The sequence below is a fragment of the Lethenteron reissneri genome, chromosome 41, assembly GCF_015708825.2.
Source record: "Lethenteron reissneri isolate LAM-NWPU_2019-01 chromosome 41, ASM1570882v1, whole genome shotgun sequence".
Lineage (NCBI taxonomy): Eukaryota > Metazoa > Chordata > Hyperoartia > Petromyzontiformes > Petromyzontidae > Lethenteron > Lethenteron reissneri.
The window spans coordinates 3219774-3363952 of NC_083819.1; the positions used below are offsets into that span (position 1 = coordinate 3219774).

Sequence of the window (144179 nt, forward strand, 5' to 3'; positions counted from 1 at the left end):
CTACTGATGTTATTTGTGGCCAGCTTTCAAACTCATAGTTGCAGTGCATTAACCGTGTATCAACATTGCGTTTTCCCTTCCTTCAACGGACACGTCTACACGAGCCATTATAATATTTAGCACACTTTAATTAGTAATTCACACTATTAGTAATTGAAGCGTTATGAATAATATAGGGCCTTGTGTAGACATGTTGACAAAAAGAAAAACGACCAATTTTAATCTGGACATAGATGAAGGCGTTTGACATCCGTAATTATAAATCTCACGCAGAAAATCAGCTGTGGATATAGCGAGTATGTACAAGTCAGATTAATAATGCAAACACCAAAAATATTCAAGTGCACGTCAAACCTATGGCAGCTTAATTTAATGGTGAAAACGACAAAAAATGTAACCTGAAAGTTGCGAAGACGTGCACTCATTTCGTTATCCAAATGAAAAAAAAAATCTTTCAACGTGACAAGTTGAGACATCACCAAATTTTTTTAAACGTATTACCGTGTACGCGATAATATTGTTCCTTTTAAATCGAAACACACAAGCCCAACGGCCTCTCTCGGTGATCCGCAACCATTTACATAACGCACAATCGATGGATCAACTTCTCTGGCTGAAGCCGTAACTTCTCCCGGACGTTTGAAATCTGTCACTCGACTGGATAACAAAGATGTTAATCCGTGAGCTATTTTTATCACCTTGTTTGCTAAGCCAACTTGTTGTTGTTGTTGCCCCAAGTTGTTCAACTAGCCTCATCCCATTCCCTCTTAACCTGTTACACACGCACGTCCTCCGAGCAGCGATGGCTGCTGACGAGCTCTCGCTTTGTATGCGAATGCCTTCCGTGTCTTGCTGCCTTATCCTCGCCCCCCCCCCACCCCCTTTGATCTCCGCGTTGCTCAATCTTCGTTTACGAGCGGGCAACACACGTGCTTCACGTGATCGAGCGCGCACATTTTACTTTCCGTCATCCCCCCCCTCCGTTCTTGTTGTCTCATTCATAATTAAGAGCAGTTAATCGTAAAGCAGAGCAAAGGCAAATAACATTGCGGAGCAATCTCAGGTGGCCGCAAAGCCAATCTTGCGAGCGCGGAGAAAGACGCCGTTTGGAGAGGCAACGAACGCAGACGGCAGAGGACGCGGCTCACGACTCCAGGTGACTCTTCGCAACGCCGAGTTATATCTTCCTAATTATCGCTAATCAAGAGCAAATACTGCCCCCTTCGACATAACTCACGAACACGCGTCTTGTCGTCGTTATTGGATGTCATTTTCAAATGCTAAAGTCTCAATGAAGTGGCAGTGTGGTGTGTTTAAATGTGTACGTGTGGCACTGTGTTGGGATGGGAGCAGTGGTTAGAGGGCGGCATCATGTGCATTCTGAATGATTTTGTCATTGGCATTCCTACCGGGCTGTGACACTTTTAATCAGACCTTTCTTTAGTGATGGCATCCATCCTTCGAGGAATGAAACCGTCCAAACGAAAAACTATTGCGCAACTTAGAGCAAAGAGAGTTATATAAAACAACAATTTATCACGACGTTTCGATCGCCACACAAGCAACCGTCACCAGGTGACTTTACCGAAAGAACCAAAGAGTATAGATTCCTGCAGTCACGAAAGCTTCAAATCGATATTCTATAAAAACACTTTAGGAGGGTCCTACATTAAACTTGTTATTCTTCTTCGAGCGATGTTTTCGCTCAGTCGGCCTTACCGGCTGAAATAAAGGTCCGAGTCTGAAATGTGCTTCCAATTAGATTTTAACGAGTGCCTGGCAAGTGCGAGGAAACTTTGAGTATCTCGAGAAAACCCCATGCATAATTTGTGCACGTTTGGTATTTTTCACCCTTCCTTATTATCCAAGGCTATCACATAGGCACAATGTTTCAAAGGGATTATAGAAACGGGTGGACTTCTCCACAAATCTGTCTGTCGTCTCATAAAGCTAGTTGTAATTACTGGCGAAACATTGCACGTCAGATTGTTAATGGTATGGCTTGGCTCTCCAACACACCGATGTGCTGTACTAGTGACGAATTGGCACGTTCTGTTTACGTTTTACTAGTTGGCTGTGTCGGGTGGTGGCGGGTTTAACGACACGTTTATATATTTACGCGATCTAACCTAAAAACTCCATTATGGATGATATTGGTAGCGAAAGCCTACGTGTCAAACAAATTATAGTCTGCCAGTAGGGTGTGATTGTAATTCGCGGTAATATCCAATTGAGACATTTTGCAAAGTTATGCTTCAAATATGGTCAAATTGGACTGTAATACCGCTCACGCGGACTGCTCTTCTCCTCGTTAACATCCACGCTGAAGCAAGCGGCGCGTTGTATCTGCGGTGAGAACACCCGCAGAAATTCATTAAGGAGGCCGCCAGCCTCGAGCCTCTGCAACGAGCGGCGAGCGCGCAACCGCTCAGCCTCCAAGGTCGACGCAGACGAACTCGCGAACCCACTTTCTGTACGGCCACCACCACCACCCCCCCCCCAGGCCACCCTCACAGCAGCCCATCGGGAGATATTTGTGAGGTTCACACGTCCACGCTATCCACCCCACCCTTGCCTCCGAAGTTCTGGATCATCGGCGTGAAGAGCGTAGGGGGCAGAGTGGAGAACGACGTGGCATGTCCATCTCGCCCGGGGCCGATATGTGAACAGGAGTGAACATGGGAACGTGTCGAGACACGGACAGTCACACCACCGTGCACAGTTACTGCGCTGGGTCTGGGCGGTTAAATGGTCGGGGTGGATATGCGACGTTTGACTGTGCGCCAAACGTCATTCACTTCGCGGTCGCAATCGCAGCATCCTGAACGGGTAAACTTCACCAACAAAGGGAAACATTCACCCCCCCCGTCAAGCCGAAGTCAACATGGATTACAAATAATATCCGCGTGGCTCAAAGCACTTTCACTGGCACAGCACTCAACAGGAATTAACATCTAAATAGGCTGCACACCAATTAACCGTAAATTACATTTACTCTGCTGATCCTCATCTAAATGCGTCTTGAGTGGGATTTGTCTTCTCTCTTCGTGCCCCACTTTGGCCCCAACGGAAACTTTCGCTGCGTGCACACAGCTCCGGTTAGAATGAATACGAGACATCGACTTCACATCTCGCCTCCAGTAGCTAACACCTCTTTCAATCTTCTCGGTTCTTTCGGTAAAGTCGTGTAGAAGGGAAATAATAAAATAATAACATAAAACATAATAAAATAAAATTCTCACGACGTTTCGGCCACAACACAAGCAGCCGTCCTCAGGTGAAGAAACAGAGCTGTCGGCAAAGACATCGCTCCAATGAACACTGCTAACCTGTCTTTCCGACAGACCTGTTCTTCACCTGAGGACGGCTGCTTGCGTTTTGGCCGAAACGTCGTGAGAATTGTATATTATTATGTTTTATTTTTATTATTTTATTATTTCCCTTCTACGTGACTTTACCGAAGGAACCAAGAAGACTGCTAAGCTTGGCAGCGTATTTAAGCTGGGTGGGAGGCGCAGAGCGCCTTGACAAATGAGTTTACATATCAACCTCTTTCAATGTCCACGCTTCCATATCCGTGATTTATGGCAGGCTATGTACGAAGGCGCAGCCCTGCAATTGCTTGCTCAAGCCACTGCTGGCGGATGGCCCTCTCCACTTGAGGGCGCTATAGAGGCCCACCTCTAAAGTGGTATTTTGGGCGAGACTTCCATGCCGGTCAGATGTCTTTAAAGAGGTTCAAATGCCCACACTTTACCCCACCACACACAATCTACCTGTGTTTAACACGTAGGCTTTCGTGACCAATATCCATAAATGTGAATTTTGTGGGTTTACTCTCCGACACACCGGTGTGCTGAAGAAGTAACGAATTGGCACGTTTTGTTAAGGTGATATAAAACCTTATAATCACGAATCTACCTCTGGTTTACCTGTTTATACTGCTGGGTGCACAGAGACGGGGGAGAGTTTAAGCAATCTGTAGCTGGTAAAATACGCTGGTCAAAGAGTTATTATACAGATAGGAACAACAGGTTCCACACTGCCCACCAGGGATTATTTGTCTGTCTGTCGTGCATATGAGGAGGGGAGGGTGGGGGTGGGGCTGGATGGAGAGGGGAGGGTGGGGATGGACTGGGTGGGGAGGGAGGGGCTGGGTGGGGAGGGGAGGGTGGGGAGGGGCTGGGTGGGGAGGGTGGGGCTGGGTGGAGAGGGGAGGGTGGGGAGGGGCTGGGTGGGGAGGGGCTGGTCACCCCGTGGTGCCCTTATAAAACTCAATGTTTAACCTACACACTACACTATACACGACACGATACACTACACTTATACAGGTAGGAACAACAGGTTCCACACTGTCCACCAGGGGTTATTTGTCTGGCTGTCGTGCACGAATGCGCTGCCCAACCAAGTTCCTACCAGCCCACTCCGAAGGAACGTGTTTTTGACACATTGGTATGCTGCTATTTGTTTTCATGTTTGGTATTCCAGAAGCACTCCAACCGGCTTTCGTCCACCTCTTTGTTTCATAATTTTCGTCCCGGTCCACGTTCGAAAATTGTCTTACTCTGATACTTAAACAGCTGTGAGATATGGCATGGGATTGGCAATGCCTTAATCCAGCAGTGGAGAGAGAGATCGTGTCAAATAATGACTTGTGCGCATATCGGACCGTTGTCATCATACGGCGTATCTGAAATGGCAGTGATGTACTCTACCTGAACCATAAGGTTGTCAAGTCAAAGTCAAGGTGACCTCAGAGAGACTTTGCCCAGCCCAAGATTTGTTCACTCGACCCTGGGGGAGGGGGGGGACGAAGACTTCTCGAGCACAGCCCCCAAACATCTGGAACTCAAATTTCGATTTAAAGCTTTCGTGACTGCAGGGATTCATCTTCTTGGTTCTTTGGGTAAAGTCACGTAGAAGGGAAATAATAAAATAATAAAATAATAAAACATAATAGGACGGCTGCTTGCGTTGTGGCCGAAACGTCGTGAGAATTATTTTATTATGTTTATTTTTTATTATTTTATTATTTCCCTTCTACGTGACTTTACCGAAAGAACCAAGAAGATCTGGAACTCACTCACACCGCCCGCCTGCCTGCCACCGGACGTCCGAAACTCGCCGAATGTCTCTCAACTCCGTGGTCTGTGCGAGCACACGCCTGTTCACGATAAAGGTGTTTGGGTTTGATCGTGTAGATATAAATGTGTCGTAACCCTCCACCACCCGACACAGCCAATTAGTAATGGATTTGCCACGTAAACAACGCGCCAATTAGTTACTGCTACAGCCCACCGGTGTGTTGGAGAGTAAATCCACAATATTTATAATTTGAAAACGACGTTTCGCTGGTAATTACGTTCAGCATCATCGGGCGATTTGGCAAATCGCCCAAAAAACTTTATCGTGAATAATATTGGTCGGGAAAGCCTTCGTGTTAGACACCTGTTCACACTCGCCTTCCCCTAACATCTAAAATTTAAGAAGTGGGGGGCGGGCACTAAAAAACTGTTTCTTTACTTTTATTAATTGTATTTAGTTCTTATTTTTCTCATGCTACTAGGTACCGATGCCGTTCCGTTGTACTGTGCACTGACGCCTACTGCATTGAGGGCGATATTGGCAGGCAAAATAAAGATGCATTGCTCATCATCATCACCATCAGCATATTCATCATAAACCTTCCAGGATCAGAAAATCAGCATTACGTGGTGAGGCTGCACAGCTTCCCGATAAGTCTACGGTTGGTTATTCAACAGCAAAAAGCAATCCTTTCCAATGGAAAAGTGGACATTTATGAACACAGCTATCACAACGATTTCCTCATTTGTATGTCGCCATAGCTTCTTCGAGTTTCACTGTGGATGCTGTCTGCATCTACAAGCCCAAACTGCAAAGTGGCATAATCACTTTCTTGGATTTACATTTGCTATACACAGAGGCACGTCCAAGTAATGCATTAGGAGCCATCATCTAAAGTGGTGGAGGGATGATAATTTGTGCATGATACAAAAGCCAAGTAAGACCATAACCTTGGGAAGTCATTGAATAGGTCTAACCTGCTATAGACATATCGTGTGTGCGTTATGTGTGTGTGCACGTGTACACGTGGGGAGCGGTAGCGCACTGCACTACGGACCTCGAAACCCGGGTTCAATTACTTATCACAGCCGCCAACAGTGACGATTATCTGAACCGGTCCTGGGCCTCCCCTAGGTCGACTCAGCCTCAAATGAGTACCTGGTGCAGTGTGTTAACATCGCCACTGGGGAGACAGAGGCGGCCGGGAGTTTTGCTGGCCACCCACGCTCTCGTGTGCAATGCCGGCCTTCATAGGTGCTCGCTAATAGCACTTGCCCCAACAGTCTGCCAAGGCTATTCGGGGAACTTTGTGTGCACGTGATATCTGAACAAGTGCTGGGCCTCAAATCGGTTGACTCAGCCGTAAAACAATAACTACCTCGTGCCGTGTGTGAACATCCGCAAAGGGGAGAAAAAAGGTATCCGTTTGTGGTGTTGGCCACGCCAACCCCACTATACACCATGCAACCTTAGAAGGTGCTCGCTAACAGCACTTGCTCCAACAGGGTATAAGGAAAATATTTGTCTTAGTCATGTTGTGGGTGTCTTCCAAGCTCTCTCAAAGCAAGGCCTAAATAAATAGTAGAAATATATGTAGAAATTATCAAATATTTTTTTTTATGGATAGATATGTCCCACTGAAACTGCATGTAGAAAGTAACCACTTAAAAATCAGAAGAGCAGGAGACATGCTCTCACCTAGGTTATTTACAGCGACATTATATATGTACACTAGCTTTACTACCCGGCTTCGCCCGGGACTAGGATTCACCACGCCCGGCCGCCTTTGTCTCCCCAGTGGCGATGTTCACACACCACACCGATTACTCGTTTGAGGCTGAGTCGACCTAGGGGAGGCCCAGGACCGGTTCAAACAATCGTCACACACACAACTTTCAGGGTGCCTACGGCAGTAAACGACCCACATAATAAACCAATGCTGCGCGAAGAACGCCTTAGACCTGTGAAGTACCGTTGAGGACGCTTGGACACCGTTGTAAGGCACACGTATTTATTTGTACAAGTAGTCACACTGCGGACGTACAATACTAGAGGGGTGTATCGGCCCCCTCACCCGGATAGCTGGGAATACTCTATTAGCTACCCCTGACCTATCCCTAGTCCTCCACTAACGGGGAGGCTATCTGGCCCGACACTGGTCAGTCGGGCTACGGTACCCGGAGTCCCAGAGTACTAACTCTGGTTCACGGGACCACGCCACTGGCTCGGTCCTGCGCGGCCCTGACAAGGGCGGCATCCCAGGGGAGTCCAGGGCCTAGCTAGTCGATCTTCCGTCTTCCCCCTTTAACTCTAAGACTCAACCCCGAGCTCTCTGGCTCATCCCCTTTTATACCCCCCCAGAGGATCACAACCCCCCCACGGGCAGCCCCCCCAAGCCGCCCGGTGCAGACGTCGTTGCGGGCACCTCCCCGTGTACTGACGGAGCCCCGCCCACTGTGTTTGTTACCCGTTTGATCCTATGCATACAGCCCTACACAAACAGCCCCTCTGTAACAGCCCTACACCTGCAACACATTTGTAATTCAGCAGAGAGTTGGGGGGAGATGCGTGACGTCAGCAGGCACACTGCGTTACGCTTCCACATACGGGTCAAATGACAGATGTGACGTCACAGCTCACTTGACATGCAAAATATATGCATTATTGCGCGCCCCCCCCCCCCACCAAAAAAAATACAAGTCAATTTTTATAATGTTTGCATGGTGTACAGTCTGGAAAGTACCCACATGGCAAATTTCAAGTTTGTTGCATGTCGGGAAGTACGCTAAACATTTTGAACAGACGGACATTCGCAAATTTCCCTTTCATATATATAGATATGTTGAAATTCTTTCCCACCATAATTAATCAATTTTTCGATTGTCATAATAGAAATTGAAATTGATGAAGAATATAAGAGGCTTGATAAAAAATAAAATATACGAGCGAGATAAAAGTTGTCCAACAATTTTGCTGAACAAAATATAGACATTGTTGATGGGATAGAACTGTGAGATGCAAGAGAGCATTTGTATCTATGGTAATTACTGAAGACTGACTGGTATAAAAATTATGACATACAAAGGTGAGTCAGTGCAAGTTGTAATTTATTTGAAAATGTTTATTTTATAAATAATACTAACATACCAATGAGCCTTCGGTCAAAAGCTCAGTTGCATATTACTGCCGTGACACATGAATCAGAAACAAGGACCCTGACAATGAAGGTAAAATAAAAACCAATCTGAAAAGTGCACAGAGCAGCATGGCGAGATGGAACCTACAGCGAGAGAGAGAGAGCAACACGTGAATCAAAGGAAGAAAAGTACAATTTAGAGACATCATATGCACTGCTCGTGAAAGTAAGCGCACTTGAGCAGCCTATGCCTACTGGAAGAGCGAGCAGGCCGATGGATGATTAAAGATGAGCAAAAGGAGGTAACACGTCAGAGCGGGCGACCAGTTCATAGTGGCGATCATCCAGCAGTGGATACATCATTTCTGTTGATGATGCCGATGATGATCAATGACAGTTATGGCTAATTGAGGCAACTGCAGACTCACCACTCTCTTCACCTGCACTCAATCAACGACAGTGTGCAGAAGCCTGTCAATGTGGTTCCAGACAATTGACTTCAAATCGTACATTGGACTCCATTCAACCTCCCTTTCCACATCAATCCTACGTGGATGGGGTTTCTGAAATCTATACTATGACCAGAAATGTGTGGTCCACAGTAACAGAGAGCCACACTGAAAGAGCCTCAACAACAACAACAGCTTTAATGGTGAGATGTCATCTTCTTCGCCTGATATGCAGGAGGTCGGTGGTTCGATCCTAACCCTGACGCCTGCTCTATATAGGGAGTTTGCATGTCTCTCTCTCTCTCTCCGTGGTTGCGTGGATTTTTTTTTCTCCGGTCCTCCGGTATTTCCCTCCACATTTAGAAACATGCGTTTAGACGATTTAAATTATTTTGCTACTATAAATGTCCAAATGATAAGACACTTTGTTGAGCTATCATTTGTGGCCAGGTCGCTTTTGAAATATGATTGAATACCTCATCGGGCTTTGCCTGATAGGATAGTTCAGTTTTATTTGTATGTGTTTTGGCCATTTATTTACCTTCCTCGTACTTTGCACTCCTATGTTTGTGTACTGTTTGTTGCTGTCACTTTCTTACCCGCTCCAACTGGACATCTGTGAAAAAAGAGCTTTAGAACTAATTGGATTCCTCCAGTATACTTACATATTTTGATTCTGATATAACTGAAGAGAGACACCGCAATGAAAGATTTTTGTTTAAATAACTCTTACTTTGTACAATTCTAAGCAGTTTTTTTACGTGATTAAATTTCGTCTCAAAATTAGGCAAAGAGCGATTGCAGATTAAATTGGACAATGCTAGGAAAATTAACAGCACATTTTTTGATTATTGTCATTAAAATGCGAAAAAAAAATCCTGATTCATGCAGCTGATTAATCAGAATACCTTAATTAAATGCATTCTAAATCAATAATGAAATGCATTGCCATCGCAGTCCAGATAACAAATATTATACCACTAAAGCCAGCTCTGCATGAAGCGCTCTGACTTTAATAAAGTCTCATTTGCAGGGGATCTTATACATTAATTGATTTCGATTTAAAGCTTTCGTGACTGCAGGGATTCATCTTCTTGGTTCTTTCGGTAAAGTCACGTAGAAGAGAAGTAATAAAATAATACAAATAAAACATAAAAAATAAAACGTAATAATTCTCACGACGTTTCGGCCACAACGCAAGCAGCCGTCCTCAGGTGGGAGACAGCGTCTCCCCGACAGACGGCTGCTTGCGTTGTGGCCGAAACGTCGTGAGAATTATTTTATTATGTTTTATTTTTATTATTATATTACTTCCCTTCTACGTGACTTTACCGAAAGAACCAAGAAGATATTAATTGATATATATTTTTTGGACCTTCATAAAAAGTGAGGTAATGTCGTCCTTTTTTCGTGTCACTTCTCACATCTGACTGAATGCGTTCTGAACGGTGCAACACATTTCATGGACTTTCTGGGACATTTTCTAATCATCGGATTCAAGTGACCCATTTGCCTCATTGCCATTAACACACCGCGAGCAGCAACAACAAAAACAACAACAACAACAAAAACAACAACAACACAATACAAAGAGGACCTTGTGTTATGTTTAAAAAAGGATTGTTTTTCTCATTAACGCCAAGCAAGCTTGCCAATGGCCCGACCACATCGTTATGAGTACCTAGGACAGATTGCATCCCATACAACTTTGCCGAGGCAGGTGGAGGTGGGTAGCAACCGTGCCAAATTCATCCATCAGCAGCCACAGCTGTGTAATGCTGAAACGCGTTTGGACTGAACAAGCGTTGACCCTCATCGTAAGGGATCGAATGGAGAGTCTGTGTGATAAGTATTGTGCGTACTCGCATGTTCGCTGTCGATTGGAGAAAATGTTCGCGTTTTACATAGACTCGTGCCCCTGTTGGTGTGCAAAATAGGAACGTAACAGACAGCCAACACTGCGTAAATGTCTATGAACATCTTCTTGGTTCTTTCAGGTAAAGTCACGTAGAAGGGAAGACGGCTGCTTGCGTTGTAGCCGAAACGTCGTGAGAATTATTTTATTATGTTTTATTTTTATTATTTTATTACTTCCCTTCTACGTGACTTTACCGAAAGAACCAAGAAGATGAATCCCTGCAGTCACGAAAGCATGGCACAAAGTGCCAAAGGCTGCACAGTACGAGACAAATGAAGAATATCCCACCAGGGCGACAGCCGTACGGTAGGAAGTTGAAGGCGTCTTATTAGAAATATGTTGCGCGTTGTTCTCAGATAGATTGCAGATACACAACAGTTAATTGCTAATGCTATCGTTAGTCACCGTTGTTGACATGTTTCGCGTCGTATTTAGTCAAAGTGATTTCTGGCTGAAATTTAAACATGAGCGGTGCTCATCTTCTGTTTACCGCCCTGAACCAGTGGTGGAGATTCCACATTCATATGCCGGGACGGGGGAGGGGGAGTGTGTCTATAAGACAACCACTGTTGACGTCTCCTCAAAGTGGTTCCCTATTTTAGCAACCCGGGTGGATTGATGGATTTGAGTCAACTCTCGACCAGAATGTTCGCGTGCAAACTTCCAAATTGCGAGCCGCTCGCTCTACCGCTGAGCCAGTGGGCGGGTTATGCGATATGTAGTACTGACAGCCCCTACTCGACGGCTCTTCCTCAACAACCCCACCGTGCCCTAATTATATTGAACGAACGCCACTACGGGTTACCAACTCAGCACCGAAGCCGACTGCGCTGGCACGGCTGCGTAAGTGGACATCGCTCTGTTCAACGGATGAAAGACGACACGTGCTCAAACGCGCCCCGTGATTTTTTTTGGGTCCAACTTTATCTAGTTTTTTTCACCGTCTCTTTCAGTCGTACCCCAAACAAGATCGGTGGTTGTCTGGCCAACCGACGACACGCACAGTGACGGCAAATCCCTTCGTCCGACCGCCGCAAAGTGCATTTCACGTGCAACAAGCAACACGTGAACTCCACTGTGTGCATAGGTGATTTTTTATTTTTATAAACCCAAGACTTTTCCCTGGGTTTTCTTTGTTTGGGTTGGAGGGAGGGGAGGGGAGGAAGGGGAGGGGAGGGAGGTAGGGGAGGGAGGGAGGGAGGAAGAGAGGGATTTTTTTTATATTTTTGTTTCTGCCCTTTTCGAACACTCTGGCAACATGTCATCGACGGCGAGACGATGAATTGTGACTGCCTGGATACAACCACCGGAGGAGCGTGGTAAGCTAAGGTCCGAACCCCTTTTCACTTCACTCGATGGATACATCTCTCAGGGCAACCACCTTATTCCCCAGACACTCCACAATTCCCGAGATCGATATTGCTTTTAAGACAGAGAGAGAGAGCGAAAAAGTATTTACGAGAAAAAAAATAAACGAAATAATTTAAACTCGGGCAACCCCCCCCCCCACGCCCCCCCCACGCCCCCCCCCCCACGCGCCCCCCTAAATATCCGCCTTCTCAGTGTACGCTCAAAGTCCAGTGACCCAAAACGGGTGACATTCTTTCCTCCGTGCACACGGATAGAAGGCTTGAGCGATGGTTTGGACGTGAAAACTCTCGTTTTGACCTTCAAAGGCACCACCGTTCGCCTTGGAATACAAATCCGGTGACCTTTTTAGTAGATCAGCCGCCACGTGGCATTCTCTGCATGCGGTTTATTTATGCGTCGGCTCGTTTTTGTACGTGGATTTAGAATTTGTTTTGTTTATATATATGTTGTTGTTGTTGTTGTTGTCACTTGTTATTATCTCACATTGCTGCGTGCACGCGTTCGCCGTTTGGTTTTGGCGTTCATTTTAAGTGAATTAATGTACTGTGTACATTTAATCTCGAGACGTGAGACGCAACGAGCATTGATTGACGCGGCGATTAATAACCAGCAGGAACGGTGGTGCAGCGTTTTGAATATTTACGCATATGCTAGGCGTGTAACGATGCTTCAATTCATTGTTTACAATCTATTTTTGCACTCATTCCACAAAGCATCCGCATCCTTTCCAGAACTTTCTATGACTCTGAACCAAATCCCATTTTCATTTCTCCTCACGGTTACCCAATAGATCCCCCCCCTCCCTCCATTTTCCATTCAGGATTCCCTGACGACCAATTGCCGTGAATGCATATCTGTCAATCCCTTATCAGTGCCCTACCTTATTACAGACAAATCCAGACCTTATTGGTCATCCCGTGCCCCTTATACATCTCAACGTTCATCCTACAAAGACCCATCACAAAGGGAGACACACAAACAAATAGACAAAAACATTATTTGTGCCCGTATTGAAACGGCTGTAAGCCGCATGGACCTGAAAACTCAATTTTTCCCTGTACAAGAATACGGGGTAAACCGTACGGATTGACAGCTCTGAGAAAGTTCTCCACCTTCAAATCTGATTGTCGTTACCCTCCGTCGGCTGCCCCCGTGAAAGCTCCTCGCGAGCCCTTCGAACTCGCGACCCGGTGAGTGGGTATCTAGTTATTTACGTATTCCATGATGGGATTTGCCTCTCGCCATTCCCTGAACCACGTGCATCGTGCCATTACGATGAGAATCGATTTTAGTCATGGTTGATTCAAATGAAATGAGAATTTTATGTCGATGTTAGATTTAAACTAATGAGCGAACAAAACCCTTCAAAGAAGACAGAATTGTATAATTAGACATTATGATGAATCAAACTCTAAAAAATAAAAGTTTAAGGCAAATCATCGCATGCCCGGTGAGGCACCATCACATTACGTTGCAAACAGACACGACCACCACATCGCAGGGAACGCGCCCGATCTAATCAGATATCGCATGGCAAGCAAGGGTTGAGCCTGGATGGGTGACCACCATGCATTGAGTACAGGTGGAGATATGTGCTGGGCAGCAGAGGGCAAAGCAGCAAAAGGACATTGTTGTACTCCGCTTCTACGCGCCCACGTCAATGCTCCCACACCTTCACCAACCCGTGGCGGAGTACGGCCCAAAGTTGCCCATAACCCACGTTCTTGCGTGGGGGCCCTCACACAGCGGTGTATTGACAGAGGGAAATGCATGCACGCCATTTGGGTGGTACCGCACAATGTAATAGACACACGCTGTACAAGCACTCGCGCTTAAATGCCTCGATACTTCTCTTAAAATATCCGCAGCCGTCAGGGCGGTTGCTGCCCCATGCATCTTCTTCTCCTCCTTCTTGGAGTTTCTCGCCAATGACAACCTCATTTAATTTACCGCCGATTTATCTAATTTTTCAAGGTTACAGTTCGTCACTGATGTCCCCCCCCCCAGTCTGATAGGCACCCGCGAGCCTCCAATCTCGCACTGCCGCGGGGCCGTTTTCCGATTCGTTCCCTGCCAATGCACTCATGCACTCACCTCGTCCGCACGGTCGCCCCCATCCCAGGCCTCACCACTCTCCCACGGAATTACAACCCTCCGCTCCTCCACCCATCATCGCCTGATCCCTCCTCATCCCCCTCTCTCTCTCTACAGTGTCCCTTCTCTCTCTCTCTCCACCGTTTTCCTCCTTGAGCTGATATTGGTCTCGGGGCTTTAAAAACAAAGGTAGTTGAATCGGATTTTTTTTAATGACATTCAATTAGCTGCCAGGGACACTCAAATTGATATGCGTGATTTCATTTTTTTGTGGTCGTGTGTACAGGATTAACTGCACGTGTGGTAAATGTTACGTTGGGCAAACAGGGCGGATGATCAGCACGAGACAAAAAAAACATCAGAGAAATATGAGATACTCCCAAATACAACTGTCAGCAGTAGCAGAACACGCGTGCCACAATTGATTTTGATCATGTTGAAGCTCTGTGCAAAACTAGCTACTACTGGCCAAGACTAATTAGAGAATCTATCGAAATTTAAAGAAGTAAAAAAAACGTTAACCATTCGGATAGCTACCGCCTGAGTGCTGCATGGAAGCGAATCATCAAATAATACATTACAATACATGTTGTAAATGCATGCCTACAAAGGGCAGCATACTTCAATAGGGATTACCGTTGATACGACTATTTTAATACACACGCATTTTTATTATTTCGTATGGCATTGTGAAAAGCAACAGTTTTAAATTTATCTTAATGATCGCCATAAATGAATGCAAAGGCTCATCGTCCTTATACCAATTATGTGGTTGACACACTGGATATCAGCGTTCCCGCCAGGATGTGCATGGATGGAGCATCCGTCGGTGATGTGCTTGATGGTTTGGACTTCTCCGCAGTCGCAGTCGGGCGATTCTTTGATCTTACATTGATGGAATGTGTACGGGCATCTGCCGTGTTGTGTTCGAGCGCGGTTCAGTGTGGTCCATACACAATAGACAGGAAGGATAAGTTCAAAGGGCTCGCTTAATGCACAATGTAAATTGCCTCGATATCCTGCCCTCCACCCACGTGGTGCAAGAGCGCAGAAGCGTGGTCAGCACATCTACGCCTTCTCCACAAATATGTCTGTCGCCTGATTAAGCTAGTTGTAATTACTGGCGAAACGTCGTACTCAGATTGTAAATGTTGTGGCTTGGCTCTCCAACACACCGGTGTTGCTGTACTCGTGACGAATTGGCCACGTTCTGTTTACGTGACAACCCTTACTAGTTGGCTGTGTCTACGCGATCTAACCCGAATACCTCGATTATGGAGTCTATTAAACTCTTGTGGGTTTAATTTTCGATTTAAAGCTTTCGTGACTGCAGGGATTCATCTTCTTGTTCTTTCGGTAAAGTCACTTAGAAGGGAAATAATAAAATAATAAAAATAAAACATATAAAAATAAAAATTCTCACGACGTTTCGGCCACAACACAAGCAGCCGTCCTCAGGTGAAGAAACAGAACTATCGGACGCTGTCTTTCCGACAGCTCTGTTTCTTCACCTGAGGACGGCTGCTTGTGTTGTGGCCGAAACGTCGTGAGAATTTTTATTTTAATGTTTTATTTTTATTATTTTATTATCTCCCTTCTACGTGACTTTACCGAAAGAACTAAGAAAATCTTGTGAGTTTGTATTATGTTTTTGCTGTTTTCGTGTAACTGAGCATTTCCTCACTAACAATGACCTACAGCACACAGTCGCCCAAAAAGCTAGTTAACGCAGCACATCCGTGGATAGGTGTGTATAAATAAATACAAAGGAAAGAAATAAATAAACTTCACAGATGCATCACAGCGACTGACAGTCATTTTGATCACAGCGAGAAACTTCCATGTCCCCTTACGAATGACAAAATAACAATGACTGTTTCCATTACAGACCAGCTGCACAATAATTGGGCGATAGCAATTTTAAACTTGTTCTTCAAAAGTGACATTATATAAGAAGAGTGCAAACACTTTTTTCATGTTTTCTCACGATCGACAACAACAATTCAAAGACATGTCTAAAGTATTTGGATTATTTTGTTTAATCTGATTGTACGGCAATTTTATTTTGAAAATACGACGTTGGGATGCTGCTGTGGTGTAATGATTAGAACACTGGCCTTGCAATCCAGGTGTGTCCAGTTCAGTTCTTTGCTCCTGGCGCGGCAGTTGAAGCAATGGGGAAGGCTTTGCATTCCCCGTTCCCATATCCACTCAGCAGTATGATCGATCGGTACTTCGCGTGCGGTAGAAGAGTAGGCCAAAACACCCCCTAGAAGGACCCTCTAGAGATCCCTTGAGTAGAGGTCCTTCTGTCAGCAGTGGCGTGAGCAGGAACTTGCAGGGCTGCGCATTTACCTTTTAAAATGCAAACTCACTAAATATTGCACTAATGCCGTTTTGAAATGAAATCAATGCGAGCATGGAATGCGTGTATTTTTAAATCCTTTATATGAAGTTCACTTGCTTGCTTGCGCGCTTACGACCGTGCAAATCTTTCGGTCGTTTTTTAACCCACTTCCCGTGATCCAATCGAGCTGACATTTTGCACACAGACTCGTTGTGCGTGACAATTTATTTTCATGAAATTTTTTTTCCTAAATTTTACACTTTTTAGGAAAAAATAAATTGTATTTAATTACCAATTGCTTAATGGTGGCAGGCAATCATCTGACCCATAGGTGGCAGCCATCTCAAGCAAGAGGACGAGAGGACTCTAGCCGCCACGCATATAAAGGATTTATAGTGAAAAACTTTGTTTTTACGGGTTAATTTTTTACCAGGTTAATCTTGCACAAGCGGTCCTTAATTTGCAACAATAATTCCCATCTCTATCTCCCTGCCATTCTGTACACGTTCACTAAAGACTGTGTAACTGAATTCCACAGACACATGACGGCCCGGATTTATATCTAGGTTCAACATACTAAACTCAACGTTTTGCCAATTTGCCCCATTGTTAGTAAAGCAGATGACCGGAACATTTTCATGGAAAATGGGCATCGGATAGCATGCGACTTGCGGCACATTATGTACATACACATTACATTACATAATATGTAAACATACAATTGTCTGGTTTGCCAATTACAAAGCCACATATTGCTGCATTCGTGTTTGGAACTTTGAGACCAATGCGTTTACAGCAGCAATTTCGACGTTGGGCAACCTGTTTGGCTTCTCTGTATCTCATCAGAAGAATGTGACCGCTTAAACAGATGACACTGGGTAGCCAGTTGTTGTCGTAAAAAGCATTCGCAGGTGCTACGTGTGGCACATTAGGAATGGACCACTCGTTTAATTATTTCCTCGTGCAGCAAGGGAGTAAAGTGTGGTTTTGTGAAAGTCCTTATGTGCTGTGCAGTACATCAATGCACGTGCGTACACCAGCATGCGATAACTGAGCTGGGCCTGTGAGTGGCTGGCAGGGTTATTGATTAACCGGACTTGTACACCAGCCACGTGGTTAATGGCGACTCGGTTGAGGATTGCTGCGTGTGGCACACGTGCTGTTGCATTTTACAGATTCACCACAATAAATGTGTTTGCCCTCGATTTTGAGCACCTGCCCACGTCCTTCATTTCGAGTGTGCAACACGTGTCGCCTCTTTGTGGGTGACCTGGAGGCCCAAACATGAGAGTGCTGAACTGGCACTGCTGACTGTGATTATATCACCAAATAATGTAATAAGAACAGGTTCTCAAGTGTAACGGGTTGACAATGGTCTCAGCATGGCTGCAAATAAGCGCTAACTTTGGCACTGCTCTTAATTTTGGCTAAATTCCAGCTATTCGAATTGTATATGTCAGTTTGACTGTAATCTAACAAACATTACTCTCAGTGGTAGAGTTGATGAGAAAGTGCTGTCCCCTATTGTATGGGAAAGAGGTCATTTTAAGGAGTACTATCTGCTTTCATGGGCTGTTTTTTTTTAAATAAAGTACTGCACTGAAAGATAACTGAATGGATCCTTTGCCTCGTCAAGTCATGTCAACAGCATAATGAGGATAAAAAAAACTTGGGGAAAGATACGAAAAAATTCCATCAAAAAAATGCCATTCAGACCATTCTGTGCAGCACTGCGCATTTTATATTTGATTCCATAAAACAAACTGAATACTTTGTGCTTATTAAAACGGCGGAAATTTAACGTACCCGACCGTTGTTTTCAAAAATGTCAACATTTAAAACGACACTGATTACTTTGGAAATGAAATCAAGCACGAGGTGACGATGAACTCAACGCAATCACCTGCGGTGTGAACACATTTATCGCAGAGTCACGTGGGAGAATGCTTTACGATAATAAACAATCAATTATGTTATTATGGTGATGCGTTGGTCTCTCCCAATAACGATATAACTTTGCAATGTTTTACGGGAAATTCATCTCAACCGAGTGGCTTCTTTTGAGAAAACACGGTAAAACTATATTATGATTTTTAGACATGCAAATATTTTCCTGTTTCAATAAATGTATTCATTCACAGCTCAAATAACTCGGTTTTAACACAGAATGGCGTGGATGTGTCGGGCCAGATTAAGTTTGACGAGGCCTCAGGGGCTGTTGTAGTTTTTAGGGTATCTACAATATTATATTTTAAAAGTGTACATATATTGAAGGCCGTCTTGGCATGAGGGCGCCTTGGGCCGCGTGTGAATCTGACCCTGTGTATGCATCATCAAACTCATGGCACATTTACCATGGTAAGTATTTTCTCATTAACAACATTCAAAATGACAATCTACAGCTGTATAAAGGTCAGTTTAACACGTAGGCTTCTGGCGAATTGCCCGATGATGCTGGATGCAATTACCAGCGAAACGTCGTACTCAAATTGTAAATGTTGTGGTTTCACGCTTCAACACACCGGTGGGCTAAAGCAGTGAACTATTTGTCTTTTGTCAACGTGACACTTTTTTACTGATTGGCCGTGTCGGGTGGTGGAGGGTTACGACACATTTATAAATAACGCGATCTAAACCATGCCGTCGCAGTCAAAGGAATTGCTTGGCCATACTTCACCACGCTGGTCAATGCATGTTGGTGAAGTGGGCACAGGGTTCTGGCACGCATTCGGACATCACTCGTCAGTGACGTCACCTGTAGCCGGGAATCAAACTTAGGTCACAGGGTACAGAGCAGAGGTCGCAACCGGGTACCCGATACCCGTACCCTACCTGATACCCGGCTACCCGTACCCGGCCGGGTACGGGTACCCGTTTGCGACCCTGGTGTGGCCGGGTACGGGTACGAGTAGGCCGTGAGTCACTGGTGAGTCACCGTTTGTCACTCATTTCCCAACGTCTTGTCTCTTCTCACAATTCAAGTTCCTAGAATCAACTCACCCGCGCCTGCAACATGGCTTCATCCCAGAGGTCGCAATCAGGTACCCGGATACCCGTACCCTACCCGTACCCGGCCGGGTACGGGTAGGGTACGGGTACGGCCCGTTTGCGACCCTGGTGCGGCCGGGTACGGGTACGGTTAAGGAATCAAAACCCGTTGCGACCTCTGGTACAGAGTGTAGTAGGCTACCCTCTGTACCCCCCCCCCTCTCCTACCATATAATATGTTTACATAATGCAAACTTTAAAACTGTAAATCACTCATTTTAAGCCTGCATGGTGCCTGGATGTACAAGCCCAATGCAAAATACAGATGTGATATAGGCTGCTGTGGGCCTATACAGATAGTCCCCGAGTTACGATGGTCCGACTTACGATATTTCAATCTTACGATGGCGATAGCGATACGACAAAATTGTAAAGTATGAAAAATTTCGCGTGGCAGTCAAACGCAGCAGCGTACGAGGTACGATACTGTACGTTGGGACGCTGCCTTGTGTGATGCAGATAGGATTGCTTCCAGAAAAAAATTCCTATGAAATTGCAGTTCATAGAGGTTGGCTAAGAATTTACCTTTTTTTTACTTTACATTTTACTGTGCAATACAGTATTGTAATTAATTAATACGTACAGTATATAGTTTATACAGTACGGTGCTGATAATTGATCTGTTTTGCTAAACTATCACAATTCTTTAAGACTCCTGGGTAGACTGGGCCATCTTCGACTTACGATATTTTTGACTTACGATGGGGTCGTCGTAACGCATCTCCGTCGTAAATAGAGGACTACCTGTATTGTGGACAGCAGAACAAAATCCATTTCTGTACTGTACTCTGCTCCCACATCAATGCTTCCTTTCTTCACGAACCGGCACTGACCATCGTGATAAAATAAAATGTGACCACACAATCCCCCCACGACCCACGCAACGGTGGAACATCCGCACATTCACGTGCACATTAACAAGTCGTCGTCTCTATCAGCTTTAGGTACGGGCAAATTGAGTGCAAATGGCAACTGGAAGACGGCAAGATGGAATCGATTATTCAAGTATCTTTCGTTTTGTTGTTGTTGCAAAACCATCTGAGGCCATCAAAACACTCCGTGACACATGACGACCGTTTCACCCTGAGGACAAGGCCACCAGAAGGATGGCTTCAATGATGACAGTCGTCCTGGAGTTCATCTCCCTTCGGGGCACGCGGTAGGTTTGAAATGAATGGACTGAGTTTACACGGAGGTCATGCGGCGATGAGGGGCATGCGGAGGGGCCAACCGCCGCTGCAATATATCCCTGGCCCATATAAAATCCCTGAAGGGTCGTGGCCATGTATGTATGTCCCAACCTAGACTTGATCCCAGAACTCCTAAACTATCACAAAAAGATAACAGCAACGACGATGTTTGTCAATGAGGTGATTTCTCTCCCGGCATCGCTCTTCCCAAGCTCCGATAATATGACAACCGTGCCCCATTCAGGAGACGTATAGAACTATTAAACTCTTAAGATATTTTGGTTATTTTACCAGGTAAGGCCCACTGAGCTATATAGTTTTTTTTCAGACGCAAATTGGCCACAAATGTAGCTCAACAATGTGGCTTATCGTGTGGAAATTTACAGCAGCCAAGTATTCGAAACGAATTTTGTTTATAAATGTGGAGGGAAAAACCGGAGGACCCAGAGAAAAATCCACGCGACCACGGGGAGAACAAGCAAACTCCAAATATACAGGTGTCAGGGTCGGGATTGAACCCACGACCTCCTGTATACCAGGCGAGGTGGTTAACATCTTTCGACCGCAGCGAGATGCCGCAGTAGCTTGGTAAAGGTGAAGATGTAATTCTGAATTTACTTTTTCAAGCCACTGCTTGGCAAAAGTACCTCCACCAGACAGATCTCTAGAGACAACCTTCTAGAGGAAATTTTGGCCTATTCTTCCATGCCCCACACATGTTTTGGAAGTGGTAACCCATAACTTACCCCACGACAAGTGGCCTGCCAACTGACTAAAGGTGGGAGACCTGTCGATGCTGATGAGTGGATAGAGGCGAAGGGTTTCTAGAAAATTGCCTTTTGTTTCAACTACTGCACCAAGTTACTGAATCGAACTGGAGAGCTCTGGATTGCAATGTCCAGTGTGCTAATCATTAAATAACGGCAGCGTGCATCGGTACTTTGACTTGGGCATTAGCAGGGAGAGCTAAACGAGGCTGGACCACGACTTTCTTACACACCGTAGCTCTACAAGCTAAGCCACCGCTGCCAAGGTTGCACCATCGACGGTTTTGATCTCCGAGCGAACGGCAAGTCGAGGTCGTGGAGAAGCTCTCAGGACACGGAGCGAAACGTTGGCCATCATGCCAAAAAACACTCGGCACAACCCGCTGACGCAACGGAGAGCTACTGCACCTGCATGCAGTGCAACGGTAATTTTGTCAAACATTCCATTTGCACAAAACATAGTATATCCACTGCTGCCGGTAACATTCTTTGTTTCAAAAAAAGTAATTTTAAAAAGTGCGAATAAATTCAATGTTTAGAACTCTAAACTAAAAAAAATGTGCATAAAGCAAACGTACAAAGAATTGGTGACAAAGGCAAGAACAAAATGATAAAATATTGCGTGGGCGAAACGGATTTCTGTGTGGGTAATAAGGTGGCGGTGCCAACGCATACGTTATTTAACGTGTTATGACGCTTTTTTTACGTAACAAATGAAACTCATATCTGTAATGGCACTGCATCATATTCCATCAGCGGGGACACGCGGCAAACGAGATGCTGTGAATTCTGGAAGAAATATTTAAATAAAGGGAAAACGCCGCCTTAGAGTGCATTTCCGTTGTTGGGAAAAGGTGATGCATTGCACGCAGGACACGGAACGACAGTGTCCAATATAAACTGCCTCGACTCGGAGGTGTGTTTTGTCTCCTTGGTTAATGGGTGGTCCTTATGCCTTAAGGGGCCCATTGCACTGAGGTTTTGCCTCCTGATAGGAAATGTCGACACACCGCGGATAACGGAAGCGCGCACACACACACACACACCCCTTTATGTGGATAAATAGGCTCTCCTCCCAAGCGACAATTCTTTTATAATGGTTTCTGCTTTTCTGCTGTAAATTATGACGAACTGCAGGCGCACGATATATTAGCACCCGTAAGCATACTTTGTACGACCTCCAGCAGCGATTTTGAAAAAAATAAAAAGAGTCATATATATTCATAACAAAAATTCAACACGTTCATTAGTAACACTGCCCCCTAAGAGGAAATAAAGTATAACAGGACGCGTTTCTGGCAATAGCCCTTCTTCACAGCACAGAGGTAGAGAGGCTGGAGAGATCAAGTGATTAATAGTTGTAGAATGCACTATACAAGCACGAGGTCCTGATAGAAACGTATTCTAAAATAATGTTTCCATATGAACGGTCTTAAATTGGCCTACGAAGAGTTACCCACGAGTCGATGCGCACTGAAAGACATACAACCCCATTGCTCAATGCAGCATTACGAAACATTTGGTAGAATAAATAACGGAGGATTAAAGCGGTTCACATCCCCGCCCACCCCCGCTAGATTCCTTTTGCTCAAGATTCCACGAAGTTAGAAAATTCAGGGTCGCGATTCAATTTGAGAATTATATTAATTACAAAACGGCACACGAACGAAGCAGCTAATGGCGGCTACCTAAGGCGATGCGGGAAACCCGTGAAATAGAAAATTTGAAAACCGATTTTTTTTTGACATATATTAATCCAATGGTGCAACCCCGCAGTGTCACCTTGTTTAAGAGGGCGGTGAGGGGGGGGGGCATACAAAGATTCATGACACAGAGCCCCCTAAAAAATGTGATTCGCCTAACACAATGAGTGATGATGTAAACTGCTCTTATTCTTAGGTTTTTTCGGTAAAGTCACGTAGGTAAAAATTTAAAATTAATAAAAGTAAAAGAAAAAAATTTAAAAAATAACGACGTTTCGATTGCAACACAAGCAATCAGCATCAGGTATAAATGCAATAGCAACAGAGACGATCTCCCTCTCTGTACCTGTGTTACTCTCTATGTATATTGGTGATATCTGTCTGCTTATATGTATGTCTATAGTTTTTCTGGTTAGAATTTCTTGTTGCTATTGCATTTATACCTGATGATGATTGCTTGTGTTGCAATCGAAACGTCGTGATTTTTATTTTTATTTTATTTTACTTTTATTAATTAAAATGTTTTACCTACGTGACTTTACCGAAAAAAACCTAACAATATGAATCCTTGCAGTCACGAAAGCTTCAAATCTAAAATTAAACTGCTCTTGTCTGTGATGCACTCTGTTCTAGCTCGCGCCCCTTGTGTACACGAGGGAAGGATGATAAACTCAATCGCTCCATTGTACTAATTTGTGCGATTTTGTCCAAAACCCTTACAACTCTTCACGAATACTAAATAGGTTCAGAGCGCAAAGTATAATTATATAACCGACAGAGTGAGTGAAGCATCGTTGAATGCACCCTTGTCTTTGGTACATCAGTCGCAACCAATTCCATGAACAAAACCGCTCCCGTCTTTTGTGTTTCCTCTGAACAAAAACAAATTAAGTGATGTCAAGCTGCCCCATTGCGGATGTTTGCACAACGAACGCCCACCGCAGTAAGGAGTGCACGCGTACCTCCTTACACGGCACATTTCACCACCAAGAGCACCCACCAACTTCTTGTTCATAGCCCTGAGCCGGTGGTGGAAATCCCTCATTCAAGGGGCAGACGAAAGTCTTTTAATTGTTGGACAAACACCGTTGACTTTCCCCCTTCACAAAGCGGCACGCAATGCATTCACCCAAAAGGGAGGGTGGGTGGTGTTATTATGAATTCACAACCTTCCGATTGCAAGGCGCTAGGTAGGTAGCCACCCTGTGTTGGGGCGCCACGGTGGCGAGATGTTAACTACCTCGCCTGGTATACAGGAGGTCGTGGGTTCGATCCCGACCCTGACGCCTGCTGCTGCTATATATTTGGAGTTTGCAGTGTCTCTCCCTCTCTCATCATAATCACGGTGGCTAGGAGATGTTAACTACCTCGCCTGGTATACAGGAGGTCGTGGGTTCGATCCCGACCCTGACGCCTGCTGCTGCTGTATATTTGGAGTTTGCGGTGTCTCTCTCTCTCTCTCTCATCATAATCACGGTGGTTAGGAGATGTTGACCACCTCGCCAGGTATACAGGAGATCGTGGGTTCGATCCCGACCCTGACGCCTGCTGTATATTTGGAGTTGATATTTATATTGCATCATCTTTACGATGGCGAGATGTTAACTACCTCGCCTGGTATACAGGAGATCGTGGGTTCCATCCCGACCCTGACGCCTGCTGTATATTTGGAGTTTGCGTGTTCTCCCCGTGGTCGTGTAGATTTTTCTCCAAGTCCTCCGGTTTTCCCCTCCACATTTAGAATGAACATGTGTTTAGAAGTGTGTGGCTGCTATACATATCCACGTGATAAGCCACTTCATTGAGCTATCATTTGTGATAGGTAGGTCGCTTCTGTAAACGAGTTATATTGCTCAGTGGGCCTTACATGGTCAAATAAAAACATTAAATAGTTAATAGTTAACGCCTAAGGGGAGAAAATCTCGCCTGGAAGGTCTGTGAGTCATCCGGGCACCTGACAATTCCTGATATTTGTCAGTTATGTAACGGCATCCCACTCAAGGCAATGCACTTCCACGCGGTTCTCTCCCACGCTGGTACTGTGATATATTCTTCGCACTATTTCTCCCAGATTACGTGTACGTTAGAGGTGGGCGACCCGGCAAGCCGCTCACTCCTCTGCTGTGCCGCTCAGCTGGATATAAAACCTCATCCAAACGATAATACAACAAAAAAGCGGACACCCGCTTTGGTTAAACAGTGAATAGAAATGTGAAGTTAACAACAGACAATTGAGGACACGTCCTGTTTTAGATGCAACAGGTGGCAAACACAGGTCTTTCACGTACACGTGAGTCAGCCTGGATGTGTGTGTGTCTCTTTGTGTTGCTGGAGTGGTCGCGCAGGAGTTCGCGCGCTGCCCTACGAATCCGGCGACCCGAGTTCGATTCCCGCTCATGGCCAACACCAGTGACGATTGTCTGAACCGGTCCTGGGCCACACCTAAGTCGAATCAGCCTCCAATGAGTGCCTGGTGTAGTGTGTTAACATCGCCACTGGAGAGACAAAGACGGTTGGGAGTGGTGCTGGCCACCCACCCCAACGCGTAACGTTCCGGCCTTCACAGGTACCACTCGCTCACAGCACTTGCCCCAACAGTCTGTTAAAGCTATACTGGGGATCTTTGTCTTTGTGCGCCCTTGTGGAGGGCGGGAGTGTAGTGGTTAGGACACTGCACTGGTTAGGGCACTGCACTGTGAAATCGGATATCCGACTGCACGTGGGAGTGTGTGCATACGTGTTAATACTGACAACTAACGGCATTGGTTCATATCTGAAATAGTCCTGGGCCTCCCCGAGGTCGACTCAGCCTGAACACCACCACTGGGAAAGAAAGGTGGCACCCACTGAATGCGCAGTGCCGGCCATCATTGGGTGGTCACCAGCCCACAGCTCTTGCCCCGGTAGTTTATGAAGGCCACCTGGGAGGATCCTTATCCCTGTTGGAGTGAACGTGTTGCCCCGTGCATATGCCCGGGTTCACGCTAAGTGACCCGGTCTCGTTTTTAAAGTGCGTCGTGAGAGAATGGCGCATTTACGGGAGACCGCCAGCCAGAGCCACACAAACTCTGGCACGCGTAATTTTGTTTGAGAATATATGCGATATTGCTTTTATACAGGGTGGCCCAAATGTCTGGAAACATGCGGTTATTTAATTTATTTTAACACTGGCATTAAAACGTCATCATTGTTTAAGTCAACATTTTATCTATTATCATTATTCTCATCAATTTTTTTCTGTTTTCCTATTGGGTGGGGGGTCACCTTAAATTCGTCTTTTACAAAACTCGACCGCACTGCGGCAAAACCATAATTGACGAATGTTCAAACATCACATCTGTAATCTTGAAAAAAAAATCTCCTAAATTAATTTTAATAGAGAATTTATGCATTCATTAATGTCAATGGAAGTCAGTTTAAACGTGTGTTAAAATAAATGTTAACTCTGTGTGTCCTGCATTTTTGGGCCACCGTGGTCATGTGACAATCCAGTGAGAAATTTTTTCACAAGCCTCACCAAGATGATGAGACCCAGACGGTCAAAAATCCAGTCCAGAGTTGTCCTGCTGACACGAATGGTGCTGGATTGTGCCGCGCATAGCCAACGCATTAAAACGTTATTCTATTAATATTTAGAGACAGAGATGCTCCACGACAAAGCATACGTGCATTTGTGTGCAATATTTAATGAATTAACATTTGTGTAAATTGTAAGATTTACTGTCTGATAAATAATGTATTGCTCATTGTTTTGTAACACACTATTAGATTATTATTATTATTCGTGCTGTATTATTAATTCACGTGATGCTTACACCGTTACATGAAAGGGGTTAAAGAAAAAAAACTAGGAAAAATTACATATGCGACAATTCGTTATTGACATTTTTTATTGCTATGATAATTTAAGAGGAGGTTATTTATCTCAATTCTGTGACCAACGGCAACACAAACCATTTAACCACTTGACCAATCGCGGGTCCCCAAGGTTGCCGTGCTGCTTATATATATTAGCTCCATTTATAGCATTCGAAGCCCTGCGGACTGCTCAGCATGCATTAAACACTGGAAGTGGTAAAATTCACCATTATCACCCCCCCCCACCCCCCCCAGCTGTCTGATTAATTGTATCTCTCCTGTGAGTTTTCCGGTTGTGCCACATGGTGTTCGACAACTTGTCTGACGTTCCGTGGCACGTACCGGCAGCTCCTTCATGGACGGTTGGGGCTCGCCTTCTCCACTCTCGATGCTTGCAGAGTTGCCCGGCTGATGCCGTTGGGATTTGACGTTAGGGCGGGGCCGATGTGATTTACTAACCCCGTCACTTGTGCATACAAAGATCATCACTCGATGCAAACTCCGGCCACATCACACAGCTATCCATCTATGCAGCACAGCCGCGGAAAACCCGCGTCGTTGTAGTATTCGATGAACGGCCGCGATTCGGTTCAATTATTGAGCCTGGTTGTTTTTTGTTGTTACATTGTTGTTAATGTAAGTGCATCCAGAGGATTGTTGTACAAACTCGTCAGATGCTACACGGTTAAAAACAAAGCATTTCATCTTACGCGTGAGATTGCACGCGATGTTACACTGGACCTAAGATTGGTTGTTATGATGAATGCGTCGCTTCCGAATCAGAGACGGTTCACACATTTTGCATTTACGTGAATGCATTTGTGTCTCCAATCGACATTTTGGGCCAATAAATTCCGAGCGTTGCCATGCATAGCTTTGAAGTTTGAAGATTGGACTGAAGACCTTGAGAAAACGCTGAAAAACGTGGGGCTAAGATAAGTGTGAGCAAATCCAAAAGTGGCGTATTAACGTAGGAGAACAAAAAGTACAGGCCTGTAACAGTTGCGGAAATGCAACTGGAAAAAAAACCCGATGCGGTATCTGCGTGTGGGTGTGTGTGGAGCAGCATGCATATACATGCAGAACATGCTCATGCCTGTGTACAAGCAGAGACATTTAAGAAAGGCTAGTTTACCTATCCACCACCCCCTCCCCACCTTTAAGAGTATTAAAGTATATTCCTTGCATTTGCGAGCTACTTTGTAATTCAAAGATGTGCAAATGCAATGCACAAGCTTGTTCGAGTGTACGCACATTTATTCGGCCATGTGAACTGCATAGCTATTCGTACACCTACACAAAGACCCCCCCCCCCCTCCCCCATAGCCTTAACAGACTGTAGGGGCAAGTGTTGTTAGCGATCACCTACGAAGGCCTACATGACACACGAGGGGGTGGGTGGCCGCCACCACGCCCAGCCGCATTTGTCTCCCTGGTGGCGATGTTTACACACCACACCAGGTACTCATTTGAGGCTGAGTCGACCTAAGGGGAGGACAAGGACCGGTTCAGATAATCGTCACTGGTGTTGGACACCCACACCGGCATGCATGCAGGAGCATCCCTCTCTGAAAGGCGCATCTGATACATGTTCCAGAATCAAGTCTACAAGCAACACAATCCTTTAGAAGATGTTATGCGATGCTCCCGTTAATGCAAGTTCGTTACGAATGCTGCACTCACACAAAAAAAAAACAAGAATCCTTACTTTTATTTATTTTAAAAAAAGATCGAAATGAACAGCTGCATTGGATTAATAACGAATATAGCAGAGCAGAGATGACGGGTCAAAGTAACCTCCTGCGTACAATGACAAAGAGCTGCATTGTGGGAACAAAATGTGCATGGATTCAAAATTATTGGTTCATTTTAATTAGCACAACATGAATATATTCGTACAAAATCTTCTGAAGAACATTTTTTTTAATGTCAGTGCGGTGAAAGAATGAATGACAAAAGGAAGGAACAAAACCATGGAAAAATAATGAGCATCGCATTTCTGTACTAAACTAGATATGCAAACGAGGACACCATCTTCCAGCGTGTCCCCTTTGCGTGTTGAACAAGTGGAACCTGTGCACTTGTTGGGATTCATCTTTTGAAATCGTGTTCTGTTACCGACCGCCCCATCAATTTATTTCACTCTGTAACAAAAACTAATTCTTCCTGGGTAGTAAGTGTTATTTTCTAATTGCTTATGCCTCGAAAGCACAGAAAATGGCTATTATTCCTCACAAACTTTGCTTTTGTGACCAGGACAGTGATATTTTAAAATGTACCTATTTTCAATGAGAAAACGTGTGCATTTGTGTCATTCCTTCACGCAAAGTCCTGGTCACAAAAGCAAAGTTTGTGGGGAATAATAGCCATTTTCTATACGTTTGAGGCATAAGCGAGTAAAAAAACCACTTACTACCCAGGGACAAAAATCGTGTTACATAGTCAATATTTGAGCAGACTGCCCTCGCGACAGCAGAAAAGTGCTGCACAATTTAAAAATCCCTTTTTTGCAAAATTATAATTTGTGCTCTTTTGAAATATTAATGATTAAACGAAACGTGATCCAAACTTAAGGCCCACATGCACCGGTGTGGATTATGGCCGTCTCGCTACTTACTCCGCGTCCCGATCACGTGTGCCTGTTTGACCACAAGGCTCCACGCTGCTCTGTGTGGGTAAGATCAGCGGTGGGTATGGCCACGGAGCGGTGGCGCAGCGGTTTGCGCTACGCTGCGCTACGAACCCGCCTATGCCCCGAGACCGATTCCCGCTCACGGCCAACACCAGTGACGAATTTCCGAGCCGGTCCTGGGCCTCACCCAGGTCGAGTCAGCCTCAAATTAGCGCCCGCAGCTGTGTGTAAACATCGCCACTGGGAACACAAAGGCGGCCGGGCGTGGTGCTGGCCACCCACCCCTCGTGATCTGTGCCGGCCTTCATAGGTGCTACTCGCTAACCGCACTTGCCCCAGCAGTCTTAAAAGCTACACAGTGGATCTTTGTCCTTTGGGGATTGTTTGCGGAACGCATCACCGATTCAGATACCACTGGACACCGATATTAGCCGAGGCCTTGAATCCAACCCAAGTCACCAGAATCATAGTGCAGAGTGAAAATGATTATGCCACCACTCCACTTAAAGACTAGCTTTTAGGCAATTTAATTTATAATTTTAACTAACCTGCAAACATATATATATATTTCGATGCAGAAGAGAGAGAATAAACACAAGAAAATGATAAAACTATTAATACCACTGATCAATTAAGAAGGAAACACAAATCAAAATCTAATTACAAATTGGCAGCTCATGCTTGTGTTGCTTTAAAACAACAAAACCGGTGTCATTGTGATGTATCTATTTGGTGTTTGTCTATTTTAATGTTTATAATGAAGTCATTTTGCAATAAAAAAACATTAACCTAATTCACGTGCACACATGTAGAAACATTCGTACAATATTGCAGAGTATAATATATATTTTTTAAAGCTGTATTCGTCAACGTCCGAGCGCTTTCAAACACGTATTCTCATCTCAGAAATCTTGGACGTAAATTCGAAAGTTTGTCCCCGTTACCAGTGGCGGCTGGTGATATTTATTTTTGGGGGGGCGCATTTTTAAATTTTATTGAGGGGGGCAAATAAATATAAAGCAGTACCAAAAGCCATTTTGACTACTTGAATATAAATTTTGATGATCTTTATTTACATTTCAGACCAAAAGAAGTACCAAAAAGCATGTTTCCTACTTGAACATAAATGTTTCTCTTTTATATACATTTCAGACCAAAGTACCAAAAAGCATGTTTCCTACTTGAACATAAATGTTTCTCTTTTATATACATTTCAGACCAAAGTACCAAAAAGCATGTTTCCTACTTGAACATAAAAACGTTAGTTTCATGCTATTATCAATATGGCTGCGGCTACTTTCATGACGTTTGCATTTGTCAGAGAGATGTTTGAGGTCTCTTACCCCCGTCGTTGTCCACAAAACTTCAGTGCCGACACTTTGAAATAAAAGACAGGGAAAACAAAAAAGAGAATTGCTAACATCACATCCAGCCAGCCACCTCCGTTTCTCATAACAAGCGCGGGTGAAGCTTCGTGTGTAGCTTCGTCCTCTGTCACTGGCCTGCTGCTGGATTTGTAAATCGGGTTGGTCCGGTCCGAGATCCTTTATCTTTTTTATTTCTTCCAGCGAAAGCCTTGTGAAAGGGTTTTTTTGTAAATAAATTACAGAATTTGGATGAACTGCTGCCATTGTTTACACAAAAAATTTGATCAGCCTAGCAAGTGTCAAAGTGGTGTCGCCTTCGCACTCGCAGTAGTGGCCTACAGCGTAAATTTGAATGACAGGTGACGAGAACCAATCAGATTGGATAAAATAACATGTATCCAATTCTGATTGGCCAGGGACGCAACGACTTGCGCCCCGAGGAGAATCTTTAAGAAACCAATTAGAGACCAGCTTCAGGTCACATGCTGTCCGAAAATGTAAAGTCTCACATAGACATCCATTTGTCCGGCGCCCCGCATGAAACACATTGAAAAACATAGAAAATAGTTGACCGATTAAAGCCAGTTTTTATTAAATGCTGATGCTTTTCTTACTACCAGCCGGCACATCGTATGAAAAAAATATTTTATTTATGTATTTTTATATAAATTTTGTATATGTATATTTCTGGAATATTGATGGGGGCGGCGCCCCTGCGCCCTCTATTGACGAGCCGCCACTGCCCGTTACTAAGACAGCCATAAACTCCCGTCACATTCACTTGACATTCCACGATATGTTTAATGCGCTTCCAAGAAGCAGTCACGCTTTAGTCTCTCGTGCATGGAAACAAGAACACGTTTTAAAAATAACACATTTCCCCTGCTCGACTTGCTTTTCTTGTGTCTGTTCATCAACCGTCGTATATCAACTGCTTGATGAAGATCTTCCCAAACATCGTTGCCATCTTCTTGGTTCTTTCGGTAAAGTCACGTAGAATGGAAATAATGAAATAATAATGATAAAACATAATAAAATAATTCTCACGACGTTTCGGCCACAACGCAAGCAGCCGTCCTCAGGTGAAGAACAGATCTGTTGAGAAGACAGAGTCTGAATGAAACACCCCAGGCTTGGAGCGTCTATCCTTCAGAGTCTTGCCACGAACCATCTCACCCTTGATGGATCGCGTAAATATGAAAGCGTCGTTAAACCCGCCACCACCCGACAGCAGCCAATAAGTAAAGTTTGTCAAGTAAACAAAGCATGCCAATTCGTTACTAGTTCAGCACACCACTGCGTGCTGAACAGCCTGATGAGGCTGGTTGTTAGTACCGCCCAAACGTCGTACTCGAATTGAAAAATGTCGTAGGTTTACTCTCCAAACACACCGGTTTGCTGAACTAGGAATGAATTGCTATGTTTTGTTGACGTGGCAAACCTTACTAATTGGCTGTGTCGGGTGGTGGCGAATTTAACGACTAATTTATCTAACCCAAAATACCTCCATTATGGGTAAATATTGGTCGCGAATGCCTACTTCGTGTTAAACATTTCACCCTTGCACATGAACTGATCCCATCACGTCATCGCATCGGTCGTCTTCCCCTTGGGCACATTCTCTCCTTTGGCTGGCATGCCGTCACTAGTCTCGGCCATCACTCTCCCTTCTCACAGCGCGTCTTGCCCAAGGCAATGTGATTTTGTAGTAAGGACCTCCACTAGAGGGAACCTCAGAGAGCCCTTCTGCAAGGCGCTTGACCTCACTCTCATACTGACCTGGCATCTTGGAAGGGGTGAAAGTGGCCACATTTTACCCCAGCGCACGCGACCTGCTCATAGACCAACTTTGGTTGCACCCATTTCCACTGCTGGCTGCGCGGACAGAGGAATGGGAATTTAAGAAACAACCACCGTTCCAACTGTAGAAAAATATTACAATTAAAATAAAACAGGCCGTAATTCTACAATGAAAGTAAATCGGAATTTAGCTGCAGGCTCCCTTTTGACACTGTGTTTTATATTCCACTATGTATTTGCGATAGCATTGTAACTGCCACCCCATCCAAAATGTGTGCAAGATTGTGCCCACCCCATCACAGCCGACATTTCCTATCGTTTCTTCGCACAATACATCCTCCCAAATAACGGCCATTATTTTTCCCCATTCTCGACTGGAGGTTTTCTATATTAAAAAGAATTCCTCATCCTCTGATAGACATCCAAGGAAATGTCGCATTTAAGCAGCCTTCTGTCTGAGCTACGGAGGCAATTTGCCATTTAAAAATGTGCAATTCAGGGTCGTGACCGGAGAAGGGTTTCAGTGACAAGCACCCATGACGTAGTTAACCCTTTCCCGTTCCGATGACGTACATGTACTGAAATGAAATAACTGTATTGGTACCGAGGCTCCCGTAAGGACATGCGGGAGGGCGCTGTCATAGAGTATGGTCGTGTCGCTACAGTTCTCTGCGTTGAGTACAACGTATTTTAAAACAGCGCTGCTACACCTCTCTATGTCAAATGAACGCTGGACCACTTGCGCGTTCGGAGATTCAGCGGTGAACGAGACACCGACCCAGCACCTTGCAGACGTATTGGAACAGGAAAAGGGTTAACAAGTCTTTCTCTGTCACCAGGAGACGAGCTGTCTTCCGTTTGTTTGCAGCACGGCAGCTTTAATTTAGGTGGCAGGACAGCGCAGTGGTGACACTCGTGCCTCGCAGCAAGAAGGCCCTGGATTCGATTTCCGACTCGGGCGCTTTCTCGTGTGCAGTTTGTATTGGCGAATCGGAAATCGGCGGGGTTGGCTACGTATGGTGTGAAAGAAGTTCAGCATCCATACAAACATACTATGTACTCACTTTTTTCTGCGTGGGCTTCCTCCAGTTTTCCCGGTCTCCTCCCGGAGCTAAAAATCTAAAACCCCACAATATTACTGGTATCGGCCAAACTTTCCGAATGCTGCAAATATAACCTGGACATGATTCAATTGGGATTACACACGGCCACGTCGCCCCCTGCGGTGAAAATATGACAGGACCCTTCTGTAAAATTATCTTGAGACTCAGCGAGGCTTTCCTGGGTGGATATGAGTACTAATAACAACAATATACCTCAGTACAGGTTGGGTTCTACGATGTATTTTCAGTGTGTGCCGCGTGATGTCTGACGTCTCGCTCCAATTCAATTCCTGAATAATTAAATTTCGTTTCCCCACACCCTGAAGAATCTCTCAGCACGTGGAGCGAAGCGTTGGACACAATGTCAAACAACGCCGGACAAAGCGTTGGACACAATTCCGAACAAAGCATTGGACACAATGCCGAACAAAGCGTTGGACACAACGCCGGACAAAGCGTTGGACACAATGCCGAACAAAGCGTTGGACACAATGTCAAACAACGCCGGACAAAGCGTTGGACACAACGCCGGACAAAGCGTTGGACACAATGCCGAACAAAGCGTTGGACACAATGTCAAATAACGCCGGACAAAGCGTTGGACACAACGCCGGACAAAGCGTTGGACACAACGCCGGACAAAGCGTTGGACACAATGTCAAACAACGCCGAACAAAGCATTGGACACAATTCCGAACAAAGCGTTGGACACAATGCCGAACAAAGCGTTGGACACAATGCCGAACAAAGCGTTGGACACAATTCCGAACAAAGCATTGGACACAATTCCGAACAAAGCGTTGGACACAACGCCGGACAAATCGTTGGACACAATGCCGAACAAAGCCGCGGCACGAGCTGAAAAAAAACGCACCAGAAAGCGACGCAGCGCAGCCGCGAAAAACCCCCACGTAGGTGCAGGTGTCAGTAATTGGCTGCAGAGAACCGCACGTTATGGGGCTGAGTGTCCAGAGGGCTTCACGTTAGGACACAGCTGCCTTGTTCGATTAAGGTCTCTCCAGTGAAATGAAAGAAATGGGGAGAACTAAACCGAACGGGAGCGCTGACCTCTTTCTAAAAATGTTGCGTCTGTGGAACACACACACACAGGGAGTCCCTCCCTGTCTTCATGGGCTCATCTGTGGTACAGCAGAGGGGTGGGACAGAATGTCGGCGCACGAGTGACCAGAGGCGGCTGGGCGACTGACTCATGTTCCAACTCGCACACACGCACACGTGAGCTCGGCATTATTGTTGGACTCCATCATTCTGTTTGAGATGTTGCTCTTGCTGCCCCCTCCACCCAACGCCCCTGCCCTACCCGCCCCCCCCTACCTCTCCACTGCCCTTCTAGCCATAGGCAAACCGCTCAAGTGTCCCGCCTCGATCAATTCGGTGCTAACACGAGCACACAACGGGCTGCGAGAAAGAAAAAAGGGGAGCAGGAACTCCGCAGGATAGCAGTCGCGCACCGCGGCGCAGAGGTTACCACGGGGGTGGGTGGGAGAGAGAAAAGCGCGGCTCACACCGCGCCCTTTCCAAACGCGACAAAGACCCCCACGCTAATCCTGAACCGCGAGCGGCCGTCGCGACTGAACGACCGATCGAGCGGCGTCGTCGACGCGAAACTCGCAGGCGACGGCAGCTTTTACGCACGCGGGCGCCGCCGTTAGCAGCGCTCGCTGATTTGATTGGAAAGAGGCTAAAGACATCGTCGGCGGTGCAGGCGAGAGAGCGGCGGCTGCTGCTGTTGCTTCAGGTAATGGATCGCGGTGGTCTGCAGTGGCGCTTTTGCGAGATGAGGTCAGTAATGGATGCGACAGCGCCCGTATGCAGCCACTCACGGGTGGGAAATATACGACCGCCATCCTCCCCATCCTCCCCCCCTCCTCCAGCTCACGCTCGCTCGCTCGCTCGGACCTCCATCGCTGAGCGCTCGCTCCCGCAGCACAAGTTGTCACCAGTGTTGGCCACGCGCAGCCCCCCCCCCCCCCCAACTTGAGATTAGGTCAGAAGCCACGAAGATCCGAGGTCAAAAAAATGCAATTGTCCACCGTGGTCACTGTGTCGTTGTTGTTGTTGCTGCTGCCCAACGGGGCGACGCGAGTGATGGTTCGCAGGAGGTGAGTTATCGTGCGAGGTGACGGCGGCGGCGCTTGTCAATTTCGTTAGGCAGATAGCGTCGCACGCATCGGCTCTGTCATCATCAGGGTCAGAGCCAAGGTGCTGGCCCTCCCACATGCATCAGTCACAGACGCACAGCCACTAAATAATCTTACAGCTACACGAGACGAATAAAAAAACGCAAAGACAAATATACCCCGTGTAGCCTTAACAGACTGTCGGGGCAAGTGCTGTTAGCGAGCACCTATGAAGGCCGCAACGGTACACGAGGGTTTGGGTGGCCAGCACCACGCCCGACCGCCTTTGTCTCCCCAGTGGCGATGTTTACACACCACACCAGGTACTCATTTCAGGCTGAGTCGACCTAGGGGAGGCCCAGGACCGATTCAGATAATCGTCACTGGTGTTGGCCGTGAGCGGGAATCGAACCCGGGTCCTAGGTTCATAGCGCAGCGCGCTAACCGCTACACCACCGCTCCCCACACACACACGCACAGCCACACGTGCACGCGCACACGCACGCATACACACAAACACACACACACGCACACATACACACACACACGCACACATACACACAAGGACAGAAATATACCGACAGGCTGACCACTCCAGCAAATCCGTGTAAATCAAGCAATGTGCACCCAAGTTGTGTTAATGGAATGAAATGCCTCGGGTATTTTCTTCTTTGAGAAACACTGCCTCCTAAATGCTGCCACACCCCCCCCCCACTCATCCTTGATCCCACCTCATACCCTGATGCCCACCCCCAACCAAACACACCGGCTTTGAGTGTTATTGATCTGGGACTCTGGCCTCTCCCAATGAAATTACGACTCTTTCAAACTCGCTGTTTAAAATAATTGTCTCAACCTTTGCAACGGGAACAAAAAAAAACACTCGGTGGCAAAAGCATATCCCAGCCAAACATGCACTGCCCCCCCTCCCCTCCATCCCTCCGATGGAGCAGGGATATTGTATGGTACATACAATAACGGGCAGGAAAAGAACACGAAATAAATTGCTTGGCTTTGCCGGAGATCGACCCACATTTGAAGGCGACCGTAATGGTGTTATGGATTAAGACTTTGAATAGTTCTCCATTTTAATATAATTAACTGAACGTGCTTTAAAAAAAATTAATTCGTGGAATGTATAACTAGCAGGCAGTAAGGTCACACATCCGTACAGTGAATTGGATACCATACCATTTCACAAGAAAATCTTAAATAGACTCAAACAATTTTAATGAATTTGCAATTTTGGCAGCCCGATGGCGTGGCGACATTTTTAGCGCTGCCGAATTTCAGCCGCCTTCTCTCGTAATGCCCTACGTTTGCGATGCTTTTATTTAATTACCTTCCCCTTTCTTTACACTGCACAATGCTGACACGGTCCGCTGAAAATTTGCGCATTGCTGCGACGAAGTGAACTGCACACTGCCCAGCACATGAACACAAACACACACACACAGCTCCAAATCACGAGCCATGAATAAGTGATGGCCAAAAGTGGCTGCGTTTGCATAACGCGCAAAAATATGAATCGTTACACGTACCAACCACCACGACATGAAACAACAATCCAGTAAAAAAATATCACGTGCAGCGCTGAGCGACAAGAGTGCGAGCTTCCAATAAAAGAAGCTCCACTCGGCGTTTTTTTGTCGCCTTCGACCAGACAGCGGCCCAAGCGTTCCGTGTGCGTAAATTTGCATGTTGAAAATTCTCCTTACGCGCGGCATTTTTTTGTTATTTTATCCGCGCAAAGCGGATTATGCCTCGCCGTGCATGATACACTATTCAAGACTGGATTAAGATGATCCTTGCACTAAGCCAGGACAATATTTTGGGTTTCCCTTGACCCCTCTGAACCTTTCGAAATTGCATGCAGAGCCCATGGGCAGGCGGCTTATTCTCGGGCTGTCGCGCAACCAGATGCTGAAGAACGGGACAACATTCCACCAAAAGTTGGAATCATGAATGGGCTCACATGGAGAGTCCCAGAGGTACCGCGTTGGTTTGAGCAGTTGTTGCCTGTGCGGCTCTCCGCTTTGCGTGTGTGCCACGTGTTGTTCCGCGTGATGCCCAACGTTTCACTCCACGTGCTGGTAGCTGCTGGGAATGTATTACTGTATATTACAGAAGGGTGCCACGGTAGCGAAATGTTAACTCCCTCGCCTGGTATGCAGGAGGTTCGATCCCAATCCTGACGCCTGTATATTTGGAGTTTGCATGCTCTCCCCGTGAACACGTGGATTTTTCTCCGGGTCCTCTAGGTTTTTCCCTCCACATGCGTCTAGAGTATTTGGCAGATATAGATTTCCACGTGATGAGCCACTTCGTTGAGCTATCATTTGTGGGCAGGTCGCTTCTGAAATAATAGCTATCTATCTCAGTGGGCCTTATCCCGGTAAAATAAATTAAATAAAAATGATTGTGCATTTAATACTGATTCATCTTCGCGCAATTCTTTCAATTTCTCACGTCACACAGTTGTTTGCTCACCCTATCTCCACTTGCTTTATTGCAGTTTTTATGTTATTCGTTGTGTTTTTGACATATTGGTGACCAAGGCCACTCCTGCAAACGAGATTTAACCCTGGTCTCTAATGTCCTCGCCAACTGGTTTCGCAAAAAATCAACTTGAACATTCGTCAGCAACTGAGTTGAACAACTCGCGTTCAGAAAGCGGGCTTGCTCATTTCAAGACTGCGAGAGACAGCAACAGTTTGTGGCGGCCTTCATCCAGCAGCGGATGAATCATGCCGATGATGTACTTTGTTAGGGTGAGTAATACAATTCCCACCTGATTGATGGCGGTGCACTGTAATGATTGTCTGGAAAGTTTACTCTGAGCAGCTACTGGCCGTGTCATATTTACAATCTCCGTGGCTTTAATTCACGTGTTGTGCTTGGCACAATCACGTTCAGTGTCAAGCATGTGTGCTACAGTGGGCCGGGAAATATCGCATCAGTGCAAGCGCGTTACAGCTGCACACTGCAGGAAGGTGTATTTTGCATCCAAGACCATCCGTCCATGAAGTTATCAGCATGACTCCTTTTCACGAGGGAAGCTCTCCAGTTGACATTTAACAGCCACCCCGAAAGTTGCTGCTGAATTCTATGCGACACGCCGATCATCTCTGCTATAAATCTCCAAACAATTGGGGAGCTTTCTCCGAGTGCTTTCTCCGGGTTTCCACGCGAGACAAAGCGAAACAACACTGGCCCACCGAAGCCAGAGAGCTGAGCCAAGAACTAGAAACACGAACAGCAGCTGACAATGTTCTATATCTGAGGGGAAAAGTTCATATCAGTTCCTGAAGAAGCTCCCAATGCATGGAGCGAAACGTTTATGCAACGCTGAACAACGCGTGGTCCAGCCCGAAAACAAGTCAGACGGCAAAATTTTACTCTCTGCTTTGCTTTGTGAATCGCAGTGACTGCACTGATAATGAGGCCAATGATTACGATGTATGTGTGTTGTTCAACTTCTTTCGCACCTGACGTAGCCAACCGTGTTAAATGGAGGTGCGGGGGAAGGACAATAAATTAAACACACACACACACATTTTTCTTCTTAATATTATTACAATACTATAATAATGTACAGCTCTCTGTCAATCCACTGCTGGATGAAGGTCTCTCTCATGTCGCGTGAGTCATGGGAGTTGTTTGAACTTACTTCACCATGCTGGTAACACTCAGCACTTCTGATAACCTCAAGCCTCATGTCCACAACATATGACAAGTCCTACACAGATGGTCACCCACATATTTGCATATCAACATCATCATCATCCACTATTCTGGCAAAACGTCCGATGATGCTGGATGTAATTACCAGCGAAACGTCAAATTCTAATTGTAAATGTTGTGGATTTACTCTCCAACACACCGGTGGGCTGAAGTAGTAACTGATTGGCGCTTTGTTTACGTGGCAAATCCCTTACTAATTGGCTGTGTCGGGTGGTGGAGGGTTACGACACATTTATATTTCGATATAAAGCTTTCGTGACTGCAGGGATTCATCTTCTTGGTTCTTTCGGTAAAGTCACGTAGAAGGGAAGTAATAAAAGAATAAAAATAAAACATAATAAAATAATTCTCACGACGTTTCGGCCACAACGCAAGTAGCCGTCTTCAGGTGAAGACCAGGTCTGTCGGGGAGACAGCGTCTGATTCATTCAGACGCTGTCTCCCCGACAGACCTGACACATTTATACTTACGCGATCTAACCCAAAATCCTTTATTATTAATAATATTGGTCGCGAAAGCCTGCTACTACGTGTTAAACTCATCATCATCATCGTCATTGGCCATGACCAATCCACTGATGGATGAACAGCTCACCCAGCAGCCAACAAACCATCTCGCACCTGCACGTGAGTCAATTGCATCACTTCATATACACAGTGGATGTATCCTCCCTGGTGTGGTCCCCCACCCCTCCCCTTTGGCTGCCACTCCATTGTCAGTCTCGACCCTACAAACGGCCATCATTCCTTCCAGCAACACATCCTACCCAAAGCCTTATGAAGACTAACCAGAATTAACCTCGGTTAGTATTCCAATATTCTCACCAGGGTGAGGATTGTAAAAGATACACGGATGCTGGCTTCAGCTGTAATGAACTTTGGACGATGTAAAAAAAAATAAAGGTAAAAGCGCAGCCCTGCAATTGCTTGCTCATGCCACTGATGGAAAAAGTCCCTCCAATGGACAGCCACCCCCCCGACAGAGGTGGGAGTATCACGCTGTTTATCGAACCAGACCCGACCTGGCGATCAACTTAACTTGTGGGGTAAATTTCTTATTTATGTATAGCACTTTACTTCCGTAGCATTCATAGAACCCATCAATTTCTATGCACCCATCACGCCGTGTGAGCTATAAGAACCAATATTAATTGATGAGTTAATACAGAGTGACACGTGTACGCGACATCGTATCGCAGACTCCTCCTGAGACCGAGTGGAGCAATGCGGTGAAGCTTCCCTCAATAAATAAATCACATTTGCGAATACAAAAAAATCGGATTACGGGGAAGCGAGCACTGAATTCTTGGCTGCGACACGCGTGGCCAGAAACCGTCTCTTCGGTTTCTCCGATTGCAGCAGAGGGGAGAATGCCTTGAGAGACAACGGTTTTAGCGTTCAAAGCTTCCGTGTTCCGCACATGCCATTGTTTCCCGAGTTGCAATTTAATATTGCCAAACACGCTTTTCCCATTTTCAATAATAATCCCAAGGACAGCCTGAGATTAACGGGGGGGGGGCGGGGGGAGGGGGGAATGATGCTCTGCGGAATCAGGTGTGAGAGATTTTCATTGGGATTATCAGCGATGATGGCCATGGGTTATTCAGCATTGTCAAGTATTTCACGATGCTGCATAATGTGCACATTAATGGTCTCAACAATTTTAAGCCTTGCTAACTCCCACAATTGGTTTTCACAATTTCACAATGCCCACTGATTTTAATAACGTATTAATGGTGGCAGCTTAACCTTTGGCATGTCAATATTAAAATCGTATAATTCCCTCTATTTTATGAATCTGTTTGCTTTGTGTGTGTGTAGCTTTTGTATTATTCTTCCCGTCGTGCTGTGGTGGAAGTGCCCGTTCGGAACTTGAGCAGAGTGGTACATCGCACCGTGTTAGACAATGGCCTGTGGAACGAGATGTTACAGAACTTCATCCGAGTTAGCTCCTTTTGCTGTACCCACCCACAAACGGGCCCTGCGTGTTACCACGTGCCCCGCTATGGAGAAATGTTTGTCGTACGGAATAATCAGATGTTTTTGTGTCACTCAGAAATGGAACTTAGTGAAAACAAGTGAGCAACCAAATTTTACGTGATTGATATTTGTGCAATTAACATTTATGTTTGCAAAGTCTAGAATTATTCATGTAATGGGTGTGTTTTGTACATATATATGCGTTCTTATTCTGATTGCAGTTCACTTATTTTGCTGTACTTTTGTTTTGTTTGATTTTGCTCGTTGTCATCGTTGTGACCCATGTGACTGTTGCAATTTGAGACCTCCTATCCTCGGGTCTCCCGATTTGCTCACCTGGTTACACAAAATCAACCTGCAAATCTGGTGACCAAGCAAAAAAACTATCAAATCACAGCATGGCTCGGTGCACGGAATGGAACCCCGTATTTCGGTGCTGGAAGCTCAAGTGATATATGACCTCTAAGCTACCGAGGCCACCACGGAGGTCTTATCGCTCTAAACAAAAAGAACCTCGCACAATACTTTGTGGTTCTGAGTCATTTCTATATTTACAATATATTTATTTCACGATATGTGAGCAGCAATACTTTAAACTACACGTACGTATCATGGGACCGTTTTTGGCAATATTAAAGTATGAAAGTATGAAAAATAAGAATAGGTTTTACCCTTTTCACCATTTACTTATTCTTATTTTTCATACACGACCGTAGAACCCTTTTCATTATCGGTGCTGAAGACTCCTCGAGGCCCTTGTGTGCAAAGCCTGAAACTAAATGTTCAGTGTAGCATCAATACAAAATCACATTAGCGCACCTCATAACGCCACTCGTTCTTAACAGCCGTGTCTTCATTGCTGTATGAGCAGGTCACCGTCATTGTGGTGCAATTGTCGATACGACTGTGTATGATCCTTAACACGCGCGCGTGCATGTCGAACGCAGCGTCCACTTCCACTCGTGAAACTCTGTATACAACCGACAGATGGTTGCAAAATATACTGACATGGATTCCTCATCGATGTGTTCGTGCACAGCGCCCCTTTGTCAATGCACTGCCAGTTAAGGGCCTTCTTACCACGTGTGCGGTCATGGGGGCTATTTGACGATACTTCACCGCGATGGCCATCGAAGGGAATATTGATGGATGGATGGTGAACCTCTTTTGCACCGTACGTAGCCAACCGTGCTAATGAAAGGAATGGATTTTGCTGCACTGCCCGCTGCTGACCACAACATAGCCCCTACAGCCTATAACACCTGCTACGCATGGTGGTCGGCCATTTAAAGCGATATCCACGCTTCTCAACCCTGCCCAGATGCTGAGATCGGGTGCCACTCCAGAGGTGATTTGAGCAAACGCCGTTGATGTGTGTGATGATGTACAACACGACGATTGGTTAAATGTTCATTGTTTTCTCTTCTAACTAATCATCGTCTCCGTTTACAGCTCCAGTACTATGCGTGTCACCGTTGCTTGCGTTTGAGAACTGGATATCAAGAGGCCACATTGGAGATGTACCGTCGGTTGAGGTTAAAAATTGGATGGATCGGATTTATGCTGCAACATTTTGGAATTTTATCGGCTCTTCGGGTCGACCGAGCACAGTATTGGGCTATGAGCTGACTAATGTTAGTTTACATTTCTATAAAAAAAAATCGGATATTTTTTTAAAGTTAGAATTCGATCGTGTAGAATATAAAATAGCTGCAGATGGATGCTTACATGAAAGGATCGACAAAGATGGTGATGGTTTTGGGAAACCTTCATCCAGGAGTGGAGCGACCAAGGCTACATATGATGATGATGAATGTAAATAACTTGTTGACTCATTATTTGTATTGTTGAATGGAAAGCGATCGCATTTTTGAGAAGGTGTATAATGTTTCCCACGCAGGCGAGCACGAGGTCCTGATCCCCCACGATGTAAATTCCACACTTATATGGCAGAGCACAATTCTATCAATAGAACGACCACTACTGCGGTTCCAACCCCATTGTGTTGCAGCGCACCGCACACTACGTGACGGCATTTGCTATTTTTTTTTCTCCCAATCCGGTGGCAATCACAATGTGGCAGGTTAATATCGAGGCCTCCTTCTCCCTTATGCGTCACATGGCTCATTTTTTGACACAGCAGTAAACTAGATGTAGTGCCAATCCACCGCAGTGCAGGACATTTTTCCCCCCCTTCCCTCTTGCTCTCGTCCCAGTCTATGCAATTCCAACGACGCAAACCAAAAAAAGCGCACCATAACAGATAGACTGTGTTTCAGTGCGGCAATGAAACACTCAATATTCCGGCTGTCCCCAAAGTCCCAATGGCAGGTGTGATTGATAGAGTTAAGTGAAAGAGTGACGAGCTACCAATGCGTTTCACATTAATTCCATTAGCGGCACCCGACTTTTGGGGCCAGGCAAAAGCTCGTGGTGAATTGTGCTCCTGCGCCGTAAGCGACCGCCCCCCCCCCCCCCGTCCAAAGACAAATTGTGGATAAAGGCGCCAGCCCACGAAACAATAGCACGAGCCACAGTGTGCGGTCGTGACAAAATATTGCATATACACACACGTGCGAAGATGAAGACTCACCACGTGAACTGTTGCGACAATTTCTATTAGCAAGCACCTTATAAGGGACCGTGGCACATTCGGGGTTGGGGCGGCCAGCACCTCGCCCGACTCCTCTTTGTGACCTCACAGTGCAGATGTGTACACATCGCACCAGGTAATCACGTTAGGCTGAGTCGACCTAGGGGATGCCCACGACCGGTTCAGAAAATCGTGAACCGACGTTGGCCGGATTCGTAGTGCGGTGCGCTGACCACTGCACCGCCGCTCCACCCACGTCACGCATCTCACGCACAATCCCGCACGCACACAGAGACACGGGCAGTAGGGCAAGCCAGGGATCAGGACAACTGATGGATATTGAGTTTAATCTTGATTAATTGGACATTTATCATCACGCACGAACCCCTCCGGCAACCCCACACGGTGCACTCCTGCTCTGCTGATGAGCACACAGCCATGCCAATATGCCACCTTGATGCTAATCCGGGTATTATTAGGTTACTGCTAAGAGGCCACGCAGTGTATCACTTCGCTCGAGCAGCTGCCAACAACTATCCCCCAGCTCCCGACACCGCTGTGGTGCTTCCACGCTCTCGCACACCACGCTTGTCATTCATTTAACTTCGATTTAAATGCTTGATTCTGAATTTCCTCTTCGAGTCTACTTATTAAATTGCCCTAACGTGCGTCGAGATGAGTGATTGATGGCCGACGCCCGGCGCTGTGCGGCTTAGCAGCGTCCCACACCGCGAGGCAGACTACTACAGCCGGTGTCTGCGTGGATGAGCGGTGGGTGTAATTTTGGCCGACGGGGAAAAAAAATCACCGTGAGATTGCCGTCACTTTTATCCTTCATGGGATCTGCGCTCTATATTGCTTGTTAACAACGAAGGCTGCATTTTGCCCATGTAATGTTCTGCCGAAAATAATGTGGGTTTGTGTTTTGCTGTTTGAAAGCATCTAAGTGCTTGCTTTTAAAAGCCAAGAATGCGTGCTCTATTCTAATGTCATTAAAAAGCCAACCCTTTCACAACCAAGAAAGCCATCCGTAAAAGCGATGCTGAATGTTTTTGTTGATGTTATTATTATAATCATTATTTTACAAGGGTTTTGCTAATATTGTTGTCATGTGTACTCATTACGGAGCCACAAGCAGGAGAGGTGAGATACTCCCCTTTGTCGACACTAATGCAACTGCAGTCAGCGCTAATTAAAATGAAAAGGACTCTGTTTGGTATGTATCTATGATTAGTATTGCGCTCGTACTGCTGCAAAAAAGGTGTCAAATTAAATGAGCGTGGATCTTCACAAAAATACATAAACAAAACCACGAATGCGAATGATGAAGTCGTGATAATTACATCAAAACAACAACAAAGTGCAAGTTGAAAATGACTTTGCAAACGGGAGGAAGAAATATCCGCCCGCCTACTTGACAACTCACGTAGGAAAACATGGGACGGTGGTGACAGAGAGGACATGAGGAACAACGATGACTGACGAACCCCAACACTGACATTCAACATCGTAACGCGCTCATATTTCCTCCCTGCCCAATTAGCCAAGGACTGTCGTGAAAGCATCATAACTCAACGGCTCACGACTCAGACAACGATTCAATGGAAGATCCTTTTTTTGTACTTCACGCCGTTCTTTGATCCTGTATTATTAACGTGTTTTTCCTCCACGTTTTTCATAATTTGCAAGATACTTGACAGCTCCGGCGGGGGAATGGGAGCGGTAGCGTAGTGATTAACGCACTATTCTTAGGTTTTTTTCGGTAAAGTCACGTAGGTAAAACATTAAAATTAATAAAAGTAAAATAAAATAAAAATCACGACGTTTCGGAGGCAACACAAGCTTCCGTCTTCAGGTGGAACCGTCACAGCCACGACAGCTGTATCAAGTAAATGAGAGATTGCAGGAGCTACCACTCCGTATATATAATGGCTGTGACGGTTCCACCTGAAGACAGAAGCTTGTGTTGCCTCCGAAACGTCGTGATTTTTATTTTATTTTACTTTTATTCATTGTAATGTTTTACCTACGTGACTTTACCGAAAAAATATAAATCATTGCAGTCACGAAAGCTTCAAATCTAGAATTAACGCACTACATTGAGTGATATCCTACCAGGCCGCACCGACCGGCATCACGAGGTCTAACCAAACTTTCCCCCATAACCGACACGGTGTCCAGAGGCCTTCGCTAAGCAACTTCTTGAGAAAGAGCTGTACATTGTTATTTGAAAAAACAAAATTAAACATTATTTATTGAATTGATTGCTGTCCATGCAACGCGTGTGCCCATCCATATGTAATATTAACACAACATCACCATCATCACGCACTAACCAGCGTGGTCAAGTATGGTCATTACAATTCCATGACGTAGCTTTTGGACACCTCGGCGGGCAATGGGATTATGAAGTTCAACACGGAGGCGATCGCGACCAATTTCATCCATAACATGCTTCTTGGGGTTAGATCGCGTAAATATTCATCAACTCCCCCCCCCCCCCTTCGCACGTGACGTCATCACATCTACGCCTCTATCTAAGGAACGATACAGGAGGATTCCTCCACAAATCTGGCTGTCGCCTGATGAAGCTGGTTGTAATTACTGGCGAAACATCGTACCCAGATTGTAAATGTTGTGGATTTGCTCTCCAACACACCGGTGTGCTGTACTAGTAACGAATTGGCCACGTTCTGCTTACGTGACAACCCTTACGAATTGGCTGTGTTGGGTGGTGGCAGTTTTAACATTTATATTCATGCGATTTACCCCAAAAAACCAGTTATGGATGAAATTATAAAACCTATGCTAGCAATCGAACATTTCTACTCAAGGCAAATCTACTGCAGAGCTTAAACTCAAGATCTCCCTTTGAATAATATAACTACATATTCTTGTTCTCTCGGTGCTCGCATAGAGTCATAAACGTCCACTGCTGCTTATTTCATAATGCAAAATGTGCAAAAATATCTACAAAACGGTATAAAATGAAAACATCAAAGCACCACGTAATCACCAGACTTGTCATGAGCGCAAATTTCACGTTGGCTATTGGCGAGGAACAACCCAGGTGACAGCCACATTGGGAAGTTTCATTTTTCCCAAGTACACTTCAGTGCAGTGTAACAGCAGCCGCCGCGTCGTGTTTTACGCGTGCACGTCTCTCTCGCTCTCTCGTTCTCTCTCAGCGCCTCGGGAAAGCCAATCTCGCAAACAAAGCGGGCCGTCGCAGGCAGCCGGACGGGCGACCCTGCGCCAAGAAAACGTCGCGAGTCACGGCACGCTTAGCGAGGAGAGGTTGTGAGCACGTGCTTACGGCGTCACAGTGGCTAGGAGATATAGCCGTAGTCTCAAGCCGCACCTCACCATAATGAAGGCTCAGTCATTTGTTATGTAGTCTAGCCGTAGTCTCAAGCCGCACCTTACCATAATAATAAAAAGTGGGCCGTTCCTGGCAATTCCCCGCTCCCCCCTCAAACATTATATATACGGAGTGGTATCTCTTGTAATCTCTCATTTATTTGATACAGCTGTCGTGCTGTGACGGTTCCACCTGAAGACGGAAGCTTGTGTTGCCTCCGAAACGTCGTGATTTTTATTTTATTTTTATTTTACTTTTATACATTTTTATTTTTATTTTTTTACCTACGTGACTTTACCGAAAAAACATAAGAATATGGCTAGGAGATGTTAACTACCTCGTCCTGGTATGTAGGAGGTCGAGGGTTCGATCCCGACCCCTAACGCCTGCTGCATAATTTTTTTTAGTTTGCGGTGTCTCTCTCTCCCCGTGGTCACGTGGATTTTTCTCCGGATCCTCCGGGTTTTCCCTCCACGTTTAGAAACATGCGTTGAAGAGTGTTTGGCTGCTATACATTTCCACATTCATAAGCCGCTTGGTTTAGTTATCATTTGAGGCCAGGTCGCTTTCGAAATATATATATATATAGCTCAGTGGGCCTTACTTGGTAACACAAAAAATTGTTGAATTTGGCTGGGGCGGATGCCAAGCACTCTTGATGTCGCGATCTAAATAAACACTCTCCCAATGTTGTCCGTATGCGTACGAAATCGGAAGAAAACCTAAAAGAAAACTAAAATAAAATTATATTATCGGTATCGTCTTCAGGTCGGAAGACGTAGCGAAGCTCCACAAGGCGTTTGGCATAGTTTGGCTAGCCAGCTATTATAGAGTGTGGTCGTGTCGCTACAGTTTTCTGTGGCGAGTACAATACCTTTAAAAGCAACGGCGCTACTACGCCTCTCTCTAAATACATTTGAGGTTGAACCGCTTGTGCGTTCTGAGATTCAGCAGTAAACGGGACAGACCCTGCAACTTGCAGACGCCTCGGAAAGGGTTAAGTGACGAGCAACGAAGTAATTTCCCTCCCGTCATAGCTCTTCCTAAGCTCTGATAACAACCGTGCCCCATTCAGGAAACGTATTAAACATGATTTTTTACTCCTAAACTATTTTTTTTATTTTACCGGGTAAGGCCCACTGAGCAATATAGCTCTTTTTTCAGATGCGACTTGGCTATCACAAATGATAGTGCGACGAAGTGGCTTATCGTTGGGAAATTTAAGCAGCCAAACACTCTTAAACGTATGTTGATTCTAATGTGGATGGAAAAACTGGAGGACCCGGAAAAAATCCACGCGACCACGGGGAGAGAGAACGTGCAAACTTCAAATATACAGCAGGCATCAGGGTCGGATCGAACTCACGGCCTCCTGTATACCAGGCGAGGTAGTGAACATCTCGCCACCGTGGCGCCCTATCCATTGCACCTTCAATGGTGCTGTTTTTTGCTGACCATTTGACGTTTTGGGCGTGTGCTGGGCGACTGCGTTAAAAAAGAGAAACGACTGTGACAGGATGAATGTTTGGGAGGGGGCAGGGGAATTGCACACCCTTCACGGCAACATGCAATAGCTCAGAGTGGGTTACACGTGTGACAGCTTTAGTTGGCTGGAGCAAGAACAACTCAATAGTAATCCGCGCAGCGAGACGTGATGAATATTCCACAGGTTGTCATCGTCTAGACTATGACTGAAATAAACAAAAATTCTGATCAACCTAACACTGGACACTGTCAGACAGCAGCCGCCACTGCTTCAAACTTGCCGGGACAAAATTTCGTCAGCTCAGTTTGACGCTTAACAGCGTTGGAATCGTGAGCTTTTCGGAACGACCCAATTTCACCCACATTCCTTGCAGAGAGCACTTTGTGCAGTCGCCGATGTGTTGGCACAGGTGCCGTACATCTCCCCGATGTGTTTTCCAGTTGTTTCTGACGTGTTGTTGGATGCAACACACACAACACCATGAAGAGCGGACAGGGCACAACGCCACCAAATATCTCAATTTGGCTCGAGGGCCAAGCAGGGCCAGGGGTGGGGTTCATCATTTTCGTCACGCGAGTCATCCGAGTGTGACTCGACCCGACGTGTCCACCGCGTGCGATGTCGGCAGCGCGGCTCAGGTCCTGGAGCAGAGAAACAAAGCCGGTGCCTTCTGATCGACGCCGAGGCTGGCTCCGCACAGCGCGAACGCGGCACGGCTGAAACAGCGGCAATGAAAAAATGTGGAGCCGGCTCGGCTTGACACTCGGTGTGCGACGAAGCGAGTTGAACTGGAGGCCTCCTTATTCATCCAGGTACGCGCTGAAAAAAAGGTCATCACTTTTTGGACCCATTTGGACCGATTGATGTAAATGAGTTGGAACTTTTTGGCACTCCACCCCCCTCCTCCTGTGATGGTTTCCTAGCTTGGTTGGGAAGCTGGTATCGTGGTCTGGGATGTGTAGTAGACCTAATGCACTCTCATTTATTGGTTGTGATCACTTTTTGTTGTTGTTTGTGTATTTTGCTTTGGTGCCATTTCTTAATTTGCTGGTAAATGTGTAAGGTTTCGCTTGGTAGTATGTGTTTGCATTTTCTTGGTAGTGGCTGTTAGATGGGATGTACAGAACTGTGCGATGCTATTAGCATGAATGACGCTCTATATAAAATGAACAATGAAGTGAAGTCGCTTCGGGATGATGCCGACCTCTTAGGCGGCCGATGTGCGAACACAACGGACGGGCGACGCGACGGCTCTCCCCACTGCACCGCGTCGGCTTGGAGCGAAAACGCATCGGAGAGCCGCAAGCACGACCCACGAAAAGCCGCACACGCGAGCGTGGGGGGGCGATGCAATGGAGGTGCCAGTGTCTGAATGTCAAGCAGAGATCACCGGCCCAATGCCTGACTAATGAGCAAAATATCTGTTTCCAATGATGAATAGCGATGGAGAAAAACAGGGACGTCGTTAATTTTTGATAACTATAATTAATAGGTCTGTGATAAATCCTGAATATGGGGTTAACATTATCTTTTTTTTTACCTCCCGCACAAGAATAACAAACTTCATTATCTCTTCCGTAAAAAAAAATACCGTTCGCTCATCACAAGCAAAGTGTAAATGTTAACTTTCGCAACTTCAAGTGTATGGGCTATGTGACATTACAAACAAACCGCGAGGCACAGTGCATCTGATTACACTGGTCAACAAAAAAAAAACATTTTTTCTGGCCTGGACTTTTGCAGCTGTCTTAGACTAATTTCAGGGTGCTGATTCCAAATCTGATCTCAGATTTACTATCTCATATCTCATTTTTATGCTATCGGCATACCCCATTTTCATTGATTTTACCCGAAATTAACTCTGTCACTTATGATTGCAAGTTGTTGCGAGTCAGTGACTGCTTTAGTGTTAAAATATGGTGCTGTATTTTTAGGATAGTGTTTTTATAATATAATTTTATGTAGATATTTAGATTTATTTAATATTTTTTTTCTGCAGTTTTGATTGAAAATGCTATTTTTGATATCTCAAAAACCTGAAGTGATAGACAAAAACTGATGCCAAATTTGCAATCAGCACCCCAAAATTACCTTAAAACCGTTGGAATACCTTATGCCAGAAAAGGTGTGTTGACCAGTGGTATCCACAATGTATCAGTGCTCAGTCCTGCGAGCCAAAAGGACATTTCTACTTTTTTTGGCGAAAAAAATGTATCCACAAAATCAGCCCCACCATCCCCCTCTCCCCATCGCCCCCATTCCCCCCACGTCCCCAGACAAGAGAAAAATAACCAGTGCATGCATGTTTCTGCGAAGATGTATTGCATTAAAGAAGCCACACAGAGCACAATTGATTATTGGTGTTTTCCTTCGTTTCATTAATTGCTTGATTGATTATTTAGCAACTAAATCAACCGTGTCCTTGGACAGACATTTAGAAGTGCATCACTAGGCAGTGGAGTGACTTAAGTTCGGGAAAGGTGTTGGGACTACGAAGAGAACCCCCATTAATATCACACAAAAGAAGACATCCATGCCGTGTTTCCGTATGAATTAAATCTATTTTCGCCCACACATTGTATTCACAAGCAGAGACAGAGTGGAGTTCTGCTGACATTAGCTTCTACCCGTAATACGCCAGAACAACACAATGGGTTTGTATAAAATGTGAAACTTGAATCCTTAATCTATGCAGGAAATAAAAAAAATGGCAAGACAAAATAACACTCAAACTCTGCTTAGGATTTTGTGTGCAATTACCTCCACTGCTAAACCCATTTCATCCTTCATACTCATCACACTGGAATTGGCCAAACATCCCAATGCGGGACCCTGCTCAGCAAAGGCTTTCTTAGGCAAATGGAATTTGCGATTGATGATTTCCAGTACGGAGACCCACTCGCTGTAGGATTTCACGCGGGTACCTCTTTTGTCCTACGTGCGACTGGCCGTTTGACGGATTCATACTCTTTGGTTCTTTCGGTAAAGTCACGTAGGTAAAAAATGAAATTTAAATTAATACAAATTAAAACAATAAAATCACGACGTTTCGGAGGCAACACAAGCTTCCGTCTTCAGGTGAAACTGTCACAGCAAAAAATCTGTATCAAGTGGATGTTGAGGAACCCCGTGAACGACCTCTGGTCCCGCTGATCGGGAGGCAGCACTTACCCAGCCACTCCGCCACGGAGAGCAATGTCCATTGCGTGACAGTCAATGCAATATTTTTAATTGCTGGAGCTGGAATTCGGGCAAAAAATTTAGTGAAGAACCAACTCTACATGTAATAGTTTTGTTTTTGTCCACTAGAGAAACCCGTTTTCTTGGTTCTTTCGGTAAAGTCACGTAAAAGGGAAATAATAAAATAATAAAAAATAAAACATAATAAAATAATTCTCACGACGTTTCGGCCACAACGCGAGAATTATTGTATTGTTTTATTTTTATTATTTTATTACTTCCCTTCTACGTTACTTTACCGAAAGAACCAAGAAGATGAATCCCTGCAGTCACGAAAGCTTTAAATCGAAATTTAGAGAAACCCGTTCACTCTCAGGCGGCTGCTGCCTGGTTTCAAACCCGGTACCTCAGCAGTGTCAACTCAGTGTTCTGACCAATACAAAAACTAGACACCAAACTATTTTTTTTATTTCACCAGCTAAGGCCCACTGAGCTATTTCAGAAGTGACTTGGCTGTCACAAATGATAGCCCAACGAAGTGGCTTATCGCTTGGAAATGTATAGCAGCCAAATACTCTTAAACGTATGTTGATTCTAAATGCGGAGGGGAAACTCAAAGGGCCCGGAGAAAAATCCACGCGACCACGAGAAGAGGACAACACACAAACTCCAAATATACAGGCATCAGGGTCAGGATCGAACCCATACGTTCCTGCATACCAGGCGAGGAAGTTAAAATATCGCTATCACGACCTGTGAGCCATTGGTCACCTCCTACAAGTGGGTATTAAATGCATTTGAATGCCATCATTGTGAGACCCACCACCCCTGTTGCTCTATTCAATGCCGTATTTTCATGGTATTCCTTTTTATCAGCAAACATATAACTCATACTTTACCTTCGCACACAACCATTGACAAAAAATTCGCCAATTAACTAACTTTGAAGGCAACGTAAAATAAAATAAAAATCTTTAGGCTATCTCAGCAGTCACTCAGTTCGTAAATTAACCGCGGCTCATGGACCCCTCTCTCATGAGAGAGATATTTATTACATTTATCTTTGCAGCGTTAGTATTGTCATCATTAGCATTCACTATACTACTGCGCTGGTCTTTGAGATTGTGCTGTCGATATCTCCGATGTTGTTGTTGTTGTTGGGTTGCACCGCGCGTTGTTGCGCACAATGTCCGACGTTCCTGCTGGCAACCAAATTCGGCACGATGGAAAGTAGCTCCCAGCACCGTGGGCGCGAAACGTCGGACATTGCTCCAAACCACACACGGCACAACCCAATATCACACGACCGTAATAGAGAGAGAGATAGCTAAACGGCACATCTGCGAAAACCTACCCAGCAGTCAACATTTATTCTTGCAGTGTTGTTATCGCTGCTATTACCATTCACAATGTTCGTGACGAGCTCCGCCCCCTTGACTTCACCGGCTGAATGTGCCGACTGAATCCTAAAGACTCCAAAAATCCATAGGCTACTATTAGCGGCCCAGACAGACGAATACGGAACGAGCAGGCTGCCGGATCATGTCACGTAGCTGTCTGCTTAATCCCACCGTCACTTCCAGTGATATTGCAGTCGATATGAGATGGTCTTCGCTAATTGAATTCAGTGCATTATAACAATGACAGCTACTGTTATTGTGATATTCAAACCTTCCTGCGGTTTTGACACTACCACGTGTTATTATGAAGCGTTGATCTTTTCTTCACATTCCGCTCTCGTTTCATAATGGAAGGTAATTAAGCCAATTGTCACCGCATACATTAATTATTTCGACTCGACTGGAGTTCATGGTGTATCGCAAAGTTCCGCACTATGTTGTGAATGTTGTTTTATCCAGATGAAGATACACTTTTCCCACCCCCCTGTATTTTAAAACAAAGTTGGGGATCCATCTCCTGATCCTGTCGGTGTGCGTGACCAGATGTGTCGTGTGCAGTTCCGGCCTTCATAGGTGCTCGCTAACACCACTTGCCCCAAAAGTATGTTGAAGGCTACATGGGGATCGGTGTCTTCGTACAACTTTATTGGCATGAGGCAGAGTCAACAACTTCATATCCACCACACAGCCACTTCCCATCATATGGCCATATTTCTTCGGATTATGAGATGCACTTTTTTCCCCTAGGGTCCACTCTATATCTGGCAACTTTATATTTTTCACCCCTGTTTGCGATTGCCCTGGAACAACATGAAAACATTTTCTCAAAGTGACCCGAAATATTGAACTGCATCTTACTTCTTCTTGTTTCTTTCGGTAAAGTCACGTAGAAGGGAAGTAATAAAATAATAAAAATAAAACATAATAAAACAATTCTCACGACGTTTCGGCTACAACGCAAGCAGCCGTCTTCAGGTGAAGAATGAGACACTACCAAACTAGGAGCTTATATATAAGCTGCATTGGGGGTTGAAGAGCGCCTTAACAAAAAGAATGTGCATGTGAAGAGGAATTTAGCATATTCATGGCAAATGCGTAGGCGTTGGGCGGGGGGGTGTCAAAGTCATATTATGCCCATGCATTATGCAGGATCAGCAGCAACCAAGGGGGGTGCAGGGATTAGCAGTAACAAAGGGAAGGAATGTTAATGATATGTAGCTGCAGTTACTCAACAACCACGTAGAAAACTAAAGTATAAACTACATAAAAAACTAAAGTATAAACTGCATCGCACCATCAGTATACTTACTATACTCTATAATAAGCTGAGTTACTAACAGCAAGTAATACATTACCATTCTACCTCGTAAAAATTCTATAATATGCTTCCATCTAGACCTTATTCTCTTACATCACACGAGCATATACCGTACTATATACTGCCATAGATAAACCCAACATTAAATTATATACTGTATTGCTGTAAACCAACCTATATCTTATACATTTAATATAACACTATGTATTATTCTACACACCCTAATGTGTGTCGAAATGGTTTATTACGTCCTTCCAATGATTGCTGAGCCAGAATCCATCTTCTCGGTTAAAATTGTCTCTGTGTTTGTATATGTGGATCGCCTCATGAACGAATCTCTCATGATAGCCAGATGGCTTGCAGAGAACCTCTGTCTTGGAGAAGTCAATATCATGTGAGCCCACTGAGTTGTAACAGTGATCTGCCACGGCTGAGGTGTTTGTCCTACCGTGTTTCAGGTCAGCTTTATGTTCACGGATGCGGTCCGAGACATGTCGTTTGGTTTCCCCAATGTAACTGCTACCACAGAGGCAACTTAGTTTGTAGACGCCAGGGTACTGTATGTCTGGAACCACATCTTTTACAGACGGTACCAGATCACGGATTTTATGTACTGTGTTGAATCGGACCTGGATCTTGTGTTTAATCAGGATTTTGGAGATCTTTTTTGTGACCCCAGCAATGTAGGGTAAGGTGATGGTCTTGAAAGGCTCCTCAACAGGATCTTTCTTGATGGTTGGAGTGATGGCTTTGCGGATTGTATAGTCGGAGTAACCATTTGCCTTAAGAGCTTGGCGTACGTGTTTGAGTTCACTGGAAATGTGTTCATGGTCGGAGATGCATTGGGCTCTATGATATAGAGTCTTGATGAGGGAATTCTTCTGGGATGGATGGTGGTGGGAATCCGGTTTTAGATAAGCATCCGTGTGGGTGGCTTTCCTATAGACAGAGTGGCTCATTGAACCATCAGGTCTCCTTTTGATTAGGACATCCAAAAAGGGTAGCTTGCCATCATTTTCGACTTCCATGGTGAATCTGATGGCTGGGTGTATGGAATTGATGTGGTCGAGAAATTGGTCTAGAGCAGGCCGGCCATGTGGCCAGATGACAAAAGTGTCGTCTACGTACCTCTTCCATAAGGTCGGGCGTAGAGTGGCAGTCTGGATAGCGTCCGTCTCAAATTTCTCCATGAAGATGTTGGCTACAACCGGAGATAGGGGGGAGCCCATTGGGGTGCCCTCAATTTGCTTGTAGAAGGTTCCATTCCAGGTGAAGTATGTATTGGTTAAGCAGTGTCTCACCAGGGGGGGTACCCCAGCATTCAGTCCTTGATGAACCAAGTCTTCAATGATTGCGATGGTGTCAGGCACAGGTACCTTGGTGAACAAGGAAACCACATCAAAACTGACAAGCAGGTCGTCTGGGGACAGGGCAATCCCCTTGATTGTCGATACCAGGTCAGTAGAGTTTAGTACTGCAGAGGTGGTTTTTCCAGTGAAAGGCCGTAGGATTTCGGACAAAAAACGAGCCAGTACAAACTGGCTCGTTTTTTTGTCCGAAATCCTACGGCCTTTCACTGGAAAAACCACCTCTGCAGTACTAAACTCTACTGACCTGGTATCGACAATCAAGGGGATTGCCCTGTCCCCAGACGACCTGCTTGTCAGTTTTGATGTGGTTTCCTTGTTCACCAAGGTACCTGTGCCTGACACCATCGCAATCATTGAAGACTTGGTTCATCAAGGACTGAATGCTGGGGTACCCCCCCTGGTGAGACACTGCTTAACCAATACATACTTCACCTGGAATGGAACCTTCTACAAGCAAATTGAGGGCACCCCAATGGGCTCCCCCCTATCTCCGGTTGTAGCCAACATCTTCATGGAGAAATTTGAGACGGACGCCATCCAGACTGCCACTCTACGCCCGACCTTATGGAAGAGGTACGTAGACGACACTTTTGTCATCTGGCCACATGGCCGGCCTGCTCTAGACCAATTTCTCGACCACATCAATTCCATACACCCAGCCATCAGATTCACCATGGAAGTCGAAAATGATGGCAAGCTACCCTTTTTGGATGTCCTAATCAAAAGGAGACCTGATGGTTCAATGAGCCACTCTGTCTACAGGAAAGCCACCCACACGGATGCTTATCTAAAACCGGATTCCCACCACCATCCATCTCAGAAGAATTCCCTCATCAAGACTCTATATCATAGAGCCCAATGCATCTCCGACCATGAACACATTTCCAGTGAACTCAAACACGTACGCCAAGCTCTTAAGGCAAATGGTTACTCCGACTATACAATCAGCAAAGCCATCACTCCAACCATCAAGAAGGATCCTGTTGAGGAGCCTTTCAAGACCATCACCTTACCCTACATTGCTGGGGTCACAAAAAAGATCTCCAAAATCCTGATTAAACACAAGATCCAGGTCCGATTCAACACAGTACATAAAATCCGTGATCTGGTACCGTCTGTAAAAGATGTGGTTCCAGACATACAGTACCCTGGCGTCTACAAACTAAGTTGCCTCTGTGGTAGCAGTTACATTGGGGAAACCAAACGACATGTCTCGGACCGCATCCGTGAACATAAAGCTGACCTGAAACACGGTAGGACAAACACCTCAGCCGTGGCAGATCACTGTTACAACTCAGTGGGCTCACATGATATTGACTTCTCCAAGACAGAGGTTCTCTGCAAGCCATCTGGCTATCATGAGAGATTCGTTCATGAGGCGATCCACATATACAAACACAGAGACAATTTTAACCGAGAAGATGGATTCTGGCTCAGCAATCATTGGAAGGACGTAATAAACCATTTCGACACACATTAGGGTGTGTAGAATAATACATAGTGTTATATTAAATGTATAAGATATAGGTTGGTTTACAGCAATACAGTATATAATTTAATGTTGGGTTTATCTATGGCAGTATATAGTACGGTATATGCTCGTGTGATGTAAGAGAATAAGGTCTAGATGGAAGCATATTATATAATTTTTACGAGGTAGAATGGTAATGTATTACTTGCTGTTAGTAACTCAGCTTATTATAGAGTATAGTAAGTATACTGATGGTGCGATGCAGTTTATACTTTAGTTTTTTATGTAGTTTATACTTTAGTTTTCTACGTGGTTGTTGAGTAACTGCAGCTACATATCATTAACATTCCTTCCCTTTGTTACTGCTAATCCCTGCACCCCCCTTGGTTGCTGCTGATCCTGCATAATGCATGGGCATAATATGACTTTGACACCCCCCCGCCCAACGCCTACGCATTTTCCATGAATATGCTAAATTCCTCTTCACATGCACATTCTTTTTGTTAAGGCGCTCTTCAACCCCCAATGCAGCTTATATATAAGCTCCTAGTTTGGTAGTGTCTCATTCTTCACCTGAAGACGGCTGCTTGCGTTGTAGCCGAAACGTCGTGAGAATTGTTTTATTATGTTTTATTTTTATTATTTTATTACTTCCCTTCTACGTGACTTTACCGAAAGAAACAAGAAGATGAATCCCTGCAGTCACGAAAGCTTTAAATCGAAATGCATCTTACTTTCCGCATCAACGTCCGCAATGTAATCTAGAAAATTCTGTACTTATTTGCTGCAGGGATCTCCATTGCTTCTGGAAGTTTAATCCATTTGCCAAAATGAAGATACTAAAGCTATAAGGGCACACATTTTTGAAGATGATCCCGCGGGTTACTTCATTTAGAGTACACATTTCTGTGCAGCCCAGATAAGAACAGTGCACGTTTGAGCTATGGGTTTATGGAAAGTAGCTGGCACCTTTGACTGAACTTTCGGTAAGACATCCGACCAGGCCAGCAAACAGTCAAAAAGTTTTGTAGCTTCATATCGTGTTATGAAGTAATTTGCCTTCAAACTTCCTTCCTCGACAAATACACACATACATATACACACATGCGCACACTGAAACAACCGCTATTCACCACAAAGTGGTGGTGACATCACCACGGCACCTGTGCCAGGCCAGGTGCACTTTGAGGCCAGGTGAAGTGTCGAAGGCTCATTGACAGGTCACAGGAAAGACCCAGGGGACATGTGTTGACTGAATGAGATGACTGCTAGATGCACCAGCTGTGTCCCCTATTGTGCCAAATTGCTGAATTTTATCCACCCGGCGTTTTGCTCATTGTTGTGAGCGTCGCTCCTCTGCCCTTCGTTGTTGTTGGATAGTGTATGCCTCCATACTGACAAGTAGCGTCTTTCACGAGCCTCCTCCACAGAGGCCGATCATGACACCGCTAGTACCAGCCATTGGCAAATCCACTCAGCTCCAGGAGCGAAAACTATTTCCTTCAGACTGTGTTCATCAGCAATTTTCCAACCAATTTGAGAATGTGTGTATGTGGGGAGCGAAGGCGCAGTGGTTAGTGCACTGCGTTTACAAAGCTCAGCAAACCGAATTCAATTCCCACTCATGGCCAATTTGAGGGGGTGAATATCTGAACAAAAAAGTACATTTGCCAATAACACTGTGGGCTTAAAAGGAAAATTTCATAGACAATGTTTTGGGCATTAGCCCTTCTTCACAGCACTTACGGATAACACCATGCGGCTTGTTAACATAAGAAAAATATTCCTGATGAACAGATTTGAAATTTTATTTTATTTTATACCTACGTGACTTTACCGAAAGAACAAAAGAGATGGATTCCTGCAGTCACGAAAGCTTCAAATCAAGAGGCATATGAATAGTTACATATTTTAAGAGATATTGAGCAACAGAAACCCCTTCACCAATCAAAACAAAAACAAAACGAATTTGTATGAAAAGTAATATTCTACAATGTTGCTGGCAAACTTGCAATATTGGTAGCCATCTTGCAGTGAGGTCAACGTTAGAACAATACCCGAGGTCAAGTCGGCCTTAAATTAGTACCTCGGGCGTGTTCAATGGGCAGAGCGCTCCAGAGTGCTTTTCATCGAACGACCTGCAAGTCCCAGAGTGCATTGTGACATGAGCCAACCACGTGCTCGAGCAGCTGCTTCGCCGAGCGTTAGGGGGGGCGTGTCAAAATCGGGCCAATCGGAGGCGCCGTACCCTCCTGTGCACTCTCACGTTCACGCGACGCTCGGCCGCTCATTGGCCGAGCCGGGCGCGTGCGTGCGTGACGTCATAAAGCATCGTTCAACGAGAGCGAAAACGGACCGCTAACGGTTCGCCTCCGTAACAGTGCCAGGGCAGAGCGCTCTGCCCATTGAATGCCACCCCCCCACCCCGTCAATGGTGTCGTGTGTAAACATTGCCACCGGGGAGACAAACGTTGCCCAGACGTTGTGTCAACAACCACGACACGTGTTGAGATTCACGATTCTGTAGACGTGCAACGTTCCTCCTGTTTGTGCACTGTCTTGAGAAATGCTCACATTCCGATGCAATAAAAAAGAAAATGCACGTAGTTTTGGAGGGAATAATGAACGTAAAAAAAACTCCAACCAATGTTATCCTGATTTTGCTGTTAGCATCATGTCATGATGCAAAGTACCCATTCAGCTATGGGTTTTGTGAAATTATTGATGTGACTGGACTGATACCGTCAAATCACGGTATTTGAAACCCCCAATTTAATAACAGAGAGCTTTTCGGAATTGAACCCAGGAAACCCAGCTGTACCTTGTGAGCCCTTTGACTTCTGAGTTGCCAAGCCACCTTGTTGTGCATTGTACAATTTACAATGTGAATAGCATTACAACTTTCCATTAAAAAAAACGTCAAACAAAATGTGCTGCCTTGTGCAGGCATTGGAGGTAACCTTCTGCAGACCTAAATGTATGAAAAATGTATGATCACCCTTAGACTCTTGCTCTATGAAAAGGATAAGCAACTATACGGAGCCAGAATGCATTCTTCCATGGGCTAAAACTGTTGCCAATCCCTACTGAGTTACACGAGACAAATACATTGATGAGCAGTCTTGCGCTGTAAAACTTTTTTTTCTGTTCAAGTAGTGCCCATAAATTCTATTCAGTGTTTGGGCCTCGTTTCAATTACCAATCTAAATTTTCCAATGCCTAACTCTGGCCTGACACTAATCTTTACAAAGTGAGTTAAAAGCACGAGTTTTTACTTGTCCTGACCATCAAATCTGATTTGACGCACCGCATTGGAAGCCACCGCCTTAAACCAGTCTGGAGTCAAGCGGTTTTTAAACCGATTTTGAGCGGCAGGTACATTTTTAAACATGCAAGTACGACACCGCTAAATACATTTAAATTCCACTTGAGATACTGCCACGAACAATATACCGCGTGCAACGATTTGTCTTTTCAGCCAATTAGAGAGAGCGCGTGCGAGCGGGCCGTGGTCGTAACAGCTACTGAACGCGGACGACGAGCGGGTTAGGCGACCTGTGCACGGTGGCGAATGCGAATGTAGTGAGTCACTTCTGAGACACTAATAGTAAGAGGCAACACACGTTTATTCTACACCTTTGTACACTGTTCACAAACGGGATAACTATAAACGGGTCAGAACAGTCGGCACGCTGTCTGACCCACGACGCCAGAGACGAAGACGTAGGACCTTGAGTTCCATTCCACCGACAGACAGCCCCAATCCAGGCTCGGGACTGCCCTTTAATGCCCCCGGCGTGGCCTGGCTCCGCCCTCGGCCACGCCCTCTTCTGGAACCTACCAGAAGGTTCTGGGCCACCTTCCACGTGTCCCCTGCCTGGCTCCGCCTTTGGTTACGCCCCTTTCTGGAACCCACCAGAAGGTTCTGGGCTATACCTCACGTGTCCACTCGGTCACCTTTGCCCCACATCCATTACCCCGGCCGATCACGTGCTCCACCAGCCGGCCGGGGTGCCACGTCATCATATGCCCCCTTCTGCCAACAGCCAGCGCCACGCACCTTGGTGACCCACTCCGTGGCATTGCTCTGCTGGCAGAACGGCTGCCACACCCTGCTCTGCCGGCAGGTCGGCCCTTACGCCCACAATCCCTCTCTCTGTCAGTAACCAGCGCTACGCGCCTTAGCGACCCATTCTGTGTCACTACACAAACACAAAATCTCAAAACGCACACGTTTAAAAAAAAACTATTTTCTTTAGAACTGCTTTTGCGTTTGGTTTCGCTGCCCTTCCCTCCCCCGCACCTTCGAGTAGCCGCGGTGGGCTGCGTATGGCGCGAAAGAAGTTCGGTGTACGTACGTACGTGCACGTACCTTCCCTGAGAGGCACGGTTTTGACGCGAGTCGCACTCGTGGACACGCGCACACATGCACAAAACCGAATACAATTTCGAGAAGAAATAAATAAATCGCTCGATTTAATGCGCTTCAACGGAAGCAACGTATTGCTCCAAGCGCACGTAAGAGTGACCTTATTATGGCAAATTAAATCGGGGGAATTTTAAGATGCCCATGAATATATTCCAACCACAGTGAAATTACATTTCGCCGTTATAGCTCCGGATTTTGTTAACCCGCTATATTTATCCGTACGCTTCCAAAAAAAATTATGACGCTTCGCATTTTGCTGTTTCGATGCAATAACGTGCTGTGCAATCAATTTCAAACACGCATTCAATTGCTTAAATAAAAAGCTTGCATGCTCTCAATAATAAATAAAAATGTAAAAACACCGAAAAATGAATTTATAGGTCCCATTTAATGCTATCCCTTATTGTTTTTCGTTCCATTTTTTTTTTACTCTGTCGGAAGCCAGCAGTTTTTTTTTTTTGCTTTGTTAGCAACAAATTAATGAGCTGCATTGGAAAGCTGTCCCAGTGTGGGCGATAATTGCATGTCAGTGGCAGTCAGATGCCATAGTTGGAGGTAAAGGAAGGGGCACTTTCAAGCGGACTTGCCTTCCCCACTCCTCCCCACCAATCTAAAGGTTATCTGGGCGTGTTTGCCGCAAACCACAATCATATCTGTCCCGACTCCAGCAAGGGATCGTAGCCCACGGCAAACGCGCGGCATCTTGGCTAATATTTTCGTGTTTTCCACCGATTGTTCCCTTTGTGTGTGTCTGTGTGCGCGGCAGGGTCAGTGACGAACATAATGGGCTCAATTAGGCCATTATTTTGTTTTTTTTATTATTATTTTAATAATTAACGAGTGCAGTAACGTTTGAGCCAACTAAACGTGAAAATGTAGACGTCCAAAAGCGTGCGAAAAAATACACAAAATCACTTCAACACGATTCATTTGGTGTTCGCTGTATTTATTTACGCGTCGTGAAATTCTCAGAAACGTCCCTTGATTAAACAACGTGTAAGGTCACGATTTGTAAACCGCACGAAAAAAATGCATGTTGATTAGCGACGCTTTAAAGCAACGGAAATAAAATTAAATACAATCCAAGAGTGCATGATGTGGTGGCTCTCACCTATATTTCGTAAACACATTCGACACTTTTCGATTTAAAGCTTTCGTGACTGCAGGGATTCATCTCACGACGTTTCGGCCACAACGCAAGCAGCCGTCCTCAGGGAGACAGCGTCTGACAGACCTGGTATTTACCTGAGGACGGCTGCTTGCGTTGTGGCCGAAACGTCGTGAGAATAATTTTTATTGTTTTATTTTTATTATTTTATTATTTCCCTTCTACGTGACTTTACCGAAAGAACCAAGAAGACATTCATCACTTTCTATATGAATACACCGTTTGAGGCATTAACTCGGATAATGCACTGCACTATGATCCCAGTGATCTGGATTCAATTAATGGCCATGGCTAACATCAGTGGTGAGCAGTATCAGAACTTGGTCATGCTCCTGTGAAAAAGAGCTTAATGGCTCATCGGATTCCTCCAGTCTACGTAGCGATTTTATTCTGAAGTCGCAGTGCAGTGACCAGCATGGTGAAGTATGGTTAAACAAAATAGTATGTAGCTGCAGCTACATACTATTAACACTCCCTCCCTTTATTAGTGCTACCCCTATCCCCTCCCTTTGATGCTGCTAGTCCTGCATAATGCACGGGCATAAGTAGTGCTAATCACATACCTGCATTTTCCAAAAATATGCCCATAAATATGCTAAATTCATCTTGATATGCAAATTCTTTTGTCAAGGCGCCGTTCCACCCCCCCCCCCTTCCAACCCAGCTTAAATATACGCTCCAAGCATGGTGCTGTTTCATTCAGACGCTGTCTCCCCGACAAACCTGGTCTTCACCTGATGACGGCTGCTTGCGTTGTGGCCGAAACGTCGTGAGAATTATTTTATTATGTTTTATTTGATCATTTTTATTGTTTCCATTCTACGTGACTTTACCGAAAGAACCAAGAAGATGAATCCCTGCAGTCACGAAAGCTTTAAATCGAAAAAAACCTCCACTACTGAAACAATGTGGTGGGGCTTTCACCCAGCAGTGGATTGACAGAGGGCTGTACATTATTGTGAAATAAATATTATAATACACTATTTATTACATTATACGATGTCTGTCGAGCCACATGCACATCCATATGTAATTTAAACACATAATCATTTATTATTTACACCGCACCTCCCACCGCATAGGGAGGGCTTTGTGAAATAATGAGTCGGTAAGAATGCGATTTCATATACAATATTCAATAATGCCACAGTATACATAATACAAACAACAAGGGATAAATAAAAAAAAACACTAAATGCAAAGGCTAAAGCAGTACTTGATTACGGCCACACGCAACTTACAGAGTGTAGCCGTGGAACATTCGCACCCTTCAGGGTAAAGAAAACCCATGATCCATAACACCTGTGTGTGTGTGTGTGCAAAATGTAAAGTTGGAGCCGTGAAATGTCTTCCTCATGCCACCATTGGCGAGAGGGCCTCCACGGGAGGCAGCTCTAGAGAAGGTCCTTTCGTCTACTCGTCCACGCTGGCAAGATGTATTGTACGAGGTAGGGTGCTACGGTGGCGAGATGTTACCTGCCTCGCCTGGCATACAGGAGGTAGTGGGTTCTATCCCGACCCTGACGCCTGTATTTTTCGAGTTGGCATATTCTCCCCGTGTTCGCATGGGTTTTTCTCCGGGTCCTCCACATTTAAAATCGACGTGTGCTTAGAGTATTTGGCTGCTATACATTTCCACGTGATAAGCCACTTCGTTGAGCTATCGTGTGTGATAGCCAATTCGCTTCTGCAAAAGAGCTCAGTGGGCATCCACCTGCTAAAATAACAAGAGTTTGGTTTTGTTCAATTCAATTGGCCATGGCTAACAATAGTGGTGAGTAATATTTGAAGCAGTCCTGATATCCCCCTGACGATGACTTCACCGAAAATGAGTTCCTCATGCAGTGTATCATCAGCACTGGGAAGATAAAGATGGCTGGGCCTGGTGCAAGCCAGGTTGCCTCCTTGTGCGTTGTGCTAACCTTAATAGGTGCCCGCTATCCACAGCACTTTGCCCAACAGGCTATGTAGGCATTGCCAAGCCAGCCTAGCGTTTTGCGCGAAAGTTTACGCAACGAGCGTTCACATGTTCCCGATGCACACAATTAATAGAAACGAAGACATTGCGGACAAAGTGGTTCATCTGAAAATATTTGAACGTTGTAAACACGAAGAGGACATTATGTGTGTGTGCATCAAGCATGACTGTGCAAAGCAGCGTAGAGTTACTTAAAATGTTCCAAGGAAAAAATGCCGAATCGCTGGACTGGGCCCAAATGCCATGAGGCAACACGTGACTTGCGCATGAATTATTCAGGACAAATTAAGTGTAAGCAGGGTATCTAATTTGTTATTTTGAGTATCTTGTTAAGTTTCACCTTCCTTTAACATTTTCTTTGCTTGGACGAAAGGCGTATTACGTTGCAGCCGCCTCATTAATATTCTGCTAGTCTCCAAAGATTTATGCTAATTACATGAAGATGTTAAAACGAAATATTATGCAGATAACCTTATCTCATCAGCGGAGCACTCTCTGTTCACTCTGCACGCCCTCACAATGAAAATATTACAAGCCACTGATCGTTACGTTTTCTGTGCGGATATTAACTGTGTATGTGGATGCCCCTGCCTCCCTTCGACCACCCACCACCACCACCATCATATTTATTGCTATAATAGTATGTGCATGTTTACGACCAACATTTGCATTTAATAAATAAAAAGGTTATAAAAAATATTTTGCCCATTTTTTTTATCATTTATGCTGTTTTAACCATAAGTGTCCAGCGGGCGCATTTATATATTTATATATATATATATTTCGTGTATGTAAATGCCAGCACGCGAATGCAGATTAATATGCCGGCATCCGTGCGATCTGTGCGCGCGTGATGAAGCCAATTACGTGACAGAAAATGAATCGCTGTTCCTCGCGTGTAAATTAAATATCATCACCGTTGTTCAACGGCCGAAAATCTAACCGCCGTCGTCGATTTTATTTGCATCCAGAAGAAGAAGAAACCATCCGGATGCGCGCGCATAGATACAGCGGCGTGGCGAAACCATTCCTTGACGAGAGCATTGGCAGGAGCACGCACGATGTCAACGATAATTGAGCTGCCTCACAAAGCACCCGCAGTTAAAGACGTTCCCGTTGAATGCAAGAACATATCTATTAAATCCTCGAATCGCGCCACCGGGCGAAGATTTGTCCCACGTTGCTTTGTGGAATGTAACGCGACGATTTATTTGTTGTACCCCGACAAAAAAATGCCGCCAACTCGGCACAAAGAGCACGATTTGAACCGACAATTTTTTTTTACTTTGCCCCAGCCCCCCTCCCCCCCCCTTCTATTTATTCCCTTGGTAAAACAAATATTGTGTTAATACTGTGCCCGCCGAGCCACAAAACAAGTAAAACATTGATTAAAATTGATTTCTGCGGTCCCCCAGGGGGACTGTTTAAAGCGCGATTTCGGCTGTAAGGAATCCGAAACGGCTCCACGAAATAAATGATCGGCGTGTTCAGCACGCGCGCCACCGGGGTAGCGTATGGGGGAGAGAAGGACACTGAAGTGGTTGTGGTGGTTGTGGTGGTGGTTGTGGTGGTGAGCAGGATGGGGCAGGCTGGCAGAGGAGAGGGGGGCAGCTGGACCGAGAAACCTTTGATCGTTCGGGGGCCGACGGCACTACTGACATTTGAAGATGCAGAGCTCTCTCTCTCTCTCTCTGCCTTAATTGCCTCGTGGATGGTGAAAGAACACGGACATCTTTTTATTTGTCACCCCAAATTAAAAAAATGCCCCGAAATATTTAAAAAAACGGCATTTCAAATATTATATGGCACGATACAACACGTGCCCACCGCGAGTTTTTGTTTGTTTTTTTATTATCGCTATGTTACCGAGCAGCTTTGTCGCATTTTCCCCATATACGGATGCACTAATGGAATCGTTTGAGACAATTTCTGACATTTGAAGTCAAGTTGAGGAAATACAACTTTGTTCTGTTTTTGTTTACGTGTTTGTCCGGGCTTGTTTTCCAGTAAAATTGAAATTTTACCTCTAAATGGAAATGTTGCCGAAATGTTTTTACACATTTCTCTAAATTGGAAAAACGCGATTTTCAGTTCACAAGTCGGACAGTCAAAAATTGCGATCTGTCGGTTTGTGTTAACCAGCCAACAAACGGGGAGCCGAGCATCCTGTATCTGACCACTCGGTAGGCAGGGACACCCTCAAGCGACAACGCCCTGGGATAACGGCAGCACTGTGAGCATCATAAAGCCTACCTTGAACAAAACACTAACGAAGTGAACATGTAATGTAGAGCCCTTTTGTATATCCACTGCTGGATTAGGGCCTCCTTGCAGGGGTCATTTAAGCATATTTTACTGCGCCTGACAGTCTAGGTTCATGAAGGCGAGGGAGCAATAGACACGGGAGCATAGTACAGTACAACGCTGGATTAAGGCGGCAGCCTGTAACAATGGGTTCATACCTTTCTAGGCCAAGCTCTGCTTAGCTTATCTGGTTCATTTAGTCAACGGCAAGATGCTACCATGCGTCCATAAAGAGTGTCTTTCTAGGGATGCCAATTCTGTGGTAAAAACAACACATCCGGGGTATATCGTGGGAAGATAATGACATACCCCACCCACAACGCTGTACATTAATTATATATGAGGATCAAATCCCATAAACAGCCACTAACAATCAAATGAAACCCCTACTCCTCCCGAGCAAGATAAAAAAAAATCAAGAAGTAAACTAATCAAGAAATGGCACCAAATCAAAAATCACAACAAATGAATCAGTCCATTAGCGTAGGGGGAGAACTATAGGCAACCGAAAAGGACTTCCAATCTTTAATATTTTCTGGAAGGCTTTGCGATTTCCCTGGACGGCTACCTCGATGATGCTGACGATCCTTGAAAAAGCAGAACAGGTGGGCAACATAACGCGTTGTGTCTTTGGAGGATCCAGGATATCTATGCACGTAGACGGAGGGGGGAAAAAAAGCATCTGCATCTGTAAGGAGACGCGGTCTGATGTATGTATGCATGTTGAAGTGATATCGCACTGCACGCAGCCAACCGTGCTACTCGGAGGTGCAGGGGAAGGACAACACAAAAGTAGCATTGGCAGATTCAAGGATGGGGGCGGGTGATCGCTCTCCACCCCTCCATGCCCTCTCTTGAAACCCCACAGATTTGGATAGCATTGATATTTGCCAGACAATGCGTCGATTGTCCGTATTATGAATGTAGGGCACTATTTAAAAAAAACAAAAATTTTGAAATTCCAACACCGCTTCCTCCTGCCCCCCTCCCCTCCGCCCCCGTTACCCCGCTTTCTCCTCGCATGCTCGGGAATTTTCTACAGATCGCGAGGGATGGGAGGGAGGGAGGGAGGAGGGGCTGAAGCCGAGCGACACTGCGGGGGGCGGGAGAGAGTTTGCGGCAGAATTTTGTGGAGGATGGATGGGCGGCGAATTCCCGAGGAAGCCGGGCAAAGGGACACCTCCAGGAAAAAGTGGCCACGTGGGAGACGCGGCCTGGAATGGAGTTGCGCCGTAATGACAATTGCAAATGAGAACAGGATTGAGAATAATCTGGAGGGAGAGGGCACGGGGAAAGGAAGCTGGCGGAGAAGGTCAAACTGAGATTCTGACATCGCTTTTAACCAACAGATGCATCTGGGACTCCCCGTGGATATACACTAATGTAGCGTAGTGTATTTATGTAGAGAGTGTGTGTGTGTGCGGGGAGTGGTGGTGCAAGTGGTTCAGGTTGCGTGCTACGTACGATCTCAGTGACCGATATCCTTTAAAAACGTAATCAGGAATTCGTCCCTCATGTGTACGTGCGTGTGTTAGCGCACTGCTCGACGAAGCTGGTGACCCGAGTTCGATTCCCGCTCACAGCCAACGCTATTGGCGATTATCTGAACCGGTCCTGGGCCTCCCCTCAGTCGACTGAAAGCAATACCTGGTGCAGTGAGTAAAAACATCGTCACTGGGGAGACAAAGGCGGCCGGGCGTGGTGCTGGCCACCCACCCCCCTCGTGTGCCGTGCCGGCCTTCATAGGTGCTCGCTAACAGCACTTGCTCCAACCGTCTGTTGAGGCTATACGGGGGACCTTTGTCTTTGCTTGTGTTTGCATGCTGGTAGTGCGAAGTGGTGGCACTGCGGTTGGCGCACACGAGCTATAAAACCTGGCGAATTGAGTTAATTTCCCAGTCACAGATAGCATCAGGGGCAAGGTGGTAGCCGAGCCTGTCCCGAGCGTCCCCTGGGTAGTCTTCGTCTGAAATGAGGACCTGGCTGCAGAATAGAAACAATGAGGAGACACAGAAGCAAGCGAAGGTGCTGGAGAAATGAAGGCAGCCAGCGAGTAGTGTTGACTACACCACCCCTGGCGCTTGCCATGCTGATCTTAATAGGTGCCTGCTAACAGTGTTCGTCTCAACCGGTGCTGGGCCTCCCCTAGGTCGGCTCAGCCTCAAATGAGTACCTGGTGCGGTGTGTAAACATCACCACCTGGGAGACAAAGGCGGTCGGTCGTGGTGCTGGCCACTCACCCCCTCGTGTGCCGTGTAGGCACTTGCCCCAACAGTCTGTTAAGGCTATACGGGGAGCTGTACCTTTGTTTCGTGTGCAACTGTTTGTCTGCATTTATGTGTTAAATTTAAATCATCTGAACACACAAACTGCTCTGACAGAAAAACCCTAGAATTCGTCTAATTGAACGTCATGGTCGTCAAATGATACGCTGTCAACATTTTTATCTTAATTCTTGACGGGCTAAAGCATAGCTAGCCCCTAAAGAGGTGTTAGCAAGAAGTTAAAGGTAAGTTATAGTCCAGCACAGAAGCCTATTTCACCAAACCGTAAAAGCAAACGTGCGGCGCATGAGAGCAAGCAGACAAAAGGGTTCTGGAGAGACATTGCTGTACCAGCTCGCCCATACTGTGCCCGATCTAGTCGGTTCTCGAAAGCGTGTATAGTGCTATGATAGGTTAAACAGCATGCAGCACATTAAACAGATGTTGGAGGCTGCCGCAGGGCTATGCTGTCAGCCGAGCACGGCACAGCAAAATCCGCTGTTGTACCCTACTATGCTTGAAACATCTATGCTCCATGCATTCACTGTCCCGCTGCAACTTACCGAGGAAGAAGTACTGACAGATAATCTCCGCGGCGTGGGAAGGGCCTGCGTTCGGCAGTGGATTGAAAAATAGGAGGTACGCGTGGCACGGCCCCGAGTATACAAACAAAACCACCCCCTCCTACCCCCCCTCCCCACTAAAAAACAAATTGCATTGGCTTATGCTTTTCTGTGTAAGTGTTATTTGTATATCATTTGTAAACTCCCTCCTCTCCTCCAAGCCTCCTTGTTGTGTATGTCCACCCGGTGTACACGGTGTTTTTATTTATTTTAGATGCAGTCACATTTAGACACTTTCTAAATTAAAATTGATCGCATTGTATTATTACTGCCGAGCTCCGCTCGCAACGTTTCAGCAGAAGGTAATTTTTAATTATTTATTTGACTCTGCTCGGCTCATTATTCCAAGGCTACATCGTAGTTCCCGGGAAGGAGCGGTGGTGCAGCGGTTAGCACGCCGCAGTGATCCCGGCAACTTACATTAGATTCCCGGCCACGGCTAACATCAGTGGCGAGGGATAACTCAACCGGGCCCGATTCACCTCCCACGACCCTTTTACAAAAGTTTATGGTCAAACATCCCCCTCGACTGGTCAGGCATGGGTGGGACTTCAACCAAAAATTGGTTGACAAAGAGATGTAAAATAGTATTATTATTTAAGTGGCTCTCTCTAAAAAAAACACACATTTTTCATCTCATTTATCTTAATCTCCACAATATTGACAGTATTTCAGCATGGCAGGCGACAGATGCTAACCAAATTCTCTACAACTAAAAAACATGTTTACTAGGTAAAGCCCCACTGAGCTATATGGTTCTTGTTCAAAAGCGACCTGGCCACAAATGATAGCTCAACGAAGTGGCCTATCACGTGGAAATTTAGAGCAGCCAAAGAACTCTAAACGCACCTTGATTCTAACTGTGGAGGGGAAAACCGGAGGACCTGGAGAAAAATCTACGTTAACCACGGTGACAACATGGAAACTCCAAATATACAGCAGGCGTTAGGGTCGGGCTCCAACCCACGACCTCCTGTATACCAGGCGAGGCAGTTAACATCTCGCCACCCGTAGAGGATGCATTGATGATAACGATGGCACACTTGTGTGGTGTGGCATGGGCTCTGCTGCAAGGAATAAGAAGGGGGTACTCAACCCACCTTGTCCTCTACCCCCCCTCCTCCTCCACCAACTCCTTCATCTTGAAGGGCCAGAATCTGGGCCTCTTCTGAAATGACAACACCAAAAGATCCGCTGTTGCTTCTCGTGGTGGTGATCATGATATTGGTGGTGATCGCGATGGTCTTCCGACATGATCCAGACGATAAACGAACACTGATCGCAATTTCCAGAATGCGGGCCCCGTCAAGTGAAACAATCCTCAAGAACACCTCGAGTCAAACTACCATCTCGAGCGAGAGATAAACGCTCCTCTTATGTCAAGCAGCCTGATGGAACGGCATTTTGCATCAAGAGATGCCTTTTGCAAAATGTTGTCTTTCCTCAATTACCGTTCACGTCACATTACTTCCGGCCCACGAACCCCCCGTACAGATGCACCACCTGCACACTCGAGTGCTACGCCGCTGGACGACGGTGATGATGATACATTGGTCATGGTGCATTCGATAGGGGGGGGGGAACTGTCGAATTATTTATCCCCCACTGCCCTCTACGGAGCTCAGCGCCCGAGTCCCTCCAGTCTGTGGGTCCCGGTGCAGTTGCACCGCCGACGCACTCGATAGCTCTTCCAAGCGAATGATGGCGATGCAGAATAAATGAATGGCATCCTTTTAAACCCCCTAAACGCAATGGTTTGCCGACATAAGCCATGGAATGCAGGCTCACTTCTGCCCTGCCTTTCATCTCCAGGATTTTAAATCAAAGCTCTTTCAGTGGCCCGGCGTCTGCGTGACCCACACGATGCCAGGGAGCGACGGGGCACGTACGCGCACGAAAGATTGTTTAATTGCAGACTGGGAAAAATGAAGCGCAGCTGTTTGGGAAGTATGACACCGAGACCTTAACATGCAATCAACTAATCAAGCAGGCAGTAATCAATGCACTGGCGGCGACGCTCGGGGTGAGTGCATATACTTTTGAAGACGACTCAGCGTTTAATGTTGTCCGGATCAATGGCACTCAGCTGAAGCGTCCAGGTGCCAGCACACACTGGCGTCCCCCTTTTAGTTCCGACGCGAACCGGGCACGCATTTACATGCTCAGCCGTTTTCTTCGTCGATAAAACTGCCGGAGCACGATCCATCGCAATCCACGGCAATATCACAATCCACAGCAGGGCAGTGGGGAGAAAAAAGGGGTTATCTGTTGGCGTGTGTGTTGTCAGCCAACATGAGGGCAGCGACGGATATTGGCATAAATTTCGATTTAAAGCTTTCGTGACTGCAGGGATTCACCTTCTTGGTTCTTTCGGTAAAGTCACGTAGAAGGGAAATAATAAAATAATAAAAATTAAACATAATAAAATAAAATTCACACGACGTTTCGGCCACAACACAAGCAGCCGTCCTCAGGTGAATACAGGTGAATACAGAGGACGGCTGCTTGTGTTGTGGCCGAAACGTCGTGAGAATTTTATTTCAATATGTTAAATTTTTTATTATTTTATTATTTCCCTTCTACGTGACTTTACCGAAAGAACCAAGAAGAATATTGCCATGTAAACGTGGTTCGCTGGGACACAGGGACAGCCTCGCGCGCTTTGTTCACAAGAGCACCCTGCAGAGCGGTAGCAATTGCGCATCAGAGAGCCAACCTTGAACTTGACACTAATTCGACGAACGTGCACAATAAATCTACGGCCCTCATTGTCAATCCACGTGGGCGCTCCCCCGCGGCATGCGGCTTTGCGGGCACAGTTTGAAGGCGGGGAGCAAGCGACGTTGGGAGGCGGAAGTACGGCGCAACAATGGATGTAGTGGCACCGCCCGCAGGACACTTTCGACGTAGCCACGTAGCAGCCCATAGCACCCGTGATATGCATGGCGGGATGCCCATCCAACCAAGCACTAACCAGAAGAAAAGTACAGGACGGTGCAGTCATCTGTGAGAGTAGGAGAAGCTCCTGTGCTATCTTGAAGAGGCAGCAGCGCAGATCTACCAAGGAATGACTTGTGGCTGCACCTCAGAGCTCTACATCCTCCCTGACCTGTCCAGTGTTGCCACAGAGAATCCCGGCCTCGGATTGGCCTGTTCAGCCATCTGCGCACTCGTCAAAACCCAACAAAATGACAAACGTGCCATGGTCATCATCAACTTTGATGGACGAACAAGAAGAAGAAGAAGCAGGCGCGTGCCTGCTCGCCGTGGCGGATACGACGAGGTGGGCCACGCTCCGGCCGAAGTTGGTCACAGGAGAATCGAGCTACATTTTACGTGTACATGACGGGGGGAAGGGGAGCACGTGACAGCACCTGGTCGTTTGGCGCATATTATGGAGGCAAGCTTGAACTGGGTCCAAAAGGCTTGCTTTTGGGACTGCCCTACTGACTTACGGCCAAGAAATAATGAATGTGGTTAATGCCAGAACGCTTGGATCTTTACACATCGACTCCCCGGTGGAAATTTGTCAAAGAGCAGGGTGGATTTCGGTGATTCTGTGGTGGAAGATTTGTAGCGGGGTTGGGTAATATTTGGGGGGGGAGACGGGAGGAGGGTGGGGGGGGCAAGGCCGATGTGCACACGCAATTGTTAAAGAGTGATGATAAATCATCCGTATTTAAGCTTAATTGAGGTACGATTGCATTGTCATACCCGGAAAAGTTTGAATTATTATTGCTTGCTAAATAATAATAATGTACAGCCTTATATCAATCCACTGCTGGATGAAAGCCTCTCCACGCTGTGTCGTTCATGGGGGAGGTTGTTGACTCTACTTCTGCACGCGTGTCATTTCAGGATGGTGAATGGGGAATCCAAGAACGGATTCAGATATCAACAGCCACTGGTGTTAGCCTTGGTCAGGAATCAAACTTAGAGCACGGTGCACGAAGCAACGCGCCACCGCAAAATGAATGTGTCTGTCGTGTGGGAGGCGCTGTACCTGAGGGTGAACAAGACAAGTGGCGCTTTGCGTGAGCTGGGGATGACGCGGGTTTGAATTCCCATCTCAGATCTTGAACTTTTTAATTTTTAAACCCCCCCCCCCACCCCCTCGGCTACGGTGTCTCTCCGCTGAGTGATGCCGTGCGCCGCGTTTAACTTCAGTAATCTATAGCGCATTACTATTTAATGAACTATAGACGTTATTTTAACAGTAACAAGTTTGTGTCAATAATAATTAAGTAAATTGGCTTCTACCTCCTTGTCCACGGGGAGTTTTCTTTTTTTGTGATCGCGGGGGAGCGGGGGAGGGGGGGGGAGAACTCCAGTCTATCGTTCGTCCACCTATCCGCGACGCCGCTGATGAGCTCCACGGCCAGCGTGGCGAACGTCGCCGCGCAGACGTGCCGGAGCCCCCGTTGGTCGCGGGCGATCTGAAAAGGGCGACGCGGAAGGGCTAGCCTCTCAATCGGCGCAAGGCCGAGAAGTCGTCGTGGCCAAAGACGTGCGGTGCCGCCGCACCTCACCAAATGCTTTCCTGCCCTCTGCCAGAGCGAGCAGCTGTTGCACAGCAGATGCGCGACCTCCGAGTTCTGCCCTAACAAGATCCCACCATCTGCTCTTTGGCCTTCCCCATAGTCGCCGAATGCATGGGGACCATTCCCAATGCTCATCTCACTCGATGCACGGCCCAGGTTCCACGCACTTCCGAGCGTCGCAGCAAATTTTTAATTATGTTTTTCTTTTATCCACAGTGGCCCAAGGATTGTGCGCGTGTGCGTGTGTGTGTGTGGCCCTGCCTCGTTTTAGCGACGGTCACAATCGCGTTGATGCCACCGTGGGGTCGCATCGGCGCTTGCCAGTAGGGGCGAGCTGAGACACATTTTGGGGGCTCTGGGAAAATGTGGCGTCACAATACGACGTCACACGTGATGTGCCACGATGTCATCGCTTGAGCCGACAAGGCTCGACTATTGAACCCTTTCCCGTTCCAACGCCATACGTGTACGTCATCCATTTTTCTTCCAATTCTGTTGCGATGACGCATGTGTACGTCAACGTAATAGAATCGGAAGTGAAAGGCCATGCAGGAGGGCGTGGGGCACAGTTTAGTGCCAGCTATCATAAAGTGCAGTCGTATCGTTACAGTTCTGCGCGGTGAGTACTACTTCTTTTAAAATAGCGGCGCTACGCCTCTCTAAATAAAATCAACTCTAACCGCTTGCGCATTCCGAAATTCAGCGGTGAATGGGACATCCACACCCTGCAAGTTGCAGACATCTCGGAATGGGAAAGGGGTTAAACACAGTGACGTCATTGTGAGGTACGGGCCGATTTCCCCTATCGTGACCTCCCGTTCTGTGCCCAGTGGCCCAATCGGTGAGTCCACCACTGCTCGAAAGCCTCGCCCGCACAGTTCGCAGGGGGCATCCAACCACCTAGTCCACGTTTGTGATGCGCGCGCCAGTTTCCCCCCCCGCTTCTTTAATCGAGTTCAATTCTATCTCATTATCACGCCAATCTTCCCGTCATTCAATTGAGTTTAATTCTGCCCCACTCTGCGCTGGGTTGCCTCCGGCTTTATCTGCTCACTTGTTTGGGCAGTGGTTGTCAAAGCAGCAGGGGGTATTTGTGTGGGTGGTAAATCCACGGGTATGAAATGTGCCAGTGATATGTAACGTACCAGCCAATGTTTGTTGTTCGGGTCAGGATTAGGTTAGGGCTGGCACGTAATGAAGATCAGCACGTTCAATAACGTGAGCGATATCCAATGCTTGCATAAACATGCAAATCTAATTTACATTTAGCAATGTGCACTTGTCCGCATCTTATTAAAAAAAGTCACGACCGTGATTATCAAATGACAATTTGCGTGATAAATTACCGCAGACACAACCTGCTAAAATAACAAATTAAAAAAATACAGAAATGACCTCTGCACCGGGTTGTGATGGGCGGAAAAAATGTGCGCGCAAAAGCATCTCCAAGGTCCTTGGTTTTCGGAATTGAGAAATAACGAGACATTGGGACGGGACCTCCTGAACACTGATGCCCGATCACTGCTGCATCGTCGAGAGAAGAGGCCTCTCCGGGTGAGAGCAACTGGCAGATGCTGATTGGAGCTTGGCACTGGCCTCGGGCAACCTAAAGGCTGCGTCGAGCCGATAATGATGGTGCCAGCTGGCTTCGGCTAGAAATGCCCAAGGCAGCTGGTCTTACTTTGGCATCCTGGCCACCAAGCCCCATTCGGCTGTCTCCAGCCACAGCCACAACCACAAAAAAGCGTCTGGTCCGCTACTGGTATGGGATGATTAGCGAGCCCGCTGGAGACACCGCTTCTCACTCGAGAATCATCCCAAGGAGTTGACTTATTTCACTGTTTACTTCGACCTCTTTGTGCCGCGCATGGGGATTTCAACGTTAGCTTGTGCGTAGCTATTTTGCAATCGGGTTCGGCTTGTTCCGCCGAATGTCTTCATATGCCGCCGCTCCATTAGGCTACACACACACACAGCTCGCTCACAAAGGGGGCTTTCTTAGGCCGAGCTGAATACATTAGCAAGGGGCAACTTCATTAGCCATTACGCCGGCCGCACACAGCCCATTTATTAGGTGGCCTGTTTGCTTGCGAGACCATTCCGCTTTATAACATTTGCTAAACGTTGGCATTGGCGCATTAAACAAAGGCCTAATCCCACCGAGGGTAACGTGATATCGTTAATGCAGTTAGGTGCTTAGGAACGCAATGTTTAGTATCAAATATCGCCCAGCCACCCCGTCAAGAACAAGGCACCTCCTAGGCGGGGATTGGAGAGGATTTAAAAAGGATGAGCTTCAGACTTGGTTTAAATTATTCTTAGGTTTTTTTCGGTAAAGTCACGTAGGTAAAAAATTTAAATTAATAAAAGTAAAATAAAAATAAAAATCACGACGTTTCGGAGGCAACACAAGCTTCCGTCTTCAGGTGGAACCGTCACATTAACTTGATACAGCTGTCGGGCTGTGACGGTTCCACCTGAAGACGGAAGCTTGTGTTGCCTCCGAAACGTCGTGATTTTCATTTTTATTTAACTTTTATTAATTGTAATTTTTTTACCTACGTGACTTTACCGAAAAAACCTAAGAATATGAATCCTTGCAGTCACGAAAGCTTCAAACCTAGAATTGATTTAAATTCAAAGGTCCTAGAGATATTGGAACGACCAAACCTTTGCAAACACCGGGTATAGCCGGGCTATCCAATTGTGTTTTCGCGTTGTACCGAGTGTTGTTGACGTGTCCGCGTGAAGCTCCCAACATCGGAAGCTTCTTCAGCTAAATTAAATGGGGAAGCCGGGGTGGTGAGGAGATCCCTCGCCTGGTGCCCAGGAGGTCCGTGGGTTCGATCTGGACCCTGACGATGGCTGGATATTTGTGTGTTCTCCATGTGGTCGCATTGCTTTTTGTCCATGTCCTCTGGTTTTTCACTCCACATTTAGAAATGTGGATTAAGGGTGTTTGGCTGCAACTATGAATGTATACGTGTGATGATTAGCCTCTGAAAAAGAGCGTATAGCTCAGTTGGCTTTACCCGGTAACTAAAATAGCTTAAGTAGTAAATCGGGACATGTATTCAGTATCTGAAAAGGCTTATGGCACGTGGAGCAAAACGTCGGACATCGTGCGGTACAGTGTCTGGTACAATCCGAAAGAGCCCATTTCCTGGAGGAATCCGATGAGCCACGTAGCTCTTTCTCACAGATGTCCAGGAGGACCACGTGGCACAACCACAACACTGTACGCAGCGCCGGGAAGCCCAATTCAAAAATGCAAATGCAATGTTTGCACGCGTCCTGCTATTGCAGCGTAACTTTTCCTAATGTGGGTTTTATCACTTAATGTTACAGCCCGAAACAAATCCCTTCATTAGCCACAAAACATCGCCCGAATTTTATTGCTTTCTCACCAACATCTGTCAGAGCTGCAGTAATAGTGTCGGATGCTTGCCGTCACGCGAGTCTGTTTAAGCCAAACGAAACATCTGTCTGTGGCTGAAGGAGACTTATTTTTTTCATATCACAGCAGCACCAAATCACGACAATGGTACCGTGCTTCACAATAATGCATATATCCGCGGTGTGCTCTGCAACTCGCTGCCTGCGCATGAACACATTAAGGTGAACACAAAGTGGACACGTTCAGGTTTAACCCTGCCGCCCTGAACGCTATTCCTCAAGCGGTGTCAAGAGACTCACCGCCCTAAGATCTGCACCGAGGCCAGGTTTGGCCCGTCAGTCGGGGACGGTTGCCGTTTTGTGGAGCCACTCGGACGAGGTGGATTACCCCTAAGGGTAACGGTCCAAGGGCCCAGCACGTTGCCATGATGGGACTGACGCAGAAGCCATTTCGACCCCCTGGGGAAACTCCCCGAGGCGACCCGAGTTCGAACCCGGTGGCCCGAATTAACTGACCGTTTCGCAGCCGCGGTTGACATCACCACGCCGCTCAGTGCGGCGTGGTGAAGTTACCGTGCGCTCCATTATCCCGGCGTGAAGCATTGAGCACGGGATATGCAATTGGGGTCTCGCGCACGCAATTCGATGCACGTTTCGCGGGCCGTATGAGTCGATTTCATTCGACGAATCGATGCAATGATTCACGCTGAGCTCGGGGCGATGTAGCAGGGCATGGAGTCGACCCTACGTTCATTGGATTGGGGAACCGATTTTATTTTTATTTTTTATTAACAAAATGCTATGTTCACAGGCAAAGCAACTGGCAGGATATTTCTACGCCTTGCAAAGGTAAACAAAAAATTATTGTCAACCTAAGCATGTGAATTGGACCGCCGAAAATAACGCTCAGGCAAATTTCACTCGTAGAGCCCTCGTTTCCAAACCGGGACAGTTGGTACCCAAATGTGTTTCAAGCAGCGTTGCATTCGTTATTTACTTATCATCGTGATCACACGCAAGCCGCAGTCTGCCAGCAACAAAGCAATCTGCTACCTCAAAAGCCATCTTTAACGGGAACATCAAAAGCTAGTGTAAGCATTAACCAGAAGCATTTTCACGGCCGTGTTATGACAGGTACAGATGCAATGTAATTAGTGTTTATGTTGTATGTAATGATATGCTGCATACATATGTGTGTGTGTTTTTTTTACCACCACTACCTACTTGCGCGATAGTGCATGAAATAGCTTTTTTAAAGGAAAGCACGCATATAAATTAAGTTTTAAATCCTTTTTAAGCAAGTCGGCAAAAAATTGTAACGATGCTCGCATATTTGTTGTGCTGGCCCGCCTTCCTTGCGCGTAACACCACGAATGCACGAAGAGCTGGAGAAACACACACTAAAGAGACTACCCATTAAAAACGACGCTTTAAACTGCGTGAAATTCGACAGCTGCAAAGCGTTCAAAGCGTTCGGATGTTCTGACCGTGATGAAAGTTGTTTTGTATCCAAAGTTTCGGGTTGGGCCGAGTGAAATTACAATCCCCACAAAACTTTGCTGCGGGTTGCACCGAATCAATCAGTCTCATCCATCCATCCGGCCAGCCACCCATCGCCCCATCAGGGAGCCACATGGCCCCAAAAACAAATGGGGGTAATTACTCTACATTGATTTTTTTTTCCCACCCTGGGACTGGAAAATTCCGTCGATTAATCAGCGGGCAAGGCACACGGTGGGGGGTTGCGTTCGCACGGAGCACGCACGAGCCACCACGCGCACGCGCACAGAGCACGCACGGAGCACGCACGATCCACCACGATCATGCACGAGCATGCACGGAGCACGCACGAGCCACCACGCGCACGGAGCACGCACGGAGCACGCACGAGCCACCACGTGCACGAGCACGCGCACGCACGGATCATGCACGGAGCACGCACGGAGCACGCGCACGCACGGAGCACGCACGGAGCACGTGGGTGCAAACTAATGCGGGAGGGTAAGTGCAGCCCGACGACAGAACACGCGCAGATAAACGCGCGCTCTGGGCAGCCCTACGTTTTGTACAGAGACAAGGATCAACCCCCACAGCCTGAAACACACTCTTGGAGCAAGTGCTGTTCGCGAGCACCTATGAAGGCCGGCATGGCACACGTACCACCACCAGGCCCCGGCCACCTTTGTCTCCCTAGCGGAGATGTTTGCGCATTGCACAAGGTACTCACGTGAGCCTGAGTCGACCTAGAGGAGGCCCAAGACCGGTTCAGATAAACGCCACGGTTATTGGTCGCGAGTGGGGATCGAACTCGGCTCACGGGGTTCGTAGCGCAGCGCGCCAACTACTACGCCACTGCCCCCAACAGTGTACACCTACACACACGTACATACACATACACAACACGTACACACACGTACACACACGTACGCGCGCAAGGACAAGTCGACATTTCATCTGCGTGCGACGCTCTGCATGGCAGAAGCGGCGATGCGCCCGTGCTTACGTATCATGTCCACGCACGCCATCGCAGGCAAACGCATGCGTGTGCGCAATAGATAGATGCGTGTGTGTGTGCATACGCGCGACGTACTTACATGCATTTTTTTTCAAAGGCCACGGATGTTCTGCACGTGGTAAATAAGGGATTTGGGGCCATGCACAGTACGGGTAAGTCAGCGATTAGCGGCTCTGCTGGTTCAATCTACTCACGCCCCGGATCGATCGTAACCTTAACAGAGCTGCCAGGTAATATTTTTGACAGCTGTGCCCTCCGTTTCGTAATATTTCCTGTAAATGAATATCGTACATCCATTTTGGACTTTGTGTAACATTTTCACTTCCTTTTTTTTAATATTTGTAAGGTTTTTTTCCCAGTCGAGTAAATTACGTGAGTTTTTTTTCTCTTCACTTTTTTTAATTATAAAATAAACGCAGCCTATTTCACCCTTCCCTACAGTCCCAATCAAGCGTGGAGTTTTCAGGGTTAGCGAGTTTGCAAAGTGAGGTTCATTAAACCGCTATTAAGCGATGTGTCCACCGCTTTATTGTGGAGGAGCAAGGCACTGGTGGCTGCCAACATGAATTAAAAGGTCACAGGGCATTAACGCTCATTTTCTGACCAATTAAATTATATTTAAATTCCATTTCATCGCCACTCTTCAATTTCGCTGCCTCTATTTGAACAATCTGCACCCTTGTTATATCTCCCACATAAGGCAGTATGAATATCTAGTTTTGGGAAAGAAAAAAATTAAGGCCGCTTTTATTACTTCAGAGTTATTTCTATCCCCCTCCTTCCCCCCACCCCACCTCGGCCCCCCCCCCTCTCCGCCCCATTGGAAAAGGTCAGCTGGTCAAACTAAATAATGATGTGTGTTTTTTAACGTTTGCCTATCATTTAAAATTTAACCATCCAGCTATAGATTGACAGAGGGTGGACATTTATAATTATTAGTACACCAGAAAAAACAACCACTGGTCGTTCACCACTCAGTGGCGGTGACGTCACCACGACGCATGTGCCAGGCTAGGTGCACTTTAAGGCCACGCGAAGGTTTCGAAGGCCCGCTGGCAGGAGGTCACGGAACAGACGCAGGTGCCATGGGTTGCCTCACTGAGATTACTGACAGATGCAACAACTGGGCTCCCTACTGTGCCAACTCTTCATTTTAGGCAACCGGCGCCCTGCCGATTGTTGTGAGCGTCGCTCCTCTACCCTCCGTTGATGCTGGACGGAGACTGACTCCGACTGCCTAATGGAAGCGTCCTTCACGAGCCTCCTCCATATAGGCCGACTCTTGACACCGCTGGTACCGGTCGTAGGCAAGTCCACTCAACTCAAGTTCCTTCTTTACCACATTGATATTTCTCTATCTGGAAATAGTATGCTTACTATGTTTCCGGCTAAGGTAGTAATTAACCATTTCACGGAGATATCGAAGTAAAAACACGTGAACCATTGGACATACGCACAATATTGACCTTAAATAAAAGCATTCCGTGGGCTTGGGCAGGATAAATCACGAATTGGCTGATGGACAAGGGTGGTTACGAAATAGCGGCCAAATGAGAGAATTACTCACGAGGGGACGATCACGACGAAGATGGAGCAATGAGGTCAGTTCCTACGAAGAAGTGAGATGGATTGTGGCATCGCAGGGCCATAATGAATTGGTGAAAGTGCGTCTAAGTCCTCATCCAGCAGTGGATATTCAATGGCTGATGGTGGTGATCATGACATGGGTGCTCAGTGACATCACAGAACCAAGTGGTTGTGATGACATATAAGCTGCTTGTTTACAAAATGCATGTACAGTATTCCCAAAGTACCCATATATATAAGGTGTTGATACCAATAACGGTAATTTAATTCTAAAGTAATATCATGAGAGCCTCCCACTACATTAACTGCCATGAAATCTCATTGCAGTGATTGTATTTCTTCAGAGGATACTTTCTTTCCACACCTTTGTAATAGCAGTCTCAATATTACTAATCAGTGAACAATGCATCGATTCATCAATATGAATCTATTATTACGCTTATGATAAACGCATTGAATAATGCGTGCGAGAATCTATTACACAAATTACACGGATACGTTCACACGTCGGTGCGTGGAGAATTAACTTTATTTTGTTTAACCAGGTGGAAAATTAAATAGACCGTGATATCCTCATTTGCAAGTCACCTGGGGGAATAGTCAACCAGTAGGGGGAGCTGATTACCGCTCTGAATAATCCCAATGGGGATATTTACAGTTCTAGATTTGAAGCTTTCGTGACTGCAAGGATTCATATTCTTAGGTTTTTTCGGTAAAGTCACGTAGGTAGAAAATTGTAATTAATAAAAGTAAAATAAAATAAAAAATTACGACGTTTCGGAGGAAGACGGAAGCTTGTGTTGCCTCCGAAACGTCGTCATTTTTATTTTATTTTACTTTTATTAATTTTAATTTTTTACCTACGTGACTTTACCGAAAAAACCTAAGGATATTTAGTGTCATTATTGAATCTGGTTAATGTGGACCATGTCGTCAACACAATGGCCTACCCCTGTCAATAACGCCCACGAGGGGCAGGCCACACAATGGCCTTTCCCTTCTGGACATCTGTAAAAAAAAAAAGAGCTTCATAGCTCATCGGATTCTTCCGGTAGAAATAAATATTGTGATTGTGATGTCAGTGGATCTTTCATGTCCACCGGGAAACAGACGGCGCCTGGTATTACAGTTTTTACACCCGTGGTAATTATCAGAGGGTATTTGGTATGAAAAGTATTAAACTATTTATTTTTACCAGGTAAGGCCCACTGAGCTATATAGCTATTTTTTTCAGAAGCGACATGGCCACAAATAATAGCTCAACGAAGTGGCTTCATCACGTGTACATATATATCAGCCAAATACTCTAAAAGCGAGTTAGTTATAGATGTGAAGGGACAAGCCGGAAGACCAGGGGAAATTTCCACGCGACCATAGGGAGAGAGACATGCATACTTCAATTATACAACAGGCTTCATATTCTTAGGTTTTTTCGGTAAAGTCACGTAGGTAAAAAATAAAAATAAAAATTAATAAAAGTAAAATACAAATAAAATCGGTTCCACCTGAAGACGGAAGCTTGTGTTGCCTCCGAAACGTCGTGATTTTTTTTATTTTTTACCTACCTGACTTGACCGAAAAAACCTAAGAATATGAATCCTTGCAGTCACGAAAGCTTCAAATCTATAATTATACAACAGGCGTCAAGGGTCGGGATCGAACCCACGAACTCCAGCATACCAGGCGAGGTCGTTCACATTTCGTCAGCGTGGCACCCATGATATGCATTCACTTCCACACTCACCAGGAGTCTTGGGAAGAGGTGGGGGTTACCCACACTCTACCCCACAACGTGGAATTGTTACATGATTCGGCCCGGGGTTTGTATTGCTCTTCTGTGCCCAATTAAACAAGGGAATGTCTACGCTGGGCGGCTTGCGCGTGCGTGTGTGTGTGTGTGCCGGTGGACTCATGTTAGCTTGTCGCGATACGGTGACACTGCAACGCAATAGAAGCTGCATTGAAGAACAACACTTGCGTGCTTATATTTGAGATGTGATTGTCTTCTCCTTACCAGTACTGTATTCATGGCGTAAGGATGTGCTGCTCGTATCAGAGCGGTGCTTCTGTAAGGCGTGCTCATGTCCGGCGTCTGCTGCATATGGAACGATGTCATTTCCACGACAGCCGTTATCATCCGTTTCGCAACGTATCGTTGCGGCGCGATTACCTCTCGCTCGTTGTCTTGCCCTTGAACGGTGTATTTCGTGACCGAAAATACTTACCGAACCAGATCGAACTCGACCGTGCCGAAACAGTTGCGAGGAAAGAACGACGCAAGACAAATTTCAGTTGAAATTATCCACGAAACGGGCTGCTTTTTCGCGTTCGCGTTAATTCGGAGCAATCGACGGAATGGTAATTGCAATAAGACCGCCGTTGTTTGCACCAGTGCGTTGAATTACGTAATGACTTATCGTGTACACACGGTAGCTGTCAGCATATCCATCATCGGAGTTATGTGATGGCCAGAAGAGGCTTCGGTCGAGTGAAGCGCGGTCGAACAACGTGATATTTATTCGGAATAGTTTAAGAAATCGGAATATTGTATTTATGCTGTAGGAATCCGATGAGCTATGAAGCTATTTTTTTTTACAGATGTCCAGTAGGGAGGGGCAGGTCAGAACGTTACAACAACAAATACAAACACATGAGAGTGCACAGTCGAGGAAATGTAAACAAATGACTTAATATAAATACACAAATACAACCAGACTATACTCTTAGGTTTTTTTTCGGTAAAGTCACGTAGGTAAAAATAAATAATAAAAATAAAAATAATATAAATATACTTTTTATTATTTACTTTTACCTACGTGACTTTACCGAAAAAAACCTAAGAGTATGAATCCTTGCAGTCACGAAAGCTTCAAATCTAGAAACAAATAGACTATGATTTATCTGACTAGGTGAGGCCCACCGAGCCATTAGCTTCTTTTTCAGAAGCGACCTGGCCACAAATGAAATCTCAACGTAGTGCATCATCGCGTGGAAATCCACAACAGCAAGACAATCTAAACCCGACGGACGCGTCTTTTTTTTATTGAGGAGGGAAAACCCGAGGACTGGCAGTACAGCCAAGCACAAAACGCAATTCCAATACAACAACAACAGTACGCGTAATATAGTAGAATCATACCCATTTTGATGTGACGTCACATTTCTCACCCCCCCCCCCCCTCGTCACACATCGTCACAAATGTCTGACCCCCCCCCCGCCCCCCCTAGGTGCGTGACGTCATTTATGGACGGCCCCTAACCGCTACGCCCCCCCCCCGCCGCCTATAGCCAAGCCCCCCCCCGCCGCCTATAGGGGCCGTTGTTTGTGAGCCGGTTTCGTGGATCCTCCCTTCGACGCACTCAGGCAATGTCGACGATCTGCACCGCTTTGCGATTTAACGAGTTTCACGTGACTTGGGGAGGGGAGGTCACGTTTCAATTTTAGAAAAATCGATGTGATGTGTGTGTGTTTCGACGCTGGGTCATGCAGCCCGCATGCCCAGCCACCGCATGCCCAGCCACCGCATGCCCAGCCACCGCATGCCCATGCAGCTTCTGTTTGGCCGCATAGAGGGGGGGGCTAAACGGGCACGACACGGGCTAGAGAAGAGATGGAGCTGATGCGGTACGGGAGGATGTGGAGCTGAGTGGACTTGCCGACGACTGCTACCAGCGGTGTCAAGATCGGCCTCTGTGGAGGAGGCTCGTGAAGAACGCTGCTGCTACTGGGCAGTTGGAGGCAGTCGTCCTCCTGCAACAACGGAGGGCACGAGGAGCGACGCTCACAACAACGAGCGGAGCGCCGGGCGGGTAAAATTAATCAAGCTGGGTGCATCTATACCGGTTATCTCAGCCAGCCAACCCATGGCTCCAGGTTCTGTCCCGAGACCTGCCAGCAGCGAACCTTCGACACTTCACGTGGCCTCAACGTGCACTTGGCCTGGCACAGGCGTCGTGGTGACGTCACCGTCACTTCGTTGCCAATGGCTTGTGTATTGGTATTGGTTTCGACGCTGTGGTGTACACTGTGGATAAATAATATAATTGATTACTGTATATAGCGCCTCTAGTGGCTGCAGGGGTCACGTGAATCAATTATGATGGCCTTGACAATTCATCAGCCACCCTCCACCCCGCTGCCACTGCACCCCCCCACCCCTGGCCAAGAGATTTGATGAATTGCCACGATCCAGGGTTGATATTTCGACAAAAAAAAACTCAATGGTTTACATTGTTCTGCGTGCGGCGCCTCCAGTCGCTGCAGAGGTCACGTAACATCAATGGCATTCCGAGATATACGAACGGAACAACTTAGACTCAAATAGAACATTAATTGCCGCTTGTATTGTATGAGCTCAGAAAAAAATCAATATGAATCTATAAATACATGCGTCAATACACCTCTACCAATTGCATGCTGCGCATCAGCCATGATCTATCCACCTAGGATATGGGTCCTACTCAAGCCTTTGCCCTCTTTCGTGGCCCTGCGATGCAAAACTACCTCCCGCGCGCGAGCTAATTTCATTGCTCCGTCTCCTTAGTGGAGATCCTCTCGGGCATGTGACAAATTGACAATGCAGTAATGTATTCTTAGACTCACGAATCGATGCTGGTACTGCGAGCTGAAAAAAGAAAATCTATATTTATCAAAGAATCCATGCGTCGTTACATGCCAACCACTGACCGCAACTATAGTCATTGCCGTTTCAGCAGCTTCACGCGTTTAACAACAACAAAAAACCCGGCGACAGACAATCCGATTAGTTAATCCGGTGCCGCGTGTCAATCCTGGTTCTCTGCACCCTCTCGCAGAGATGGACGAAGAGTGGCAGCTCTTCTCTGCCTCTAGATAGGAGCGCCACCATTGCCAACTTGCCTGCCCCTGTCGTTTTTGGCAAACGCCTTTCATCTACGGCAAATGGAAGTCACCGTGGCCCATCGTGTGCCATCGCTCAATTAATAAGCACATTTATTGTGCTACTTATTTCCCCCCACATCGATGGGAATTGTTATTGCGTTGCGTTACGCACTGTGCTGTTTTAAGTTTTCTATTTTTATCGAACGAGGACGCATATCTTCCTAAGAGAAGGGGCCTTCGCCTAGACATATCTGGCGTCTAAGATCGCCAGCATTGGTTCAAGCAAGCCTGAGTCTCGATTTAAAGCTTTCGTGACTGCAGGGATTCATCTTCTTGGTTCTTTCGGTAAAGTCACGTAGAAGGAAAATAATAAAATAATAAAAATAAAACTTAATAAAATAATTCTCACGACGTTTCGGCCACAACGCAAGCAGCCGTCTTCAGGTAAAGAACAGGTCTGTCAAGTAGACACCACCTGAATACGGCTGCTTGCGTTGTGGCCGAAACGTCGTGAGAATTATTTTATTATGTTTTATTTTTATTAATTTATTATTTTCCTTCTACGTTACTTTACCGAAAGAACCAAGAAGATGAAGCCTGAGTCTACTCACGAGACATCTCGTGAGTCGAAACCGGTCCAGAGTTTGCTGCTAAAATCAAAGGCTGCGCGACAATCCCAGAATGCTGTGCGTCTTTTTTGTACGATCAGTGGAAACAAGAAGATGCTCGGTGTATTCGGCACTTTGCTTCGTTCATCATTTCGTAATTTTTTTTTTTAAACTTAGCTTTTTGTAAACCCCCACCTCTCGCTCACTCTCTCGCTCACTCTCTCGGTCACTCTCTGTGCGTCTGATGGGATGTATACAAAACAAGCGGGCATTTTTTCGATGTGAAGGAAACATTGTCCGCTAATTTATTGTTTGTCCCTGTTTATCAGTGTTCTCCGTTCAAACAGAACATTCGGTCGCTACACTATGCACGCAGCGCATTACTGCTAAACAATAGCCAGCCCAACGACGTGTGGAGAGTGCCTCGTAATGAGCACAGCTTAGCATCATCAGGGACATGCACGTGCACACACACTCACACACTGGAATTGGGTTTCTGAAGAAGCTCCCAGCACGTGCAGCGAAAACGTCGGACAGCGTGCCGAACAAATCGTGGCACGACCCGAAAACGCATCGGAGAGTGAAAGCGCACAACCGCGAAAACCCTCACAGTCGTATCTCAAACATACAAAGACAAAGATCACCCTTGTTGCCTAAACGCACTTTTGGATAAAGTGCTGTTAGCCAGCACCTATGAAGGCCGGCACGGCACACGAGGGGGTGGGTGACCAGCACCATGCTCGGCCGCCTTTGTCTCCCTAGCGGCGATGTTTACACATCGTACCAGGCACTCATTTGAGGCTGAGTTAACCTAGCAGAGGCCCAGGACCAGTTCAGATAATCGTCACTGGTGTTAGCCGTGAGCGGGAATCGAACCCGGGTCGCCGGGTTCACAGCGCAGTGCGCTAACAGCTACACCACCGCTCCCCACACACACACATACACACAGACACACACACAGGATCTCTGTCAATTTGAATCTGTGCTTTCCATGCCACGTGTGGTGTGTTTAACAGGCATCGGGCTTGTGCAGTTTGTAAGCACATTTTTTGTATTTTAAGGGAGGTCAATTTGTCCACTTGGAGAGACGTGCTCTGATGGATCATAAACTGGAGTTTCAGAAACACTAATCTTTAGCATCTCATGTGGACAATATTAGCCGCTGTGTTAGCATTGCCACCTCCAAATAAGAAACCATAATAACGAATGTCTATCACCCTCTGGATAGGGCGAATATCCCTTCTCACTGAAACTCATCACTCATTAGTTACGTGCACGTCAGCCAAAGCTTTTGATTTGTATTAACAGATTCAGAACTGTGACTTCAGCTTATGAATGTTCCATCCCGCTTGCAAATACAGTCTCGTCAATGTCAAATACGACAACAGAAAAACACAACAAATAAATAAAAATAAAACACAGGAAGGACTTTAAATGTTAATGTGAGCCATACATGTTGCAACCACATTGTGATAACGTGCAGAGAGATGCTCAATATTCTCAGCACCTTGTGTGGGTTTCAGCCATCTAATACCCACGATACCAAATAGCATTAGTTTCCTCTGTTTTTTACAAATGTGCACTATATTAATGCGTTCTTGCCAATTGGTGGCATGTTTAAAATTACAAACCTGTGCAAGTTTCAACAAAACTGCAAGACTGTGACTAGAACTGCAGTCACTCCAGTGAGTGTTATTTTTTTCTCAGTGTCTCAGTCACACTATATACTCTAGCGGACAAATATGTATTAAATTAACTCATTCATACACATACATTGCATGTGCATATGCATGCCCCATATGTCCTACATACAAAAATGTAGAGCCCTTTATCAATGCACTGCTGGATGACGGCATGCGCGTGCCTATCAGTCGGAGAGTCTGTTTGACCATACTTCACCACGCTGGTCAGTACATGTAACTGAACTAAAATTACCAGGTTCGGAGCAGTGTGCTAACCATACTGCCATAATTCCACCCCGTGACCTATATATCACCAATTTTATGTATATATACACACCATTAATTTTAATCGCGTAAAACTAACCCCATTGACAATGCATTTTCAGCCCTTCCCAATAAATGCATACATCATAATCCCATCCCAGCCTACAGGGAGGGAGCGAGAGGCAGTTGGTTAATAATTTTCTTTAGTTTAAGGCCAGTATCAGAGCCAAATTATCTGCGGTATGGCCGGGCAATATATCAAACCCAGATCTCTGCTGCCCTGATAATGCATTTTGTGGGAACATTATCAAATAAGCGAGCGGGCCTTCATTGGGAATAACCCATCTGCTGGCTTACGGCTTTAAAGAGCCCCTGCCACTATCCACAGGGGTGCATTGTGCACAGCGGCACCGTATTCCGGCGCCTGCCAAATTCTCTCACAATTTACCCAACATTTTTTCTTTTGTTTTAAATATAAATCCAGATTCACTTGTCAGAGATGCTTTTAAAAAAAAAAATGTGGTGCTCTATTGTATCCCGCGGCAACTTCATGCGACAGCAACATTAAGTGAAGGGAATAAATAAATAAATTTGCTATGAAAAAATATAGCGTAGCTCCAAGCTGCAGATGAAATTAAGGCATAAAAAAATCAAGCCATCCGCTAGTCAAGTTCATCACATGAAAGCACGTCATGGCAGACTCAAACCCACCTAGAGCCACGTTTTTGTCTTTTAAGCAACAGTGCATTGTTTTATATCCGTGGGTTTTCATCCAACTTCCTCCCTTCCACTCTCGGCAAAAACAGTGAGCTTACTATGTCCCGGAGCTCAAAGAGCTGTGCTCGGCGTTGCACTCTTGGTATGAGCCGTGATTGTGTATATGCAAAACCTGCTCAATATCTCTCGGCTCGAATCCACACCAATTTAAAAAAGTTTTTTTTTGTTCGGCTGATGAAAGGTTTTAATATTTTTCTTTTCAACGAGTGAAGCCAGAAAATGGAACGTTTCAAGACAACCCACGGCAGTTTGCAGATTAAATCCAAATTTTTTTAATGTATGCTGCCTCGATAAACTGCTCGATAAAGACCTCTTCCCATGTCATGTCAGTCAAAGGAATTGCTTGACCACATCTTCTTGGTTCTTTCGGTAAAGTCACGTAGAAGGGAAATAATAAAATAATACAAATAAGACATAATAAAATAATTCTCACGACGTTTCGGCCACAACGCAAGCAGCCGTCCTCAGGTGAAGACCAGGTCTGTCGGGAAGACAGCGTCTGAATGCTGTCTCCCCGACAGACCTGGTCTTCACCTGAGGACGGCTGCTTGCGTTGTAGCCGAAACGTCGTGAGAATTATTTTATTATGTTTTATTTTTATTATTTTATTATTTCCCTTCTACGTGACTTTACCGAAAGAACCAAGAAGATGAATCTCTGCAGTCACGAAAGCTTTAAATCGAATTGTTTGATCATACTTCACCACGCTGGTCAGTGTGGGTTCTTGAAGGTAAGGGGCCCAACACTGGTTCAGATGTCACTCTTCACTGATGTTAGGCACGGCCCGGAATTGAAACCAGGTCGCCGCGTTGACCAGCATGGTGAAGTATGCTCAACCAATCCCTGTGATTAACGCCGCAAGAGGAGGGCTTCATCCAGCAGTTGACTGTGAATTATTATGTAATTACTGTTATTATAATTAATTTGTGTTTTTTTTTTATATTGCAGTGGCTAAGCACAGGCTACAAAACGATGGAGGCAGTAAGAACAATAAATGTTCTTAAAATATGTTTGATATCGCTACTGAATTGTTTTGTGTAAAGGGGTGAGAATAAATCATGCAATAACATGGAGTGAAATCTCCGCACATCCGTCAACAACACTTCCCGATCGAAACCAAAAACGGAATCGGCGATGTTTTGTGTAACGGCCCTTGATCATCAGAGACGGGTGATCGCTCTCTCGCAGATATTGTTTTTTTTTATTTCGTTTTTAATCTCTCTCTCTCTCTGCTATAAAGAGGGGGAATTGCCTGAAAGATCACCTATTATATAATTTCTCATCTTCAGAGTTGCAGGTCATTGTGTTGAGCTTAACTCGCAGTTTATTTATGGAAACATTGGACACTGGGCTTACGCTCCTTCAAAAAACAGTGCGGCCGTGCATTGAAGAGGCTTGAAAAGAAAACATCTTCTCTCCATCACTCGGTTATTTTAACATCAAACCAAAAACGCCGCCACGGAGGCGTCTTCGGGGAATCTGCCAGCCGATTTTGAATATGCATTAGGACGAGCATACTTTGCGACAGCGTTTGATCACGTATTAATGTGCTTTTTTTTTTCAAAAATAAAATAAGGAGCCGCTTTACACCCCGGTGCGAAACGCAAGTTCTGCGCCGAGCCGCGCGTAGCCCACAACTCGCGGCTTCGCGCACCCCCCCTCCACCGACTTTCTCCTCCCACCTCAACGCAGAAGGCCCCTTCGACGAAAACCGCCCGCAGCCATGGAGCCGTGGAAGGGCGGTGCCATTGATCTGATATCAAAAGCCGAAGAGAGCACACTCGGCAACCCGCCGCACTGAGCGCGTCCTTGCGTCGGCTCTCACTGCTCCCACGCGCTTGCCAAGCCGGCCCTCGGATGAAGATGTCCAGATGCACAGTTTTAAATATGTACGGCTAAAGGTGCAGCCCTGCAATTTATTGCTCGTGCCACTGCTAGCGGAAGGATCCTTCAGGAGGGTATTTTGACGTAATCTTCTACGCCAGTCAGACGTCTTGGAAGAGGTGGGAATACCCTCGCTTCGCCATCCCACCACACAATGCCTGCCGATCGACGAACTACGGTGAACACGTTTCTACTGCTGGATCGACAGAGGCAGGGCGGGACTAAGAAGCTCGCTCAATATTGAAACCTCCGCTCTGGGAGATTGATCCGGTGACCCTCCGGATTGCAAGTTGGGGTGGTGTTGATCATTACACCACGGCTGCGTTGATCAGGGATGAATTTATCACTGAAAATTTTCCGGGTCGCTGGCAGACTGTAGAAGCCACAGCCATAGCAAGAGGTATACTGGATGTTGTGTGCTGAGGCATGGAAATATTTTTTGTCGGAATTAATTCCATCCTGGTGTTGACCACTGTGAAGAGATTAAAGTTCCCCTTGCACAAGCCTGCATCTGCAAGTCTAGATTTATGGACATGTTACTGCTGTTACTAGAAAAACATGGACCCTAAATGTTTCTTTTGAGATCAGGCAACGGAAATCTAGGACCACACCCCAGTGAATCAATGACTCACTGTGACACCATTTGATTAAATAATGTAATCTTTGTGTCTTGTTTGTACCGCCTTTCACGTGCTGTGTTTTGTCATTAGTCTCTCCGTGTTTGTTCCAGGAGCCAGGATGTGCTTCAGCATATAATACTAACATGATTTACATGAATCGGAAATGTTTGAGTTTTAGAGTCACGATTCGATACATACGTCATGAGCGTGAAAATTAGATCGTCATTGATAAGTGAACTAAACTTTACATCTCGCGTAGACATGAATAATTATATAGAAGGTTCTGTTTTAGAGAATCCATTAAACACATCCCCTGCCTATTCCCTGTTTAATGTGACGCTTCTGCTGTAGAACGACTGTAAGATAAAGTTGTTTAGCCTCAACGTTACATGCAGCATTCCCTCATTATTCGCGAATGGATACATTCTGGAGATGCTCATGAAGAGCAAATTTCGCAGATAATGATATTGGCCGATGAACGAATGAATGAACCATAATAAATACGTAAATAAACTATGAAATAAATTAAAATTATCACAATAACACGACGAAATAAAAATCGGTTATAATAAACGTAAAATAAAATAAATGTCAAAGTGTTAAATAATAATTCTCACGACGTTTTGGCCACAACGCAAGCAGCCGTCCTCAGGTGGAGAGCAGGTCTGTCGAGTAGACAGAGAATTATTTTATTATGTTTTATTTTTATTATTTTATTATTTCCATTCTACGTAACTTTACCGAAAGAACCAAGAAGATTTCTGGTTAGTATTTTTAACGAGGGCCCTAACACGCTGTAAACAAAAAATACTTGCATTTATATGTTATTCAATTACCAAAAAAGATTCTCAAAATGAAACTAAAAACAAACGAGCTCATTATTATTATTGTGACATAAGCGGTGGAATTTTAACCCGTAAGTTCAAGACGGACAGACACGGTTTGACATAAATACTGTGTATATATGTACAGCAGTTACAAACAAGCAACATTAACTTCTGCTGTGATCCATTGGCTGTTATTAACAAACTTACTATGCTCTTTGCTAAATTAAACCATTATGTGTCAGTGTCATGGGCAAATTAACACACCGTTCTGCAGTAAATAACTTTCCTTTCATTATAAAACTAGGGGAGAGGGTGGGGGCCGGTCGGGGTATACAAGCATATCTAACTAAATAGCCCTGCACCGTAAACATATTTTTCAGAAAATAAATAAATATGCAACCACTCAGCTGGGAGTCTTTGTAGAAAGTTCTAACATCATTATCATCATCATAAATCACCCAGAGAAACCCATGTTACCTTGAAATGTTCCGGCAGTGAATCCATTACACACAACAGTACTTTTTTTTTACTTTAAATCAAAGCCGCTTCCCTACTGACATACAAGGTCACACGCAGAGGTCAGCTAGCAGCAGCCTGTTAGTGGCCTGGTTTACAGAACACCTCTTCGCATTAGCAAGCCTTTAACACAAATACACAATTATCTGCTTTAACCTCAGCTCCATCTTAATAAGTGAAAGGAATGGGCAAAATAATAAGAACAATAGCGTCGTGACATCGAAAGTCTCAACTGCCACCGCGAAATGTCCGACTACGAAATTACCGATCGGCTAATGTTGTTTGCGACGGCAAAATTATTCAGAGAGTCACGATTTTTTCAAACAACACGCGCCGTTTGAACTAAATTTCTCCAGCGTCAATTAAAGGGGCAGAGAGGGGGGGGGGGTCGTTTTAAGCAAAAGCAACTCGCTTAACCGAAGAAAAAAAATCATCTCAAGTGATGCTTTTGCATGCACCGTGCACGTTTAAAGTGCTTTTACTTTGCCCGTTTAGAGAGGCAGATGGCGATGTCAACGTTTAGGGACCGGCGACAGATGTGAGGAATATAACGGCGCCATGGACACACAACAGTTTTATTTAAAAACAAAAACAAGTTGAAATTTGCACATGGGTTTTGGCAAACAATTCAATGATCAATCATTTGATTTTGGGTTAGGTCACGTGGGGGTAGTTTTATGCCATAATTATTGTCATATACCCTCCACCACTCGACAAGATTGTCACATTTATATCACTATTATTGTTTTTCATACTTGCCAATGTATTGATTAAAATGTGAACAATGACGCTACTCCTCAACGGCAGATTCAGGCTTTCCATGGCTGAGTTTAACATCAACTTTTTTCGCCCAGAGTACTTTCAGCTTTGTCAGCTCCATCAGCTCAATTCGCATGGGGTTCAACTGTTATTCATTTAATCCGTACGTTTCAGTATGTGAGCTAACACTCGACTTATACAGCAGCCTCAACATAGCAGACAAAAAATACCCCTTACTATCGCACCGTCTGGCTCCAAATTCCCAACAATAGCAATTCTAAGCAGTTTGTTGTTGTTACATTACACACAGACAGGTATTGCCTACCACAAAATTACACACGTCTACACAGCTACACCCCCCGAATGTAATATCCTGACCAAACAACCGCTGTGCACGAGCACGTGTTGCAAAGTTTTCAAAGTTGTGGGGGGGGAGAGGGGTGTTTTTGTTGTTGTTTTTGTTGTTGTGTCTATACGCGCATGGCTCTCAACAGGCAAGCGGCGTGTGTGCACTGCGCTGGGTGGGTAATCCATCACCGCCAATGTGAATCCGCAGGCTGCCGTACGGCCGTGCGCTGGGGGCAGCCAGGAATAAGCAAAGCAAAGCGAAGCCCCCCCACCCCATTAGGCTCAAAGGGGCCCTGGATTCATCAAAGAAATTACAGCGGACCATCGCACACGTAGATCATCTCGATGTCAAATCTTAACCAGCGTAACAAGATCATTAACATAGTAGAGCCATCAGATATCTCTCTCTTTCTCCCGCATTCCTGTATCTCTTTTCTCTCACCTATCTCTGTCTCTCTTTCAATTTCAAGCTTTCGTGACTGCAGGGATTCATCTTCTTGGTTCTACGTGACTTTACCGAAAGAACCAAGAAGATCTGTCTCTCTTGTCAACACCACTCCCGTTTTCACGACATCTCGGTCTCATCTGTACCTCTCTTCTACGACCTCACCACTCGTCCGTTCACGTGTCTCTGATCTCCCGACATCTCCGCGTCTTTGTCCATTCTCTCCTCCGTTATCTCACGAGGAGTTTACAGATTGAAATGTTGGGGTGGGGGCGAGGGGGGGCTTCCTCACCCCACCCCTCCCCTCCGTTCCCCAAATAATTATTTAACACTTTTCTCCCCCCCCCCCCCTCAAACCCCAATGGGCCAGCACCACCAATGCGGGCATGCAATGGAGCTGTGGTTATCTCTGTGGTTCTTTGTGGTTCTCTCTGTGGTTCTCTCTGTGGTTCTCTGTGGTTCTCTCTGTGGTTCTCTCTGTGGTTCTCTCTGTGGTTCTCTGTGTGGTTCTCTGTGGTTCTCTCTGTGGTTCTCTGTGGTTCTCTGTGGTTCTCTCTGTGGTTCTCTGTGGTTCTCTGTGGTTCTCTCTGTGGTTCTCTCTGTGGTTCTCTGTGGTTCTCTCTGTGGTTCTCTGTGGTTCTCTCTGTGGTTCTCTGTGGTTCTCTCTGTGGTTCTCTGTGGTTCTCTGTGGTTCTCTCTGTGGTTCTCTGTGGTTCTCTGTGGTTCTCTCTGTGGTTCTCTGTGGTTCTCTGTGGTTCTCTGTGGTTCTCTCTGTGGTTCTCTGTGGTTCTCTGTGATTCACTGTGGTTCTCTGTGGTTCTCTGTGGTTCTCTCTGTGGTTCTTTGTGGTTCTCTCTGTGGTTCTCTCTGTGGTTCTCTGTGGTTCTCTCTGCGGTTCTCTGTGGTTCTCTGTGGTTCTCTGTGGTTCTCTCTGTGGTTCTCTGTGGTTCTCTGTGATTCTCTCTGTGGTTCTCTTTGTGGTTCTCTGTGGTTCTCTGTGGTTCTCTGTGGTTCTCTCTGTGGTTCTCTGTGGTTCTCTCTGGTTCTCTGTGGTTCTCTCTGTGGTTCTCTCTGTGGTTCTCTGTGGTTCTCTGTGGTTCTCTCTGTGGTTCTCTGTGGTTCTCTGTGGTTCTCTCTGTGGTTCTCTCTGTGGTTCTCTGTGGTTCTCTCTGTGGTTCTCTGTGGTTCTCTCTGTGGTTCTCTGTGGTTCTCTGTGGTTCTCTTTGTGGTTCTCTCTGTGGTTCTCTGTGGTTCTCTGTGGTTCTCTCTGTGGTTCTCTGTGGTTCTCTGTGGTTCTCTGTGGTTCTCTCTGTGGTTCTCTGTGGTTCTCTGTGGTTCTCTCTGTGGTTCTCTGTGGTTCTCTTTGTGGTTCTCTGTGGTTCTCTGTGGTTCTCTGTGGTTCTCTCTGTGGTTCTCTGTGGTTCTCTCTGTGGTTCTCTGTGGTTCTCTGTGGTTCTCTGTGGTTCTCTCTGTGGTTCTCTCTGTGGTTCTCTCTGTGGTTCTCTGTGGTTCTCTCTGTGGTTCTCTTTGTGGTTCTCTGTGGTTCTCTTTGTGGTTCTCTCTGTGGTTCTCTGTGGTTCTCTGTGGTTCTCTCTGTGGTTCTTTGTGGTTCTCCGTGGTTCTCTCTGTGGTTCTCTTTGTGGTTCTCTGTGGTTCTCTTTGTGGTTCTCTGTGGTTCTCTTTGTGGTTCTCTCTGTGGTTCTCTGTGGTTCTCTGTGGTTCTCTCTGTGGTTCTCTGTGGTTCTCTGTGGTTCTCTCTGTGGTTCTCTGTGGTTCTCTCTGTGGTTCTTTCTGTGGTTCTCTGTGGTTCTCTCTGTGGTTCTTTGTGGTTCTCCGTGGTTCTCTCTATGGTTCTCTCTGTGGTTCTCCGTGGTTCTCTCTGTGGTTCTCTCTGTGGTTCTCTGTGGTTCTCTCTGTGGTTCTCTGTGGTTCTCTGTGGTTCTCTCTGTGGTTCTCTGTGGTTCTCTGTGGTTCTCTGTGGTTCTCTCTGTGGTTCTCCGTGGTTCTCTCTGTGGTTCTCTGTGGTTCTCTGTGGTTCTCTGTGGTTCTCTGTGGTTCTCTCTGTGGTTCTCTGTGGTTCTCTGTGGTTCTCTGTGGTTCTCTCTGTGGTTCTCTGTGGTTCTCTGTGGTTCGCTTTGTGGTTCTCTCTGTGGTTCTCTGTGGTTCTCTCTGTGGTTCTTTCTGTGGTTCTCTCTGTGGTTCTCTGTGGTTCTCTGTGGTTCTCTCTGTGGTTCTCTCTGTGGTTCTCTGTGGTTCTCTCTGTGGTTCTCTGTGGTTCTCTGTGGTTCTCTCTGTGGTTCTCTCTGTGGTTCTCTGTGGTTCTCTCTGTGGTTCTCTCTGTGGTTCTCTGTGGTTCTCTGTGGTTCTCTGTGGTTCTCTCTGTGGTTCTCTCTGTGGTTCTCTCTGTGGTTCTCTGTGGTTCTCTCTGTGGTTCTCTCCGTGGTTCTCTGTGGTTCTCTCTGTGGTTCTCTGTGGTTCTCTGTGGTTCTCTCTGTGGTTCTCTCTGTGGTTCTCTCTGTGGTTCTCTGTGGTTCTCTCTGTGGTTGTCTCTGTGGTTCTCTGTGGTTCTCTCTGTGGTTCTCTGTGGTTCTCTCTGTGGTTCTCTCTGTGGTTCTCTCTGTGGTTCTCTGTGGTTCTCTCTGTTGTTCTCTCTGTGGTTCTCTCTGTTGTTCTCTGTGGTTCTCTCTGTGGTTCTCTGTGGTTCTCTGTGGTTCTCTGTGGTTCTCTCTGTGGTTCTCTGTGGTTCTCTCTGTGGTTCTCTCTGTGGTTCTCTGTGGTTCTCTCTGTGGTTCTCTCTGTGGTTCTCTCTGTGGTTCTCTGTGGTTCTCTCTGTGGTTCTCTGTGGTTCTCTGTGGTTCTTTGTGGTTCTCTGTGGTTCTCTGTGGTTCTCTCTGTGGTTCTTTCTGGTTCTCTGTGGTTCTCTCTGTGGTTCTCTGTGGTTCTCTCTGTGGTTCTCTCTGTGGTTATCTGTGGTTCTTTGTGGTTCTCTGTGGTTCTCTCTGTGGTTCTCTGTGGTTCTCTCTGTGGTTCTCTCTGTGGTTCTCTGTGGTTCTTTGTGGTTCTCTGTGGTTCTCTGTGGTTCTCTCTGTGGTTCTTTGTGGTTCTCTGTGGTTCTCTCTGTGGTTCTCTCTGTGGTTCTCTCTGTGGTTCTCTGTGGTTCTTTGTGGTTCTCTGTGGTTCTCTCTGTGGTTCTCTGTGGTTCTCTCTGTGGTTCTCTCTGTGGTTCTCTGTGGTTCTTTGTGGTTCTCTGTGGTTCTCTGTGGTTCTCTCTGTGGTTCTTTGTGGTTCTCTGTGGTTCTCTCTGTGGTTCTCTGTGGTTCTCTCTGTGGTTCTCTCTGTGGTTCTCTGTGGTTCTTTGTGGTTCTCTGTGGTTCTCTCTGTGGTTCTCTGTGGTTCTCTCTGTGGTTCTCTCTGTGGTTCTCTGTGGTTCTTTGTGGTTCTCCGTGGCGACTTCAGCGTGCCCTGGCCGCCGCTTCGGCAACGTGGAGACGCGCCGCGGTGTCGCCGAATAAAAAACAAATTTGGAATCGGAATCTTTATTCATCCTGGAGAAATCCGTACAGCAGTTACAATATGTCCACTGGGGCTATGGGCTCTCCGCACCTCACCCGATGAACACGGTGGCCGCGTGCGGCCACCGTGCTAATTGCACCGTGCTAATTGCACGGTGCTGTGGCGAGAGTGACAGCGGGGATTTAGGAAACCTTTGCTCTCGCGCGAACCATGCTGCCGCCGCTGCTGCCGCCGCTGCTGCCGCCGCTGCTGCCGCCGCTGCTGCCGCCGCTGCTGCCGCCGCTGCTGCCGCCGCTGCTGCCGCCGCTGCTGCCGCCGCTGCTGCCGCCGCTGCTGCTACGTTGGCAGTGGTGCGCACGCGCGAAGGACCGGCATATTCGTCAATAGCGCTGCTCGTAGCACTGCCCTAAAGAGAAAGAAAACATAATCAACAACATGTCATCACAGAGAGAGGGAGATGTTGTTGTTATCATCTGTCTGTGATGAAGAAGAAGACGAAGGGCCATTGCCCGAAACATCGCCTGTTTTGTACAATTTTAACTCTCGAGAGCAGCGTTATCGGCGCATGCATTGCATCGCTTTCTTTCCGTAGTTCAGTTCAAAGTAATTTGCGCAGACCGCATCGAAATTCGTGCAGATCTCCTAGATGTGATGTCAAGTAAACGCGGCTTTCGTTGAGTGGGGAAGGGATGTCCCCCATGATGTTCATCTGCGGATAAGGGGGCCTCATTTAAACAACTGAATGTATTTTTAAAACATGCGTGTTTTTTGTGTTATTTATGCAGAGGACCAGCGGGAATAACGGTGATGATGATGATGAATCTTCTTGGTTCTTTCGGTAAAGTCACGTAGAAGGGAAGTAATAAAATAATAAAAATAAAACTTAATACAATTATTTTATTACTTCCCTTCTACGTGACTTTACCGAAAGAACCAAGAAGATGAATCCCTGCAGTCACGAAAGCTTTAAATCGAAAGATGATGATGAATTTGAAGAAAAATGTAGTGGTACGTCCTACAATGTGGTAGGCATCTGTGTGTGTTTGAGCGGTGGGTGTAGTGGTTGGCACGCTGCACTATGAACCTGGCGACCCGAGTTCGATTCCCACTCACGGCCAACACGAGTGACGATTATTTGAACCGGTCATGGGCCTCCCCTAGGTCGGCTCAGCCTTGAATGAGTACCTGGTGTGGTGTGTAAACATCGCCACCAGGGAGACAAAGGCGGTCGGGCGTGGTACTGGCCACCCACCCCGCGCGTGTACCGTTCCGGCCTTCATAGGTACTCTCTAACAGCACTTGCCCCAACAGTCTGTTAAGGCTATATGGGGGATCTTTGCATTTGTTTGTGTGAGATCAGATTAGTCACACTTTATTGACACTGGGCACACGTTTTGGATGAGTCTTCCGTTCCGGATCGTCTAATGATCTGGGGAATTTGACGATAGAGGCTGGGTTAAACGGTGCCTCGTCTGATAATCTAGTTCTCGCTTTGGCAAAGGAGCTTTCGTCTCATCACAAACATCAATTTCTTTCACGCAATGCATATTATTCAAGTGACATTATTGCGACTGACCGAGGCGAAGATATGCGGTCCACCTCACCTGAAGTTGCAAGGCTATGCACCGCAAAATCTCAATATTTTCTCGGAAACGCTCCACATTCTTCCTTAATGGAAGCAACCCAAGGAATCTTCCAACATACCGTTTTGCTATGACCACAGGGGTAACTTTTTGCCAGATCGTGTGAGGTTGGCGAAAGCTATTTGCCGCACGCGTGAATATGAGTGTAAGAACGTCACGGTGGCATTTTGTGACAGTGGTGCCGATGTTTTTTTTCGCGTGAATTATTATTCTCAGACAATCTTATTGTAGCAAGGAATTTTGAGGAACAATTCCGCTGGGTAAAAGAAAAAGCCGCTAAATTGCGCCCAGCTTTTTTTCTTTCATATCGCGCTTGGGCGAGCGTAGGGCCCCAAAATGCCCAAAACTGCGAAGCGGCCAGCAACGAACAGCACTGTTGGAGGGGCAAATAGATCAGAGTTGACACGTTTCTCGCACTGAGCAAGGTGGGCGAGCATTTTCAAAAATATAGACACGGAAACGTTGAGAGAACAAAAGAAACAATGTTTTCCCAAAGCATTAGACTGTTAATTATGTTTCAATAATAGAGCGTCGCTAATTAATAATTACAGCAGTAACGTATTTCATTGTTTGATAATTGGCTTTGACGAATCCCGGTGAAAGGGAGGCACAACTTAACCCGTACGTAGTGTTTCATGTAGTTTTGGTAACAATGAACTATCGAGCACTTTAATGGCTTTAGCACAAGGCAGGTGATCAATGGTAATGCACAGGGTCCATTTCAAGGATATACAGGGGAAGCATTTTCTTTTGCCGTCACTGACAAGGTATGGTAAGCCATGCCAAAGGGTCTAATTCTTTGCCAGATTCCCCTACACCATTGCCAAACATCTTCAATTGGATACGGTCAGTCAGCAGACTTCTTGTTCGACATCGCCACTTACGGGACAACCTCGCAAGGATTCACGGCGACCTTTAGCGTTTAGCACTCATTAAATAAAAGACACATCCAGGTATCGTGTTGATTGGGTTAATATGCCATATGGGGTCATCATCATCATCATCATCATTTTTCAGCTGTGATCAATCCACTGCTCGTTGAAGGTCTTCCCAAGCATTCACCATCTCTCATGGTCCAGCGAGCATCTGCACACGAGCTGGATTCGTCGCTCCATCTGTGCGGCGGACGTCCTCCCGGGGCGCGTTCCATCCCGTGTCTGCCACTCCGCCGTTAGTCTCGACCACCGGACACCGCTTCCCTTCTCGCCGTGACGCTTGCTGCCTAAGCAAGCGCACTCTACTTCTTTACCAACAGCCATTATTCATGCCTTGCACGTGTGTAAGTATGGTGGACTTCTTTCACACCGTACATAGCCAACCGTGCCCAATCGGAGGTGCGGGAACCTCCTCCGTTAGCCAGGGTTTCTGGAGAGGTCTGGCTTGCATACCCAAATCAGCCATATGCAGCTGCATGAACCACAGTCCTGAACCTCACCCATTTACCCGCAGGATCGGGGGAGGGAGGCAATGGATGCCAACCCCAGTTGCAAGCGATTATTACTTGTTTGCTTGCAACCTTCATTAGCAAGCTGAGACCAGTTGACTGTGGCTTTCAATGGGGTCCTGTGTGGACACTCACCACCGCAGTGGAAAATTGGCAGGCGCATCTTTCAGATGACAAGCCAATAGTCAGTGGGCAGATCAGCTCCACGGTAAGGCATCAAGGACGTGGTCCCGCATCCGCTGTTCTGTCACTATGTAGTCCAGCAGATGTCCTTGCTTGGACCCGGCGTGCATCCATGATGTAGTGTGGATATGCCGATACCGGAACAGAGTATTGGTGATTACAAGCCCATGGGCTGCACAGGAGTCTAGCAGCCTCCTACCATTGTTATTGAGCTGATCTGGGCCCATGACTTCCAATCACTCCGGCTCAGGTGCCTTGAAGTTCCAATCAATGCGCTCCTCTTTCTGTCTCTCATATCGGTATGAGCTTGTGATGTCCTGTTCTATGAAACATTATTATATATATTTCCTTATACAATGTTAGTTTAAAAAATATGTATTTCAAAAACATCAAAATAACCACAGAATGTGATTTTCCCCCTTTCAAATATTTAAATAATTTAATAAATATTTTGGATTAGGTTAGGACGCATCGCGACAAGAAAGGAATGCGTTCCGGAGAACCTCTCGACCAAGGAGATGGAGCGATGGAATTGGCTCATGTGCAGCTGCTGGGTGGACGGTCACATCGCAGCACGGCGGAGAGATCGCGGTGGCTTGGGGCGCCTTCGTCCAGCAGCGGATCGACCATGGCTAGTGACGACGACGACGACGAATATGTGCGCAACGTGATTCCTCGACGTTGCCCTGTCGCTACACGTGCTGCACGACCGTGCTACCCAATTACCCAAGGGTAATGACATTTGCACGCGCGTATTTTTTTTCTCTTCCCCCCCCCACCCCCCGTACTCTTCTTTCTTACTTTGCTTTACTCCCCATTTAACGGCAAGTCAAAATACTCGGAGCGAGCGTAATCCGCAACGAAAGCAAATACTGCACTACAGCCCCCCATTGCTTTTTTTTTGGTGAAAATGCCCCCTTGAAGACACAGTTAACCTTTGGGTTTAGCAAGTGGGATTGAGCCAAGAGAGTTCTCTCCCTCTCTCTCTCTCTCCCTCCCTCCCTCTCTCCCTCCCTCTCCCTCTCTCTCCCTCCCTCTTTCCCTCCCTCTCTTCCTCTCTCTCTCCTGCCACCGCCATCGTTACGGTCACGTTCCCTCCGTCGCTCGCTCCGACGCGACCGTGCGCAGGGCACGTTGGCTGCGTGTCGACGTCCCGTCATTGCCACCGCGAGCCACGTGTGCTTGGGGGGCGAACATTCGACGGCAGCTCTGTGACCAGAATCGCCCAGGGTGGGCCCGATTGCACGTCGAATCTCAGAAGCTAACCGGTTGAAGAGCCCTGATGATGCTCGGATGGGCGACTGTCCTGCGTAAAACGGGCATCGTCGGCTGCTGCAGGGCAGAAAAATCGAATGTTGTACAGTGATTCTAAGCTGCAATGTCTGATGCTCCACGCCTTCACCGACCCGCACTGACCAGCGTGGTGACGTATGGCGATTGTAAGTGCCATGACCAAAAGGCCCTCATCTAGCGGTGGTTTGATGAAAGGTCATTGCCGCCGCGAGCCACGTGTTGATGGAAGGTATCATACGTGAACATTAGATGGGGGAAAATGGTGGCGCAGTCGTTGGTTCGCGCACTGCACTATTCGACTCGGTAAGCTGTGTTCGGCTCCCAGACCGAGTCAGTGATGTCTGACTCGGTACTGGTGGTGTCCCTTCATCGCCAACCCACACTGATCGGTGCGGTGTGGGAGTATGGTCTAACAGGCCCCAGTGAGTGAAGAGTGAGTGGTGGCCTTCATCCAGCAGTTGATTGACCAAGGGTTGTAAAAAAATAATGACAACGTAATTAGGCCACTTACTATGGTATTCCTTTCACTCAAATGACAGCAGTTCAGAGTGTTTACACCAGCGAGCGGGCTGAAGCAATTCCGTGAATTTAATGAAGGGTGTGCGGGTGCCTGCCTGTCACGTGGCAATGTTAAAATATTTATTATTTGAAGAGCTCCAAATCTATGCATTTTTTAATGCCATAGAAGAATACAAATTAACGCACACTCCACTGATCGCACTTGCTACGAATGATTTCTATTGCAATAAGAATCAGTTTATTCAAATATAGGGCATTTATTTTTAATCATTCTCAAATTTCGACCAATCCATCCGCACCTTTGCTTTTCAGGGGGAGATTTGATTTTTTTTATATATAAAGCCAAAAACTCTGGCAATGCGGGCTTCTCATCAATCACACTTGGTCTCTGCACTTTATTAACAATAAAAGGGCTAACGCTGCTCGATGCATCATAGCTGGCGGACAAAAGACGCCAGAAGGAATTTAAATCATTGCGCTGCGAACGCTGCACGCGAATCTTGAAGGCGGCGTTCACGCCGCCGAAAATGATTGCGTTCACACGAGCAAAGAGAGCCGGCGGAATTAGCGTCGGCAAAAAAAAAATTGTTAAAATGTGCATGCTGGCTTCAAACGGCGAGGACGCTCGCCGTCGCGCGCCTCTCTCCGCTGCAGCGCTACGGCGCACTTTTAAGCAATCATCGCAGAACTCGTGCGTCTCAGGTATCCGTCGCATCTCGGCACGCTCCACTCCCTCCCGCCGGGACCCTGGCTACGCGGCGAGCCACGAGATGCACGGCCGACCCACAGCCCGCACCCCGCACCCACCAACTCCCCGTCCCTCTCGGCGTCGTGTAACACAAAAAGCGTCGTCGTCATCGTCCTCCCCCCCTCCCCCCCCACACTCTTTTTTGTTTCGCGTGAAAATATGTGGCCGCCGCTCAAGTTGTCGAGAACGCTCACGCCCGTGCAGTGTTCGGGCGCTGAACAAACGGAATTCAGTTTTGGAGAGAGAAGTTCGCAAACTGGAAAGCACTGCAGAGGACTAATATCTCGAGATGGCTGCGGGGAGAAGGATTATTGTAGGCGGAGGTCCGGGATAAACACCACGGTGAAACAAAGGAGGCGAGCGAGATCACGATGGAGTGCGTCCGAGAAATTCCACGTGATAATGAGAGACGAAAATGGCAATAAGCCTGTCGAAGATGAAGGGAAGCGAATCCGTGCCTTTTACCCTTCCCATGGCTCATGGGGATCTGACAACTCGGACTAAAACTAAACACCTGAGAAGAACGTGAAAGCAAATCTGAAAATTATGCAAAGACGCATTGAGATGAGATAATAAGAAGGTATGACTTGGCACCGAGGTTATCCACGGCTTAGATTCGCAACGGGGAACCGTGGACTGTGACGAATAAGATGAAACAAAAGCTGAAAATTATGCAAAAAAGAGCACTAAGATAGAAAGATGAAAACGTGGATCCACGTGACAAATGTATATTAGACACATAATAATAATAATGATGATGTCTAAAAGGAAGCAAGCGGGCTCGGGCATGGCTCATTCCGACAAGCGGCGTAGCTGCGTGTACAAGACCGGCGATGGAATGGCAGGCGAACGTGTGGACCATCGGAGCGTTAGATGCAGCAACGAGATGAGCTCATGCCCAGGAGCGAGATACGTCGTGGCATCGTAGGACAGCGAGGGATGGTGACAATGTTGGGGGGAGGACTTGATCTAGCAGTGGATATAACTTGGCCATTGATGATTCCACCGTGGTAATTGTATTTTGAAGAAATTATTAATATTTCGATTTAAAGCTTTCGTGACTGCAGAGATTCATCTTCTTGGTTCTTTCGGTAAAGTCACGTAGACGCTGTTTTTCTGACAGACCTGTTCTTCACCTGAGGATGGCTGCTTGCGTTGTGGCCGAAACGTCGTGAGAATTATTTTATTATGTTTTATTTTTATTATTTTATTATTTCCATTCTACGTGACTTTACCGAAAGAATCAAGAAGATTATTAATATGTATTACATTTTATTTCATCCATTAACCTCTGTAAGACCGATTAAAATTGTGTTGTATTTTATAATAATATTTGTAATGTCAATCCACTGTTGGGTGAAGAGCTCAAAATGCCTTGTTAGTCATGGGAGTTGTTTGACCATACTTCGCTACGCTGGTCAATGCGGGTTAGTGAAGGGGGGAGGGGGCAGTTTTTAAAGGAAGTTCAGATATCATTCTCCACGAACGTTGGCCATGATTGGGAATCAAACTCGGGTCAACGGGGTCTATAGCGCATTGCACTTATCCCCTAAACCACCACCGCTCCAGCCCTATGGGCTTATAATAACACATATGAACACACACACCGTACAGACCAGAGAAAAACCCAGTAATAGATGGATTAAAGAATAATACAGATGACAAGAGGACATCAGGGATAGGCTTCTTACCAAATAAGCAGTTAAAGCATCAGAAGATTGAATCACAGCTCTCATCTAGGCAACGATCGATCCGTGCGGCAGCCCTCGTCGGAATCATGACTCTCTTTAGTCCTTTTTATGACGCGGTGCTATATGTCAAGTGCACGGCAGGGCTAAGACAAGCAATAGCTCATGGTCCTCCTTCTGGGTAGTTTGCATCTCAATAAAGTTCACATGTGTCACGGGAAATGGATTTAAGCGCCGGAGCCTAATCCGGCAGTACATGCACGGACACGCGAACGCACGCGCGCGCATGCACGCGCACGCACGCACGCGCACGCACGCACGCCCACGGACACGCGCACGCACGCGCACGGACACGCGCACGCACGCACGCGCGCACGCGCACGTACGAGCAAACTGATGCGGGCAGCCGATGCAAACCCATTACGCCGCGCACGTGGGGCTGAGGGGCGTGCAATCGAGCGCCCTTGCAAATGCCAACGTGCGTGCGAGCCGCTTGCCCACGACGCAGCGAATGCGTGCCAGCGAATAATGCGTTAACGCGGAACAAGCAACGTGCTCCGATGCATGACCAGATCGCTAACAGGTATGGCAGCAGAGTGGGTGTTGGGCCAGAAATTGGAGGCCGCTGGCGTCGTTTTGCCCGTTGCTGCTGGAATTACTGTCAAAAATAAAAACGTACGAGTAAGCGAGCGAATTCTTCAAGGATAAGCACGGTGAATGTACCACTTCTTGCTCGCCACTGTCAAATAACTACATATTGGGTGCGCAGCTATAGATTGCGCCGGAGAAGAGCCTTGCGGCAAAAATGGTAAAATACAGATCTGCGCAAAGTGGACCAAATTGCCTTTTTCCCTCCTCACCTTCATCTTGCCCTGTGATTCGAACAAATGTACAACATTTTATGGTACTTTTTGTGAATCAACGCACCCGAAAATCTAATTTGACAGTCTGTTCTTTTTGACACCAATGACTCAAAAGGAAAAGACTCTCTCAGCGCTGCGATGGGCAGGATAAGCTCTGCGGAGTTGAGATGAATGGCACTTTATACAGGGCAGCAGAACATTTGTTAGCGAAGACTCTCAGCTCTATAACTGGACCACCGCACTTGCCTTTCTTCAGATTCCATCACAGAAAACTGTATCCAGCCGTGTTATTTTTACAGTAATACTCCGATTTACGTCTTCTCCTGCCCATGTCGTCACCTTCTGAACACCGCTACCCATCTCGACCCCCGTGCTTACCTCGCTCACAGCATCGTCCATCCTCTCTCGTTATCCGCCGCCTCGGGCTTCGCGTCCACCACTCACTCACCCTGTACATCGCTTCATTGATTGACGTCGCTTCGATATTCGTCGCCCCGCACCTTTCAGGAACGCATCCGCGACGTTAACCGCGGTGTTATTGTACGTGCTTTATTTTTTAATTGCTGCCCGTACTTTGAAATACGACTTTATTTTCGAAATAATCTCATTTTAAGTATTCCTATATCTACAGAATGTTTTACTAAATAAATAAATAAACATCCCATGGATTATAAATATTAAATAAAAAAGAATCACTCTGCTTAAAATGTTTCGTAGGGTGAGAAAATGTGAAGTCTACTTTCTTTCAACTCTGTAGAATCCTGTTTGGTATTTAAACAATTTTAATGTAGTCGTGAATAAATCCGTCCTTAGCTGTAAATATATTCTGGTGCCTGGGTGGCCGGCACATTTCCATAATTCATCATTTGCATTTTGGTGAAGATCTCTCATTCTTCTGTCGGTGCAATACCGCACCACCACACGCACAGCAGCCCAGGACGTGACCTGCATCGAACACTCACTCCTGTGTGATTAGTGTCGGTGCGTAATTGATGAGAGGCTTGCGCTAAACAGGCCCTGTGGCCTTGGAAGAAAGAAAAAAAACACCAGTTGGGATTTCCGTCCGAAATAAATGGCTTTAAATTTTTTGCCAGCTCTGGGAGCGTGTGATAAAGAGGCGGGGTCAAGATGTCATTAGTCTGACCTTACGGCAGAGAGCCTGGAAGGCACTGCAAAAATTCGGTGAAGTTAAACAAAAAACCGAACGCGCCACCGATTTCTCGCACCAGTCAATCACGGGCATGTGTCTTGATGTCCGGGTAAAGGACGCGAGGAACGATGCGGTTAAAGGGGAGGAGAATATCGACGGGGCCTTTGTCATTCCACTGCTGAACGTTCGGCCCTTCCCAATGTCATGCCAGTCAAGGGAGCTGTGGTGTAAGAAGGAAAAAAAGGACTGCTTAAAATTGCCATGGTATGTGTCCAGCCGGTGCCAAAGTTAATATTTATCTCATGGAGGATGCCGTATACCTCCAGTGTTCATCCAAAGACTGAAGCACACAATTAAACACATTCCTGCGGAGGGAGCTGGTAGGAACGTTGGGTTGCTCGGTCAATGGCCAGGGTCAACGGCGGCGTGGTGTATTCCGCAAATATGCCCGACTGTGAGGGCGGGCACAAGCTGGCGTGCGTAGGTTAAACGTTGAGTTTTATAAGGGCACCTCCCCACCCAGCCCCAACCCTCCCACCCCCCACCCAGCCCCACCCTCCCCGCCCAGCCCCTCCCCACCCTCCCCTCCCCACCCAGCCCCACCCTCCCCACCCAGCCCCTCCCCCCCCTCCCCACCCAGCCACTCCCTCCCCACCCAGCCCCTCCCTGCACGACGGACGGACACAATAATCCCCTGTGGGCTGGTGGAACCAGTGGGTTCCTACCAGTACAATTGATAAGCTGCAGCTTTTTGTCAACGCACTGCTGAATGGAGGACCTTCCCCTATGCCACGTCGATCATGTGGGTTGTTTGACCATACTTCACCGCGTTGGTCGTTGCGGGTTGGTGAAGGTGGGGATGGGTCCCGGGACTGAGTCGGACATCACTCACCGCCTGATGTTAACTTTGTGGCCGGGAATGTAAGTCAGGTCACTGGAGTCACAGTGCAGTGCACTAATCACCGCACCACATTTCCATCCCCAACATAAATACAACACAAAAATCGCCACAAGTGCGACCGCAAAAGCATTGCATTACAGTTGAAACAGATCTGTATGTAAAGAACCAGGGTGTATTTTAATTTTCTTTACAACTGGACCTGCCTTCGGGCAAATAATCTGGAATTCATTGGCTTTTATCAGATCTGGGACGCTAAGCATGGTTGAGCCTGGATCTTGCTTGGACGAATGACAATCATGCATAATAAGGTTTTACAGGTTCCAGGACAATATGGAGGCAGTGAAACAACATCTATTGCTGTACTGCACATCTATGCTCCCCTATCTTTGCTATCTGCCTTCACCAATCTGCACTGACCAGCGTGGTGAATAAATAAAAATATCTTGCTCTGTTTATAAATCTATATACCTTTGTCAACACACTTAACCTCCAACCTCAACGTATTTGCCCAACGCTTCAATGAGTTATTAGAGAAACAATAGCGCATCATATCATCAATGATTTGGTTTATAAGTGTGGAATCTATACGCATCATCTACATTGCAATGAAAGCACTCAACATGCGGAGGCGTTTAAAATTTCACGGAACGCTGGATGAGGCACTGTGTGATAAGGACAGAAATTTTACAGTGACAGAGTTTTTATTATCATAAACAATACTAAAACTAAACACTTTTTATCTTACCAGGTAAATCCCACTGTGCTATATAGTTCTTCTTTCAGAAGCGACCTGGTGACACGTGATAGCTCAACGAAGTGGCTTATCGCGTGGAAATGTATAGCAGCTGAATTATCTAAACGCGTGCTTCTAAATGTGGAGGGGGAAGCAGGAGGACCCGGATAAAAATCCACGCGACCACCGGGAGAGAGAGAGACACGCAAACTCCAAATACACAGGCGTCAGTGTCGGGATCGAACCCACGACCTCCTGTATACCACTGCGATGTAGTTAACATCTCGCTACCACGGCGGCCACGTTGGTATAAGTCAGGGGTCGGGAACCTTTTTTACTGGGAGAGCCATAAAAGCCAAATATTTCTAAATATATTTCATTGAGAGCCATATAGTATTTTTAACGTATAATAAATTAAATATGTCTTACTTTTAATGCGACTTCTGGTCACGGGACCCGTGACCCGAGAAATTTTATCTTCAAAACTAATTTATGTTTACTTTAAATTGACACAGTATTATTAAGCAATATCACAAGTATTTTAAAATCAGTTCGAAACTGATTTTTTTTTTAATTTTTATTTTATTTTTCAACTCAAAATTGTCTGGGAGCCATATGCCGTCACCGGAAGAGCCATATATGGCTCGCGAGCCATAGGTTCCCGACCGCTGGTATAAGTGGTCCAGCCAGCTCACGCAGCGATTCTAGATTTGAAGCTTTCGTGACTGCAAGGATTCATATTCTTAGTTTTTTTCGGTAAAGTCACGTAGGTAAAAAATTAAAATTAATAAAAGTAAAATAAAAATAAAATCACGACGTTTCGGAGGCAACACAAGCTTCTGTCTTCAGGTGGAACCGTCACAGCCCGACAGCTGTATAAAGTTACTTGATACAGCTGTCGGGCTGTGACGGAAGCTTGTGTTGCCTCCGACGGTTCCACCTGAAGACGGAAGCTTGTGTTGCCTCCGAAACGTCGTGATTTTATTTTTATTTTACTTTTATTAATTTACATTTTTTTACCTACGTGACTTTACCGAAAAAACTTAAGAATAATGCAGCGATCTTTGATAACTCACGTAATTAATGGTTATGTGTCCGTTGAGAAGACCTCCTTATTTGTGATCACGTCCTTACGGGATGTATGTAATATTGCCTTCGACAATCCATGGTCGGTGGCTTCCAGCCTGCTTGCACTTGTTAATCCCAATAATGAATGTCACGAAGTTATTTCCACCACATTGCTCACAGTTACATTTTCCATACAGAACTCGTTGCATAACGACAACTTTACATTTTCCGTGCAGTTCGTTTGGCATGGGAAATCAAAAAAATGTTGTCACAATCCCTGCTGTATTATCCACAGTGATAACTATGGCTTCGTGGATATAAATATTTTTTGGTAAAAATGAAAAGTAATACTGATGAATTATTCATGCGCTCAATTGCCAATCTTCTACTAATCCCATATTCGTGATGAATTTTTATTCATATATATAAATGATAATAATTGGAATGCATTAAGCTTGTTTTTCCACGTGTCGTGCGACGAGCATTCTTATGCCAGACACTGATTCAATTAGAGTGGCACGGATCACATTGTACCGTGATAACCGCTGCCGGAAATAAATGATATTACAATTGCTTCTACTTTGTTTATCCTTAATACCAGCTCGAGGCCACAAACCACCCACCCCACCGTCGAACATCTCCCCAACTAAAGTTTGCACCGATGCATGCTTCGTCGACAGCCAAAGCAACGTTCCCCTTGGCGGGCAGGTCTCAAGCTCGATGTGCATCGCGGAATGTGTAAACGCCTCGCGAAGATTCGCTTTGAAAGTTGCGCTCGAGCACGCCTCGCGCGCCCAGACAGATAACAGCTCCTCTATATATTAAAAAAAAACATTAATTGAGGTAGCAGAGGGGTATAGAGTACCTTTAAGCTCATTGTGTGGCAATCAAGTTGGCTATCTCTTGCTGCACCAGGGCTCTCTTTACAATGTCTGATGGAAGGCTTAAGACCTCTCGTACTGCCCGTGGCTCCTGTCCAAGTAGCTTCTTCGTGTGTGCAAAGGCTTCAGCCACTATTATTACCGCAGGTTTGAACGTTAAAGTGCCGGGCGTGTGAATAATGCATGATACTTTTTCTCCGGGTACATAATCACTGCGGTTGCCGTGATATCATTTTTCACGGTACAATATGAACGTCATTATCATCATCGGTCACGGCCAATCCACTGCTGGTGTAAGCTGCAAACGCTCATGATCCTGCGATAGAATAACCTACCGAGCACCTGCCCATGAACGGATTTCATCACTCCATCTCCCTTATGAACATTCTCTCAGACACCTTCCAATCCTTGGCTGCGACTCCGACATTCTCCTTCAAATCTGGCCACTAATCCTTATCCTAATCTCCCGCCAAAGCCCGCTTATTTTCTTAATATTTGTATTGATGTCATTATTCTCTCGTCCACGTGTTCCCGTTTCCGTCTCTCAATTTTCATTTCAAGCATTCATTTCTCCATGCTACTTTGCAATTGTTTTCAGTCGTTCGCTCTCTACACGCATTAATAACCAACCGTGTTTCTATACCATCTGTCATAGCAGCTTTTTCACTCAGCTGTAACCTTTCACGCCCTGACTACTATTTCGATATCAGTTTCCCTGAACTTATTCACTATATTTCACGTTATATACGCCACGATTGTATTTGATGTACAAAGCATGAATATAGATTGGTTAAAAACACTCGATTGTAAGTTCGCTCAACGGGGGCCGACCCATACGTTTATCCAATCGTCAGTTCTTTACCATGTTTTATCCCTGAGTAGAGACTGTGTTATCCCTGAAGTAATGCGCATTGCATCTACCCCGCCCCTCTCTGCAAACCGTGTGATTTTGTTGCAATCAAAGCGCAAAAGTTGAGCAAAGGGTAAAGCGAGAACGTTGCTTTCCCAGGCACAACTCCAGAGCACGGCTCTCAGTCACGTTGAGCGCAGCATCACGGTGATGTATCGTCCAGTTGCGTTCGCCTCGTAAATATATATTGTTTACATTTATATACAAATATATAAAAAAAATCGGTGCCCGTTGTTTGCACGCTTCCCGATTAGTCACACACGCATCACTGGAACTGTGAATTAAAAGTGAAAATGTTTCATATTTTGCGAGAAAAATTGTCGCCATTCTATTTACCACCATTTTTGCTTTTACATTAATATTTAATTTTACCAGATAAGGCGCACTGAGCTGTATTGCTCTTTTTCAGAAGTGACTTGACCATAAATGATAGCTCAATGAAGTGACTTATCACGTGTAAATTATAGCAGCCAAATACTATAAGCGCGCGGTTCTAAATGCGGAGGGAAACCCCGAAGGACATGGAGAAAAATCCATGCACCACGGGGAAAGAGACATGCAAAGTCCAAATATACAGCAGCAGGCGTCAGGGTCGGGATCGGGATCGAGCCCACGACCTCCTGCATACCAGGCGAGGGAGATAACATCTCACCACCGCGACACCCGGCCGTCAAGGGACGTTGGCACCTAGAGAGATGCCACCAGTGGACCTGTTTGTAGGCGAGGTCACGAGCGGAGTGCCTGTGGCCAAATCAGAGGAAATGCTCAATGATGCTGTCGTCACATCTCAGGAGCCAAGCAACTTGAGCCTGGATAGTGTTTGTACGGGCATTCACCATGCACACAACACGAGATGTGGGTCGGGGTGGTGTTACGTTGTCGGCATAGGGCAGCATAGTCAAATCAATTGTACTATTGCAACTCTATGATCCAGCGTCTATGCCAACCCTCACTGACCAGCGTGGTGGAGTATGGTCGAATGACACCCACGATCCAATAGTCTGTTAGAGGCTATGCGGGTGGGACTTTGTGTTTTTTTTAACTACCAGGACATTCCGCGTGATTTCTTTTTCTAGTCTGGGCCTTGTGGTGAAGAGCGTCGATTTTTTAGGCAAAAGTCAATGTGGGGGGGGGGGGGGGGGGGGTGGAGAGATTCACATGCTTCAGCAGCTTTAATCAACGCCGCCCGCTCACCCACCCTGAGCCCCCCCCCCACCTCCAACCTCTCCAACCCGAGGTCGTGCATTGACATCACGGCCCGATGTTCATTGACGCACGTAAGCACTCGACATTAGACGTTGCCACGTGCAGATGGGGGCATGTTTGTACTTCGCAATTACAACGGACCAGAGCATGCTAATATGGCAGCGTAATTCCATTTATGATCAAGGAGTGAACTTGTAGCCTTATGGATCCGATGAAACCACTTATTTGCACTTTTTTCCTACACCCCTCCCCCACCCTCGCGAAGATTGATTTCGTGTCACCGCGTGCCCTTTCGTAAATCAGTCTGACAGCCGCATATTGCCACCGCGGAAACGTACGGGGCCCTTAGCCCCTTTTAATACCGCGGTAATGCAGAACGTCAAAGCGTATTGCGAGCATACTTCTCGCGTGCCAAGGTGCCGCCCCCATGCTTGGTACTGAGCTGACACACACACACGTACAGACATAGAGACACATACACACACATACACACACATACATACACAAACATACAGACACACACATACATATACACACACATACACACACATACACACACACACATACACACACATACATACACATACATATACACACACATACACACTTACACACACATACAAACACTTACACACACTTACACACACATACAACAACAACAACAACCGCCATTCGCCACTAAGTGGCGGTGACGTCACCACGATGCTTGTGCCAGGCCAAGTGCACCTTGAGGCCACGTGAAGTGTCGAACGCCCGCTGGCAGGAGGTCACGGGGCAGACCCAGCAGGTGCCACTGGTCGACTGACCGAGATGACCGAGATGACTGGCTGATGCACCACCTGTGCCCCCTACTGTGCCAACTTGCTGTGCTTTAGCCACCCGGCGCTCCGCTCGTTGTTGTGAGCGTCGCTCCTCCGCCCTCCGTTGTTGTTGGAGGGCGACTGCCTCCAACTGCCCAGTAGCGTCCTTCACGAGCCTCCTCCACTGAGGCCGATCTTGACACCGCTGGTACCAGTCATCGGCAAGTCCACTCAACTCCACGTCCTCCTGTACCACATCACTCCATCTCTTCTCCAGCCCGTGCCGCGCCCGTCTAGCCCCCTCGATCCGGCCGAACAAAAGCTATTTAGGCATGCGGTGGCTGGGCATGCGGGCTACATGACCCAGCCAACGCAGCCTCGCCTGCCGGAGGAGCTCACTGATGGGACTTTGCCCAGATCTTTCAAGGATTTGTGAGCTCCTCACACAATCCAGCCTGGTTAAACCCAGGATGGATCGTAGGCAGGCCAGCCTAAATGTTTCCAACCGGCGAAGATGCTCCACCAGGGGGGTCCACGTCTCGCAAGCGTAGAGAAGGGAGGGAATGACCGTGGCCGAGAAGACCTGAAGCTTCGTGCGGAGCGACAGACCAGGTAGCTTCCACACAGCGTTACGCAACCGATGAAAAAATATTGCCGCTCGACTGATTCGGAGTGAGACCTCTGCTGATAAACTGGAGCCGGTCATAAGCACACTGCCCAGGTATGGGAAACTCTCCACTCTCTCCACAACTGCCCCATCACCAATTGGGAGTTGTGGGGGTGGAGTGTCCGATGGTACAAAATACCCAGGCAGGTGCTTAGTTTTGGTGGGGCTGATGGTAAGGCCCCACCTCTTAGTGGCACGCTCCAGTCTCAGCAGCAGCGTCTCCAACTCCTCTTCTGAATGAGCAGCTATTACCAAATCATCGGCATACATAACGTGGTTGACCAATAGGGAGCCATCCCTTGATCGCACCCGGGCATCGATCAGCCTCCCATTATATCTGTACCAAATGGAAATTCCCCCGGTACAGCTATTGAAGGCTTCTCGAACTACGCGGTCAAAATAGATGTTAAATAATGTGGGAGCCAGAGGACATCCCTGTCGCACCCCAAGGTGTACAGGGAAAGGCTCCGACTCCCGGCCACGTAGTTTTACCCGGGCCCGCTCACCATCATGAAGGTCCTTAATGATCGTGAGCAGAGGGTCAGGGACTCCGAAAGCACGAAGAACAACCCAGAGCCCAGTCCTACTGATGGTATCATAGGCCTTGACCAGGTCAATAAAGCAGAGATGTAGGTCTTTTTGGAATTCCCTACACCTCTGCTGTAGCAGACGGACAGAAAATATGGCATCTGTGCAGGACCGCCCTTTCCTGAAACCGCATTGGGGCTCCGCAAGCCTCTCCTCAGCGTGCCTAGCAAGGCGATGTTGGATAATCCTTGCCAGGACCTTACCCGGCACACTGAGGAGTGAGATGCCCCTGTAGTTGTTACAGTCGGTACGGTCCCCCTTCTTAAAGAGGGGGACCACCAGGGCATCCTTCCAGTCCTGCGGAACCCGTCCAGTGGTCCAGACTGTTGTTATGATGTCATATAGGGCAGTCTGTGCACAAACGCCACCCTCCCTCAGCATTTCGCTTGGGAGATCATCTCTGCCCGGTGCCTTCCCTGGTCTCAGACACCGGATCGCCCTCAGTACTTCCTCAACAGCTGGCACCTCAGCCAGCCACTCACAGGGGGTGACCTCTTCCAATATTTGAGGCACCGCAGCCTCAGCAGGGTTATCACCACTTTGTGTCATGATGTTTTCCTGGCTGAGAGAATTTCCCTCCCCCAGGACCTCACAGAAATGCTCAGCAAATCTGCAAACCTGTTCCTGGGGGTCGGAGATTGGATCACCGTTTTTTCCTCTAATGATGGTAATAGGTGTGGCGCTGCAGGTTACTTTTTTGATGGAGTTAAATAGTGATTTGTGATCACGGGCCACTGAGGCAGACTCCATCTCCTCAGCAACCCGCGACCACCACCCATCCTTACAGCGCCTTACGGCTCTCCGAACTTCCGAGCGAAGGCTGCGGTAAACCTCCTCATTCTCTGACGTGGGATGCTGTAGGCGATGAGAGTGGGCCTGTCGCTTTTTCTCAATTAACCTGAACACCTCCTCTGTCAGCCAGGGTTTCTGGGGAGGTCTGGACCGCGTACCCAAAGCAGCCATTGCAGCTGCATGAGTCACAGTCTTAAACCTCGCCCATTTCCCCTCGACATCAGGTGGAGTGGGGGACGATGCCAACCCCAGCTGCAAGCGATGATGAAATTCTCGCTTGAAACTTTCATCAGCTAACTGAGACCAGGCCACTTTTGGTTGGAATGGGATCCTGGGTGTACACCCACCACCCGAGTGGAAGAAAGGCAGGCGCATCTTACAGATGGCTAGTCGATGGTCAGAGGACAGATCAGCTCCACGGTAGGTCCTGGTGTCAAGGACATGGGCTCGCATCCGCTGGTCCGTCACTATGTAGTCCAGCAGATGTTCTTGCTTGGACCCGGCATGTATCCATGATGTTGTGTGGATGCGCCGATGCCGGAAGAGCGTGTTGGTAATTACAAGCCCATGGGCTGCACAAAAATCTAGCAGCCTCCTACCGTTGTTATTGAGCTGATCTGAGCGGGCCTCCGACACAAGCCTAATAAGTGTTTTGCATCGTAGTTTAGTGGTAGTTAATGAAGGTGGAGGGGTTACCAGCCCCTCGCACCCGTCCAGAGCCCCCCCTGTGGTGGTTACAAACGCGATGAAGGGAAAAGCCAATCTAAGTTGGCCCTCCCCCCACGGCACTGCCCACCACAGCGTTGCCGTCCGGCACCACAAGGAGGTAGGGGGTTGTTTTTGCCGGACTATACATACACACTCACATACACACGTACATACACACACATTCACACACACACATACACACATACACGCACGTGCGCCGACGGAAAAAGTGGAAGGGGGGGGGGCAAAAAACTAAAAGCGTCCCCTCGGAGATTTAGGAATTAACACGCCGCTCCACAAACTCCGTTGCCACGTTCTGCGCCAGGGAGGTAGATGCGTGCTCGCAGAGAGAAAAAAATTGTTGTCACAGAAAGCGTGTCGTCCGTTTGTAGCGGTTTGTTCAAAAAGCAGTTAAAATACCCAGTGGGCACAGCAGCACATATTGTGAATATTTACTGTGTTTACTGGCGAGCCGATGATACGCGTCGGTGGAAACGCGGGCGTGCACACCCTGGGGACTTGCCGAGCCACACTCTGCCCGGCAAGAAATGAAAGAGAAAAGGAATTGGAAACGGGGTTTCTTTTTTTTTCTTGAAATAATAAATATCGTTTGCTTGACAGTAATACTCCTACGACCATGAACCTAACCGTAACCCATGCCCGTTTTTATATTTTCATGTGGCCAATAAAACGCCCGCCCTAACATATAGCCCAATAAAGCACATTCACAGTAGATATCCTTTTAACATAAAGCATTGTAAAATAAAAAATAAAACACCCGGCAGCAAAAATAATAACAACACCGACAAATAACGATAACACTAAAATTACTAATAAACACAGACGTATGCAAAAAAAAAAAGCGAACGGACGCGGCCGTTTAACGGAGAGTTACTATTTTGCGCGCTTCCATTTGTTTTCTAAAAAAAAAAAATTGAGTTTTTTTTTACGAGATCGTTTTCTCACGGCGGAGGATGAGAAGGCACCGCCCTGCCGGAGAGGCGTGCGGCGAATCATCGCACGGTTTGACCTTTTTAAACGGAGGCAGCGGACGCGGCAGCAAGGTGGCCAATTCATTACCTCCGTGTGCTCGTTTCTCCAGCCCTTCTTCATCATCATCATCATCATCGTCGTCGTCGTCGGCTGTTCGTTAATTCCTCCTCAATTTGCGCGACTTGTTACGCTGCGCTTGTAGAAAATGTGCACTACATCAAGGAGGGGGGAGGCATAGGGGGGAGGGGGAATGCCGAAAGCGTAGTACACCGGCTGTTCCTGACACCGCCGTCAAAGACAACCGTTTGGATATCAACCAAATAGTCAGCGGTGAATAGGCAAAATGTGCGGCGAGCGAGTCTTGATTTAGTTGGGGCTTAATGAAGGGAAGAAGTTTAAAGCTTTCTGTGAAGCGCTTCCATAATTGTGCGATCTTTGAAGCACACGGAGAGAGAGAAATTGCTTTGTGCAGTAACAGGATGAAAAGGCGAGGGGGGGGGGAAATTGTGCAAAAGCTTGATGGAATATTTAAGCTGCCACAATCAGGAGAGACGAGGCTTGCTGCCAAATTCTGCTGAATAGCGCACTTTTCACTTTCATAATCTGCCCACGTTGCCAGGTTTACACGTCTTCAAAAACAAATTATCGGTGTTTTTACGGACGGCTGTCGAAGTTTTAAGATGCGCACATCGGCAAAGGCAATTTACGCGACGCATCCTCCCACGAGTAAATTAAAATGATATATATTTTTTAAACAACTAATGAGCAAACATTCAAGGTGGGGGCCCTTCTGTAAAAACATTTTTCTTCCATACACAGTCGAGATTTTCCTGGGTAAATAATTAAGGTTGTTAACTATCACCAGAATGTATGCAGACATATAATGTATGCAGATGTAAAAATTGTCTTTTTTGGTAAAACAAAACTAAATGTAAAATGTACGACGACGACATTGGTATCATTTGAAAAATGCTTAACAAATCATGATAACCATAATTTTAGTTAATTGTTTTTTTATTTTTTTATTTTAATTTTTTTTTTACCCTTCTATCTGGCAACAAAACTGACACCTTTTTACAAGGAGTCATGTTTGCATAGACCGCAATACCTGCAGTCATAATACAAACAAAAGACACAACTCTGATAATGTGCACTGTCCTTGAAGTTGATTGGTCCACACCCAAGACAGCTTTCCTTAGAGCCTAGTCTCACATGGTGTTGGACCAGATGACGCCAAAAGGCGCATAATTTTTGTTGTCAAAATTATATCATTCACAATGCTGTAGCCATGGCGAAATGACGCAGTGATGAGTACACCGCCCTATGAACCCGATGACCTGAATGTAGTTCCCAGCCACGGCTAATATCACTGGTCATCTATATCTGAAACGGTCCGAGCCCATACTGACCAGCGTGGTGAATAATGGCCAAACAACCCTCATGATTGACCTAGCGTGGGGAAGGCCTTTGTCCAACCAGCGTATTGACAATCTGCTATAAATAATAATAAAAAAAATGGCTATTATAATATCCATCAAGTGCGCAAACGATTTACCTCAAGTCTGAAGCACATCTCTCGAAATGTACATGTTGAAGCACAATCAAGCAGCATGCCTCCGTTCAGGTGCATTTGTTTGATGAGGACATTTAAAATTCACACTCGTATCTCGCATAATACCGCGCAAGCAGCACGCCTCGTTAAAAACGAATTTTCTGTTTGCCTTTTGCGAAAGAAAAAAAAATCAATTTGGTGAAAAGAAAAAAAATCCATTTGGTGAAAAGAAAAAAAATCCGGAAAGATTACTTTTTTTTAAAACCACACGAGCAACATTATCTTATACTTAAATTCAAATAATTTTCCCTTCCAAGATGTGTCCCATTGCCTGTGCATTACTATCTTAAGGATGCACGCTCTGAAAAGAATTGACAGCTCAATTTTAGCCGTCTGGAATATTAAATGAGACGAAAGATGTTGCCCAAATATACCCCTGCTTATATGGGTAGCGTCAGCAACACTCTGGTCGACAATCGCGGTTGCCAAACGCACCCTTCGATAATTTTCGCAGAGCTTCGTCTGTGCCCTTCCACCCCAACGGAGACACTCGCAGTGTCGTTAGCAGCGGCACCGTTTGCGTCAAATGGCCGCTGCGTTTGCGCCGCGTAAAAACGATGCGGCTTTGCCGCCCGATGTTTACTTCTTCGGCTCGGCGACACCGCTCACCGCAGGGGCTCACATTCAAACCGGGGTGGCGAAGCTTGCTACTTGTTTCGCTTTGACGACAACAACAAGAACGACGAACAAAAATTGTCCCCAAACTGCCGACGCGCGAAAACGAAAGACCCCACTCGCACGGTGACGGCGAGCGGGCGCCGTAAATTTTCTGTAAAAAAAAAATTTTGTTGCTAAATAAAAAATTCCGTCCGCGATCACGTGAACAATTTTAATATTCTACCCTCCCACAACCCACCGACCCTACCGCGCAAACAGCCGATCCGATGGCTAAGCGTGAGCAACGGCGCGGTCGAAACACCCTCCCCCCACCCTCCCGCGGAAACCCGCACGGCCGCCCTTCCATCATCGGTATCGATTTTCGCAAATCCCTCTCCGCTCAGTGGCAGAACGTGCTCTGAGCTGCCACCTCAATCATTCAGCCCCCAAAAGCGGGGAGACGAAACGAGGCTCTGCGATCACCCCGCACACACAGCAACAACAACAGCAACAACAGAAAACCACCCCGGCCACAATCGAAGCTGGCAGAGCCGCGCAAAGAGAGAAGCGGTTAAATCCGCGTTGCTCACGCGAGCATTCCATTAAACCCGATTATCCGATATTAACACCATTCTGCGTGTATCACCATGTACGTGGCGTGTCTATAGCTCGCATGGTGTGCTTTGTTGTTTAACGAATGGCCTTTTTTGGTCAAGCATTGTACCTCGCCTGCTTGTGTGCTTTTCAAATGCGTGATCGAGCGAGCGTGCTCTTTTGTGCTATTTTTCAAGCCCGTGTTTGTGTTCGTATAAATACCTTTAAATACGACGATGGTGATTAAAAGTATAATGAATATTTTCTGCGGTCCATTAATAATGCATTGTTAATTATATATCGCCTCATTGGAATTGATTTTAAAAATATAGATTGCAAAAGGAAGCGGATAGAAAAAAATAACATGCTAAATTCATATTTCACACGCATGTTGCAACATTCATCCGTGTATCAATGCGTTACCAATTCTGTTCAAGGGCTGCCACACTGCGTCGGAGCACCCTCGAGGCATCAAAACACGGCCACTCGGACACGGGGAAGAAATCAACTTACAGGATTGCACGTTTGGTTGTTTTTCCTCCTGTAGCAATGACACAACCCCTATCTGAGATGCAACTTGCCGCACACCATGGATCCTGAACGACCACATCACTCACACACCGCGCGTTCCAGGTTTGTAGTCGCTTGCGCTGGCCTACACTTACGCAACAACAACAATAGGTGCAACTTCGCATGATAAGATCATTTTACATTCATCCGAGACGTTCACATCCAGAAATAGGCACGGCTTCTCCATGCCACACGGGGCTTGAGGGCGTTTGTATCGACCATACTTCACCGCGCTGATCAGCACTGGTTGGTGATGCAAGGAGAAGAAAGTAGGACCCAGTTCTGACATCGTATGCGGTCGAGATTCGAACTCGGGCCACCAGGCTGATAGCGCAGCGCGGCTAAGCACCGTTCCACCGCAGTGCATTCGCTTCATAGCCAGGCCAAGCACGTATGGATTTTTATTTTGTCAACCGACCTTAACAGCCCTGCGGTTTTTTGGCACACATCTTTGGGTCGGTACCTGGGCTCAGCAGTTCAATTCGCCGGTCCTGCACTCAGCCGTGCGTTTAAATAATTGGGTCCCAAGTGTCCCCGAGATTGGCGACAGGCACCGCAAGGAAGCAAAAAATTGGATTAAAATCCTGTAGAGGGTGGTGTAACCCTCTCAGATGTCCCCTTATCATCCAATCTTAATATGGCTTGAAATTGGAAGTTGCGCATACCAACGACACACACACACAATTCGCGCCCGGTGATTGCAAGATGTGCTTTTACTTCTGGTCACTCCGTTTCATTGTACGGCTCTCGGCACGGCCCCGCATCCGCCGTTCCATTATTTTTCATCGCGTTCACGAAAGAAAAAAAGGGAGGGGGGCGGGTGGATGGGAAGGGGGGGAAAGCCGCACACACCGCCGCACTGTTTGTATTGATCACCCCGAACAAGCAGAGGAGCGGGAAACATTATCCTAAGAGCTATTTTCGCCCCGGTGTCCCGTTTAACCCCTTCTGCTACCACTGAACCAGAATGCCCCCCCCCCCCGGCCCACCGCCCCCATTCCTTCCCCGTGCAATTGCCGTACTCTTGACCTTTACGACCTTCCCCCCCGGCCCACCCCCCAACCGAATCACCTCCACGCTCGCAACGGCGCATCGGAGGGAGGGCCCAAGGCAGCCTTCTCCCCCGCGGAGGCTGTTGCGGCGCAGGCCCCCGAGGTGGGGGGGGGGTCGGGGGGGGACCCCCCTTCTGCTGTCAACGGATTTTCGGCGAGACTGCGGCATGGGACGCGGTCGTGGTCCCGTTCACACGGCACGCGCGGCGTTAACGTTGAAGCCGGAGAATATCTATAAAAAAAGTGCGGCACAAACTTCGGCGCGCATGGAGGAGGAGGAGGTGGCGCGGGGCGGGGGGGAATGAAATAAATAAAATCGCCCTTCGCGGAGATGTATCAACGGCTGCGCATTTGTCTTGCAAACCAAATTCTGTGCAACGGAGCCAGCCGCGGGGCTATTAGTTACCCCTAAAAATCCGTTACCGCGGGGGGCACACCACAATTCACACACGGCCTCGGCGCAAAAGCCTCGCGCGCATCGAGAAATCACGAGTGAAATCCTGGTGGTGGTGGTGGTGGTGGAGGATGAGAGGGAGGGGGCGGCGAAGGATAGCTCTGGCCAGTGCCGCTATTTGGGACTGCATTATTGTGGCCATGAAAAGCAATTGTCAGAATCGACAATCCATAAAGTGTAGTCAAGCGCACTCGACACAAGGGTTAATGCAGAGCGTGCTGCACATGTTTATTTATTTACCTGCTCACTTCCTTCACTCTACATTTATTTGCGCGGAGGCTCCATCGCGGAATGCTGAATAAATCTGAGTGTGGAATCAAGGCTGGCTGCATATCCCCCGTGGTACGGGCTTGCGGAGAAGGCAAGAAGAGCAGAGGAAATTTACGTTTTATTCTTAGGTTTTTTCGGTAAAGTCACGTAGGTAAATAATTGAAATTAAAATTAATAAAAGTAAAATAAAAAATAAAATAAAAATCACGACGTTTCGGAGGCAACAGAAGCTTCCGTCTTCAGGTGGAACCGTCACAGCACGACTCTTAAGAATATGAATCCTTGCGGTCACGAAAGCTTCAAATCTAAATGTACTTTAACCGGCGCGTTGCCCGCTAGCGGCACGCGCCCGGAAAAAATCGCAACCCGGAGCGAGGCCTCTTTTGCGCACTTTGGCTTTGCCGATTGTCGCGAGCACTCCGCCTGCTCGCGTAAACCCGCCCCAGGAGGGAATCGTCGCCGGTGTTGGCTAAATCGCGCCGCCTAAGCCACCCTCTTCTGGGATCCGGCTAAGATTACTTTGTGCGGGAGCCGGGGTTGTGTGAAAATTAGGCTGCTCCGCAGGTGTAAGTGTTAAATTGATACTTCGCCCATAATCATTCATTTACGGATGGACGGGCCTTCCACGGGTGCTGAACTGTTAGCGTGTGCAGATCATCAGCCTTGAACATTAATCACTCCGAAAGGTGTCACCTTGGGCGTGCGAGCCTGGCTGGGGAGACTAGGGGCATGCGATTTGATTGATGAGAGACTTTGCGGCCTGCTAATGCAGTGTAATACAGGTGTCATCTCCCATAGCCGCACACACACACGGACATTCCGATCGCAAGAGGGAAAATCCAAAGGTCTTCCCGCAACCTTTGCGTCCGCGTGTCATATTTGTCTATTTATTTATTCCCCCCCCCCCCCCATTTTCTGCCGCCTGCTCGGCTGACACGGGAGGTGTTATTTTAACAGCGGGCAGCTCCTTGAGTGGCCTGCAAAGATGAAAATGGTTTTTCCCATCCATTTTATTTCGTTATTTTTGCACAGGTGTTCCTTCAATCACCGTATGTTGGTGTTGTTATTCTTACACCGAATATTAATATTATTTGTTGAATATGCCCCGCCATATTCAGATGACGTCTTGCACTTCGATCTTATTTTCCTAGAATGCAAAGTGATTGCTATCCAATCACTTTGCATTTGTTTGACCTATTCTGGTTTCCTTATGCACGCAAACAAAAATATTGGCCAAATATCTCAAAGCAGGGATCTCATTAAAAAAATAGCCTTGAGTCTCAGTAGAGATTTGTTTTACTGATATATATTTTTGCATTATTCTGTTTATAGGCGCATCGGCATATCTCTCTCCAGCAACATGAAATCTGAAAAGGAAAGCTTTTGGCTGGCTAGCCTCCTCATGACAAAGAAAAAATATTCATAGAGAGCCATTAATGTCAGTCTTGCATGCAGCACATTATCACTTTACAGAGTCATTCTGTCAAGCCCCACAGCACCCCCGCGGGTTCCATAATATGTCCGAGGGGCCTGCCACAGTTTTAAGGCTGCACTGCTTTGCACCTTACATCGCCTCATTTCCACGCGTGTCTGGACAGGTAACGCAAGGTCACGGAGCGCCCGGCCGGGCCGAGCCGAGGCGAGGCTATTTGCATGGCCCAACCCGGACACTCCCCATCGCACGCTTCATCGCTGCCCCGTAGTGTCGGATGAAGAGCTGGGTGGGGCTAGGAGGGCTGGGGGGGCTAGGGGGCCTGGAGGGGGGGACTCAGCCCCCCACCGCTAAAGGCTCAGCGACCCTTCTTCTAAATTCTGGGTCGGTGAGACGGCGTTTGCTGCTTGTTGCAATGATGCGCAGCCATTTGCATGCCCTAACCCGGACACGTAAAAAATGCTAGTGGCGTTATTGTGTTTTTTCAAGAACTGGCCATTGTGTGTGCCGAAACAATGGCGCATTTTTTGCAAATTACCCGGAAAATACTCAATTGGGAAACCATATAGCAATCCTTACCCCCTACTGCAAAACCTATTAGGACCCTCCTGAAAAAGAGTCTGGGTAAATAGATTGAATAATAATAATAAATATGCTGCCCAATTGGGGGCCCTAAGATGAAAACATGTTTTGAGCGGCCACTCTTTCAATTTATGAACTCCTAGAGGGAGAACAGACGGGATAGAGACGTCGTGAGATGAGAGAGAGAGAGATCAGACAGATATCGTGGGATGAGAGATGTAGACAATAAACAGATATGGAGTTTTACGTGATAAAAGAGATCGAGATGAGAGAGATTAATTAGCTTTCCAATGACAATTCGATTGTTTTATGTTTATTAGGTATATGAATTTCCAGCTGACATTTGGTTCGCCACAATCTGTCACGCATCTCGGGCCACGCTGGGCTGCTTGAAGTCGTAAACTTATCGCGCCTCGCGCCGTAACGCAGCAACAGCGACGATGAATTCAGCAGTAGCAGCGGCGGCGGCAGCGGCGGCGGCTTTTGGCGGAAGGCCCACGGTGTGGCCACGAATTTGTGCTCCGCTCAGATTTCGAAGCGCTCCCGTGGCCCCCAGGTTCCGCTCGCCGCGGCCTCGCTCCTCGCGGCGTGACGGAGCTTTGGCGAACGCCCACCGCGACTCGCCTGTGGACCTCCTCTTCTCGCTTTCCCTCGTTTGCTTGTCACCGTTCCTTTGTCTGTAGCTCAAAGAAAAATAGAACAAAAATATATATGTAACAGAAAATCCCACCCCCCCCCCCCCCCCCCCTCCCCTCCCAACCACTAACAAAGCACGGATCACAATGGGAGATTTGAGCGCAGTGAGAGCTCTGTCACGTTCGAGTGTCTACGCCGTGCGACAGAGCGAGGAGGTGGAGTATGGGGGGGGGGATACGTCAGCGACTGACAGCACGAGAAAGTAATTCATAATTATGTCCAAGTTACACAAATGTCACTGCAAGCCACACACCGGCCTTCAGAGAGAGAAAAGAGAGAGACTCGATAGAGTCCCTCAATATGGGAGAGAGTAATATCCCTCCGTGAAATGCCTTAAAGTCCTCCTTGTCACACTCAAGACACCACTCGACTGCCTGTCCCCACTCTTTCACAAATCCCTTCAGCGTCACCAGCAGCAACGCTCATTTAGACTGCGGGACATTACCGGCACGAGCCCAACGCAGCCTCGACATTGGACCGGCTGGGGCCACTCAAGCCCAGCTCCCTAATAGAATCTGAGCTCCCAGGTCACAACGCTCCGTTGGAAGAGCTGCCACTGAGCGGGGGGTATGAGCGAGAGTGCTCCTGAAAGCCACCCGTAAGCTTTCTTTTTTTCGGCCGGTGGTGGATTTACGACGGGACCGGCGGGACCCCCAAAATATCGTCGTTAAGTTTGATCCTTGCCACAGCCCGGAGCGCAGCGAATTACGTCTCATTAAACACCGCGCGTATTCATTCCGTCGTTTCGCGTGAAAAGCCGCCTTAATGTGGCTTGCGTGGGGTTCACTCCTTGGCCGCTCCTCGTCGCTGCCACCGTGGGATGGGATGTGACGGCATTGCGCGCGTACGGGTGCGTGTGTGGCACGGGCTTCACGCACGGGCAAAATGCCCCCGCTTGTGAGGAGCGGTGGTGGAGCGGTTAGCGCGCTGCGCTACAAACCCTGGCTACCCGAGTTCGATTGCTGCTCACGGCCAACGCCAGTGATTATCTGAATCGGTTCTAGGCCTCCGCTAGGTCGACTCGGCGTCTAATGAGTACCTGGTGCTATATGTAAACATCGCCACTAGGGAGACAAAGGCGTCCGGGCGTGGTGCTGGCCACCCACCCCCTCGTGTACCGTGCCGGCCTTCATAGGTGCTTGCTAACAGCCCTTGCCCAAACAGTCTTTTCAGGCTATACGGGGGATCTTTGTCTTTGTGGCACGGTCATCATCGCACTCCGCTATCCACCAACCTATCATAGATGTAAGAAGCGGCAATCGCCCAAACCGGGTTCGTTCACGACACTGAATGGGCGGTTTACGGTAAGTTCGGTGGGGTAGCTCACCATGGGCTCTTGAAGGGGGCCATCAAAGGTGCGTTCCTGCGACTAGCAAGTTCAGTCGGACGCGCCGCACAGATTCGGAAAGGGAGCTCGCGTCCCGCCGGCCTCTCGACCTCCTTCACCGCCGAATTTCGCCGCCCCCGATCTCGCGAGAGCTCGCAAAAGCGAAGCGGGTCTTGAGCCTGGAGATCGCCTTGGGATGCCTGGCCGCGAGACCGCTGCGGACATACTTTGATAGGCAGCAGAGGGGAGGAGGCAGTCCTCTCCATTGTTGTGCTGTACTTTGTTCCGATGTCCTACGCTCCCTTTGCCTTCACCGACCACAAACATAAACAGGCTCAGCTCCGCACAGATAGAATCAAGAATGTTTTGCAGTACATCCAGCGGCTTGCCAAATCGCTGCCCAGCCCTATGATATCTGGTTTTCTCGAACATCTGTCTCCTAAGTACTGCACACTACAAACCAGGCTCACTACTGCTAAGCTTTTCAGAGACGTGACACGATTGGGTGCATTAACCGGGCGGTGTTGACTACGCACGTGACCTGTATTCCAGCACTGTGGAGGCAGCGAGGGTTGGTGGGTCACACAAACGTTGCTAAACTCCCATGGGTATCGTGGTGCAATAACCCCGGCTCGCCAGGAGGCAGTACCACACCGCACAAATGTGGACTCTGCTCCGTCTGTATGGGATAGCGCGTTTCTCCCTCGCATATGTGGATTTTCTCCACGTGCTCGGATTCCCCCCCCCCACACCCACTTGAGAGCACTCATTAATTGGTCGATAACATCTTAATGCACAGAGGATAGTAGAGCTTGGACAATCGTTAGCGCCGACTAACCGCGTGACTGCCTCCCTAGTTGTCTGTGGTTCCCCCACGTCATTTTCTCTCTCTCTCTCTCGTTGAGAGTGAGCGATAACAGTGCGCGTTACAAGTTGTAATTATTATGCAGAGTGGCTGTGTCGTCTGTCATGCACACACGCTGTCGTTTATAGGTCCACGATGGCGCTGTGCATTCGTCACTCGGTATCACCACTGTCAGGCCTCACATTGATTCCGTTTTTATCTTTAAAATCTTTGATCATTACGAGTTAATTTTGTTCAAATGTCCACAAATGCTTGGGTTTTTTTTTACGATGCTTCCCACCTACCAATAAAAGGCAGGCAACACCCAGCTATAAATTCTAATTTACAATCTCATTATTCGTTCTGCCCATGGGGAGGTAACTAATGGCATTGTTTCAAATCGTGTGTGCTCGCGCGCGTCTCTAAACTGGTAAATACGTGTAAATATGTTCTTGTACGAATTCCCAAACCTACCGCTCTGCTGCTATCTTTACTCGCACAGAGCGAAGATAAACTTGATGATGTTATTTTCTACAGAAAACACAATTTTAAAATTAACACATCATGAAGATTAACCATGCTTGTGACAGTAAAATAGATTTTTAGTAATCATTCATGCTGTTTTCAGGTATGATCCTGTATCAGTGTTTTGATTTCCCACCTCACTACTCTTTGCGGGCTGTGTTCATCCAGATTGCTGCTGGTGTTTTTCCACTGCTCAATGCGCTGCTGTGCCAAACGTTATCAAGAAACTGTGAACGTGACGGAGATAAATAATTGGTAGCGTTAACATCTCGCCACGGTGGCGAGATGTTAACTACCTTGCCCGGTATACAGGAGGTCCTGGGGTTGATCCAGACCCTGGCGCCTGCTGTATATTTAGAGTTTGTATGTCTCTCTCTCCCCGTGCTCGTGTGGATTTTTCAGCCAGTTTTTTCCTCCACATTTAAAAACAACATGCGTTTAGCGTATCTGTCTGCTATTAATTTCCACGCGATAAGTTACTTCTTTCAGCTATCATTTGTGACCAGGTCGCTTATGGAAAAAAAAGTTGTATAGCTAAGTGGGCCTTACCTGGTAAAATAAAAAAATTAAAATAGTTTTGCTGCTTTAAACACAACATAATTTCAGTCACTTCCAGGAAACGATCTCAATGCTCGATGATGAATTCGATTGTAACGAGAGTACAACAGCTTGCTTGGATCGGTACAATTGTGCGACAAACAACTGTGGGTTGATAACGCCCGATTGTCCCTGGGTGGGTTGATTCGAGCTTGTGAAAAATCTAAGCGCGATATCTTTTTTTTCCTCCCCCCCGCCGCACACGCTCGTTTAAATCACCGGCTGCTCCTCACTTGTCGAGGGGTCGCCGATTGGGTGACCCCACGTGACCTGCACACGTGCGTGCAAGTTTGAGTACACAAATTACGAAGCGATAGAAACTGACGCTGACGCATTCTACGTCTTCTCCTCGACTCTACGAAGCTAAACAGTCCATATGCTGGGGGCTTTTTTTTGTGTGCCGAATTTATGTCTCGCATTATCTCAGATTTTTGGTTTAGTCCGGGAAACCGCTCCCTGCCCATAGCCCTGGATAATCTACAGTTGACTGCACATTTGTAATCTGGAATGTCAAGTTCCTTAAATAAATACGAAATCTCTGCCTTTCGCCGTCCATCGCCAAATCTCCCTGACCCCCCCCCATCCACCCCCTTCTTAATTGCTACAAAAACCACGATGACCTCGGCGCTTTGAGATTACTCCCTTTAAAAAGAAAACCGAGATTATTATGATTACTCTCCTGTAACCTGTAAGCGTGGATAACGCCGCCACGTGTAACATAAGTTTTGCGTCGCGCGCGTTTTTTTGTATTATTGTTGTTAAATTACTAAAACAAAATTAACAAAACCACTACTCGTCGTCGAGTGCGAACGCTCTTAATTGTACCGCGATGCTCCGCATGTGCACAGCGTCATTAGTTCTATTCCAAAGTCGTGCGTGCGTGTGTATACCACGTGTTGTATTATGCAACGCGTGTGTATACCACGTGTTGTATTATGCAACACGTGTGTATACCACGTGTTGTATTATGCAACACGTGTGTATAACACGTGTTGTATTATGCAACACGTGTGTATACCACGTGTTGTATTATGCAACACGTGTGTATAACACGTGTTGTATTATGCAACACGTGTGTATACACGTGTTGTATTATGCAACACGTGTGTATACACGTGTTGTATTATGCAACACGTGTGTATAACACGTGTTGTATTATGCAACACGTGTGTATAACACGTGTTGTATTATGCAACACGTGTGTATACCACGTGCTCCGATGGTGAGTGACGCTCGCCAATTCGCAGCTCGGACGATGCAGTACAAACATTGAGGGCTTTAAAAAATTAACCCGTAAAAACAAAGTTTTTCACTCTAAATCCTTAATATGCGTGGCGGCTAGAGTCCTCTCGACCTCTGGCTTGAGATGGCTGCCACCTATGGGTCAGATGATTGTCTGCCAGAATTAAGCAATTGGTAATTAAATATTTTAAAAAAATTCCCTAAACAGTGTAAAATTTTGGGAAAAAAATTTTTCACCAAAATTAATTGTCACGCACAACGAGTCTGTGTGGAAAATGTCAGCTCGATTGGATCACGGGAAGTGGGTTAAAAAACGACCGAAAGATTTGCACGGTCGTAAGCAAGCAAGCAAGCACGCAAGCACGCAAGCATGCGAACTTAATATGAAGGATTTTAAAAAGGAGCCTTCTTTTCAAATGGAACCAAATCTTAAATCGCTCCGATGTTTATATTGAAATAGTTTTTCATTATTGTTGCTTTATTTCATCCCGGAATTGTACTTTATATTGCCTTAAACTTTTATTTGCAATTTTCTTTTTCCTACTTGCCTTAAATATGGTGATTTGTTCACATTTGGCATGGGTTATTGTTTTATTTACTTTATTTATTGATCCAGCCGTGCTGTCTTCTTTGTCATATGTTTGTGTTTTATTTCGCAACTTATTTGTAGTTGTTTGCTGTAAGTGTTTTATTTCAACTCGGGTCTGCATTGAAACTTAGACTTCTGGTTTGAAATACTCAATTGGAATGCTTAACACGTAGGCTTTCGCGACCAATATCATCCATAATCGAGGTTTTTGGGTTAGATCGCGTAAATATATAAATGTGTCGTTAAACCCGCCACCACCCGACACAGCCAACTAGTAAGGGTTGTCGCGTAAACAGAACGTGGCCAATTCATCACTAGTACAGCACACCGAGAGCTCTCGAACACACCGTTTTCTTTAGCTCTCATACGAGAGAGATTCATAATAATTGCAAAATAGAAGCGTAACGGAATGCCATGGCAAGCGATATCTCACATAGTCTTGCCTCCACCACCCCAACCTCTGCTACCCCCCCCTCCCCCATTGTCCTCTTCCCCTGTTCACCTACCTCCACTGATCAATGTGGTGAAGTAGTGGATTTGAAGTTTTCGTGACTGCAAGGATCCATACTCTTTGGTTCTTTCGGTAAAGTCACGTAGCTGTTCCACCTGATGATGGAAGCTTGTGTTGCCTCTGAAACGTCGTGATTTAATTTAGTTATTTTATTATTATTACTATTCTTTTTTTTCATCTACGTGACTTTACCGAAAGAACCAAAGAGTGTATGGTGAAGTATGGTCAAATAAACCCCACGGTAAGACCTCGTCCAGGATTGGATGGAAAACAATTTAAAAATCATTGTATAAAATTATTCAAAGCGCACGAACCAAGTGTCTTTTTTTCTTCTGCAAGGGAGACCTAATGTGAATAAATTGAGTTGTCCAACACGTTAAAGCTGAAACCTTCTTGAAAATGAGCCCCAAAGTCTCAGTGAAAACTAATTAGTTATTAAATTTAAAGTCAGACCTACCCAAGCAGTCACACAAGACATTCACCTCGAAGGGACAGCTTCGCTCTTTCAAGGAGAATTCAAATGAAGTTTGCATTGTGGCTTGCAGCGCTTTGTCAATCCACTGCTGGATTAAAAGCTCTCCCCATGCCGCGTCAGTAATGGTGGGGGGTGGTGGGGGGTCGTTTGACTCTACTTCACCGCGCTGGTGAGTTCAGACTGGTTGAAGGGGGGATGCCAAAAATCCAGTTCAGATCTCACATGGCCACCGATGTTGACGGTGAGGCGCGAACTCAGCACAGCCGCGCGGACCACCGCGCCATCACTCCACTCCACCCAACCCATGGGGGAGACGTTCACCCAGCAGTGGAGTGAAACTGGCCACGGGGAATCTAGCCATCTCTTTAACATGGCCGCAGGTGAATTTGCAAAGGTAAGGTTAATACAGCAACACCAATCTCCCACGAATATGGATTATTCCATGTGACGTCAATGTCGAACTTTTGAAGCATATCAATACGAAACATTGCATTGTCGCCATGTCGTAATTTTTGGTTTCTCGTTAATTTGCAAACATAATCAATTCCCCGTGGAGCGCCGTGATCTGGCAACGACTCAACAATATTTCTCGGCGCACAAGTCAATCGGACTAAACTACAAGTATACTCTTAATTTTTTCGGTAAAGTCACGTAGGTAAAAAAATGAAATTAAAATTAATAAAAATTAAATAATAAAAATCATTACGTTTCGGAGGCAACACAAGTCTCCATCATCAGGTGCGACCGTCACAGCCAGATTTGCTGTATTTGCTGTATCAAGTGAGGCACTTGATATTATTTTATTTTTATTAATTTTTATTTCATTTTTTTACCTACGTGACTTTACCTAAAAAACTAAGAGTATGAATCCTTGCAGTCACGAAAGCTTCAAATCGAGAATAAACAACAATTCACAAGCCCTCTGACACGACTCCGAACGTCTCAGATTCCGCACGTGCGCACAAATGAAGACAAAGATCCCCCCCCGCGGAGCCTTAACAGACTGCTGGGATTCATCTTCTTGGTTCTTTCGGTGTCTTTCCGACAGACCTGTTCTTCACCTGAGGACGGCTGCTTGCGTTGTGGCCGAAACGTCGTGAGAATTATTTTATTATGTTTTATTTTAATTATTTTCTTATTTCCCTTCTACGTGACTTTACCGAAAGAACCAAAAAGATGAATCCCTGCAGTCACGAAAGCTTTAAATCGAAATTTAGACTGCTGGGAGCAAGTGCTGTTAGCGAGCACCCTATGAAGATGGAGATGGTTAGCACCACGCCCGGCCGCTTTTTGTCTCCCGAGTTGGCGATGCATACACACCGCACACCAGGTACTTATTTGAGGCTGAGTCGACCTATCGGAGGCCCAGGACCCGGTTTAGATAATCGTCACTGGCGTTGGACGTTATCGGGAATCGAACTCGGGTCGCCGGGTTCGTGGCGTGGCGCACTAACCACTGCACCACCACTACGCACACACACTCACACGTTCCTCTAACCTCCCAGTACACTAACTAGCTTATAATTTATACAACGGCTAAAGTCGATATCTGAAAATTGGGCGCAGTATCAATAACCATTTCCATTTTAATCTGCGGGGATTAGTAACAACAGCAGAACAAAAATCGATGCCAATAATAACGTAGTAGTAGTAGTAATAATTAAATAGTTCAATAGGCTTCCTTGCACTTTGATTACTGCCAGGGACTCGTAAATGAATGAAAATAGATGACCGAAAGCATTCCGAGGTGTTCAAACTACGCTCGCGATGCAGAAGTGAGATGCTGGGGTTGCTATGACGACCACTGAGTAATGGGTATGTGATTTGGGTCAAAATGCTGCTGCTCAAATTTATGCATGTGACACATCACTTGCAAAAACAAAGATCCCCCGTGTAGGTTTAAGATACTGTTGGTGAGCACCTACGAAGGCCGGCATGACACACAAGGGGGTGGGTGGCCAGCACCATGCCCGGCCGCCTTTGTCTCCCGAGTGGCGATTTTTACATACTGCACCAGACACTCATTTGAGGCTCAGTCGACCTAGGGCAGGCCCAGGACCATTAAAGACAATCGTCACCAATATTGGCCGTAGAGCCGGAATCGAACGCGGGTCACCGAGTTCGTAGCGCAGCGTGCTAACCGCTGCACTATTGCACACACACACATATTGCAGCCATCCCACTGGGCAATAACAATGCGAGCGCTATAATCCCACATAAATATATTGACAATGAATAATATTAATAAACATGCTGCCGCATTTGTGCGTAGTGGTTCGCGCACTGGGCCTGCAATCCGGACGTCACCGGTGAAAATAGATCTCCCAGCGGCGGCATTTAAAACAATGGTGCAAGTTTCTTAAAATATTCCCCCAGCCGGTGGTATAAGATTGATACGCCGCGGTAGAATGCATCGGCTGGTCGCGCGTGGCGGGATAAAAAGCGTGGTTACTCCCACCTCTTCCGAGACATCTGGCAGGGGTGGAAGAATAGGCCAAAATACCCGCTGGAGGGGCACACGATAGCGCCAGCAGTGGCACACGCAATGCATTTCAGGGCTCCACCTTTGCCTTTTGTTACTATAAATAATAATGATGATGCCCATTATTTATCCATGAAAGCCTCACGGAGTATTCAGACTTTTTTTTGGTGGGTACTCATCATCATGAGGATCCATAGGAAGATATCCGATAGGTGTCCACTGCACATTTCATCACGTGTTTCCACTTTCCTCTGTCTTGTGCCAATCACTGTGTACACTGCAAACCCACTGCTGAAACAGGATCTTAACTACACTTATTTGGACCATCTTATTTGACAGACAACTATTACAGGTTATTGATAGACAGCCAGGCTTGTTTTACCATGTTTAGTTGTTTCTTTTTTCACACTATTGTTATGTAGGCCAGGCTTAGTCACAGACCGTATCTCTCCATAACAAAGGCTCAGCCTCTTAAGCCTCACCTTACCATATTAATAAAAAGTGTGCCGTACTTGGCCCTTCCCCCCTCTCCAACCATTATATATACGGAATGGTAGGTAGCTCTTGTAATCTCTCATTTAGTTGATACAGCTGTCGTGGCTGTGACGGTTCCACCTGAAGACGGAAGCTTGTGTTGCCTCCGAAACATCGTGATTTTTATTTTATTTTACTTTTATTAATTTTAATGTTTTATCTACGTGACTTTACCGAAAAAACCTAGGAATATGAATAGGATCTCTCCTACCTCGTCAATGAGCATCAACCGTGATGCGGGCTCCGGTCATCCTCGCAGCAGCTTTTGGCTGGCCATCGACCAAAGGCCGCCACCGCATAGCACGCTTTCAGATGCGCTTCTTGCGGCCGTCTGGAACGCTCTTCCCTCCAATGTTAGGAAGCCACTGGAGCTATGCATAGATTGCAAAGTAACTTCTTTAGAACTGCTCTTTGTATTTAGTATGTTGTCCTTTCACCCAACACTTCCGATTAGCACGGTTGGCTACGTACGGTGCGAAATAGGTTCAACATAGCAACATACACAATGTGGGGCGTGATTGTTATTCGACCACGTGTCACCGTGTACAGGTCAGTGTTGCCCACTGTGGCCCAATATAACACAGCAATGGATTTTGCTGCAATTCCCTCCGCTGCCCATAAATATAGCTCCGCAGTAACCTATAGCATCTGTTATGCATGGCGTTTGCCCATACAATCTTCATCAAGCCTCAAACATGTTTAGCTTCCGAGCTCTGATGAGATCGGGCACGTTCGAGGTGATTTGGTTGTAATTCAAAATTCAACCACTCTATGAATGTTGAAATTGAAAAACACAACTATTGTAAAATGACATTTTACAGCGTGGCAGTTCCACCGTTGCACACCGATTACGTGGCGAATACATAAATATGATTGCTTTTGTATTAATATTCACTGCACACATTGCTATTGAACTGGGCTAAAGCAAAGACAGGAGGGCTGAAATGGGGAGGTTTTTTACGTTCATGTAAAGATGCACCTCGTGCTATGTGGCTGTGAAGGAGCCTATGAGTATAGCTTCACCTATCTGCCATTCTTTCCCCGCACACCTGGGAGTTTTGCAAGTTTCGTGCGCTCTTCTAAACACTCCCCCGATGGCCGCAGTGCACAGCTCAGTAATTGGACGTCAGAAAGCATTAATGTTGTCGTATATTTGGTGCCCGAAGTCGCCGCTGTGATGCATTTCAAGGACATTTTTTTTCATCGTCATCGGAGTTTTTTTTTCTTCTGTGTATTTTACTCATCCTCCTGAGTTGCTGCAAAATGCACCGGAGCCGTATCTTGGCAACTGAGTGTTTTGGTCAGAAAACAGAAGCCAGTATTCTTTTTTTTTTACCATTTGCACAAACTATCCCATCTGTCCTGGTGATATCAACTCGTGTTGGCAATTCACAGTGAACATTGAGCCAGTGTCTAAATCGCAGCCGTGCATTGGTCATGCCACAATATGCAATGCAATTAATAAACTATTTAGAAATGATAACGAATACAGAACTTATTGTATCTCGATTACCGCCAAAAAAAATCCTATTACCCGCAATTTTCCATTGCTTTTTTCCCAAAGCTGTTTTGCAGAAGAACCTTTAAGCGGCAAATTAATTATATTATCCGCAGGTTATTTGCGATTTTTAACGTCAATAAATGGAGTAAAATTGCGGATAAACCCCCACGAATAACATGGTCGGCGATATTGTCATCCACATTCCTCGGTATAGCAATCAAGATATTAATTAATGTTTTTGTTTTTATTGAATAATGAAAATGCATATCTTGCTTACGGGGCATTCCTTCAGTTCACAATTCGTGCGGAGCAGTAACAGTTTCGCGACCCATTGTTTTATATTTACCGTATATCAACAAACTATCATGTAATTTTAATACCAGAAATGGAATTGGAAGCTTTTAAAAATATGTATATAATAATTGCACACACGCTCAGTCATTTGATAACCCAGACATAAATGAATTAAAAAAGCATCAAGTGCTATGGAAACGGACCATCCCATTAAGACGATTATTAACGCATGAAAGTGCTGAAGAAAATGAATACATTAGCTCATAGGCGCCCACGTGTAACATAAAGAGAGAACAATTAAAATGTACAATGCATTCACTTTAAGGCGTTACCGACACAGTGTGTGTCCCATATTATTGGTTCTTTCGGTAAAGTCACGTAGAAGGGAAATAATAAAAATAAAACATAATAAGATAAAATTCTCACGACGTTTCGGCCACAACGCAAGCAGCCGTCTTCAGGTGAAGAACAGGGCTGTCGGAAAGACAGCGTCCTGGGTAGTAAGTGTTATTTCGTATTAGGACGCTCTCTTCTTCACCTGAGGACGGCTGCTTGCGTTGTGGCCGAAACGTCGTGAGAATTTTATCTTATTATGTTTTATTTTTATTATTTTATTATTTCCCTTCTACGTGACTTTACCGAAAGAACCAAGAATATGAATCCATGCAGTCACGAAAGCTTTCAATCGAAGTGTGTGTCCCGTTTCTTGCCGAAACATCATTTCATTTTACGTTCGCATGCATCGTTTTGCGCAAAGTGCATTCCAAATACGCGGAGCATCACGGCGCCCCGAGCATGCTGCAGGCAGCAGTAAACAACGACGCGTTTAAGTGGGATTCAACACAACAACAAAAATTGATAGGACGTCTTATGAACGCCCCGCATATACTTACTGTGTATTTTTTTTTAACGTGTACATTACAAAGGCCTTATCCGTCGATCCACTGATGAATAATTCACTGTGTAACACAATTTTTGTTCCTGGGTAGTAAGTGTTATTTCGTAATTGCTTAGACCTAAAAAGTATTGAAAAAAGGCTATTATTCCCCACAAACTTTGCTTTTGTGACCAGGACAGAAATATTTTGAAAGTTTACCCATTTTCAATGAGAAAACGGGCGAATTTGTGTCTTTTTGTTCACATAAAGTCAGAAAAAAATACATATGAATCAAAATAAACATGTATTTATACTAAAGTAATAAAAAAATTACGACAAAAGATTTAGAAGCGAGTAGTTTTCGAGATTTACGATTATACTGTAAATCACTTTGACGAATCAGTCCTCAACTGTAGTCTCTCATCATGTTCTCGTAATACTGTCCTTGGTAGCAGCGTTCAAAGTCCAGTATATCCTCGTAAAAGTGCTCGCCTTGCTCCTCCGAGTATGCTCCCATGTTCTCCTTGATTTTATCAAGATGAGCATCAAGGATATGGACTTTGATGGACATCCGACAGCCCGTTGTGCCATAGTTCTTCACCAGTCTCAACCAGCTCCACATAGTTTTCGACCTTGTGATTGCCCAGGAAGCCACGAACCACTGCGACAAAGCTGTCCAAGCCACTTTCTCCTTACTAGTGAGCTTCTTGGGGAATTCATTGCACTCCAGGATCTTCTTTAACTGTGGTCCGACGAAGACACCGGGTTTGACCTTTGGCTCAGACAGCTTAGGGAAGAAGTCTTGAAGGTGCTTGAAGGCTGCCAACTCCTTATCTACAGCGCTGACAAATCGTTTCATAAGGCCCAATTTGATGTGCAATGGTGGCATCAGCACCTTCCGGGGGTCCACCAGTGGCTCCCACTTGACGTTGTTCCTCCCCACAGAGAACTCGGTCCGCTGTGGCCAGTCCCGCATGTGGTAGTGCGCCTTGGTGTGCCTGCTGTCCCAAAGGCAAAGATAGCAGAGAAACTTGGTAAAACCGCCTTGGAGACCCATCAGGAATGCCACAATTTTTAAGTATCTGATGACCTCCCAGCCGTACTCATACTTCAAGGCGTCCAGCAAGGTCTTGATGCTGTTGTAATCCTCTTTGAGGTGCACCGAGTGAGCCAGGGGAAGAGACGGGTACTTGTTACCATTATGGAGCAGCACGGCTTTGAGACTCCTGGATGAGCTGTCAATGAAGAGGCGCCACTCATTCTGGTTACAGGCGATTCCAATTGCCTCGAACAGACTGGTTACATTGTGGCAGAAGCAGAGCCCATCTTGACGGGTGAAGAAGCTGCAAAAAGGTTGGCGACGCTTCCTCTGATCTGCGACTTGCACACTTTTATCCAACAAGTTCCACTGCTTGAGCCTAGACGTCAAAAGCTCGGCATTGGACTTGGTGAGACCAAGATCTCTGATCAAGTCGTTGAGGTCTTTTTGGTTGGGGTAGTATGGGTTTCTCTCCTCAGCTCAACTTCTGAAATTGTCATTTGGATCTAAAACGTCTTCCTCGCTCTTTGACTTGCTGCTCTCTTCTAAAGACGGCTGCTCTCTCTCCGGAGGAGTGGGTACGGGGAACTCATGGCAGTGTGGCACCGGGGCGATGCGTGAAGGAAGGTCCGGGTACGTGATAGCAGGTGTATTCTTGCCAGTCCGACGTCTGGAAGGGTCCACCATGCAGAAGTAGCAGTTGCTTGAGTGGTCAGTGGGTTCCTGCCAAATCTTGGGACAGCGAATTTCATGGATTTCTTTTCCCCTCTGTTCCATCCGACAAAAATACATTTATTTCACCAATGACTAATGTGTAAGAGATTCTCGAAACATTTTTCAAATATGATAGATTTTTTCAATAACATTGAAAATTGTAAAACATTTTAAAATTTAGAACTTTTCCTATTTCAAAAATTTTAACACATTTTATAACATAAAATTCTGAGCAACAATTGTACATCTTACCTTCCAGAGTTTTTTTGCATTGCTCGCAGGTGAAATGAGGTGCCCAGGGTTTGTTTTGATCCCCGACAGGCATGCCAAAATATGCCTTGAAAGCCTCACACATCTTAGCAGATGCTTCCACAGAGTACTTTATCGCTCTTGTCTTGATAAATTGGCCGCAAAATGCGTCTGCCGGATACTTGCAGCCTCTTGATGCCATCGCAGAAAAAATCAGATATTGATCCACTTAGGCAGCTGTAACTAAACTGAACTGATGGGCTTAAGGCCCCTGTATTTATACTAATGTTTATATTACTGAAAAGTTCTAGAATGTTCTAGAATGTTCTAGAAAATACTCCAAGCTTACTCAGCACTGAATCTATCTGGAATGTTCTGGAAAATAGGTACATCACAAAATATCACTGTCCTGGTCACAATAGCAAAGTTCGTGGGGAATAATAGCCATTTTCTGTACTTTCGAGGCATAAGCAATGTGGAAATAACACTTACTACCCAGGAACAAAAACAATTGTTACACAGTGTAATGAACGACGAGCGTGCTCACACCACGCTGGTCATCATCGTCGTCATCGTCATTTCAGCACGCCGGTCAATGCCGCTTTGGGAACGCAGGAAAGCGTATAAGTGCAGCACTCCTGTGTGTCGTGTCCGACGCGCCCTGTGCTGTCCACTAGCGTAGCCCCACGGCCCTTACTAACAACCCTACGTGGTGTGGTCATGTACGCTCTACGTATGTTCCGTAGTAACTTTTTTCGCACCGTATGTAGCCAACCGTGCTAATCGGAGGCACGAATCGGAGGTGACCCGATTCAAGCACTTACTTATCCAGGCTCAGTCCCTTACTGCTTCGTCTCCCTCCAGAGATCCGATGCTGATGATGTCAGGCCCATCATTCTGGACAATTTGGCCACAGGTCAGAGGGCGGTTTACATTTGAACGCTCAGGGCACCAACACAATCTCCGTTCGAAACGTGCCGATCGTGAGCAATCAGCCCGCGCAAATGCGGAGCGAGCTCTGGAGAACTCAAATTACCACCGCTCACATTATTTATTCAAAATAATTAAAATGTCAACGGAAAAACATTTGTCGGAGCGGTGCTCGTTTTTTTTTCGCTTTAAGGCAGCTTTCCATAACATATCTGCATGAATTATTACCGCCAAATTCGCCTCCACTGACTGTGGGTTTTTGCAATAATAACTGCCGCTTGTGTTTACCTTGGAATGCTTTTTGCATGAACAAAACTCAAACAAAGCCGGCGGTCTGAAAAATAACATCCTGGTGTTGTTATTCCGCACGCGCTTTAATCTCCGACTGGAATTTCTGATCAACCTGTGGGATTTTAAAAGTATCTCTGTCGCGAAGAAGGCATTTAGACTCCCCCCAAACAAACAAACATTTCTATATACAGCTGACATTAAACACATTCTTCCCGTATAGCCTTTCACAAACTGTCAGGGCAAATCAGAATAAGAATCAGAATATGTATTTATACTGGAGGAATCCGATGAGCTATGAGGCTCTTTTTTCAAGGACTAAAATTTTGGTGACGCCTCGCCCGTCACTCCCACTGCTTTGAGCAGATACTCCTGCCTAGTTAATGAAGGGTGTGTGTAGATATTGTATGTAGGGCGTGTACTGTATGTATATGTTGTATGTAAGGTGTGTATGTAAATATTGTATGAAGGGTGTGTCTGTATATATTGTATGTAGGGCGTGTATGTATATATTGTATGTAGGGTGTGTATGTAAATATTCCTACAAAATACTTTTTTGGGGGGGGGGGGTCGACAATTTTTGAAAACCAGTTTTATCAACTTTTTTGTTCCGGCCCTTCTGAGAGGCTCTTAGAATTTAGTTCACAACGGGTCAGAAAGTTACATCAACAAACAATACGAAAACACGGGAGGAGTGTAAAGTCCAGTATAGGTAAGGTAGGCGTATCACAACAAATGTTAAATTTCGATTTAAAGCTTTCGTGACTGCAGGGATTGATCATCTTGGTTCTTTCGGTAAAATCACGTAGAAGGGAAATAATAAAATAATAAAAATAAAACATAATCAAATACAATTCTCACGTGAGAATTGTATTTTATTATGTTTTATTTTTATTATTATAAATACAACAATAAAATACAATTCTCACGTGAGAATTGTATTTTAATGTTTTTTTAAAGTATTTTACCAGGTAAAGCCCACTGAGCATATTAACATATTTTGCAGAAGCGACCTGGCCACAAACGATAACTCAAGGAAATAGCTTGCCACGTGGCATGTATAGCAGCCAAATAATATAAACGATCTGATAGCCAGGACCTTTTAAAGCGGACACAGCAGACGTGAAGGAGGTGTGCCTAGGCACTTGCCCGGTCTCCTCGGTGCTGATGATTTGTGCAATGCCCCCAGCACTTTTTATTAAGGGCTGAGTTGACCTACTGCATGGGAGGCCGCGAAACCGGTTCAGCCGTGGCCGGATATCTAAACCGAGCTGGCTCGGTTTGCATTGGATCACGCTAACCGCTGCGCCACCACTCATCGTTGGGCGTTCACGCGATTCTCCGGGCCGACAGACACCGCGTATGAAACTGCGATATTTGGAGGCATCGTAAGTAAATAAATCTTGAGTGTATCCGTGCTGCCAAAAAAAGATCACAGACACTTGTGGTAAACGTGGAAAAATCAAGCCCGCCAATTAAAAAAAAAAGCTTTTCAGGAAGTCAAATTAGAGAGAATAACTTGTGAGTTTCCTAGAATTACAGTGAGGAATACGTTTAGCTTAGAACATGCACACGTCCATGGCTGCCGTGCTGGGAATGCTAATACAAGTCGATTTAAATAAGCCGTCACGAGCATGCTTTCCTTGTTTATGCACACGAAATTCCCAGTGTGTGAACTGTGTCTCATTATAGCGGTGATTTGT

General features: G+C 46.3%; 2 protein-coding genes and 1 long non-coding RNA gene across 4 annotated transcripts; 1 reads left to right on the forward strand and 2 right to left on the reverse strand.

Moving 5' to 3' along the window:
* The first annotated feature begins 1019 nt into the window (after positions 1 to 1019).
* Positions 1020 to 51441, forward strand: LOC133352729 (uncharacterized). Its single transcript, XR_009756294.1, has 3 exons — positions 1020 to 1156; positions 49802 to 49985; positions 50385 to 51441. It is a non-coding gene; the product is annotated as an uncharacterized LOC133352729 (long non-coding RNA).
* Positions 51442 to 99912: 48471 nt separating this feature from the next.
* On the reverse strand, positions 99913 to 119786 carry LOC133352539 (ice-structuring protein 4-like). The gene is made up of 2 exons (XM_061568249.1): positions 119687 to 119786; positions 99913 to 100227 (listed from the first exon to the last, which is right to left on the reverse strand). The coding sequence occupies exons 1-2, from the start codon at positions 119732 to 119734 to the stop codon at positions 99913 to 99915; spliced, it is 363 nt and encodes a 120-aa protein (XP_061424233.1). The 5' UTR covers positions 119735 to 119786.
* Positions 119787 to 138326: 18540 nt separating this feature from the next.
* On the reverse strand, positions 138327 to 141466 carry LOC133352633 (uncharacterized). 2 transcript variants are annotated; one of them, XM_061568395.1, is made up of 3 exons: positions 141262 to 141466; positions 140347 to 141063; positions 138327 to 140257 (listed from the first exon to the last, which is right to left on the reverse strand). In XM_061568395.1, the coding sequence occupies exons 2-3, from the start codon at positions 140361 to 140363 to the stop codon at positions 139663 to 139665; spliced, it is 612 nt and encodes a 203-aa protein (XP_061424379.1). In that variant the 5' UTR covers positions 140364 to 141063; positions 141262 to 141466; the 3' UTR covers positions 138327 to 139662. The 2 variants fall into 2 exon arrangements, with proteins under 2 accessions (XP_061424379.1, XP_061424378.1); XM_061568394.1 differs by having other exon boundaries at positions 138327 to 141063.
* Between the last annotated feature and the right edge of the window lie 2713 nt (positions 141467 to 144179).

Coding starts and splice junctions, on each gene's coding strand:
- LOC133352539 (XM_061568249.1), bottom strand. CDS start 119,734: ATGATGATGATGATGATGAAGAAGGGCTGGAGAAACGAGCACACGGAG. Junction 100,228..119,686: donor GGAGAAACGAGCACACGGAG/GTAATGAATTGG, acceptor CTTTCTCTTTAG/GGCAGTGCTACGAGCAGCGC.
- LOC133352633 (XM_061568394.1), bottom strand. CDS start 140,313: ATGGGTCTCCAAGGCGGTTTTACCAAGTTTCTCTGCTATCTTTGCCTT.